Source organism: Pholis gunnellus, assembly GCF_910591455.1.
Source record: "Pholis gunnellus genome assembly, chromosome: 17".
Classification (NCBI taxonomy): Eukaryota; Metazoa; Chordata; class Actinopteri; order Perciformes; family Pholidae; genus Pholis; species Pholis gunnellus.
In genome coordinates, this window is record NC_136544.1 from 8,327,841 (window position 1) to 8,469,337 (window position 141,497).

The 141,497-nt window shown below is 42.6% G+C and overlaps 8 protein-coding genes across 11 annotated transcripts; 5 read left to right on the plus strand and 3 right to left on the minus strand.

Annotated features, from left to right (window-relative positions):
• Positions 1-5,586: 5,586 nt before the first annotated feature.
• Positions 5,587-25,128, minus strand: LOC306709218 (SH3 and cysteine-rich domain-containing protein 2-like; the record flags this gene model as incomplete). The annotated part of the gene is made up of 11 exons (XM_079177285.1): positions 5,587-5,685; positions 6,717-6,854; positions 7,770-7,821; positions 9,800-9,888; positions 9,991-10,169; positions 10,394-10,463; positions 11,236-11,351; positions 13,646-13,730; positions 15,166-15,260; positions 16,491-16,839; positions 25,042-25,128. The coding sequence occupies 11 exons, from the start codon at positions 25,126-25,128 to the stop codon at positions 5,587-5,589; spliced, it is 1,359 nt and encodes a 452-aa protein (XP_079033411.1).
• A 3,340-nt stretch (positions 25,129-28,468) lies between these two features.
• fbxl20 (F-box and leucine-rich repeat protein 20) lies at positions 28,469-42,296 on the minus strand. 2 transcript variants are annotated; one of them, XM_079178379.1, is made up of 15 exons: positions 42,002-42,296; positions 38,575-38,636; positions 37,703-37,757; positions 37,478-37,552; positions 37,238-37,332; positions 37,064-37,132; positions 36,888-36,983; positions 36,586-36,712; positions 35,709-35,783; positions 34,928-35,058; positions 34,449-34,509; positions 34,250-34,294; positions 34,093-34,149; positions 33,749-33,961; positions 28,469-31,683 (listed from the first exon to the last, which is right to left on the minus strand). In XM_079178379.1, the coding sequence occupies exons 1-15, from the start codon at positions 42,041-42,043 to the stop codon at positions 31,576-31,578; spliced, it is 1,311 nt and encodes a 436-aa protein (XP_079034505.1). In that variant the 5' UTR covers positions 42,044-42,296; the 3' UTR covers positions 28,469-31,575. The 2 variants fall into 2 exon arrangements, with proteins under 2 accessions (XP_079034505.1, XP_079034504.1); XM_079178378.1 differs by having other exon boundaries at positions 34,928-35,073.
• Positions 42,297-44,527: 2,231 nt separating this feature from the next.
• cdk12 (cyclin dependent kinase 12) lies at positions 44,528-55,454 on the plus strand. Of its 2 annotated transcripts, none has more exons than XM_079178373.1 (13): positions 44,528-46,435; positions 47,537-48,226; positions 48,727-48,906; positions 48,998-49,137; positions 49,266-49,436; positions 50,415-50,604; positions 51,577-51,633; positions 51,906-52,007; positions 52,871-52,948; positions 53,073-53,189; positions 53,279-53,410; positions 53,650-53,882; positions 54,199-55,454. In XM_079178373.1, exons 1-13 carry the CDS (start codon positions 45,249-45,251, stop codon positions 54,642-54,644), a joined length of 3,723 nt encoding a protein of 1,240 aa, XP_079034499.1. In that variant the 5' UTR covers positions 44,528-45,248; the 3' UTR covers positions 54,645-55,454. The 2 variants fall into 2 exon arrangements, with proteins under 2 accessions (XP_079034499.1, XP_079034500.1); XM_079178374.1 differs by having other exon boundaries at positions 53,650-53,870.
• Positions 55,455-84,086: 28,632 nt separating this feature from the next.
• Positions 84,087-85,166, minus strand: neurod2 (neuronal differentiation 2; the record flags this gene model as incomplete). The annotated part of the gene is made up of 1 exon (XM_079178066.1): positions 84,087-85,166. One exon carries the CDS (start codon positions 85,164-85,166, stop codon positions 84,087-84,089), a length of 1,080 nt encoding a protein of 359 aa, XP_079034192.1.
• Positions 85,167-97,618: 12,452 nt separating this feature from the next.
• Positions 97,619-115,684, plus strand: ppp1r1b (protein phosphatase 1, regulatory (inhibitor) subunit 1B). Of its 2 annotated transcripts, none has more exons than XM_079177605.1 (5): positions 97,619-98,033; positions 109,127-109,216; positions 109,877-109,952; positions 111,261-111,398; positions 113,457-115,684. In XM_079177605.1, exons 1-5 carry the CDS (start codon positions 97,920-97,922, stop codon positions 113,651-113,653), a joined length of 615 nt encoding a protein of 204 aa, XP_079033731.1. In that variant the 5' UTR covers positions 97,619-97,919; the 3' UTR covers positions 113,654-115,684. The 2 variants fall into 2 exon arrangements, with proteins under 2 accessions (XP_079033731.1, XP_079033732.1); XM_079177606.1 differs by having other exon boundaries at positions 109,127-109,210.
• Positions 115,685-117,900: 2,216 nt separating this feature from the next.
• Positions 117,901-125,208, plus strand: stard3 (StAR related lipid transfer domain containing 3). Its single transcript, XM_079176870.1, has 15 exons — positions 117,901-117,944; positions 119,040-119,282; positions 119,367-119,444; positions 119,580-119,657; positions 119,760-119,813; positions 120,168-120,285; positions 120,382-120,483; positions 120,619-120,674; positions 120,760-120,852; positions 121,534-121,596; positions 122,059-122,154; positions 122,245-122,324; positions 122,408-122,512; positions 122,623-122,716; positions 123,028-125,208. Exons 2-15 carry the CDS (start codon positions 119,070-119,072, stop codon positions 123,148-123,150), a joined length of 1,353 nt encoding a protein of 450 aa, XP_079032996.1. The 5' UTR covers positions 117,901-117,944; positions 119,040-119,069; the 3' UTR covers positions 123,151-125,208.
• Positions 125,209-127,313: 2,105 nt separating this feature from the next.
• Positions 127,314-128,994, plus strand: LOC306709800 (melanoregulin). Its single transcript, XM_079178084.1, has 5 exons — positions 127,314-127,434; positions 127,621-127,783; positions 128,122-128,212; positions 128,294-128,457; positions 128,742-128,994. The coding sequence occupies exons 1-5, from the start codon at positions 127,352-127,354 to the stop codon at positions 128,925-128,927; spliced, it is 687 nt and encodes a 228-aa protein (XP_079034210.1). The 5' UTR covers positions 127,314-127,351; the 3' UTR covers positions 128,928-128,994.
• Positions 128,995-131,899: 2,905 nt separating this feature from the next.
• On the plus strand, positions 131,900-133,756 carry tcap (titin-cap (telethonin)). Its single transcript, XM_079177462.1, has 2 exons — positions 131,900-132,228; positions 132,444-133,756. Exons 1-2 carry the CDS (start codon positions 132,077-132,079, stop codon positions 132,832-132,834), a joined length of 543 nt encoding a protein of 180 aa, XP_079033588.1. The 5' UTR covers positions 131,900-132,076; the 3' UTR covers positions 132,835-133,756.
• Positions 133,757-141,497: the final 7,741 nt, after the last annotated feature.

Consider the following 141,497-nt stretch of genomic DNA (forward strand, 5'->3'; position numbering starts at 1 on the left):
CTGTACGCCAGTATCAGTGACAGGTCTGTATGTTTGTGTGGGTGTGTATATACTAGTGTGTTTTAGCAACATGTGATTACCTCTATATTTAGAGAGACTATTCATTTAATCACCCTTATTTTTGCATTTGGATTCCCCTGACAGCGGCTCTTGTCATGATTTGCTTTGCTTCGATAATCGCTGGCTCTCTGTAGAAATAGAAAGTGTGAAAATTGCATTATAAAAATAAACACCAAGAAGGGGTGTGTGTGTGTGTGTGTGTGTGTGTGTGTGTGTGTGTGTGTGTGTGTGTGTGTGTGTGTGTGTGTGTGTGTGTGTGTGTGTGTGTGTGTGTGTTGGAGGAGTGGGTAGATTGAAATCTGTTTTGCTCAAAATTTGGAGGAGAATATGATAAACATATGTGTGACTTTTCCCACATGAGACAGCGCTCATTGTAATTTTCTTTTTTTTTATTGGAGTTTACATGGCATGGTCATTTGTGCTAAAGAGGGATTATGTTTGGGTTTTCATTTAGGGTTTGTCAATTTTGTATCTGGTACAGAATATAATTACGGTTCCAGTGAAAACCTGGTTCAGATTTTTGACTTATTTAAGAAACAAAACAAAAAATTATTCCTACATCTAGATTTTTTTAATATAAAAAGGTATTGGAAGGCAGAATATAAACATTTGAGGATTCTGGAGGTGAAGATGTGAGCTAACTAATGCACAGCTGTCAAGAAAAACTAGATTTCGTTTTCTCTTGTTCCTCATATTTCTGGTCCGCACCCAAACCACACTGGAACTTTCGATGTGAACTAAAACGAAACACGCGGATGAGAGATAAAAGACGAGGAATACAATGTTCAGACCAGCAGCTGATGCTCTCTCCGTTTCTCTCTCTCTCTTTCTGTCCGTCTCTATTGATGTTATGGCTCTCTGGTCACCTGGACCGGGACAGAAGGCGCAGAGGCTGTTGGTCCTGACACTTGCTTGGAGGCACAGCGAAAGGTCATGAGACGTAACAATAACAGCAGGGGACATTCTGAATAATGATAGTGGACATGTATTATACAGGAGCACAAGCAATCCCTGCAGGGTCTTTGCAGCCAGATATGACACTGGGCCAGATTTCAGAAATAACCACATTTACACCAGGCCCTAATTGTGCCCCTCCTGTTGCTTTACTACCTCAGAAAGTTGACGTCATGGCCAAGCTGAGCTGGAGCAGCCAGCAGAAATGAGGCATTATTATTATCCCCACCTCCTCTGATATTTCTTCATAATCAAATCAGGTGAGGCGAGTCCAGATAGAGCCTTCTTACAATACCTGTATTAATAAGTAATGTCAAAACAAGAGCTGGAAAAAAGGAGGAAAGGATAGTCATTCCTTTGTTTGCGCCTCTCTCCCTCTCTCCCTCTCTCTCTCTCTCTCTGTCTCTCTCTCATTGGCATGAACGCACTGACAGAAACTGATAGGACAGAAAGAGAGACAGAGCCAGAAGATTACAGTAAGACAGAGGATAGTCTAAGGGTCTGCGTCAAGGTGAGAGTAAGAAAGGAGACAGTGAGGGATTGAGTGAGGCAGATGGAGCCAGAAAAATGAAATGAGAGGATTACAAGAGGGAGAGAAAGATGGAACTGTTCAACAACACTCCTCCACACTGGCAAAGTTTCATCAGCTTCAGAAGAGTCACGGTGCTTTGAGTCACAGCAGATGGGAAGCACTGTCGAGTGTTAATAGAGGTATAGCAGTCAAACAAACCAAATTTATAGCCAAAAATCAAACATTATGCATCAGCAGAGTTGGCTTACAAGTAAGTAAAACGTTCAGCCAAAAATGAAAATGTTGCCATAGTTTATTCTCTGTAATGTCAGTTCCATGTCAGAATGTACACTAATTCTTCAAAACTCCAAAAAAGGCCCAAAATGATTTCAACATCCGCCAGCAGCCAAATCTAAATGTTCTCAAACAAACACTGTACTGTACATGGTAACAGTTCTCTATGTGTATATATTCTCAAGCACAAATTTACATTAGAAATGCAAAAACAAACTCAAAAAACAAACTGATCAGTGACATACAAGTTAAACCGTGGGCTTGTTGAACCGTTGCACTACTAACAGGCATGCTAATTATTTGATGAGGTACCAGACACCATCAATCAATCAACTAATCTATCTATGCATGTATTTTGCAGTTTGAACACGTTGGAAATGGTTATGTTTTTCTTCTTCCTAATGTGCAAAACAAACCGAACCCAAAAAAGAAACTGTGTCCCAAAAAGACGCATTAAACCAAACCATGGTCATGTTGAACCGTTGCACCACTAGTTTATGGTACATGACGCAAAACAGCGACAGCTCTGCTTTAACTGTGACTCATAATGCAAACCACTTTTGAGGAACACAACTTTAAACTGTTTAAAAAAGTAAACCAATGAACACAAATGCAGCCAAGCAAGCTTCAGTCTGTTGTACAGGATACAGAAGAAAAAAAGACAAAAAGGTCAAATTAGTCTTCAGACGCTTGTTTGAGTTCTTTTAGTTTGTGTGACGTACATCTCTTCACAGAAGCCTGGACTTGAAAACAGTTTAAGACATCATCCACATCAACTAGAGAGTGAACAGGTTTCAACAACAGCTTATTGTAAATTCTGGTGTAAAATTTTCTTTTTTTTGACTCAGGGCAACTGTTTTGCTTCAGGGTGATTGGCTACTGCTACATAATGACATGCACTTTTGAGAATCCTCACCGTTGAGTAAGTGAATGAATTGACTACATTTTCATTTATGTTTCAAATGAAACTTAATCAGTAAAACCAATCCGTGTTGGTTTCCTTGATTTGACCGGTTGTTATTTGCTAAAAATGTCATCACTTCTCCTCCAGTTTATGTAGCTAGCGGTTATTAAATAAAAAGGTCTGAATCACTCTCCCTCCAACAGTGCCATTATGTGATATTTATGCTACCACGTTTTTTTTCCAGAATAATTTTTGGCATTTCTCTGTGCACAGCAATGTGCATGGACGGCACTAAAACGTCCCATTAAAGCCGCGTTATTTAGGAGCTCTCTGCCATCTTTACAGCCTTCAATATGATTACAGATGCAGAAAAACACCAACTGTTATGCAGATGTGATCAACAGCATTCACACATGCAGGAGTATCTTCAACGTGTCCGTGTGCAAACCATGTCATGTGTGTACATGGAAAGGGCAGAGACTGTTTTGTAAAGATCTTTTAATGAGGTGTGTGGCCAACCAATGACTGGCTCAGGATACATCCAAACACATACTTAACATTTTGAATTCTCAAAAGGTGTGAACATGTGATGCTACATAAAACTAGGCACAATGCAAAATAACAATTTTACATGGGTAAAAGTCATAAATCCAGTTGTGTTCTGATGCCATTTTTCTTCAGAATGGTCGTAATGTTCATACTGCTGTGTAATTCTGTTTTTTCCATCTCTGATATTTTATGACTTTAGAAACATCTGACATACAACAAGCCATCAGCCCTTTGACCAAAGAGCTTCAGGGTGACGGACGTGACGTTGGAGGTATTATTGAATACGACAGCTATCACTAGGAGACACCTAAACAAAAATAACTTATGACACAAAATAAAGTGCTTTTCTCGTTATATTTTTCACATATATTGAAATGTAGACGCAAGAAGGATCATGTTAGCTATCTCTCTGCTCCGAATGGAGACATACGAGTTAAATAATTTTTTCCGCGCCATCATTCTACGGCTGCATTCTGTGCTTTAAACCAACATTTCCGTGACACATGTTCATGAGACAGTACGTGTATTCTGTGTCTGGAACACAATGTCCTTTTAAAGAATGCATCAAATTTGTTAAATAAGTAATGGGTGAATGAATCGATGGCCTAAACTATCAGAAGTGCACCTCTGGACACCACAAGAAAAAGAAATGCCTTTGCTTTTTTATCTCATAACTGAACAGCGGCCTCAATAAAGAAAGGACGAGAGAGGTCAAACGGAGAGCAGAAGATGAGGATGACAGGCTGACATTTTATCAATGATGACTGGTGCACGCATGGGTACGCCACTACCTGCATGCACACACTGACTCATAATGGTTCGACAGTGATGTCATTCCTCTCACTGCACCTCCTCCTCCCCCTGTTCTCCTGTGTCCTCCTCCGAGCTGTCAGTGAAACTCAGACTCCTTGTCACGGTCAGAAGATTCCCACTTTGTTGTTTTTCTGGCAAACTGGCCGCAGTTTATTTCCCACTGTTCCAGCTCTAGTGAAGTCATGTAATAACGCCGAGCAACATTTTGCAACAAGCTCTTCGCTTTTATGCCCCTCAAGCTCCTTTATGTGAGAACAGGGGAACAGCAACTGCCATTGCTACGCTTAGAGGGTCTTGCTTAACGCTCTCAACAACCAGCCAAACGCAGTACGGTAACCCTCCCTGTTGTCCGCGAGAGAGGCTCTCAAGTTTCATCTCCCATCTTTTTGACTTCTCCTGCATCATCTTAGCTTCAAAGAATAAGACAACAGATTTAGACCCCAGATGATCACTGCGGTTTCTGAGATATCAACAAGATACTTTACACCAAAATGTATTCCTGTATGGAGATTCCATTAGTCAAAAAGAAAAGGCAAGGAAACACTTTTAAGGAATTCCTGATAGTTAAGTTCGAAGACAGATTGGTTGAAAAGGAAATGTGTGTTTTGCAAATTTTGACCTTCTGTCGGCTGATTCATGCTCTCTTACCAGAAATAAAAAAATATGCGGTCACATATTTTTGTACCATATATTCTGAAAAGTCAGAGGGGGAAAGTTTTCAAGTTTCCTGTGAAAAGATCCCCAGAGACTTCCATTTTCTTTTGAAAATCCTCTCATTTCTGAACTCTCAAGTCGGCAAGTGCAGTTATAACTCAGCCTGACACTGCTGAGGATTTTCAGATCGGGACTCCTGCTTTCATCTTTTTCTCCTCCTCCTCCTCCTCCTCCTCCTCCTCCTCCTCCTCCTCTCTGTCTGGATGGGGGCAACATTCTCTGACTGGCGGTAGTTGTCATTGGCCGGGTGCCTCGTGTTGGTATCATGAAGGTGATATCAGTCTCCAGGCCAGAGACCTGACATGAGCAGAAAAGGTTGAAACATATGGAGTGGGCAGAAATAAGAAAAAGGACACTGACAGAGGCATCATGTTCCCAAGACAGGACTCAGCCGCCTCCTTTTCATCTCTTTGATGGGAAGAAACTAAATGTGAACAGTCATCTAGCAAGCATATTTAAAGCATTTTTTCATAGATTTTTTGAATCGGAAAGACAAAACTAGACTGTTGAGAAACAGTGCCTTTCTAAAAGCAGGACTTCTGCGTAACTGTACACTCTTTTTAAGACAATAAATCAATTCAACCGGAAATTATGTGTTCATCAGGTTCCAGCTCTTTGCAGAAGTGTGTGTTTTTCATCCAGTTTATCTGTGTTTGGCTTAAGTCACTCAGGACTGGTTGTTGCGGGCAGGGTAGGGGGGGGGGGGGGGGGGGGGGGTGATCGTCTGGATTTGAGTGCCTCCCAGGGGAAAGTAGAAGTGGAAGGATGGTGATGCGAGCCCAGAAGCTCAGATCTCCTCTATGGAGTCAGCTGGGACCAACCCTCTCTTCTTTCCGCTGCTCAGTTTCAGAAACACCTCGCCGTCTTCACGCTTTCCAACGCAGATCTAAAAGGAATTGACAAAAACTGAGTTGCTCCATTTTTCTGTAAAGTAACAGCTACTTAACTATTTCTAAATTTAGGGAATTTGATCTGCGAGAACATAGGTGGGTATTGGGGGTATTGCAAACACGCATATCCATTTTGGCAGAAAATGAAGGGACTTAGTTTATTATAATCGTTTTCTTAGTGAATTAACAGTGCCAAAATAATGAATGAACAAGCTGGCAATTATTGCCAGTTGCCTGCAATTATTCAACATAATTTATGCTTAATACATCTTTATTTGTCAGGAATCATTTTGAATACAAAATTGAAAAATGAAACCTGAGTAAATAAAAGAAATACTCTACCTTATCATTTAGAAATCATTTTTTATGCTCCATTTCTTTCATGATTACAAGAAGATTTTCAGAGCTTTGCTTCAGAGAATCTCTTAAGGGACAGTTCACCCCCCAAAAAAATCTAAAATACATATTATTCTTAGACGTTGTTCTTTAGATTGTTTTGGTGTGAATTGGATAGTTTTTGAGATATCGGCTGTGGAGATGTCTGCCTTCTCTCAAACATGTATTTTTGATTTTGGAGTTAACTGTCCCTTTTATTGAAACAATGGTGACAATGCACACAATGCAGTCTTTAGCAGCAGGAACATGTTTTGGTTGTGTGGGGAAATAAATCGTGAGTGAGAATTGGTTGAAAGTGATCTTTTATAAAAACTTATTAGTGCATCTTCTTGCTGAAAGTCTGGAACGACAATAATGGAAAAAATGAGCCCTATAGTCGCCATACAGACACAAATAATTTGGGTGCCAATCCTTTGATCACACCCAGGATGTACCCTGCCTCTCTCCCAGTGTGTGCTGGGATAGGCTCCAGCCCCCTGCAACTCTGCACGGGATAATGTCAGCACCACAAATATATCACAGACTAAGATGACAAACGATTCATAAGCCAAATTGTCAGTGTAGTTCTTTAAGTTGTATCAAAATGAATGACAGCAAGGAAAGATAAGTTGGTTTGATAATATCAGTGTACCTGGGATTCCCTCACGGCCATGTGTCCTCTCTCTCGGTTGCCGGGAGTGCCTTGGACGACCCGCCACACTCTCTCTCCTGGCCGGACCCTCTGCACAAAGTTGGCCGGGAAGAAGCCGACTTTGTCGCCACTCTTGCCCTGGAAAACACAAGAGACCAGTAATCTCAGTATCTCCATTCTGAATTATAACGGGAAATTATAAACAAAATGAAACAACAACAACAACAACAACAACAACAACAACACATTTCTAATTGTGCAGTGACGAATTATTGTGGCTGCAGAGACAAGTGTAGAAACAATTTAAGAAGACAGAACACTAAAAAAAAAAAAAAAGGTAGTAATTGTTTTTAAATGGAAACAAGAAATTGCTTCACCTTAATGTCAGATTGACTCTCCATGTATTTAGAGAAACAGCAGATTAAAGTGCTACGCTTTGCTTGCTGGTGAAGACAGATGATGTATGGGTGAACCTCGATAAGCAGCAATATTTCACAGTTCATCTCCCTTTGCCTCAGCTGTTGATGTGTTATGAAGTGATTCACAAACCATAATTTAAAAGGTTCATTGGAGTGAAAGTGTTGATTAAAGGTGTTAAATGACTACAGAGTAAGTGCTTGTAAATACTGGTCCGCTAATGGAAGATACACAGACTCTGCACTTGAGTTAAGTCTGCGTGCATCTTCCTTTTTCTTACCCGGACGCACGTACATTTGTTTCCATCAGGAGCGAGTGACGTTCATTACAGACTCAATAAAGAGCTCTTTGACGTTACAACACTAGTCAAGTTCATTATGTCCTTGGTCATTTTCTGAGAAAATTATATTCTATTTCCGTCTGTGGCTGCCTGCATGTTCATGACAGGGAAAATTGGAAACGGTGTTATTCATTAAATTCTTGTTTTAAAGACCTGTATTAACACATGCACCTAATAAATGCACGTACACACTCACAATTCTGCGCCCTCAAATACACACGCAAACATGGGTAAGCACGAACAGGCACACGCAAACAAACACACACACAGATGTTTGCAAGTGATTTATTACCCACCTTCCACCACTCTTCGTTAGAGTCGTCAGTGACCTGCACACGATCACCGGGCCTAGAGGAGATAAGACACGAGAGGAGATGGGAGAAGAAAGAAGAGGTGGCAAGAAGGGAGGTGATGTAGGTGGAGAGGAAAAGGAGAGACGAGAGTGGGATATGTGATGGGGAGATGAAGGGGGTGAGAGAGTGAGAGCAGCAAGCAAGAAAAGAAAGAAAAAAAAGAGTTGAGTGCGAGGACAAAAGATTACATTATGAAACTAGCAGTAGTACCCACAGTTACAAAGCTGTGGAGGTTAAAATGAGTCTTTGTGTTCCACTGCAGAGGTTACAGAGCAGCAGACACTAAAGTCATGAGGTCTACATGAAATACGACTCTGTAGCGTCTAATGCAGTGCTGAAGGCTGGATCTAATCTGCAGCCAACCTGGCCTGAATGCTAATAATGTTACCCGTTTTTGATGACTTTTCCACACAGACAAACACACACACACACACACACACCCACACACACACACACTGTCCTAGATACAAATTACTGTTCCAAATGCTCTGTACGTTGCGTCTCCTGGGTGTCTGTTCTCACTACTGCCCTATATGATCATCGCTCACAAACACACACACACACACGCACTAGTTTGCACACAGTTACCTAAACTTACCAACTAGGCTGAGCCCGATATATCTCAACTGATACTGGGCATTTATCAAGTATGAAACAAGTATTCTGTTCACTGAGGTTTCTCCCAGAAGCACAGCTCGAACCTAAATGCAGACTTTAGTTTTTGGATACGTCAGAGAAAATATTCTAAACCTCAGCCAGAGTTAGACAAACTCGCAGATGCCTTTTTTTAGGTCTCTCCGTGCAGTTTGAAGGGATATGTTGAACAGTGGGATTAGCCTAGTTTAACTGATGTCTGTGGGAACAGCAGCTTCGCTCAATGTCAGAAAAAGGCCCTTTTAACAGTCCTCCAATAACGGATGGAGGGTCTAATTTAACATGTTTGATTACATGAATTTAATGTCACAATCTTAAAATTTGGACATAATATATCGAATGTTGCATTAGTATTTCCTGTTACTGTGCACCCACAGTCAGGGAGGCAGAAACAGTTGATCCAGATGACTGATGACAGGATTTTGTGTAAACTGGTAACTAGTCAAAAGAATACAACGTATCAAACCTTCAGCCTCCCTACTTTTGCGAGGAGCTGCTACTTGATCCTATCAAAAACTATGAATAAAGCTAAACTAAATAAACCTTCAAACTGAAAGCTTTAACATAAGCAATGTCCCATGTTCCCCTAATGTGCCCCAACAATTCACAGCACATATTTTGACTTGTCATAGCAGGAAAAGAGCAGGTGAAACAAATGTAGCCAATGTCTTTTGCAGTCCATACTGGTCAAACCCCGACAGAAGCGCAGAGACACATTATGCTTTCATTAGTTAACGTATATTGTGCAGTCACACACACAGAGCCTCAGCACAGATGGCTATTAACAGTTCCTTGAATCTACCTCTGTTGTCCCCTAACCATCCACACATCCTGCCCTCATTTTACTGCTCTGTCCTTCCTTTCTTCTCTTTCCTCGTTCTTCTCCATCTTATGTAGCTTTTATTTCTATATTTGCACTTAACTTTCTCCGCCCCTCTCCCATCCTCCCTCTCTGTCTGCCTATAATAATCTTTAGCTTCATGCCATCTCCCTGTATATGTGCCCATCCTTTCATCTCTCAGTTGTTCAGTGCTTTTATCCTCTCCCCTGCTGGGAACACAGTTCAGTCGCTAGCTCTATAAGGGGACAGTGATGGGCTTCGAGTTTATAATTAGTCGTCCTTAAGGGCGCCCTGACACCGTCCTCTGCAGATGGTGGGGACATTTTCATCCTGCAGGAACAACAGCCGGGGCAAAAATACAGACAAAGCAAATGCACTCACACAAACAATAGCAAAAACACAATACCACACAAGCACTCCTGCATGTCCACAGACATGAAAATGCTTGCCATAGGCAGTCTGTTTGGCTTTAACTCACTGAAGTTCCAGGTCATTCTGTTCCTGAGGCAGAAACTTGTAGAGCGCTACATAGGTGTGGATGGAGTGAACTTCAATGCGCTTGGGCACCTGGACACAGGGAGACACCGGTAGTGAGACAGAAATACACGCTTGGGGAGGAAAACATCAAGGGGCCAGAGTCTGCGCAAGGGGGATTAAAGAGAGCGGTACCATCGCACTGCTCTCCTCTGCAGCAGCCTGAGCTTCTGCAGGGGTCTGAGCTTCTGCAGGGGTCTGGGATTCTGCAGCGGTCTGGGATTCTGCGGGAGTCTGGGATTCTGCGGGAGTCTGAGCTTGGCTGCAGCTCTCATCCTCCTCCTTCTCGATCTCGACGTCGGGGTAAGGGATGTCTGAGAGTGGTGAGAAATTGTCTTAGAAGGTGCCAGGCATGCACACAACCACACATATGCCAACAGGCGTGTCATGTTTTAACAAGTAAATCTCTCTCTCTCACACACACACAGACAGACATGCACAGGTAAACACAACATATGCATAGGCACACATAGGCATGGACATACAGCACATATACCTATCCACATACACGGAGATACAGACACACAGCCGTGTTTACCCCCTGTCTCCTGAGTTATCTCTTCCTCCATGCTGTACTGTCTCTGCTGCATCTCCTCACCTCCCTCCCCCTTATCAAATAAGGAAATAGAGAGGAAACAATTAAATGTTAGTAGCAGAATGTCAAAGAAATGCATTTGATAGTGGGATTAACACTTTTCTCTGCTCGGAATGCACAACACACAGATCGGTAGTTCACAGTGTATTACAATGATCTGCATACATGCTATATATATATATAGGTCATGTATGAAACAAGTGGGGGTTTAGGACGATTTGCACACTGGTTCAACTACATGTTTAATGAGAAGAACACAGAGACCAGAGTGTCATTCATTATACAGTACTCCTCATAGATAGATAGCCTGGTGCTCAATTATAACACTTCACCATATGCCAAGTTGTAGTAAGTAGGGGACTAAAATGCCCTCGAAAGGGTGGAAAAGCCTTAATTAATTTTCAAGGAAATTGTTTTGCCTTATTTACTTTCTCATTCAATTCAATAGATGAGAAGAGAAGATTGATGCCGCTCTACTACAAAGACATGAAATCAATCTGCTCATTTAATTCTGACCCCAAATTTTAAATTATACCTTTAGAGCGCAATCCTCAGTAACCTAGCATCCAGCCAATTCTCGCAATTATTTGTTGCTGATTTGTAGCGTTTTTACAAAATATGGCAGAACTATAAACTGGGGAGTTTATACGCTACAAATCACTGCACACCGTTTCTACGGTCTCAATATTTCACCAGCGAGTTTGACCAATGTCGTAAAAACTTTATGTATTAATCACACTGATTCAACCGTCCTCTACCCTCAACCACCATTGATGATGTCATACCAGGCTGCGTGTTGGCGACTCTGACAAACTGCCAAAACTGGAGCGGCTCATCTGTGCCAAGGACGTCCCGTAGCGCAAGGCGGCATACACGGGATCTACACGCATCCGCACAGCCTCTGAAACCACATACACAGTCATAAAACTAACGCACGCACACGCTTATGTTCACTTTATTGACAAACACAACTGTAAATTATTCAAGCAAAGACACAGTTTCGCACACATTTTGGACTACCCACAGAGATAACACTGTGCATTATTATTACTATGCCAATCTGGAGGAACCAGAGGGTCTAAATATAACTGGACGAAAGCGACCCACTTTAGATCTGACAGAGGACATCAGCCAAAAGTTAATGAGACATCAAGACATTCCAATCATTCTACACGATTTGATTTATTTTCACATTTACACTTATTGGCAGGAGATATGTCTTAGTTTTAATAGCTGGAATATATCTGGAGCTGTAGTTGAGTAGAAAGGGAATAGGAGATGAGATTTAAATATGGAAATCCTCAGCAAGGCTTCATTGCTACATTTCATGTAGATGGTTGTGCTATCAGAGTATTTCTGAAGACAGGAATTAAATTTGCTGTTCTTCTTTCCGTCCAGCTCAACACGAGTTGAATGAAGACATAATTATGTTTTTTTCTGCAGGGCCAGAAGTACTCTGTGTGTGTGTGTGTGTGTGTGTGTGTGTGTGTGTGTGTGTGTGTGTGTGTGTTGGAAGGATGAATTCATAATAATATTCAGTTTAATATTGAAGTCAGCGTGTCCATGCTCCCGTCAGGTGATAAATTAAATAGAAATTCTGCTGCAAGAATGTCTATTGCGACTAGATACGTGTAAGTATTCCGAGGTGATAAAGCTCAAGTGTGCTTTAAATTGACTGCTGCATTTTCACTGAAGCAGGCCTTTCTACAAAGAGCAGAGGAAGAGAGTAAACAGTATAAGGTGGGCTCAGGGACTCTATACAAATAATGACGCTTACCGAGTCTCTGACCTTCAGCTTTCTCTGCAGTGCAGACATGAGGATTCTATATATGTTATGGCTTAATATCTATCTTCATATGTACCTTCATCACCGTTGGCTCTTGTGACTTCAGCTTACTTTGACAAATTATTATCTTGAACATTCAATTCAATAACAACCACAGTTTGACAGTTTGTTTCCTCTTTGACTTTCACTTTAACCAAACACAGCTGTTATTCTTGTGTACAAAGAGAAACAAATCCTTGTATAAATTTCCATTGGTAGCTAAATCCGATTTGAATTGTCATTAAAAGATTGCAACCTAGAGCGTTAATAAGTACTTCACTCCTGAAGCTATTAGACTCTCACCCTTGTAAATGAGGTTTAATATGACAGAATAAACTGCTCTGACAAAAGTTGATGGTAAATTACAGGGTCTATAAGTATCCTATCCTAAAAATGGCATCTAATATTAATATGTGTAAACATGAGCTCAGTATTTTACCAAGTCTTTAGTTTGCTTGATTAGGAGGACACTTTGCAATGTGTGATTGTGAGTTTGGCAGGTTGCAGTCTCAGCTGGCCTTGGCAGAGTCCCAGGCGTCATGGTGCTCAGCTCTTGGGTGATGACAGGGCTGTAGGTCAATTGTGCCCTGATTCATAGATAGAGCGAGGAAGTGACAGTACGAGGTGCTAACCCTGATTCAGCGAGGCACACCGTATATGAGATGAAGGGACTGTATCACCTACAAAGATGTTCGTCCAAAAGGTATTTCAAAGAATAACAAGCTCCAAATCAGAGAGGATGATGATTGAAAGAACAAATTCAGGTACTTTTAGGACACAACAGTCTGTGCTTGTAGCAATGTGTTTGTACTTCACAAAAGGGACAACAAGGAAATGTCAGATTTGTTTACTTCCATAATTGTGCACCCCGAAGTAAAAATTTGGTTTGTATCCAAAATTACATTTTTTGGTAAAACAGAAGGGATGTCATGATGCAGAGAGCTAGTTAGGACGTATAGACCAATCAAAAAATAGGCAACACTTGCAAATTGAAGTGCCAGACAATAAAATAAAACCCTTTGTCAAAGGCTATACAGTACAAAGCATGAAGAGAAATATAAAAACATAAACATTAGAACTTATAAATATCTATTCACATACTTTCAGGATGCAGACCGTCCGTCAGCCTCCAAGAGAAGCTGAATTTGATCTTCCTCTTTACATTTTCCCACTTCATGCTCCTCGGTCATCAGGTGAGATGGAGACAGTTCTGGTTTTATTACAGTGCATGCACAAGCACACAAAAATCTACAAATAAACAAAAAAAGGCTACAAGAGCAACATCACAAAACAAAAGCACACGGGACGCATACATAACAATGCACATTTGCATTCACTCATAAAGCACACGCACACTCGGGTATGCTCACCTTGACTCGGCTGAACTTCCTTGACGACAGACAATTGGTCATTGACGAGCATTGGCGAGCTGAAGTTTCGCTTGAATGCTCCAGACTAATGGAGGAGAACAGAAAGAAGCTCATGCAGTACCTGTAAGACTTTAATAGACCTATTTCTGAATTACTGAATCAGAAGCACATCAAGACACACATGCTGCAGAAAAAGTGCTAATTTCTGCCATCAAGTCACAAACTGGGGCAACACGTAGCTCTCTTTGAAGCTAAATATGAACAATAAATTCACTTAGCCCGCTTACCAGTATGCACATGGCTTACACACAGGCATTGGCATGTGATTATGCTTGTGTGTCTACTCTGCACGGGTGCAATTTCACACTGAATTAAGCAGAGTAAGTGTTTCAGCTGAGATATCGGTTTGTCTTTCCCTTGACTTGCAAATGAGCCACTCAGTTGGTCATATTATGTTGATGAGAAACACAACCGTGTGACACCTTTGTTCTGGAAAAGATACCCAGGTTCTGTTCCGGTGATATTTTTTGCCTTTCGCTGCCCTCATGATTCCCCTATCTCTCCGTGTCTCTCTCTCCGTCTTTGTGCTCTTCTGTCAAACTGCACAGAGCCGTTTGGAACACAGTGCTCTTTAAATTGTCCGAGTGGCTCTCAGAAGGTCTCGCCTCTTGCTGCATGCTAATGTCCTCTGCCCTGTACTAGAAGATAAACACAAAAGCTCTGTCTAAAATCACTCCCAATTTGCTACCAAGTGCACTACACTCCTCAGGTCGGGAGCTCCAGTGTTTGCGTCTGTGGGTTGAAACTTTTCTCAGAATGTTGGTTTCATTTGAACACTGTCCTTAAGACTGTTCCACAAAACACATGAAATTATTATTAAAAAAACTCAGGTTAAATTATGCGTGATCACCATGATGTTACCATGGCAACAGCGGTCCCTGTCTGATATGCGTTTGTTACGGCAATGGCTATGTTCTAATTTTTGAAATAAACAATTGACAACACAAAATGATTGCACTCAAAATTGTTATTTTTGCTAGTGTTTTTATAATCTGGCTGTTAAAGATGCAGATAAATTGGGGGTAAGACTGGACTGAGGTGGCGAATCTTGGGTTGTTAGATAAGCATGCTAACAGAGAGCATATCCTGCAAACAGACTGAAATGTATCATGTTTTTTGTTTCTTACATTTCCAGATTGTTTGGAATTAACAACGGAGGAACTGGGTAGTTATAGTCACCATGGCTGAACAGACAACAACAAGATTACCACATACACAAACGTCACAAACAGGAAATCTAAGAAAAGTCTCCCACACTGTCTGAAGTGAAGTAGGCCTACAATGTAAGAACACCGCAGCAGTGATTAGTTAGCGCCAAAAATGTTGCCAAAAAAACAGTTGATTCACAGACACAGCATTGAGCAAACCAAGACATACAGTGAACATGTTGAGAAAAACTACCAATGTTATATACGAGGACATCAAATCAAATCATCACAATTCTGTGAGTATTTCCGCACCTTCCCGTAGCATGGCTGCTGCGATAGTTCTGAGGTGCACCACAGGTGAGCTGCCATCTTGCATGTTTTACACCGCAGAGCCTGTTTGGAGTTTCCTGCAGAGAGGGACAAAGATGAGAGAATGAGAGCAGATGAAACGCAGACATGGAGGCAGCCACGGAAATGAAACAAGGCTACACAGCAGGCTGCAGATCTGCAACAGGGAGACAATCCTGACAAACCAGAGTGGCCTTCAGATCGTATGAGCAGGTTTCCTTCTGCTCAGGTAGAGAATGTAATAAAGTGTTGTCGTATTATCAAGCTGGCACTGACACTAACAGCTTCATAATCAACAGCTCCTCTTCCAAAACAACCTGGAGAGATTGGACACCAGCTGGAGATATTTCAATTAAAATCGATTTGGCATCGAGTCGTCTTGCTTTTTCATCTTTCAAGTACTTCAGTGATAAAAGCCTCTGAGGATTGAGATGTTTCCCCTTCATTTGTTGGGCAATGTTGTTTCTTGCATGTGTTTAATGATTAAGAGGTTGAGTCACTTTCATCCTACAAAGCAAAGATAAATAGATTTCTGGATTTGTTGCAGATGGGGATGACATCAACAGGTCTATCAGGGAGCAGAAACAACAAACAAACTAAATTGATGGCTCGATAAAAACATTTGCTTTTACTTTGTAAGAGCAAATATGGATTCTGCCTAATCAGCGTAACAAGGAGATAGAGGCTGGACTGCGTTTGGGGACTGCAGAGGAGTACAGCTAGAGTAAGGTGATGCATCACACAAATAAACCAACCATACATGAAAAAAACAACCCACCACAGGCGCAAAGGAGCAGGTTGCAATCTGTAATCAATCATAGTGACAGGAAGTAGATTCAGCAGAAATACTGTGAGCGGCTAATTAGGGATGAGAGCGCTCACACATCTGCAGCACTATATCCCTGTTAATAATCCAATGTTTTTTTTCACAGATGTAAACACAGAGAGAGCTGCAATGAAGACATACAGTCAAATCCTGAATCAAATTTGAGAAAATTGGAGTAAATTTGAGTAAGAATAGTCACATGGCTGCTATTTACAACGAGCCAAGTTGAAAATGCTAATTTAGCAATAGTTAGCTAGCCGAAAGTCTTTCTGCCCAATGCTCTTTCTGGCAGAAAGTGTTTATAATAGTAGTAGTAGAAGTCATAACAATAGTAATATGCAAAGCAACAAAGTGTATGTGCATTATAAATGGGATGCCAGGTTAACAAAGAGGGAGGCCAGAAATGCTAAGCGGTGGCTTGAAAAAAGCAAAGAGAGTCCAGGGAGTAGATTGAGGACCTTACCCACTATCATGTGCTTGCAGTGCTGGCAGTTGGTGGGCTTGCGAAAGACATGGTCCTGGAAACAGTGGGTAATCTGAGGCCGGGGAGGCTTGATGGGCAGTGATGGGGAAAGGCTGAGAGAGGGGGAGTGGGAGCAGATTGAAGGGTTGGGGCTTAGAGATGGTGAAATGGACGGTGAGCGGTCGCCGACGAGAGGAGAGCCAGGCAGCAGTGGGGGAGAAGGAGGCGGTGGGTCAGTGATGAAATCTGGGGGCAGGCGAGCGTCGCTGTAGGACCTTTGGAAGAAGTTCTCCACGCTTTTGCTGCGCATGATGGTCTTGAAGGACAGCGAGCGCTTTAGTCTCTGGAGCTGCACACACACACGCACATTGACAGAGAGAGAGAGAGAGAGAGAGGGTACACTATAATAAACACAAGATAAGCAAGAATGCGGTGGCACATTTGGGAGCAATAACAAATGTCCAATACGGCCTCAGGGCAGAACAAGCAATATCCCGGCATCCATAAACACAACACTCTGCGCTGATCTGCAATATCGCCTCATATGGAAACAACACATTAATAGCTAAGATACCTTTATGATCCCTTTAGTATAAGACCAAGCATATTGCACAGTCACATTTAATAGGGCAGCTTGTGCATTTGGCCCATGGTTAAACAAGATAAGCCTTTTCTCATCGACAACACTCACGGCCATACATCGAGGTGGTGGCAGGAGGTCTATTGTGGTGAAATGAAACAAGATAGTTTACACAGCCTTATCATCCATCAACAGCCTGTCTTCAGGGCTCTTAATCTGATGGAGTCTGCTCATTGGACCGATTGATCGTGCCACAGGCTGTAAGCATACAGGGCCAATGGATTCCTCCTTACAGGGCCAAACTCACATGCCCACAATGGCAAACTGCATGCACGCTCTCTCGTGTGTATTGACATGACCAACCGTGCTTGTATCTTGTAAGTGGCATTGACCAAACAGTTTTCAATAATTGACGGTCGCTGCATTTCAAAAGCCGAGCAATCAGATGACAAAACATCAGCAACAGTCTGTAAGCTCTGCTCTCTGCAGCCGTCCAGCATTGATTGGCTGGAGATAAATGCATGTTTCCTGACGTTTCCCTCTGGGTCTGTGTACAGACGATGATGCTAGTTTCCTGAGGGGTGGGCAGCCATTTGTTACCCTGACATGCAGTGGCAGCGGGAGAGCAGCGGGAGGGTGTGGCCGCGTCGCAGGGAATGAATGGATCAACACAGAGAGACAAGCAGACAGATAATCAGTAGGCCTCATACGCTCTGCCTGTCTGCGCTTCCTCTCTGTTTAGCGCCAAATGTAATGACTTTACAGGGACATGCAGTTTACAGCTGCGCGCGTCTGGGAGTAAGATACAAAAACAGTTTGTCTATTCGAGTTTATGAGGCACACGTGAAAGTAGAGCAGGAGAAACAAAAGTATATGTAATTATCTTTATTATTGATACAAACGGAGGCCGTTTTTAACCCTCTGATCCACAACTTCTAATATTTACCATTTATTTATACCTACTAGTTATAGTAGTTTTCACTCCCTCCAAGACCTGTAAACAGACTTTGATGTGTAAAATCACCTTTCCTTTCCTTTAAGGTGCTCAGAAAAATCTGAACATGTACAACTTTATGACAACTGGGCAAACTCCATCTGCTGATGAAGATTGTGGAAAGCTCCAGAAATGAGATTGTATTGTAAACATGAATGTATACTCATTAGAGTAGTTATAATCCTCCAATGATCTCATGACTCATTATGACTTACTTTCTAAAAAGCCATTCTGCTGTTTTAGTAAGTCATTAAAGAAGAGTCAGAGACTTCTCACTCTCTAGTAAGGAGCGAGAGCAAGTTGGGCTGGAGGAAGATATACGTACATCAGCCAAAAGCATTTTTCACAACCTGGCAAACCAAATGTTGTTCTTACTGATTTTCCAAACCACAGATCAAACTCTAAGACGAAAGCCTTAAACGAAGGGGGTATGTATTCTTTAAAAAACATGTTTGTTAACGGTGCAGTGCTCTGACACACGTCTCCACTCTTTCTGTGCAGCATCACAGTCTTGTGCTGAGCTCTCTCAATCAGAGCAGATGAGTGCTGGCATAACAGCACCGGGTAGAGCACATGTCTCAATTACAGCTAATCTAATCATCCGTTAGTGTGCGTGCGAGCCTAAAAAGCATTTCCGTTAGCTTCCATTTGAACATTAGCTGAGAGCATCATGGTTAAAGCCAGTGTGATACCACGTTTGATTCGGGTCACATGAATTTCTGAGACAGGTGAGAGGCCGGTGGCGATGAGCCGAACCGAACTACGCCACAGACGAAACCCTGATTGTGATGTATGATCCAGTCCCATAGTATTATTGATCCCCAGCAATTTCATGACAATGTCTGCCATGAAAACAGCCTCAATCTTCTTTCATCTCCAAAAAGAAGCATCACCAACACAGTCAATACTCTGTAGACCAGATTTTGACGAGGTGCCTGAGCAAACGTGTAAAAGACCATAATTCTCACATCTTCGATCCATATACCAAACCCCAGTTGTTCTCACGTGGAGCCAACATAAACGTCCAAAATCAATGCGCCATAGAGGGACAGCAGGGTTTGAGTAGACATAATTCAATAATAAAGCTTTTATTTCATCCAAATATGTGGCCTCCCTCCATCATTGGGGCCCCGGCTGAGATATATATGGGATGCTCCAGCCTGTCCAGAAGTCATAACTGAGCAACAAAGGCTCAGTCCCACTGGGAGTGTGACCATAAGCTTGTGGCAATGATGTGCTTTAGTGTGGACTTTTATAAATAATTCAGCCATTAAAGACCATTTCAAAAGGAAAGGCTTTTCCAGTTTTCCAGCTGTGTCTTTGTTTAGAGGTTGTAAAGGTCAAAATACACTCTCTCAGTCTGGAATCTGGTCTAAAGGTCTTGGTTGTAAGGGCTGCCTTGTTTGTATCTCTCTTAAACCAACAGCCACATCACTAGAGCGGCCAAGTGTACATGGGCGTTAAATTGACAGATTTGTACCAATTTTTTCCTCCAATTTTCTATCAGTGTTCACTCCTGAACTGTGCCAAATACCTCTGTGTCGTCAGCAGCAGAAGAGAAGAAGTGCAACAATAATAGGGGGAAAAAACAGCCACTGCAACACAGATACACCTCCACCCTGCTCTAAATCACAGTATCAAAGCTATTCAACAAAGTGCATTTAAATGCAATATTTTACCTTCTGTCGCTAGTCATTTCCACTTTAAAATTCTTCCCAGCTTGGTGCCCCCTTTAGGGCTTGTCGCACTTGTTTTTTTTTCCTCTGTGGTGGACGTCACTGTGTTCGACCTTGTTTAAGTGATATTTTAGTCTCATGAAGGATAACAGAGCTATGAAAGACAGAGTTTCCTGGCTCAATTCAGTTCTAAATCATCAGCAGGATATGTGGTTTCAGCCACCCTCAACTTGGTACAGGAGGTTTTTACACCCTCACAGTGTGACACTGTTTTGGGCAGGCGATGTACACCTTAAATAAGGAGACAGGAAAGAACTGTGACTGAACAGAGGTAAAATGACAATCTGAAAGATTTAGCACAATAGTAAAAATCACAGGGAGAGACTAAAGAATCACACATATCATGAAATCTTTGGGCTTGGGCCTTTATTATTACACTTTAACATCAAAATGTGAACCAGTTTCATGTCCTAATGTTTCCCTTCTTGGCTGAAGTTTGTCATTATGCACGGCAGCCTGGCAGATTCCCGCTCTGAATACGAGATAAGAAATGCATAATCACAGGCTGCTTCCATCGTTCTGTCCCTATTACTCATGCATGTATACACACACACACACACACACACACACACACACACACACACACACACACACACACACACACTGCACAGACAGCCAATCACATGCTTGCTCATACACACAGACTTCTCTTCCCGTCTCTCTAGGATTATTTAATGGAGGAGAAACTGTGTGTGAAATAGTAGCGAGGATTATAACCACTTCCCTCACTGCAGTGCAATTCTTCGCCCCCACATTATGCTAACCCCGCCATGAAGCTTTGCCCTGGTAACTCATCATCCACCCATTTTTCAGTTCACACCACAATGGCTGTCAGTGTCTGACGGCGGGGGATTGTTATTTCTGAGTGAGCATCGACGTCAACAAATAAATCTCCCTCACAGATAGGTTTCTTCCGCTTGTCAGCGATAAACAAATAAATATACAGCCAGTTATCTTTGTAGCTACTTGTAGCCTTCCAGAGTCCAGTATTTCAACAGCTCACACCTCTCCCTGCAGTGTCACATCAATAAACATCACAGCAGTAAAGGCGTTACATTAATCAATGAAGACCGTGGCCCACTTCGGCCTCCCTCTGCTACATACTCCCCTGCTCGTGTCACTCAGGATCAGTGTCGTGATAGTTAATGAAAAGTGAAGTGAACTCACAACTTGCAAGTGGGTGGTTTCAAAGTATGGGGTCAGATCAGTCTCAATAATCGCAAATGCACACAGATAGACTCACAAATGCAAACAGAAAGATTCACAAATGCAAACAGAACAATTCACAAATATATTCGATTTACAAATGCACACAGAAGGATTTACAAATATATTCGATTTACAAATGCACGCAGAACAATTCACAAATACATTCCAATGCACAAATAAATAAATTACGATTTATATAAATGTAAAAAAAAAAATCACAAATATATTTCTGCATTTGTATGTATTTGTGTGTGGATTTGTATGTATTTGTGTGTGGATTTGTGTGTATTTGTGTGTGGATCGCACTGCATTCATTTGCAAATCGCTTCACATTCGTGTACGGATTTATGAGACTGTTCTGCCGTCGCTGGATTCACAAATGCGTTTTTTTCAACATAGACCTGTCTGTAGCCAATCAGATGTCAGCCTCATTTTCAACCAATCACATGAGCGCAGCTTCATACATATTCATACATATTGTAGCCGTCTGTGTTCACCCAGAGCTCTACGATACCTCATATCAGTAGAGACCGGACCAAACTATGTGTGTGTAAACCATATGGTACAAACAATGAGGCCACTAGGCTGCTAGCGTAATGCTGCGGTTCACACCAAACACGATTCGCGCCGCGTTAATCGCGCCGCCGTTCTCGCCGGGGGACTATTTGTGTTCATTCGCGTGAATCGGTGAATCGCGCTGGACACGCCGGTGAGGGAGCGCGGCATAGTCCGGAGGAGCTCCGTGGAGCTCCGTGGATTTCATCGAACTGTATTCACTGTGTCTAGCAAGCCACACGTCGGCTGTTAACCATAGCTGTATGAACACAACATAAACTGATTTGGCTATGATTTAACGGCAATAAACCAACAAAAAGGAACTCCGAAATAACATTTATACACATAGTTTGGTCCGGTCTCTACTGATATGAGGAATACAGAATACAGTTCGATGAAATCCACGGAGCTCCTCCGGACTATGTTATGAACCAGACATGACGGCGTTTGGTTCCCCGTGATATCTGGGACTTCTACAACACATACTAAGCAGAAATAGAGGTTATTTTTTCCACAGTTGACGGCGGACAGTTGAACGGCTATCAGGGCGATAAGCCGCGCTCCCTCACCGGCGTGTTCAGCGCGATTCACCGATTCACGCGAATGAACACAAATATGCATTTGTGAGTCTATCTGTGTGCATTTGCGATTATTGAGACTGATCTGACCCCATATCAAAGAGATGTTGGGAGACTAACTTGTGAAATGACAACGAAGACGCTAGAAATCATCCTTGCAGATTGGCAACACTTCAGCATTCACTATAAGTGACCGTATGTAACTACAATTAAAACTGTGCTGGGTGAAAATGATAAATCCAGACCACTTTTAATATCGATGACCTAATTCACCTTCTATTCCACAGTGCTGACAGATGCCCTGTCGCCATTTTTGATGCCCCTGTCAGCTTTTCCCGCACACTTTCTTTCGACCTCATCGTCCGTCTGTTGGTCTACCAGGCTGAAATATCTGAAAAACATTGTTATGAACTATTTCACATGTATTCATGGTCCCCAGATGATGAATCCTACCAACTTTGGCAAACCCCTCTCTATCTCCCTCATGTCTGCTTACACCTTCTACTCTTGGATATTTAATAATACAAAAATGCCAGGCAGAGAAGAAGAACATCAACACATTTCTTTAAAAATTGCTACAGCGGTTTTACTTTAGATTAAGCTGCCATCACTCAACATGCTGTGTGTTCAAGTGTTAGCATGAAAGCACCAGTGTGAAATATCTACTTAACAAAACTTGGCCACAAACTGTATGGTTTAATATTAAGCTACTTGTCATTTAGCTTTGGAGCAGTGACAAGTTCTCATTTTCACACTGTAGGCAATTCCAGACCTTTTAACACTCAGCCGGCTGTGTGAGTGTTCAAGTGCTCACATTGAGTGAGGAAGAAGAATCCAAAAGGACGCACATGGATGAATTGTGAAGTTATTGTCACACAGTTGGCAAGCTGCCAGATGGACCCATCTCTAAAAAAAACATGTTGGAGGGTATTATTTTAAGTATCCCTGTGCTCAGAGATGGTCCTGTGCACTCATCCTAAAAGAAGAGGTTTACCTGTGCTCTTCCATCACAGAAAATGCTCCCAAAGCGTCACCATCCCTGCAATCCAACAGCTCTCCACAAAGAGCGTCACTATAGGTTGCCGATTTCTGCTCAGGCATCTCATCTGCTCCACCAATCACATTTTAGCCAGTCTTGGCAATAGACCAGTACATTGTTGGGAACCAGGGACAAAGTCCATGCTTCCATTCTTCTTAATCCTCTGGCACTATATTCCTCTGTTACGGATTTCTGATATCCATCTTTGTGGGGAAGTGCTGCTGGTGGATTTCCGGGAGCGTCTGTTATTAGAGCGCCCTGTCATCCTTATCTAATTCATGTGTGTGCCCTATGTGTCTGATTAGATTCCTTCAAAAAATAAACCCTGTGGCGGTGTGTTTTTTTTATTGTTTTAGCAATGGTCTTGATTAAGTATTTAAAATAGATATGGGTGGAAGATTGATGTGAGAGATTTTCAATCCTCCTGGGACCACACCTGTGCATATCAGAGCAAAGCTGACATTAACTTCAATATTCTCCTACAAGATTCCTTGATAGACTCCTATAGTTCAAAAGATGTTACAACTAACCTTTCACCTGCACATCAAACATATATGAGCTTTGCCAGGAGCTGAAAATTCAAGTGAAATCTCACTTTATTCTTCACAGAGCCCTAGAGTTCACCGAAAGCAGCATCACTCCATTGGATAGGAGCAGAGCTGCTGATTGAATGGCCAGTCCGATTAGTTTGTGCTATAAATGGTTGTGATGTGGTGAATTTAGCCGATGAATCGTGCAAATAATAATCAGGCCTGCTTGACACAGGAGATCGCCCAATTTCCTTAGCTGGTGAGGAATGGGGAAATGGAGCGGTGTACACTGGAGAAAGCTCAATACAATGCCAACTTTCATGCTTCTCACAATACTTAGATGAAGCATCTGAGTGTCACTTTACTGTGTTTGTGCGTGGGAGGCGAGGGGGGGCAAGAGGTGGAGACGGAGACTCAGCTGAGAGAAAGTTGTATGAAGTGTTTGGGCCTAATGAATCAAGTGTCCTAAAAGCCTTCCATTCATTGAGAAGGCTTTCACAGCCCCTGCACTTGGAAGCCAGCCCTTAAAATCTTTGTTTATACAGTGAAGTCAACAAATTGAATGGAATATAAGGACACTTTGTAAGGACACTAGAAGCTCACATTGTGCGGTGAAAGGGATCTCGTTCTGCATATTAGGCACAAAATGCACATATAAATGTGGCCATATGCTTATTGCAATATAAACCTTCTTGCAGCATAAAATAAAAAGTTATTTATGCGTGTGTGTGTGTGTGTGTGTGTGTGTGTGTGTGTGTGTGTGTGTGTGTGTGTGTGTGTGTGTGTGTGTGTGTGTGTGTAGCAATGTAGCAGAAAGGTAGTAATCACCAAAAAGCAGATCAGCCAATAATAACTATGAAAAGCATTAATTGTAACCATCCTACCACGTAAATTATTCTCATTAAAATACAAAGTATGAATTAATGCGAAGCATAAATCCCCTTTGTGTGTGTGTGCGCTCGCGCGCGTGTGTGTTTGTGTGCCTGCGTGCAGGAAGTGAATTTGGAGAGGCAGACAGAAAGAGGCAGACAGAGACAGAGTGACATCACACCTTACGTGTGTGGTTACACCTAGTGACGCAGTCATGATGAATACAGTTGCAATTGTGAAGAATGAATGTTACACAAACCGGCGGAATAATAAGGAGGAATAACAGGTAAAATAACCTCTCCTATTATTCAGCAAAAAATATTGAGCTTACATTTTCTGTGGAGGAAACTGTTCTGCGAAGTTGAGATTCAATTTCTCCTCGTTACAGAGATTATAGTATGATCTGGACATAAGAGTGTATTGGTTAAACGGAACAAAGCTTAAAGATGTGGGTACTTGCCTTGGATGACATCGGTTGGATGGACATGGTGCTTGGAGAGCGCTGGAGCTGAGAGTCGCTCTCCATCTCATTGTTCTCAGTCATCATTGACACAGTAGTGGACAGAGTCGTTAAAGACACAAGAAAATAAAGAAATTGTTTAACTCCTCAAACTGTGTCCAGTCGGTAGGAAATGCCCGGCTTCGGCCATACAAAAGCTCGGCAAAGTGTGACAGATCCACATCACAGGAATGTGTGCGCGCTGTGAGGTGGACGCCTTATGGTCATTTGCCCTCCACACACCGACTGCAGGTTGATTAAAGAGTTTCTAAACATACACACACCAGCTGTTTATATTTCGCTCATGCCATGCAAGGACAAGCATTCGGGATGGAGGCTCGCGTATGGGAAGAGTAATTGTATCGTCCCTTGAAGCGCATCTGAAAACTCCAAAGTGGAACAATTCCGTCCTACAGTTTTAAGAAAGGGTTCAAAACAGCAAAACATCGATGCTTATTATGATTAGATCCAAACAAAGCGTGTGCTCTGGAAGGCGCCGGGTGGGTGTAAATCCAAAGCGAGCTGTGCCTTTCACCACTGCACACACTTAAATTTAAGCGCTATCTGAGGCACGCCTCCCCGTGCGTCTGAGGCGCATGATTGGGTCCATTTTTACAACTCTGCCAGGATTCATTTGTACAGAATCGGAGACCACGGCCGTGGGCGGGGGCTTAATTATGTCAAGCCCAAATATAGACTACCTCACAATCAGTAAACAGAAAGCTGATTTTCTGTTTGAGAGGATAAATGTTTGCAACAAAACATCCCTCTTCATGTTCTCGCCCGATTTATTTTTGTTTACGTCAAAGCGCACCTCTTTACTTTTACTTTGTGCCGTCCTTGGTACAAACAAAAAAATAATAATTAAAATGAACTGTGACTACATAATTGCAAATAGTTCCAGCAGGTTAATTAATGACACCATCTAGCCCATGTAGGCTACTTTATATGGCCATGGAGTTTCAGATCGCAGTACAGCCACCACAGACCCTACATACACAACATGCAGTAAAAACAACAACATAAAGTATGTCATCATTATGAATCAATGTCAGAGGGTTGTTATCGTGACAGAAGTGGGTGTAGGATGCTGTTGCAGAACTTTCTGCAGCCTATGAAATTGTGAGTCAATTCATCACAGTCATCTTCTCCTATAGCAGAAAATGACCCATATGGGACAAGTTGCAATACTTTCAGTTTGTTTTTTGGGGGGTGAATCGTTTTTAGCCACTCTTAACTCTGTTATTAATTTCATGTCATTTCCCAGCTGCCCTCCAAACACAGAGGCTGAAGCTATGGTGCTTTGCTGCAGAGTTAAAGCTACACCAGGGTTGGCATGATTTGTTTAAAGCAGCTACAATAAGGCCAGAGGATGGGCACCTCTGATTTCAAATGCAATCTCATTTTCTACCTGGTTTCACCACCAGTCTTCTGGGGTGAGTTTCTATTGATTGCCCTCTTTAGAACAACTCAAATGAGAATGAAGCAATAAGGTTGTGGTCACAGCTACTGATTTTTGCATTAACCTGATCAAGGCAAAAAAAGACAGGTAGATTTAACATAATAAGTGGGATGTCAAAGGCATTTCAAAGCCAATACTGCACCATTGTGAGACGGGGAGGAAACACTTAAATGCGATTGAAGTAGTTTTGTCTATCTGCACTGCATTATTTCACCTAAGACTGACATCAAAGTTGTCTCTAAGCTGCCAGAAAGTCCTTGTGCGTGGGTGGCTTGTAGAAAGGAGACAGAATGAAGACAAAGGGAGAGAGCCTCAGTTATCACATTAATTATTGCTTCACTCAGAGCCAGGGCACAGCAGATAGCAGAGTGACTGCTGAAAGGAAAAAACAAAACAAAACTAAACAAAAGTCAAGTCAAAAAGTTGTCTGTGTAGCTGTGGCTTTGCTGCCAAAAATAAACCAAAACACAACGTCTTGGTGGGGCAGTGTGCAGTGAGCTGTGATCTGATCCGTCTGTGTTCAAACACAGAAAACAGAACAGTTGAGAGAATTGCTGAAGGAGAAAAAAACACACGCACATACATTTAAATGTCTCCCTCTGTGACACCCTTTCATCCTCCAATGTGATACCCCAGGTGCCGGAACACGGCTGTTAAAAATGAGCATTAAAACAGGAGTGGAAACACACTGATCTCTCAGTGATTGAGAGACTGGGGATACAATAGGAGGATGAGAGAAACAAAATGAGCCCCATGCGGCGGAAGACAGATCCCAGCCGTGACAGCGGTCGTCATGGTGCAGTCACAGGACCAGAGCTGCTGCTCATTCCACTGGAATAAATTGATACAGATTGTTCATCTGTGCTTTCGCCTCAGACATGGGTACGTTAGAACACACGAACATAGAGACTTGACTCTGCATGCAGTGTCAGAAACACCTAAATAGTCACATTTTAACACCCATCTGATAAAGACTGTGCTCTTAGAATGTATGCTGTTCCTACCATGATCAAAGAGACACTTGTGCGAAGTATCTCAGGAATAAACTGTTGGGAGTAAATTATTTGTATTTTGTAATTCCCCCCAAAACCTAAAAACTTCACAATTTTGCAAGTCTGTCAGTCTTTTTAGTGCCCTTGATTAGTCTCGTATCATCTTCAGATGAACTTTAGAACATGTTTTTGCACAGAGACGATGTATTTTGTCCACTATTATTATACTATCACGTACATTGACATTGCAGGACTCCGGTGGGACGAGAGGAGGTGGAGTCTGTGTTTACAACATGATGCTTGGTGCTCAAACGCACTCAAAGTCGACGGACAATGTTTTCCTCACGTTGAATTTTTAATGTGAAGATGTCAGCTATTTTATCTGCCCAGAGAATTGTTTTGTTGCTGCTGTTTACATTCCTTATGATGCAAATTCAAACTATTCATTAAACAACAACAAAAAATTATAGTCATCATATACATTAGGTACATATGAAATGTAACTTCTGCATTTAACCCATCCCAAGCATATTCATATTGGCACATACAAAATAAAAATAAATTGTAACATCTAATTCAAGCATTTTTACAAACATCAACAGAAATGATAAAACAAAGTACTGTTAGGACTGACCATAACAATTATTTAAAAACTGTCTAAACAATGTATTCTCGTCTAGGACCTGGTGGTTTACTCCACTTTACTCCTGAGTAAAGCAAATACATTTGTCTCATTGAAAAGCTGACAGATCCTGAATCCTGTCACCAGCTGAGAGCTGAAATCAGACCAGCAGTGATGGAGGAATCATTAGACTGGCTCGCGGCTGCCATCTGCTGCTCCGATAACGCCAAACAACCGCTGGCCATGAAACAGAGAACAAGCTCAACAACACCAGAGTGAAAACCAGACAAGTCTTAATAATATAGGTATATATTTATTCATACGTACATATTCATTTATATCGGTTAATTGTAAAAAAAAAAAAAAAAAAAAAAAACGAATGAAAAGAAAAAAGGAAAACATTTACAGTAATTATGTGAACTACAGTCATTGTCAAAACGTTTTTTTTGAAATTTCACAGGTGTCAATCTACCATGAACACAGACACTGTAGATTCACCTCTTGCTCTCTGTCCTAATCCTCAACCTTACTCCAGTGTTTGGAACATGAAACAGGCGCGTAGTAGCTCGACTTACGTGTAAACTGGTGGAAGGTCTGACAGAAGGACAGCGATGTTTGATACTGGGAGGAAAAATAAGTCTGGAGTTTTGCTTTGTAGAGCCTGTAGTGTATTTTGTACCATGAAAAGATATAAATAGCAGGATGTTTCTTTTGTACATATAAAACCATCAGGAGCAGGTGTTAGTACCTGTGACCCTTTCAAAGTGTTTGGCTTGAAAGCACGTTAGCTTTTCTGGTGACTCAGCCTGTGCCACATACAGTGCCTGACGAGGGCAAGCAGGTGTTACAACCCTGGCTCACAGTCTAAATCCTACCACATTTCCTCTTTCTTCCAGTTAACCGTCTTAACCCCGGGGGCACAGAGACAGAGTACATTAGACATCTCCGCCATTTTGACTCTTAGTTGTTCCCTAATCCCCCGTAAACCCCCATTCAAACAAACAGATCCGACTGGATTACACTGGATTCATCTCAGTTTATCCTGCCTGCCGTAGCCGCCATTACCAATTTATGTCGTTTGATGTATTTGGACAGCGGTGCATTATGGGAGGGAAAAGCAAGGCATACAAAGCACGCATATAGGAGAAAAATCTGATTCTGCTAAAGTGGCACACAATGCCTGAACAGCTATCCCGAGACTTCTCCTTGATGGAAACATTCAATAAGTGGAACCTACATCATACATACATGTCATCATGAACTCCTCCTCAACTCGCAGTAAAAAAATCCAACTCAAATTTCAACATTTATTTCAATTGCACTGGCGCCAACACTTCCCCTGGACAAAGGCTACACTCCGGACATTAAGTAACAATAAACTCTTAATGAAAACACAAACACCATCAGATCAAAACTGAGGACTGGAAGAGGACTCAAACTCATCTTGGAGACACTGAACTCATGACTTCAAAAACACAAAGCAGGCGCAATCCAAACCACACCAAAACAGAAATGCAAAAGAAGAGAAACGGTAGAGCTCCAGAGGAAATCAGAAAGAAAAGCAGTAAAAGACACATTTATAAAAGGAAACGGGACGAAAAAGAGACGCAGAATAAAGCAGGTGCAAGTGCAGGAGAGGATAATCAATAAGAAAAGGCTTCAATACTTCATAGGGCGGGGCGGCGGGGGGGGCACAATCCATTATAGCCCTCCGTTGTGACAAAAATCTTTCCATCATATCTGTCAGCAAGCCGTAATTCAGATGACTTCCTCTTTTAGAGCCTCCGCCGGTCTGATCTGGTCTCTACCGTCGGCAGCGTCACTGGTCTCAGACAGACGGAGGAGATCCCAGGGTGGCAGGGTGTCCCACGCTGTAACTCCATCCCCTGCAAGGCCTCATTGGAGTTGAAGAGTTGCCGATGCCAACATCAGGCACATCCTCTCACCGCTGCGCGTGGTTCACCAGTTCCTCGTCATCAGAACCGTCACCGATGCAAAAGACTAGAGCAACTTAATGAAACCAAACTAACTGGAAAAAAAAAAAGACGTACTTTGATTGTTTTCAGTTGGCTTTTTCTTTCCATTGTTCCGGTCTGACATGACATCATGTAGTCATGTCAGACTTCTATTTTCTTTCCGTCTGTCAAAAGAGCGTCTTTATTACTTTCCTGTTGTTTCTGCATGAGCTTTCACAGGCAAGCATCGGTTCTTCTGTCAAACTCCTGGTTAAGTTCTGGCTCGTTCGGACTGTCCGAAGCTCCAGCACATACTCCAACACTGAAACAAGCATGTGTGAGCGTCGCCATAGTTCCCTCAGGAAGACCCATAGACAGAAATCTCTGCCCCATCTCATATCATCATCTGTCGTTTTCGCTGGCGTCGACTCACGGACTCTATTTACAATTCGATTTTAAAAAACTAGAGGTGTTACATGCAACATTTGGCATCTTCTCGAGTCCCCACTCGTGAGTCTTAATTGGTGTCCATTTTTAGAAAAATATTGAAGTTTTTTTTTCTTCTTCAGCATATTGAAGCTTCTGATTGCAACAGAGAGAGGTGAGGGTACAGGTGTAGCAAGCTCAGTGTGTGCATGAAGATTTGTATTTGTGTGTGTTGTTAGTAAAATGCTAGTCTTAAATTCTGAGATGGCCGTTTGGTAAAGTGTCTTATATCATTGCTTTACTGCAATAGGTGCAAATAGCTGCAAGTATGTTTTTCCTTTTCTTTTTTCTTATCACAAAACAGGATTTCTGCTGCTGTCTATGTGTTTGTTGAAGGTGTCGGCAGTTTACTGGCTCTATTGCTGCCCATCTTTTTTGAAATAAACAGCCTGCAGGAAAAAGCTAACTGGGGTCTTACTCAGGTGCCGTTCCCGTCTAGAGGTAGCTGGTAAGTAACCTTCAACACCGAGGGAAGTATGTGTGAGAGGTTAAGAGGGATCTTTCAATATTTTGTTAAGAAACTGTAACTGCTAAATAGAAGCATGTGTCTCTCCCCTCAATAATGAACATTTTTTTGTACTTCATTTGACGAAGACAGAGGTGCCCACATCTGATTTTTTACATAACGCTTTTTGTAATACTGGTTTGGCCACTAAACACAGACCAGGAATGCTCTGACATTCTTCTAGGAGTTTATCTGTGTTTGCAGGTGTGTCTGCATATCAGAAAGCCTGGTGTGTGTGTCCTGTATGTGTGTGGTGGAGAGATTCGGGAATGTTTTTGGGAAAGTTACCCAAGACCATGTAGCGCGTTTTGTCTCTCTCCCTCTCTCTGCAGCTCCAAACAGGGGGGACACACCAGCATATACTCTATGACAGGGCGCCAAGAGGGGGACAGCAGGTCCGGGTTCAAGTGACGCGCTGCGGGGAGCATGTACGAGGGACACGGGGAGTGGAAAGGGGGGTTGTTGTCTTTACATCATAGCAGGACACAGCAGCGGCAAAACCTCTGCCGACTGCCCCCGACGGAGGGTGGTGGAGTGACGGGAGCGAAGTATGCATGCACTTTGATGTTAGGCAGATGGGTCTGTGGAGAGGAAAGAAGGACAAATAGATGGAAATATGTTAATGGATGTTACAAATACTTCCGATCCAGAAAGAATTTAAAGGCAGCATAAGATCCGCTCTCTTTGGACAGAGTGATCCCTCACTGCTTGTATTTCACGCCTCAGTTTGGATTAATCACTTCTTGTGGGTGACGCGGTGACTCAAACACCAGAGTTTTATTTGGACAAAATGTATAAATCTATGATTGTAATGGTCTCCTCTGTTGCTTCTTAAATCAGCCTGATCATGTACGTTTTCGTAGAAAGAAAGGCTGCCCTGATCCCTGGTCTGTCACACTGCGTATTGTGCTCCACTTAAACTCTCCCTGCCTCATCTGGAGACTGCGGTGCTGCTCAGCAGCTATGCTCAATGCGCGTACATTATCATTGTTGTAAGACATCCTTTAGCCACCAGCGGCAGCCCTGAAAGCCATGCTGCTGCGTCATCGTTAATTCTATGTTGGGTTCAATTGATATCAACCGGACTCTTCAGACAGATAGTTTGTTACTTTACACATCAAACGCACTCCTCTTCAAATGTCGTTATGGAATTTGTATTTCCAACAAACCTTCATTGAGGAACTAAAATTAGCTTTGGGAGTTTCATTAAAAAAAGAAATTCTATAAAAGAAAAAAAGTTGTATTTACATTTTATGTTCACCAAAACATTGTGTGCGTCCTTGAGGAGAATTTTCTTCCAAAGCAGATTATTTGAAATCTGCATTGTTTTTATGTTCACTTGCTTGCAGTCTTCCTCTCTACCTTTGCTGTGACAGCAACGGTATTTCTACGGTTCTTTGGCGTGGAACCGTGTGAAACCATTGGCAAGAGCGTATATCATGTGACCCGTGTGCACATGCAAAACGACGGGGTTCACTCATAAAAAACTAAAATATAAACCTGTCCCAAAGCTCTATTAGAGGTTTAAAAAAAAAAAAAAAACCTCTGCATGGTACCTTTAATAAAGATCAAATGTCTGGAATTAGATAACACCTCAGGTTTTTGATATGCAGTCTGAAGGACTTGTTTAGGAACAGTGCAGCTGAGTGAGATGCCTATATCAAGATCTGGTTGCTGCACAATAGATGTGGATTTTGAGGTTAGGAGAGGACATGGATGGCTGAGCGCAAACACACAACCAATGGACTGGAAAGAGAGCATATACATTTAGTGGTTCCATATCCATGTTGTGTGCACAAAATGGCTTTTTACAGTACATTCTAGAGTGAGCGAAAATATATAACCTTTTCTATGCACACAAAAGGCTTTTTGCTCTAAAATGTTGTGTTAAACGTTGTTAAAATCCGTGTTAGTGAGCACCTCTCCCTTTCCAAGATCATTAATTCACCTGACAGGTGTGTCCTATCAAGATTATTACACAGGACAACCGTGGTCTAGTATCAATAAAAGGACACTCTAAAATGATGCAGTTTTATCATTAAAAAAAAATCTATTAGGCACTCTGAACTGTGGATTTTACATAATTAGGGCTGGAGAAATACTACTTTTTTTTATTATTATTATTATTTTTTTTTAAATCGCACAGGATCCATCCGTGAAGAGAACACTTCTCCACAGTGCCAAACACAAATCGGAGGTGAGCATTTGTCCACTCTTTGCAGGTAAAGAAGTTGTGGAGGATCTGGGTTGGTTTGTGGTTATGAGGCTGATTGATGCACTGCCAAATTCTCAGAAAAACAACATATGAGAAAGCGTATGGCATTGCAGCAGTCAGCATGCCCATAGAACACTCCCTCAAAACTTGTGACATCTGTTTCATGAAACTGCACTTTTAAGAGGCCTTTTTTATTGTGACCATCCCAAGGCACACCTGTGGAATAATTGTGCTGTTAAATCGGCATCTTGATATGCCACACCGGTCAGGTGGATAGATTACCTTGGAACAAGAAAAGTACTCACTAACACTGATTTTAACACATTTGGGACCGACATTTGAGAGGAATAAGTCTTTTGTGTGCATAGGAAAAGAATTTTTTAATCATAAGCATCACCGCTTACTCACTGTTATAAGCCCACACAACTCACCCTTAGTCTCTTGATGCCAGCGCGGGTGATCTGCTGGCAGTCATAGAGCTCAATGCGATCCAGACTATGGCAGCTCTTCAGGTGCTCCAGTGAGGCGTCTGTGATCAGGGGGCAGTTGTCCAGCTCGATCACCTCCAGACGGTCGTGAGCACAGGGGCCGCTGCCGAGGTGTCTGATGCCGTCATCGGTGATCAGCTCACAGTGAGACAGACTCTACAGGAGTACCAACACAGGAGCTCCATTACTCAACTGTCTGCTAGAACAAGCTGTGATGCGGCGCTTGTAAATACCACAGCAGTGGCAGCCAGACACACACACACACACACACACACACACACACTCACCAGGACTTGCAAACGAGGGCAGTGGATCGACAGCTGGATGAGTGTTCCATCTGTGATCTGATGAAAAAAAATAAGAATAAAAAAAAAGACAAACAAATGTCAAAACTGCATACAACAACAGTGGAAACTGTATTTTGTTGCTTGGATTGTTTATTACCTGCACACATTCTTCTAAATCCATCTTTTCAAGCTCATGACAGTTCTACAACAGAGAAAGAGACAGTAAACTGAGAGACACTTTGTTTTCAAGATGTTTTGGGACTAAAAAGAAATGTGACACGAAATTCAAATATTTAAATCTGTAAGCATGAAGTCTTTGTGTTTGTATACAACCAATAAGTAGATGCCACACTCACCCTTGCTAATGTAGTGAAGCCCACATCTGTAAGCTGAGAGCAGCGAGCCACTTCTAATATTCTGAAAGAAGGAGAGGAGCAGAGAGTTATACAATCACTTAGAGTCTGTCACTCTTTGGGACTTTAACTGAAGCAGCAGCTCCAAAAAAAAAAAAAAAAAAATCACTAAATGTAGCGAGAAAGTCACCAAGTGGGCAACATTAACAGCCCGTCAATTCAGGCCTCCCTCCGAAGTCCCTCCCCCAAAATGATCATTACCAACGTGGCTATTGTTAGTACTCACAGCTGTCAAGCTAGCACTTCAGCATGCGGCCAAAATGAAATGACTGGACAGGCTTTTTACAGTCCTGTGACAGCTACCTGATTTGTTTTATTGATTGTTGCTGGGGGGGGGGGGGGGGTAAAGACAATTTCAACCAATATAACAAAAATGTTTCTAAGCCTTAAATGAGGATTTGTGTGTAGGCGCGTAAATTCACCTGAGGCGAGGGCAGTTCTGTCCCAGGGCGTGCAGGATGGCGTCTGTGATATTAGCACAGCCCGACACACAAAGAGACTGCAGGTGGTGGCAACCCCGGCAAATTGTGATGAGGCCCTCATCTGTGATCTGCTGCTCATAGAGAAACTTCAGTTCGAGTTTGTGTGTGTGAGAGGTCAATTAAATCCACATCAAATGTGAGATGTGAAAACATACAAACTTTTAAAAGCATTCAATGTACAACTTTGACACACAGTATGTATATATATATATATTCATGTACTTTAATACCCAGCTTTCTTTTCTCATGCATTTCCTGTTTTAAGTATTGCTCAAGAATACTCTGTGGAGATCAGGCAGAGGAGGAATAGGTGAGAAATAGCAAGGTAAGAGAAGAGGAAGAGGAGGAACTGGGACAACTGAGGAGGAGGATGGACAGATGAAGGAAAGGAGGAGGATTAGAGAAAAAAAACAGGTGGTGATGAAGGAGGAGGGGGATTTTGGAGACGGGTAAAACCAGAGACAATGAGCAGGCTTCACAGACTATTGGCATTCACAATGAGTTGTACAGCACAACGTGTACCGAGTGCACATCAGCGTACACCAAAGTGTTCGTGCACTTTTTCCTTTTATGCCAAAAGTGCAGAGGCAAGGGTTTTACAACAATGTTTACAAAGTGAGATTTCATTTTAACAATATGAAATTTGTCATTGAAAGTGCAAAACAGTGGTGTTTTTCCAGACTGATTAGATACATCTTCTAGCCGTGTTCCCTGTACTTACTGAGCATGTCTGCAAGTTGAGTGTGACTAGCTCTGGACAGTAAGCCCCGATATGTTTCAGAGCCTCGTCCTCTAGCTGTGGGAGAGATTGACAGAGGAAAGACAGTCATCTGAAGTCAAAATACAGTTATAAAATGTATAATAAAGCATACTAAGGTTACCCCAACAAGCCCCTATACTGTCACTGATATAAATACTGTAGTGTTGACTGTTGATATCAACACAGTGCTATAAACATTCACATTTGCTGTAAACAGTGTCTGGCATGCTGTTTCTCAGAAGCATCTCTATTGCACAGGAAGTGATGCCTTTTATGTTTGCGATAGCAGCAGCTGTGTTTGATTGGAAAGAAAATAAGAGGAACTTGGTAGTATGGTACATGTATAGCGCTTTTCTAGTCTTCCAACCACTCATAGCGCTTTTATACTACATGGTATTCACCCATTCACACACTGATGGCAGGAGCTACCAAGCAACGTGTATCCATCAGGAATCATCTAAGCACTCACACAACTATTCACACACCGATGGCTTCTGGAGCAATTTAGGGTTAAGTGTGACATCGACGTGGACTAGAGAAGCCGGGGATCGAACCGCCGATCTTCTGATTGAGGGACGACCCGCTAAGTGAATGGCCACTATGACGGAACGTACAAAATAAACAGCGTTTGTGTAGTGCAGCGTTAAGCAATAGAAACAGTGTGCCCAAGAAGTCCCCAATGGACTAAAGCAATTAAGTTCAACAAATCAAGCTGCTCTCAAATGTATCAGATAGAATTTTATACTGAATTCAATCATCCGCGACTCAATATGCACAAAGCACCTACACCGTTAGACCCGGTCAGCATCTCCAGCTCATACTAAGCCCTTCAGCATACCTGTGTGCATCCCTTGAGGAAAAGGCCTTTGAGTCCTGGACAGCATCGCACCAGGGCCTGGATGCCGTCCTTGGTGACCTGATCACACCAGGAAATGTTGAGCTGCTTCAGCAGGGGACAACCCTCACTGACAGGACGGAACATTCAGAAAGAAAAAGATGGCGAAAGAAGGACAAGTCAATGAGGAGCTAAAGTATGTTGTGGTGTAGATTTAACAGATGAAATTAATGAGGGAAACGGATCTAAGGGGGGAATGTTGTAAACTCAGGGGACGTATATATCGCAACGTTGACGCTACACACCTGAGAGCTTTGAGTGACAGGTTGGTGATTGAGGTACAGGAGGCGAGGTCCAGGTGCTTCAGCTTTGGACAGAACTTACTGAGGCTATTACATGTGCTGCAGAAGAGAAAGACAATGAGCCTTTTCAAGGAGAAGAGGCATGACGATACACTGGCATCCCAGAATAATGCTCGTACCTGTCAGTGATCTTGGTGCAGCCGTTCAGACTGAGCAGCTCGATGTTCCTGCAGTTCTGAGAGAAAGTCCTACCGGGAGAAAAACAAACAGAACTTGCCGGTTGCTCTCACTCTCTCCCTAAGGTCTGAAGTACAACAAGAATTTCTGGGAGGCCAAGTCCTCGCAATACTCACCTCAGGGCACTGTCACCCACACCCAAGCAACCCCGCAGGCTCAGCTTCCTAAGGAACCCCCCACATCGCTTTGAGATGTTCTCCACCACCCGGCCCTGGAATCAAAACAATCCACTCAGACTGCTGCATGTGCTTCCGAACATCGATTTAAGTGTGAAGGGAAATGTACAAAGCAAAGACTGAGACTTTACTCTTGCTCTACAGGTAAGAGTAAAGTAGACGGAGATCAGATTTACTCACCTCAATGTCCCTCTGGAAGTCAAAGAGGTCGATTCGTTGCCAGTTGCTGCCATCCAAGGCCAGAACATTCCAGGACTGTGAGAAGGGAGGGAGAAGCAACGTTCAGGGCCAAGTTTGTTCTCAAACTTAGCACATACACACACTAAAAACACACACACACACAGACCAAAACACATACAGTCACGCATACATGCATACACACACACCTTGTGAACACAGACTCACCCGTGAGACCTGGGCACAGCGACAGAGTGTCACCACATCGAGAAAGGAGAAGATTCTGGAAGACAGACAGGGACGGTTTAGAGACCCTGATCTCCGCTGCCAGAAGCTTCCTCTTTACACCAAACTGCCCAACTCAACCCCTGCTTCGGCTTCCACTCGCAGCACAGGGGTGTGAGTAAATCAGCTAATATTGTCTTTGACCGTCGGCAGGAGAGATGTTTGCAAGATAGATGCGTTTACTCAAAGTGGGGTCCAGGCGAGGAAGACACGCAAACTGCTTCTTAGGAACAGAGGTGGAAACTTACTACAGGATCCCTCAATGCAGCAAAAACTGTGTACGGGTTGAAGCGGGGATGCAGTGAGTCCCAGCACAGCCTGCCAGCCTCCCAAAGCAGGGCCCTGAACCTGGCCAGGCAACAGCCGCAGCACAGGCAGCTTGACTGGCCAGGCCGAGGCTTGAGTTATGGCCTTCATTTTCTCTTTGCTCAGGGGCTCTTTGTTCTTTTTGCCTGAATTCAATTTGAATGCTTTACAGCCTCAAGCATCTGTTTTTAATTACAGTTTTAGCATCGGGGTGAGAAGAGTAGGGTGGTGAGAGGAAACTCGCATCCTGGTGGTTAGTTTAGTTGAAATATTTGCAAAAGGGCAAGTGTGATACAGTACATGATCGAGAGATGCACAATGTGTGTGTTTGGGGGTTGTCGTGGGAGGAGGAGGATGGAAGGCCAATTGTGCCTTTGCGTATGACTGGATGTGCTGATTGGGAGCGAAGGCAGGGAGGTGAGTGTGGAGAATGCAACATGCCATATTTGCTTGCAAAAAAATAAAAACCTACAGGGATTCTGATTGAAGTGTTTTGAAATGTCACTCACCGTAGCAACAGCTCCTTAGGCAGCTTCTTATTGATGACCGCCTCGTCGCTATTTGTGAACATCTGAAAGGGTGCAGAAGATAATATCAGTCCTGGCAGTCCGTCTTAAACATAGCAGCATATAAACGAGGATAAATGATCTTAATCTCATCAGCGGAGATAGACTCAATGTCATGTCTTGGAAAACATGGGCCAACAGAAGATAAAGCAGCACAGGCAACTGGAAATTGTGTCTTCTAAGCAAAAACCAGCTGGAGCGGACTTTGTACCGTCGACTCCAGGGCTCTGCTTTCATGTTATCTTTACCGCCTGCTTATGCTGCCCATACCTCCTCGGTTGTTTACACTGTTGAGTTGACACCAGTGTCCACATCAGCATGTACTGAGAATGTACACTGGAGTTAGTTAGAATGCATTCGTGTGACTCTGAGACAAATCGCTCTAGATTCTGCAAACGGCTAATTGATTTCAACATGAATAATTGCACGTCGTGTGAGTGCAAATACTCGGCTATAATCCACAGAAAACGCCACAGTACACAAAGAGACGATACATTAGCATTTATTAAGACCAAGCTACTTAGATTCACACGCACACAAACACACACTTAATGAGGACTCCAGGGTTCCCATAAATTGTGGGAAATAATACTCTGCTAGATTGTAAAATGTAAGACGTTAAGACGATGACATTCGGGTGCATCCACTCGGTCACAGCAAGGCAAATGAAGAAACATCTGGCCAAATCCATTTTCCTCCATAGATTTAGAGAGATAAATCCAAACCAGAGACGGGGTAATCGAGGGGTGGGGGCTTTAGTGTGTAAAGAAAAAGTGCACGTGCTATTTACAAGAGCCAAACATCTGCGACAAAATCAACAAGGAGTTTGCATGTCCTTATTTGCACTTTGCTACAAATATGAAGCATTCATGATCCCAAAATCACGTTTTTTAAACTAAATAAATAAATCATGGGTGCTAAAAGAGTTTACAGTGAGGCCATTTTAATTGTGGGCGTTCTTCCTAAAACCACATTCACAATAGCTTCAGATTTTGACTATTCATCAGCACATAAAAACAAACGGACGAGTCTGCCTGTTTAGAAACTGAGTCAGTTCTGGGTCAAAGCCTCTCTATGTCTCTCTGATAAACATACAAACTCCACACACAGACACAGCTGTCTATGCAGGGGCTGCCTGCCAGCGCAGACGTGTAACATTTTTGGGGAGTAAGAAGGGACAGACATTTCACGTTTGGATTTGGGGCAAACTGACTCCGACAGCTTGCCCTCCACAGCGCTACTTTCTGGCCAAATAATCCAGGGCCATTTCCAAAGAACCAGATGAGCATGGTCACCGGGCATACACTGTCCCCTTTTGTAATCTAACATAAAATGAACCCGATGCTGCATGAATGTGAGCATTATGTTTTCTCCACTGGTCAGCTATAGTCAGTGAAGCAGGCCAGGCAGGAGGTAAAAAGATGGGTGAGCTATAACCTCCAGCGAGAGATTATTGTAAAGCAAAACAAAAAGTTATCATATTTTTAGAAAACTGAAGTTTTGTTTTCATGAAAAGACCCAATTCCTCAGATTAAATCTATATATCAGTTTGATACTTGTAACTGTGATTTCCATGATGAGTTAAGATTAAATCAGTGGCTGAATTTGGTTTAGATATTTCATTTATCCTTCCGTACATCCACAGATGTAGTGAAGGACAACGAATAAATTAAATAACTAAGAGACAATTAAAAGAAATTAAAATATTGTTTTTCTGGCTACAGTTTAAACTGCTTCAACAAGTCTTACAAACGCCCAAGTCTTTTCAAACGCCCAACTATACACAACGTAGTTGTAATGTCAGTCACAATATGGTTATTATTCACATATCAGAGGGCTGTAGTGTTTTTGTTTAAGGCTGGTATACAACAGGACATTTTTGGAAATGCCTATGAAAGTGAAACTCTTCCTAGCATACAATGCAGCAATTGGGGTTGAGCGGTTTGACCACTGAGCCTTTTTGATGATCTACAGTGACATTATTTTTAATCTCAGGCCTCTTACAATAGCTTTCTGGGCTAACTCTGGTCTACTGAAACAAGCCAGTATGATGTATTGTGTTTTATCCTATAATTACTTAAGTGCATAAGTAGATTGTATTCATTTTCTTATTTTCCATCAATAAAAAAAAAATCACCAAAGTAATAATTAGCACTGTCCCTGACAAATAAACTAAGAAAGGAAAACTACATGTTTACATTTCAAACACTGTATATTAGGCCTACATCTTATTCTCCACGATTACAACATCTGTATAGTACATGCAACTTCAATATTTCAAAGATATACCCTGTCAACAGGGTAAAATAAAACAAAATACACCGTTTTTATTTTGAAGTCAATGACGCCACTTCCGGCTCCCCCCTGGTCTAAATCCGCTTAGCTTGACACAGCAGCTCTACCGCAGCTGTCGGGCCAGAAGGTAACGGCCTGAGTCTTCTGAGTCGTCAGCTGTTGCACCGTTAAAAATAAATAAAACCACACACACACACACACACACACACACACAAATCCCACACTAGCTGGGGATTAAACAGAACCAAGTGCTTATAGGCTACACAGCCCAATGTCACCGGTCGGTTGCGTTTGGGTGCTAGTGTTCACCAAAATATCAAGCTACGCTCGCGGCTGCGACACAAAGTTTACACACAATGGTAAATACTACAAAGCAACACCCCCATAGCCTGTGAGTGTGGACGTGTAGCCCTCTTGCTATCACTACAGGTTATGGTGGATGCTACACTGTGGCAGCCTGGGCCCATTTGTTGATAGTTTATGTGCTAACACGGTCGCAACCCGAGGCCCCCCACCTCCACCCCCAACAACCGCAGCGGCCGTGGATATGCACAACAATCCGACTCGTCAGACAACCCCCTAAAAAAAAAAAAAGTATTATTATAATCACACCCCGGTAGATACGAGGACAGCTATTAAACCGTTTATTAGAAAAGTGAAGTCAACCAATTCCCTTTCTTACATGTGTAAATGTAAGCGGGAGCTGTCCTCGGCGTGCTCTATGTAGCCTCAGCGTCTTTGTTTTGACGGCGCAATGTGAAACGAGGAAAACATTTTTCGGGACCTTTAAAAACGCTCCATTTAAAACACAACAACAACGCGATGGGTTCAGTGGGAAACCCCGACGTGTGTCTTCGGTGAAATAGGTCATGCTTAAACTACGCTGTTCGAACAAAACAGCGTTTGACCTAATCCCAAACATTGACTGCGGAAGCTGCATCCACAGCCTCCCCATAAGCGCAGTTTAACAATAAATACAGCGACGGTCACCGTGTTAGGCCCGTATCCTAACGTGTTTAACTGCTACGTTGAATGTGTGTCAACGGCTGTCAGGTTACATTGATGGTCAGCTCACCTCAAACCGGCTCCGCGAGACTCCATTTACCTCCTTCCCCATGTCGGACGCTGGTTACCGACTCAATGAATTCGGTGTAGGCGAAGTAAAATGCAGATACGGGCCCTCTTCCTTCCGAGTCCCCTCCACGACTATCATGCTACCGTCCTGTCGGGGTAGCTCCTCGGGGGCGATGTCGTTGTTTTTTCGGACTGTAAAAACAAACGGCGAGACGTCTCCTTTCAGATAAAATAAGAGCTCCAGGCAGCAGACATCCAATAAGCCAGTTCTCTTATCTGCTCGCTGCGCCCTCACCTCCTCCTCCTCCCCCTATAGGCTACAGCTTTCCATCCATCCACACAATAGCCCGACAGGAATAGGACCTGGCAGCCTAAAATGGAGCTGGTTCTACGCCTACATCACTTATAAAATAAAATAAAATAATGAAATTGCGCTGACGCATGTATTGCCCAAACAAAACAAAAAAAAGAAGTCATGGCCTTAAGGTACTTAATTGGCTTAACTCGGGTGTAAAGGTAAATATCAAACTGGGGTCCCAAGATTTTGAAAGCGTAGCACAAATATCTGGTAAGAGGCCACAGGGTTCAGGGTTAGATCTTTTACAATTCATTTTAAAAAGTCCTATCCGAGGTTTCTGTATATTCTGACACCACCCAAACAAAGAGGCCAGTTAGGATATTTGATATAGCCTATATAGTCAATTCCTTCCCTCATGTAGCCTACTTGAAATAACAAATAGTCTATTTAAGGATATGTATGTCTAATATGAGTAATGTCCCATTGAAGGCCTACAACTTAAGTGTGGGTCATGCGTTCATCATCTTGGTCACAACAGGATTCGTGTACTGTAACGTACACAGAAGCGGAGGGCTTGTCCCCTTATGACACGTCAACCATTGAAATGCGTATTAACTCGATTACATTGCATTAATTGTGGTCAAACAACTGTAACTTTTTTCTTTGCTGTGGTAAACGCGACTTCCTGATTCTCGTGAACCACGCCCCAGTTTGACAGGGGATCCAATCAAAATCCAGGGCGGTTGCTCGTCATACTGCGTCATCACACTGTGGAACACACGCTTGAAAACAGTTCAATGTCGTCTGGAGTGCCAAAATAAAATGTGTCTGAGGGGACTTTTTAAAATGGTATTGCTAGTGTCTTTCACTATCTTTGAAAAATCTAAATCTATTTTTAATGCTTTTTGATGGAAACACCAATTACAGTAATTGTATAGGCTAGTGTTGCTCCAGGCTAAACTAGTATGTTACAAGTTTAATTCAAATAAATAGTATGCAATATATGTTTCATTACACACTGATTTTATTTCCATGTATTTATGGTGCTGAACTGACAGCAGACTCTTGCTATTGTAATCTATCCTACAGTATTTAAATGTTGTCACCTTATGTATGTATTTATTTGCATTTAGAGTCATAAAGATGAGTTTCCCACTAGCCTGCAGCTACTTGGTAAGTTCAAAGCAGTGAGATGCCATGCTTGGTTTTTGCCCCTTTAATATAAGGCCCAGCTAAAACAGCACAAATCCAGAAGAACAGGTGTGGGAAGTTTGACTCCAGTTATGATTCTTATCAACTTGACTAACTTTATAAAGCTCACTTAATGAAGTACTCAGAAAACACAAATTAGCTTGCTTTATATTGTATATTCCTTGTTCAACGAATCTTAACATATTGTTTACAAAAACAACTTGAACTCCTTGTGACTGGAGACCAACATGAACAGATGCTTTTGTCACACAATCCTTTGTTGAATAGGCACAATACCAAATAGCCTCATACAATGCCACACATTTTCCACTCTATAAAACTCTACAATTCGTCTACCTCGAGCAGAGTGATGGATGGCATAGACATATGGTGCTGAAGTGGCTCCAACTGCCTTTTCAGCTGCTTGGATTTGCACATATCAACCTGTTTGTATTTATGATGCTTGGGCAACTGTAAATGTACTGTGTACTGTGTTTACATTTGTGGCATTCTGTGCATTTTTTTTTTGTTACACCCTATTGATAATCTTTATTGATTATAGTGTTTATTTACACTTTATTGCACATTACCACTTTGTACTGTAACTCCTGCACAACACTTTTCCTCCAACAATATTCCTAAACAAATGATCAATAAGCACAGATGACACAGATGCTTGGAGCTGTCAGGGCCCCAGGACAGTTGCCCATTTTGCCTGTTGGTAATCCAGCTTTGCCATGTTTAAAATGTGAAACCCACCATGATCCTGATACTTCCATCTCCCGTGGGTCCAACGCCGTGTGTTCTCTCATTTCAAATGAAAATCCGGTAATACTTCAATGTTGTTCTGTATTTTCTATTTTTTTTTGCCGTTGCTGGCGCGGGACCACGAGTACAGGAGGCGGGCTATGTGTTGTCATAGGTCGTTGCTATGATACGACAAAGATTGACAGTGTTCCGGTTTCCGGTTCATTCTGCTGTGCGAAGTTGCTAGTCACAGGAGCCACAATGGCGTTTGTAGTCTCCTTCAGATAGGGCTGTGGATGATATTAAATCCACTAGCATCGCCCTAAATATAGGCCTGGTTGATTCCCAGAGCCATTGATAATAAACTGGAACATCTACTGCACACGAAAATACTATGATTTCTAATCAATATTGACTTTATAGGGGATAAAACTTACATTAAAGGGAACATGTAAACAGTACCAACCGGGTCAAGTTTTCATTTTGTTCGAGAAACGAGCGTCTTCTAATGAAGGCATTTGCTTGTTTCTGAATGCTAAGATCGTAATTTTGTGGAATAAAAGCACCTTTACTTAACTTGGCACTGGACAAGGACACCTTTCACAAAGGGACTTTTTCTTTTTTTACGAGTCAGCTCGCTAACCGCCGAGCATTAGCTAGCGGTGCTAGCTAAATTGAGACTGAGACGACACCACAATGCTCCGATGTTCGGTTGGGATCTTTTTCAGTCACTGACTAATTCACAGTACATACTCTACAGTACCGGACAACCACCCTGGCGTTTTTCTGCGTTGTCGAACTATGTTGGCGATCTCAATGGAATGAATCGGCGTTGAGGAGGACTGGACGTGAGCGGCCTGGTGTGTTGATTTTGTTTATTTGTTTGCTGTTTATGCTTAGTAACTTAACACTTTTGTTGGGGATTTGGAAGAGCTCTACTGTTCCCCTGTGAATGAATTGCCTGGACCACCGAGGCCCAGTCGCAGCCGAGGTACCGACGCCGGCGTGAGGGATGCCTGGGTCGGACCGACACCATGGGACCAAGAGGAAGCCGGAATCTAGCAATGTGCTACACCAGACCCAGGCCTCGACCCATACCTCTGCGGGAGACAAGACGAGCAAGGACGGCAAGGTGCAGTTAAAATCTGCAATGTCCTCTTCCAAACGCAAACGGCATAAATCAACCAAACATAATCGGGAATTGTCGGCGGCACCTGGACCCGACAATTATACCCTCGGCGATACGGCGCCACCTGGTGTCCACACGGTGAAGCCTCTGGTGGAGTACGATGATATCAGCTCCGACTCGGACACTTTTTCAGACCCACCGTCCTCAAGGCCCTCTGAGAGGGGGGGCGTGGACCGACTGGAGCCCTCACCAGACTACGAAGGGGACGACGTCGGCTTAGAGCCCGACGGTAGAGAGAACAGTGGCCACAGACACTGCCGAAAAAAGTCCAAGGACCCGAATAAAGTTAGAGACTCTGGGAATGGAGAACGTGGGTGCAAGAAAAAGAATAGCAAAGACCGCGAGAAGGGGAGTGCTGGAAAGAGCAAGGAGAAGGCTGCTGCTGCGTCCTCAGGCCCCTCATCAGGCCCCTCATCCAAACGCCAGATCCAGCCAGACGGTGACTCTAAACGTGGGGAGCTGATGCTCTCCACCCAGGTACAGCCTGTAGCCAGTGTAGGTAGCACTACCTCCTCCACGTCCTCATCTCGCAGCAAGGAGAGCAGCCGCTCAGGGAAGTCTCGCAAAGAAAAGCAACAACGGAGAGAGGGCCGAGGGGAGGGCAGCCGCAGCTCCTCCCAGAGGAACCGAGCAGACAGAAGCCACCGCAAGTCCTCCAAGAGCCACAAGGCGAGCCCCAAGGGCAAGGCTGCGGTTAGGGGAAGCCCTCGCAGGAAGGGCACCAGCTCTGCTCTCTCGCCCAGTCCCAGAAGAGGGGCTGGCAGCGAGAGTCCACAAGGCAGTGGGTATGGGCAGCAGGGGGATGACAGCTACTCCAGACGGAGGGTGGCCCAGCAGAGCCCCAATCCTTACGGGGATATGTCCCGCCGCAGTAGGCAGAGATCAGACAGCCCGTACGGCAGCAGACACAGGTCTTCAAGCTATGAGAGGGACAGCAGCCCCTACTCAAGGAGACGCTCCAACAGCCCCTATGGCGCCCGCAGGTCCTCCAGCACCAGCCCCGTGTCACGGTGAGTATATGATGCAAGGACAGCTTTATAATCGTGGGGAATATTTCTGTAGTTTACACTGAGACACGCATGTTGATGGAGTACGTGTAGAATATCAGACGCCATTAGCTGTGTGTCATGGTACAAAAGGCCAATTTACCCATTGAGCCATATTTAGTAGTATTTTTACATAGTGACACACTTCTTGACGTTTTATTATCAAAGATACTACTTATTGGGCTGTTTAAACAAGCAGAAGCAACCTGCATTGTAAGTTTAAAGTCAGGCAGGCTGCTTGAACTTGCAGAGGCCTTCTCACAGTGTCAAGACAGGCAGGTGTTAAAACAGAGCTATGGCGACTAGGAGAAGGTTGGGGCACAGCACCCCTGGTCTGTGCCTTTACTGTAATCATCAGAGACTTTTACATTTAGATTTAAGCCACTGTTCTCTTGCAAAGGCAAAGTAAAGGCAACTTCAAAAAAATGGCACCTGCTGGTGAGAATACATTTTTTCATATTGTAAATAAATAATAAGAATCCGTTAGTGTATAATACCATGGTCATACTTTTTCCACATCATAAAAAGCCAGTCATGATTTCCACATTTGGTTGAAGTATAGCTGCACTGTGTGAGCTAAAATTTAAGTGCACTTTGGACAGATTATAATTTGTACTAGCAGAATAATGGAGCCCTAAGAAGTCTGGCAATGTTTTTAAAAATTCATAGTTTCTTAACTACTTTCTCTGGTTATTCAAACATTTCCAGTGGCATCTGTCTGTGACTGGAATGGAGTCAAATCAAACGTTAACTAGCACATTACACAAGGAACAAGCTGTATTGCTTCAGACTTTATCTAAGTTTAGGATCCAACCTTTACTTCGGTTTTGACAGAAACGGTTGTTTTGGCATTTTTTGCCTATATAAACTTTTGTTACATCCCATATCAAAAGGTCTCATGGGTTCATTTTCATTATGTTTGATCAACAGCCATTTTATCTAGTCTGGTGGGTAGTGAGTTTACTTCCACTCTGTTCCTTTTTTAGAAAGTGTTCAAAAGAATGCAACATGTTGTATGATATTCTCTGACTACAGGAAGATAAAAAATGTATTTCTTTAATATAGCCGCTCTGGCCGCTCCAGGAGTCGTTCCCCTCTGCACTACTCGTCTTCTCGTCGCTCCGCCTCCCGTTCCCGTAGCAAGAGGCATACTTCCTCTGTTGCAGCGGGGGCCAGCTCCCACAGCAGCCGACCGACGAGCCGCTCCCCTCCCTCCTCCCGTCTGCCACTTAACTCCAGCCTGGGAGCAGAGCTGAGCCGCAGGAAGAAGGAACGGCAGGCTGCTGAGGCGGCTGCCCGTGCTAGTGGTGGTGCTTCTACTCCTCCTCCTCCGCCGGCACCGCCACGTAAATCTGCAGGCTCCTCCTCCTTGCGGCCTACTAAAGCCGCGGCTCCCCAGCCAGAAAGAGACTCGGCAGCAGCAGAACCTCTGCCCCCACCACCTGTGCCGTTACCCCAGAATACCCCCGGTGGTGAAGATCCGGTTACTGCACCTCTACCTTCCTCTTCCGTCTCCTCTCCTGCACCTCCTCAGCCCTCTCCTCCTGTGCCACCCGCTCCCGCCACCCAGATTCCACCACTGCCACCTCAGGCAGAAGCAACTATCCAGCCTCCTACACCCTCAACCGCATCCCAGGCCGCATCGCCAGCACCGGTTCCTACACGCAGCCCTATCCGCCAGATCCCGCTCCACAAGACGTCGACTCTCCCTCTCCTGCCTTTACCACCCGCACTGCTGGGAAACGCTCAGGACAGGTGAGTACCAACCAGGGATACAGACCAACAGAATGTGTCACACTGGACACTAACAGGGTTGGAAATTAGCACCAGCCACCAGCCAAAAGGATCCAGGAAGTTTTGAAATCCACCAGCCACAGTGGCAGTACATAAAAAAGTTAATTTACAGCACTGGTCTTGATGCGTCGTCATCTCTTATACGGAGGTCACATTTTGTACAACTTTCATCGGTGCTCTTAAAATATAGTCCACAGAACAAGCATCATAATACACCGCTGAAGTCCCCACTTTTCTCTTTTGTTTTTATTCCATCATTATCATCACTCACGTCAATTAAGAGTAAGACAATGCTTTAGATATAACTTGCGAAATATTTGTATTATTTCTGCCTCCTTTAGGTGTTAGTTTATTATAAGTGTCATACTACAAACAATTAAGTACATATTGAATATTTGCTTCTCCTGTCTCTTTAATCAGTTATACGTTTCTCTAAATGTCTTTGTATTTTGCACCATCAGTCCAAAGAAGTCCACCCCTCCTCAGAGGCCATCCAGGAAGGAGAAGGAAGTCCGCAGCCGGCCATCGCTCATCGACCTTCCTTTACCGCCCACCCTTTCTGGAGGTGACTCGTCACCCCCACAGTTCCCCATCCACCAGGCCCCACCGCTACCCCAGGCAGTCCTCAAGAAGAGACCAAAGTCAGTTTCTGTTATTACTCAACCACTTCCAGTCTTCCTCTCCTGAATCCCACATTGAGTACAATCTCATTTTGTTTTTGTTGCTTTGCAGGATTTGCTGCCCGCGCTATGGTGAGCGCAAACATACCCAGAGCGACTGGGGCAAACGCTGTGTAGATAAGTTTGATATAATTGGCATCATAGGGGAAGGCACCTACGGCCAAGTGTACAAGGCCAAGGACAAAGACACTGGTACGGGAACATTATCTGCACTTAAGTCACTGTAGTAGTCATGTGTTTTATGTTAAAACAAGCAGAGACGGAATTCACATTGACTGCTTTTTCTAAATACTGTTTTTTTAAAATTTTGAACATGACAGGTGAGCTGGTGGCTTTGAAGAAAGTGCGTTTGGACAATGAAAAGGAGGGTTTCCCCATCACAGCCATTAGAGAGATCAAGATCTTGCGGCAGCTCAAGCATCGCAGTGTTGTCAACATGAAGGAGATAGTCACTGACAAGCAGGATGCACTTGACTTTAAAAAGGACAGAGGTAAGCGGCTTAGATATTATCTGCCAGGACTGGGTAAATGGAAAAATAACAGTGCTACTCGACTGCTGTGACTGACGGGAACATTCCCACATGTTGCTGTAATCAGTGTCACAGCTGTGAACTGTAGCATGTCCGAAAGAAGGGCCATCATGGTGTGGATTTTCTCCCACCACTGTTTTGTACATTGCTCAGGGCTGCAGTGATAATCACAGGATAAATGATAACAATGAAAATACATTTATTATGTAAAATACAGAACTGTGAGAATACCATGTGTTTTAAAAACCACATACTTATTTGATGCAAAACCACGACAGTGTCCAAAAGACAAATGACTACATATATTAGTAATTTAGATGCTGTAAGTTTAAACTCAAACTCTTAAATTCATCTGCAGTTAAAAGTATCAAATCATAGACGATCTAATCTTAATAGATTGGGAATCAGATCATCTTTAAATCACAGTGTATCAGGCCGTAGACCTTAAATATTTAGTTATCTAGTATAGTAGTATGACGAAGTTTTAAATATGCATGGAAAATAGTCTTTGTTATTCAACTCGCATACAATACACATCTTATCTTCAAAAAAAGCCAAACTAGGCCTGATATAATCACTACAGTTGGTTTGGTTATTTGGCAGCAGATGAAGTTCATGTGGTGGTGATTCACATTAGCGAGTTTCCTCCCACATGGAGCAGTGCTGGTTAATACGTTGACATATATACATGACATTGTACTGTAGCTGGCTTTGCAGTTATGACAAAGCACAATAGTTGCACAGTTTGAGTAGAATACTCGCTGTAGAGCATTCTCACTTACTGAGGAGCAGAATTGAAGCTAGGTTAAATTATATGAGCTGATCAAAGTACATAGCAAACCTCTCTTTCACAGGCCCAATGCTCTAACCTTGAGACTTGGGGTTCCTGAGTGTATGTTGTGTTTCTGGTTTCTAAATACATCTTCCCTCTGTATTTAGGTGCTTTTTACCTGGTGTTTGAGTACATGGACCACGACCTGATGGGCCTGCTGGAGTCGGGCCTGGTCCAGTTCTCCCATGAGCACGTCCGCAGCTTCATGCGCCAGCTGATGGAGGGTCTGGACTACTGCCACAAGAACAACTTCCTGCACAGAGACATCAAATGCTCCAACATACTGCTCAACAACAGGTAAAGAGCAGTAGAAGAAGAAGAAGTGTCCTTTATGTAGAGTGTTGGTTTTTGGTTCATTTGAAGTAGCAGCTAGGATTCAGTTGATTAGCAGTAAAAGCTGTTTCAGGTGAATTTTCATGCTTCAGTATGGCCTACAGGTTTTTCAGTCTACTTTGTATTCGTCTGTGTTTGTTTAACTAACCTGATCCCCTTTTGTAAACAATATCAGCTATAATATAGCACCATACACAACAGCAACTTGGAAACATTCCTGCCGATGATTTAAATGCAGCTGTACTCTGTAAATACTCTGAACTCAAAGACCAAAAGCAGTCAAACTTTAATGATCGGAATGCAAGCATTTCAAAGTGTGTCAGCAGCAAAGCTAATTACTTTGCGACTAACTGGCGCTGCAAATTACAGCAATGAAAGGAGTACAGCAACGTCTGACATATGCTTGCTCAGTACAGAACTGCATCCAATCTAAAAAACATTTCGGGATGCAAGGGGAAGCGAAACAAGCTGCAATAGCTAAGATGCTAATAAAAAGTAGCTGAATTGTGGGTTGTGCTGTGAAATGGAGCACTTAAGAGACACACTGCAGTTTGCTCTCACTCACTGCCCTGCTGCTATACAACTGGCTGAAAATAGATCCGTTTAGTTTGAGTTTGAACACTCCCTCACTTTACCTTCTCAAAGTGCAGCATGTATTTTTCCATCAGTTACAATGTTGGTGAACTAATTCTTGTATCAGTATTTAACCTGAATCACACAAAAGAGGGGACAAAAGGATTTGGATATTTCCAGCAATAGCAAGTTTCATAATTTTGTTTTGTTTAAATGCAAACCAGTTATGAAAACGACCTGCCTGGCTCAGGCAGATGAGCTGAGTTGTATTTGGTGTCTCAGGGTCGGTTACTGTCTCAGTCATTTATAGTTGTCAGGGCGTTGTTAGTGCTGCTGCTGATCTCTTTATGTTTCTTTGTTCAGAGGTCAAATCAAACTGGCTGACTTTGGTTTGGCTCGGCTTTACAGTTCAGAGGAAAGGTAAGACACGAGTGTTTGTCATCTAAATGTATGCAATATATGGGGACCTCATCTGCTTGCTTGTGTAATTTAAGTACATGATTAAATGTGTCAATGGTGATTGAAGCAGTAATAAAACCTCACTGTGAGCATGGATTCCCTTCTTAATTTACAATGACTCTCTGTCACAGTTGTCCTTCAGTTGGATCCCCGTTAGTGAAAGCTGAAATGTTTGTTTGCTCTATGAAAGTGCACCGGGTCTCATTGTCCCCTCTCTTCCCCCCCCCCCCCAGTCGGCCGTACACTAATAAAGTAATCACACTATGGTATCGCCCCCCTGAACTCCTGCTGGGAGAGGAGAGATACTCTCCAGCCATTGATGTATGGAGCTGTGGGTGAGTATGACCTTTGTCATGATAGCACATCACTCATTCACACTCACTTAATTTCCTCTGTCACATACTCACTCCATTATATAATGTAGTGTAGGCTTCATGAACCCGTGTACATTTGGGCTAATGTTTTGTTGGGTGATGCAACCTCTCTTTAATATTGGTCTAGTTGCTTTAACCCTTCACCATTTTTGGAAAATAAGCACTAAATCATGACATTTTCATCTCTCTATCACTAAATCTTTCTAAAAACAATACATGAGAAAAAAAGCTGCATTGTGTTTTTAAAAAGGTTATTTTTTTGCCAGTGTGCACGTCTTCCTACTCAGTATCCTCTTGGTAGGTGAAAGCCTCCCACTCGCCATGGTACACTGATACCGTAGTTTATATATTTGAGTTTTTATGGATGTATTTTTTCTGCCATGTGAACTAGACTAGAGGTTTGCAGCACACTAAGTAACTTTCTAATCCTGAAGCACCTTGGGCACTGAGAGGCAAATTGTCTCAATCATTAATTTTTACTTGATTTATTTTTCCCCTGTGTGCTCTGCTGTCAAATTTGAACTTGAATTAAAGCCGAAGACTATTTTATGCAAATTGTTTGTAATTTAAACAGTATGTAAAATAAAAACATTAACTCTGAACCAGCAATACATTTCCATACAACTTCTTCACTCTTTTTGTATTTCTATGCACTGCTTTGTCTTTGAGGGAAAGACTTTCTTCTATAAGATGTGCAGGATTGGAAATGTATTTACACAATCACCCTGTCTGTTTGGTATTCACACATTAAAACAGTTTATTAAACTTAGTTTCAGCTTGGTGAGTGGTAGTGTATCATTTTGTGCCATTCTGTCATGGCTCAGGTGTATTCTGGGAGAGCTCTTTACCAAGAAGCCCATCTTCCAGGCTAACCAGGAGCTTCTACAGCTGGAGCTCATCAGGTAGGATGCCCTCTCCTGAGCACAGCACCTTAAGTAATAACTTCTGCTGCAACCTCTACACCCCAATGTCTCTGTTTCTTCATCTCTGAGCCCATCTTTGCCTTTCTCTTGTCCTTTCCCTCAGCCGTCTGTGCGGGAGCCCCTGTCCTGCAGCCTGGCCTGACGTCATTAAACTTCCCCTCTTCAACACCATGAAACCCAAGAAGCAGTACAGACGGCGGCTGCGGGAGGAGTTTGCCTTGTACGTAGCCATGCTGAGCTTCCCCAAAGTAGCTGAGATCAACCCTTCGTCTGTTTCTACAGTTGAAAAATCTTTCCCCTTCTGCACAGTTTACCTTCTGCTGCCTTGGACTTGCTGGACCGAATGCTGACCCTCGACCCTGCGCGGCGCTGCTCATCGGAGCACGCTCTCAACAGTGACTTTCTGAGTAACGTTGAGCCCAGCAAGATGCCGCCGCCAGAGTCAGTAGCCCCATGGCCTCCGATTCCACTTTTCATGTATATAGTACCAGATATATATAGTAATGTTTTGGTTTTTTTAATTGTAAGAGCTAGTGAAAAGGCACACGTAATACTTTTCGTTGTTTAAACATCTCATTCAGTTCTTTAATTCTATTTGATTGATTACAGATTTGGAATTCATGGTTGTTCTCTAATAATTTCCTTTTCTTCGCGTGTCTGTCTCTCGACTGCGACTCCAGTCTTCCTCACCACCAGGACTGCCACGAGCTGTGGAGTAAGAAGCGGCGACGTGCACGTCAGAGCGGGGTGTCCGAGGAAGTGCCTGTGCCCAAAGTGCCCCGCAAGGATGCGACAGGGACCTCCAGCGGAGAGAACAGCCGGCCCCAAACACAAACCCAAAGCCCGGCTGTAGTCCCACCGCCTCCACCAGGAAAACCTCCCTCCTCAGCCAACTTAGAGAGTGAGTTGTCAGGTAACGACTGCCTCTCAAGACTATTAGCAGAAACACACATGGACATAAGATGTGCCAAAAATGCAAACTGGGAAAATCTGCAGATTTTGGTAACATTGATGGAATGATAACCCAACTTTGGGAGCGCCCGTACTTGTCCTTGTTTTATGATTCTTATTATTACTGTACTTATTTATTAATGTAGTAGGCTGGCATACTGTTGCACTGCTTGGAAGAGAAGTAATTTTGAATAATTCAGAAGAAATGTTTATGCATCTTTTTGTTTGTTGGTATTGCGTTGTCATAGTTTGAATCGTTGTTGCGTGAATGTGTTCAGGCCTGGGAGTTGCTGCAGAGCAGTTGAACCAGACAGAGCTGGCAGTCCTGCTTAACCTCCTCCAGGGACAGACGGACCTCAGCCTGCCCCAGGTGGCTCAGCTTCTCAACCTCTCCAAACCAGAGACACTCAGCCAGTCGTTGTCTGCCCTCAGTGAAGCCTCTGACCACCAGGGGGCTCCAGAGGACCAGGCCCAGTCTGCAGCCAGGTCCCAGCCCCCAGAACCGCCTCCCGAACCCCAGGAACTCTCGCCGCCATCCGGAGAGCCGCCACTCAGCCAGGAAGACCAGGCCAACCTGCTGGCTCTCATTTTGGGCCACATCATTAAGCCACAAACCGAGGAGCAAGGCGACGAGAGCAATGGCGTCCAATCAGAGGAGGCACTAATGCGCGGTTCGTCTGCCTCTACTACTGATCGCAAGGGCAAGTCCAGGTTTAGTCTCTAGAGGGTGAAAAAAAAGGGGGAACCAAGGTCAGTTGAAAATCACCAGGGACAGCAAGAATGAGGAGAGCAGGGCAGAGAACAAATAGAAGCTAACTGAGTTTTGTTATTCAAAATTCCTGTATACTCTTATCATATTCATTTCACTTTAGACTACCTGATGAAATCTACAAAGTGATCAATTAACCAAATGAATTGGGTCATTAGTCGTGTCATGCATCCCCCACCCCTTCCTTTATCCCTGACATTCTTCACACGCTCGCCACTGTCCCCCTCCTCCCCCCACCTCGCATATTGAAAAATGCAGTACCTCGCCAAATGTCACTCAAGCGTTTGTCGTCATATGACCCTGGTAACCAGGCAAAGGTTTGGTGCACATGGTCGACTCTCACTGGTGTACTCAATAAACTGGGAGAAAGTTTAGTTTTATTCATTTGAGTGAAAAGAAAGGTTCACACTGTGTTGTTCCTTCCACGTTTCTTCCACTTCCTTGTTTCTTTTTCATAGTCTTTGTTTCTGTATCTTTCCCATCTCCACTCATGCTCTCACTTCATTTTCATTATATAGCAGGTGTCATGGATTCTTCACATGAGGCGATGTTGCTTTAAACAGTCTGTAATGTCCGCCTTTTTATGAAGAACGTCTAATAAATTATCAAGTGAAAATAAATGTTTTGAGTCTTTAGACCTCACCTGCATGTGTTTCTTTTAACTTTGGTTTGTCACACTTTTTTGTTTTGTTTCAAACTGTTCACTCTGACTCAGATATTAATTAAAAATGTGATTAGCAAGTTGAATAAAACTATTGACTATGCTGCTGACACTGGAATGGTAACAGTCCTGTTTTCTTCTGGTTATTTCTCCTGTCGAGGCGTCTGAAGCCCTTGCCACCTTGGTTTGCCTTGCACTGCTGTATATTGGAAAAGAATGAGACTAACCTGGTTTAGTAATCTTGTCCTGACCTTTATAATACTTAGAATTCCTCTACATAAGTCACCCTTTCTGTTCATCCAGCTGTACATGCCCTTCCTAATGTTTTCTCATCTAGTTACCACATTTTCCCCCTTTTTTTTTGAAGGTTGTTGGTTGGAGGAAAAACAAGACCAACTGCATCTGTTTTGCATACATTAATGCAATTCTTTTTAAAACCCATATAGTGAATACAGTCAATGTTAAACTGTGTTTAATACACATGATTTAATGGTGATGATTCATGTTAAAATTAAACTTATTTTCAATTTTCAACATTGAGATTTAATATATCTGAATAGCTGCAGGCCTGTAGATCTTTTCTTTTTTTTTTGTAGGCCAACTTTGTATTCAGGTCAGAATAGTTTTAGTATCTATTGCACCGTATCTAAACAGTGTCCATAACAAAGTTAACTTTACTGCAACAATACCGGCAGATCCGTTTTCCCTTCTAATGGTTCTGAAATGTACTTTATGTTCTAATACTTTTAGAGTGCTCTGCTCTCCCTCTTGTGGTGAAGGTAGGAATGTCAACAGTGTGTAACTTTGTCCAGCCTTTGTAACAAATACATTTTTACTTTACGTAAGAGCAGATTAAACAAGAGGACAAATAAGATTTAGAGCTATTGTATGAATAGAGCACATTGAAATTAAACATTTTATGCCTTGTTGCCTAACGTTTTGTTCTCTGTCCTGTTTGGTCCCATCAGATGGTGCAACATCAAAGAGGAAACAGCTTGGGGTCAACCAGGTGCCTCCATCTGGTGAGCAGCGTCCACCTTCTCCACCCGGGCCTCCTCCATCAGCTCTCATTGGAAATGCCCAGCAGGCTGGGTCTGAGACCCAACCCAGCCAGGACATCAGCCCTGCCATGGCAGCTGCCTTGCTCCAGCTCATCTCTCAGCAGGACTCGGAAGCTGGGGACCCTCAGCGCAGCAAGGACCCATCTCCTGCTGTGGAGGCCCTGGCCCGGGGACAGCCGAGGGTTGCAGACTCTCCCCCGAAAGCTACGGCTGCAGCCGATACCCCAGCAGGACTGGGGACTGCTGCTCCTACCACCGCAGCACAGTTCCCCAAGGACCAGGACCTCCGCTTTTCTCATGGAGCTGCCCGCTGACCCTCGGTCCCCCAGTGAGACAGGCCTAGATATCTTGAGACGGCTGCAGTAATCCTGGCATGAAGGGAAAGGCAGAGGGACACCAGAAGATTATGACTCACTGGACCATGAGCAGGTAGCTAAAGCTGAATCAAAGATTATGAAAATGAATGTCTTAAAGAAAGAGATGAGGGGGGCCTTTTGAGGTCCTGATCATCACTGCCCCCTGAACAAGCTGTTGTGTTGGGGGGAGTGTTCGGACCTGAGGTCGATCTGACTTCTAACAATTAAGTGACAGTCACCACCTGCAACCCCTTGCTCTTTCCTGTCCACTGAAGATCCTGACTTGAATGAAGTTTAGCTTCCAAATTGAGTGCCATGCAGCTGACACTCAACTTCGAAAGCAGCTGTGATTATTTTTTTTTTCTTCTTCTCCAAACAAATGATTGTCATGCCCACTGCAGTGCCCACTTCTAACAAAGTTGTCAATGTTTTGGAGGATGAAGTCCCGGTCGTCCGCTCTGATGGGGTGGTGTCGGTGAATGTGTGATGGAAGATACGCTGAAGCTAAAATACTGTGAATGGCTATATTTGAGACAGAACACTGGAGCAACATGAGTTTCCCATTGAACCTTACATGCCGGCTAGCTCCCCTGTTTTCAGCCTTGTGCCTCCTTTGGGACCCCAGCGACCCCTAAAGGATCTTGGCCTATCGGGGGGAGTGTGGGTTAAGTTTCTGCTTGATGGTACCTACAACAGTGTACATCTGCAGGACTGTTTTTTGTTTTGTTTTTGCCCAAAGGCTACTCCATATTATATTCTGTCTGTCAACTCGGCTGAATTGCGATGTGTTCTCGGTCCACATGAAGATTTTCCTTCCTTTAACATAAAACCTCTGTGTCCTAACAAGCCTAAGCCCGCATACTACTTTCCTGTCTCAAATACGGATTTGACCACTACATTATGACGGACTGCTCCATAATACTCAAGCTATTCTGCTAGTTAAAATATAAAGCTATAGAAACACGTATACAGACAGAAACAGTCTTTTTCGGCTTTTCCTGGTGGGCTGTGAAAGCCTCTTCTAATATGTCATCGCCTCCCTGCCAACTTGTGCAACAAAAGCTTTTTCTTTTTTTTGTGCAGTTATTTTCTACAGAAAGAAAATTTCTGCGCTTGAAAAAAAAATAATGGTCCATGTTTCTGTTTCCTTTGTTTTTTTGTTTGTTTGTTTGTTTTTTTGCTTTGGAAAAAGGAAAGCGAGGAGAAGATGGTTTGTTGTGTCTGTAAAAAGAAAAAAAAATATTTTGTAATATGTGTTTTCTTGGTTCAGTTTATTAAAGGAAGTAATGCGACCAGTTGAATAGTCTCTCCTGCCGTCTCTGATTGTTTCTCTAAAGTGGCCACTAGATGGTAGGCCCTCCCTCATACAGCTCACACTACAGGGAGTCCTCTACGTGGGGCCTCGGCAAAGCCTGATCAGAGTTGATGGCTGCAGCATGGGCTAAGCTAACCAGATTTCTGATGTTTCTTACTGCTCTTTAGATCTTTCCTTTCATTCTACAAGCCATTTTTTATGAGGAACATATCAAGGAAGGGAAGTCATTGATCATACTAGTAACATGATTAAAAAGACTAAAATGTAATTCAAAATACACAGGTCATAATCTGAATTAAAAAACTAAACTAAAAGAATATGTATAACTCAATTTTGAACAGAATATTCAATAAGGTTAGGTATTTTTCAAACTGTTCAAAAAGTGTTTTTTCCGTTATTTAAGACTTAAATTCATGAATATGGCCGTAACATTTGGTCATTGTTGGTAATATGCAATTAGTCGTCTTTTTTTCTCTTTTAGCAGACACATATGTCTGCTGTCATGTTGGAGGAATACAGTGTTACTAATCAAGTTTGCTTTTGGAACACGTAGTCGAAGGCTTATTTAAAACTATCGTTTATTTGTGGCCATTGAAGTGTAGTTTAATTTTCACAGTTGGTTTTATAATTACTTGTTTCATAGACACTGCCTAATATGTGAAGTATGAGATTGACCCAGTCACACAGCTCCCTTAGCATCAATCTTATTTATGTGTTATTTCCGTTACCACTTGGGTTGATCTCTTCATGAAGATCCTGACAGGCAGACAAGGATCATAAACTGCAGATTGGCAAAGAGAGAGGCCTGCAAGGTTCATGCAAGACTGGCTGTGTGTGTGCGTGCGTGTGTGCGTGTGTGTGTGTGTGTGTTAGGATTGGCTTCATGCATACCCAGACCAGTTCCTCACTTGGCAGGCTTACAGAGCCGCTTACCCCTCTAGCCCACCAAGCAGCTGAGCCCTCTGGGTGATAGATCCTTTCAGAGTGGAGGCAGTGGGAGGCTCACCTGCCCTCTAGCACAGGCCCAGTGTGAGTGAGATGAGACAGTGCCGTGTGTGTGTGTGTGTATGAGGGTGTGTGTGTGTGTGTGTGTGTGTATGTTTCTGTCTGATGCTTTCGCCCATCGGGACTCCAAATAATAGTGAATGTGCCTGCAGGGATTTTCCACAGGAGAGGTAGTGGGCAATGCCAGTGCCAAGTTACAGAGACTAGACGAATAAATCAGGACTGAGGAGTGAAGAGGGAGGTGTACGAGGCTGTGCCATCAATCAGAAAGGCACCTTATGGGGAATGCCCATAAATGTGCCACGCTGCCAGTCTGAAGCACGTACCCGCCACAGCAGCGACGGCGGCATTCAAAACGAAGCCTCCATTTTGGATGCCGTCGCTTCACTCTCGGCCACAGTGATTTTGGAGGGCTTCCAGACAAATAGTGAATTGACTGACGGTCCATTTTAATATATTCATTCCAAATTTTATTAATGCGCTTGCATTTTTCACATCACTTCTTAGTCCAATTTCCTCTGTCGCTGTGCAAACTGATTGTTGGAGCAAACATTTAAAATGTTTAAAATGTTAATATGTGAAATCTGTCAACCACGAACAAATGGCAGCTCCTTTTAAATGTATGTCAAATGTAGGACCCAGCTCTCACATCACACATCTGCCTGGACCCCGACTGAGTAAAGAACACGTAGGAACATGTATCCGTCAGCTTAAATGTACACCAGCCACTGCTGATGAATTTTTGGGCAAAATAAATCTGTAAACTCTACCAGCCACACTGGCTGGTTCGTGATCATTTTTCAGATTGCCACAACAAACAATTTAACAATCTATCTAAAACGGCTGTCTGTCTGAACTGTCTGAGCTACATTTTAATTTGGCAGAAAGCTCACTCAGGATGCAAGAAAAAGAAGTGAATTGGGATGGAGAAGGCGAGACTGATGGACAACGAATGAGGGCAAACACTGACCGGCTCTGGAGGGAAAAAGTAAGTCATCCATTTCAATATTCAGTGTAAGGAAACATTTGAATAAATCAAACATTGAATATTTTACCCATTTAACAATATTTATATAAGCCTTCTGGCTGGATTGACACTCAACTTTTCAGATTTAGATTGAGATTTATTAACTCAAATCCATGTTAACATTCAAAAGTGCACAGTTTCAGTTTCAGATATGACTGATGCAGACTTCGCCAGACAAAACATTACTATGAATTCTGCAGCTGAGGCACTCCATAAATTCAATCACTCATTTTTATCACTTTTCCTCGGTCCTGTAATAAAAATCTAGATTTGAATTGAAAGTGAAAAAATAGGATCTGCACTAGTACAAATCTCTTTACTGACTCTTTAAAACAAGTTAATTTATCTCGTTCCAAACGTCCAGGTATTGTGTGTGTGTGTGTGTGTGTGTGTGTGTGTGTGTGTGTGTGTGTGTGTGTGTGTGTGTGTGTGTGTGTGTGTGTGTGTGGCTCCTTTGTGGAGCCTTTGTGCAGTGTAAATCTGGGCCGCTGTTGTCTCTCTGAGCCATGCTACAGTTTGATGTTGAGTTTGATGACTGAGGCTGTTTGATCAGTGACTATGTGTAAACTCAGTGAGGGGAGGAAGGGACTCCCGCAGTCCCAGATCTAACACACACACACACACGCACACACGCACGCGCAGCGTAGTCAGCAAAGAACAGCTAATGTAAAGCACAATTAGTAAACTGAACATGTAAAAAATGAACTGATAAACAACCCACACTTTTGAATGGACATTTTCACCCTTAAGAGTTGGGCAACAGAAAAAAACATTTAATCATGAATGCAACTTGGGAATTGAGCAAATTGTGCTGTCTTCATCAGATCCCTTCTTTGTCTTCAATCAAACAAAATTTAATGTCAGTCATTTCGTTTATGGCTACATCTTTATTTATGTGATATTTGGAAAATTGATTGACTTTATCCCAGCAGTGATATATGCTTTAGTGTTGCAACAGCATGCTTTATAGATGCCATAACACCATCTCCATTTCTACTCAGTTTATAGTTTTGTGAGAAACTGCTGTCACACACACTCGTTATTTCTTTATCACTCAACAGCAGTGAGACCAACCAAAGAGTTTTTAGGAGGCTTTTGGATTGGCCAAATGATACAGATGTGTGTTGATTTTATGTAAAGTCACTGGTGCCAGGTCATAAAACTCAAAACAATCCTGAATCACATTCTTTGGTATAAACTCTATCTATACTAGTGTTATTTGCTCCATCAATAATCAATAATGGGGAAAAAGCTCAAAAGGAAAAATACACTAGCTTTTTTTAAAATCCTTCTCTGACCTTTTTAAAATCTCCACTCAAGCCAAAGACACTTCACCCTCTCTGCATGATGCTGCACTTCTGCAAACCAAAGTACTTTTCCAAGGTCTAAGCATCTCATTACCGATTAAATTCAAAGAGCCTCATGAGCAAGGCAAGATCATTGTGTCTCTCTTTCTGTCTGTGTGGATGCTGCCGCTTTAAGGGCAGAGGGGCTGCTGGGAAAGCAGTCAGCGAGGGTGGTGGAAAAGGAGGAGGAGCGGGTGGTGATGGTGCAAGGGAGGGGGGTGGGGGGGTGGACGGGCCCTGCAGGACCATTTGTGCTGAAGCTCATTTGCGCAGCGACACTTAATTGGCTACAACAATTAATTAATGTGTTGGAAAGTTGGCACAAAAAGTTCATTTAAGAGGGTTTTAATAAGCAATTAGAGGAAAAGCAGCGAAGAGGGGGAATTACTGGAGAGGAAAGAGAAAAGCAGAGATGGAGCGAATGTCTGGCCACTATAAGTGTGTACGTTCTACTGTAGCAGGGTTCAGCGCTTTGTCTCTTCACTGACCCTTCACTTTTGAAGAGCTGATGAATGTTTAGGCGCCATTATAATGCCATTTTATCTCTTTCTTAGTCTCTTACTGCTGGTCTTAAGTGGACTTGAAACCCATGATGCCCTTATATTGTAGACATATCAACCCTGGTGGCCCCTCCTGCCCCTCCCATTCCTACCTCTTGTCCCAGTGCCCAGTGTAAAATATCGCATGACTAATGAGTGGAGCAGGTTGGAATCCTGGGGAAGATGTCCTTGGAAGACGAATGCATTTTCAGCAGAATAATTAACTTAATTAACAAATTCACATGCATATTCATCAGCCTATTAATGTCTGCTTCGCGCTGCTTGATGAGCAATGCAATAATAACCGTTTCATTTGCATATTTGCATTCACACTCACACCCTTCTCCAAATAATTAAAAAAAAGACACAGAGTGTAGGAAGCTCAAAAGACAAGAAAGTCGCTTGGCCTCACGCTATGTTTTGCAGGCACTCTCCACCTGCAAAACACGCACTACTGCACACAGATATCTATCTCTGGAGTGTGTTTCCATCTCTGCATGCCAGTTTAACTTGAACAAGATTAGAAGTGTGTGTGACAATCTCACTCTCTCTCCCTGCCTGCACCTCCAGCCTCCTTCCAGAAATCACTGCATCTCCCGCTCTGCTTCCTCTCTTACTGCTGCACCCTCCGTCTCTCCTTCCTGTTTTCGTCTCTCTCTCCTCTTGTTATTTATTCATCCCTATCAGACTCGTCTTTAATTTATTTATTTCTAGCTTTTGAAGTTGGGCTCGTCTGCCTGTCAGTGTATGTATGTTTTGCTGGAGAACTTGTATGCGTGCAACTCTCTGTGTGAGCACCGCTGACAGTTGTACACCTAAACTAAAGGAGCAGCTAGTAGGGATCTAAATAAACAAATAAATGTGGAATGTTCATGTCCTTTTACTTCCTTGATTTTTTGTTTATGTTTTAAGGGCTTATTGTGTGTGTGTGTGTGTGTGTGTGTTTTCTTTCACACTGGATTTGTATTCTGAGAAGCAGAGATGATGTCTCTCTGTGTCTCTCAGCTAATGTCAGTGATGAAATGTGTGTGTGTGTGAGTGTCTATTTCCTGGGAGGCTGTAAATATCTCTGTCTTTCATCACCCAGTGTGTATTTGTGTTTATCTCTTTGAATTCCACTTGTACTGTATCATTGATGTCCCTTGTATGTGTTTGTGAGTTCCCCTCCAATATTTCAGATGACAGTGATGTGGAAGAGAAACGTGTGTGTTGCATTTAAACCGGACGTGGGGCGACTGTGTGGGTGTCTTTCATTGCCTATTTGAGGAAAGGAGGGGTCCACTGGTGCATTTGTGAAACTCAGAATGTGTGTGTGTGTGTGTGTGTGTGTGTTTGTGTGTTTGTGTGTGCGTGTGTGCGTGTGTGCACGCACGCTTCTGTATGTATGTGCTGCCAGCTTGTGTTCAGACAGCAGCAGTTTGCGGAGCGAGAATTAAAAGTAGGGAGAGATGCCAAGTGAGTCCCAGGAGACAGATACATGGGACAGAGAGAGAAGAAAGAGGAAATAAAAAAGGATTACACGCACACACACACACACACACACACATGCAGTCACTTACACAAAGAAACCTAGCCTACTAGTAGGCTCTTACAAACCCCAGAGAGAAACACACTCACAGCCATTAAGCTAGTCTTTTATGTGGTTTAATGTCTGTTTTCTTATCAGTTACATCATCAGGTATAGCTTCACAGCAACATCACAGAATGCATCCCCTAAACCTTCATTTCAATTTAATTCGGACTTTAGATTAAAAAACCCAACAACCTCAAGGTCTAAAACTCAAATCCTCACAAAGGTAGAAGCACAAGAGCACACAGATCGAGACAGATTGCTCCCCTTTTTCCCTGAATCCCTGTCTCTCTCTCTCTGTCACTGTCTCTCTCTCTCTCTCCCTGTCCCTCTCTGTCTCTCTCTCCCTGTCCCTCTCTGTCTCTGTCTCTCTCTCTCTGTCTCTCTCTCTCTCTCTCTCTCTCTCTCTCTGTGTCTGGTGAGGTGACACCCTGTGTGCAGTGTGACACTGAGCTGCCACCTCCCACTCCCGGCATCACACCTCTGCCCCCTGCTGGGCCAACCCCATCACGGCACCCAGACACTCGGCCAGCGTCTCCTCCTCCGCTGTCATTAAAACTGGCAGCACTGAACATCACTTTCCATTCTTTCACTTCAACTTTTCTATATGCAACTATATGTTACTCTGTATTCTACTCTGCAATATTGATGGAATTTATTAGAAGAGGGTCATACTCTGGGGTTGAAATAATCTGCTGTTGATAAAAGAAGACCAGATAGATCAATCTACATGTAGTCAGTTGAAATCTAGATGGTCAATCAATCCGCCACCTCTTTGGCTTGTAGCCCATTGTAACAAAACAATATCTCCTTGCGACCCCTACTCACAAGATAGGTCAATAAGACATATTAACCCCTGACAAAGTACTCAAAACCGCCTCTATGATAGTCCCCACTGCAGGGGGTGTATCCAAGACCTAATTTGCCATGATGACACACACACACACACACACACACATGCTCAATACCAGCCACATAAAGATGTCTGGGAATAGCGCTATATTATCACAGTTATTTCTCTAAATGTTTTTTTAAAAACCCTTAGAGTGCTTTTCCTAACACAAGACATACATCGTTAAAACTTTTGGGATTTCCACACATGCTCCGAGGTAACATAAGTTTGACTACCTTGACATACACTTTCTGGTGTCTTTCAGCTTTGGTGTCATAGTTTTTAATTATCATAATTTCAAACAAAGATCAAGCTGATTATGCCAGAAAGCAAAACAAATTATGTCAATTACGTGGTAATTTGTTCGCCTCTAAAGAATATCTAATTCTGGATGGATTCCATAAAAGGTAAAAAAGTCACTCTAGTCTAGACTTCCACAACTTTGATTAAGGAGCCAAAGTAGACTTTATTTTAAGGTGTTCCAACCAAAAAAAATGGGGAAATACTGCCTTAACAGTTTTGACATCTGTTGTGGCCATGGTTTTACATACAGGGATCTGACAGCTCAGGCCGACACACTTAACTCTTCAGGCCTGGTTAGTTGTTTTGCAGACTGAGTAGAAGAACAATGGAGTCTGTTATCTGAATAGCAGTGTGTCTTGAGTGTGATATGTCGAGGTGATACCAGATGAGGACTACATGTCTCTCCTGTCATGCTCAGTTGCAGTGTTGTGTGTGCTTTTAAACCTGCACAATTCTCAGCCCTCAGAGTCGCAAGGTGTGTGTGTGTCCAGCCAGGCAGGCCAGTGGCGAGCGGGGATGGAGCAATTGAGATATAGAGCATTAGTTGGTGTCAGGAGTAAATTAGAGGCCAGATCTGTTTTCTAATCAGAGCACAAGCACCGTGTTAGAGGAATTAGGGCGACAGCTGCTGGGAGCTTTTTATTCCTCTCTCTCTCAGCCAGAGACAGTCAGACCCCAGCTCAGGGACCACCTCTTTACCACAGCCACCTGTCAACACCGGTGTGTGCATGTGTGTGTGCGTGCGCAAACATGCATGTTTCCCTCCCCCATTGACGTGCACACTCACATACATGTGAGCACACACCTACTGCCATGCAAGCCTGCACACATGCTTGCACACAGACCCACAAACACCGTCTGGTACGCTGACCTCCCTCCATCTCTGAAATTAATGACAGTGCAGGTTTCCGTGTGCATGCAGCCATTCGAGGTGTGTTTATGTTTTCCGGCAAGTGTGAAAGGCCCTTATGAGATATCAAATTTTGATAAGGTGGATCGGTGGGCGGCCTTGCATATGTCTGTCTGTTTACTATGAATTAACGCGAAGGCTTTAACAACACCAGCTTTGCAAGAGAACAGATATTTTTGAGACTTTGACAGATGATTTGGTGGAAACAAAGCAAATGGAAACAATCCTAAGTGTAAATGTATAAAGCAATGTGAAAAATCAATAAGGCAAGGTCAAAGACAATTCCATCCAAAACTCTACAATTCTCATTTTTTGGGTTTACATCCTTACAGCTTAAGTTAAAGAAAATCCCTGAGGAAACTGTCACAAATTACGTTCATGCTTCGGTAACATAACTGAAGGAACAAAAGGGGGACTGCTGGTTTGAAGGATGATTGATGATTCCAGGGATGAATAAATGAATGTCGTGAGCTGCCTGCACTGATTTTACCCAGCAGAGATCTCTTGTGGGCAGGATTGTAGGAGGGTGAGAGGTGTGGGAGGTGGCATCGAGATTCACACCGTGTCATGTACTTGCTTCGGAAATGTCGCCTCTTTTTTTCAGATCAACTGAGTCCGTGGTGTGTTGAGTGTTATCAGGTAATGTGCAGGAACGGATTTTGGATAACTGTTTAGATCATCACGGGGAGTCTTGATAGAATGAAGTGATGCATTTTTTAATTTAAATATGATGCCTATTATTTCTGTGGAAAAATTAGAAAGAAGTTTCATCTACGTAATTTTCAAACATCTTTTAGTGAAGGGGGGCTGGTTTTGAAGTACTCCTCTGAATATGATAAAAATGGTTTAAAATATTTATTTCTGGCAGTCAACAACACAATATTCTAATTGCATTCGTCCTTTTCCTCTAAAAACCATATGCCACTACTATCCTTTGCATATTGCACACTTGATTTTGCATATTTTTATATACACAAGAAAACTTATTTGTTCTTGGAGATCACTAGCTCCTCTGCTCTTCTACTCCTTAAATCAGGGAAGTGTTTTTGTGAGGTATGATGAAAACCTCTCTCCACTTCTTGGATTTCTGGATATTCCATGCCGTATCATTTCTTCCTCCCCTGGTAGATTTGAACCTTCTCTCTTCTCACTTTCTATCCTTGTCCTCGATCTGGGATTGCTGCGTTTTGAATATAAAGATTTTAGCTGCCACTTCATCTTTGTTAGTCTTGTTTGTTACAATATAATGGCACCTTATTGTTAATGTCTTTCTGCTGTTTTTTGTACATCTCTTGTACAACCAGGAATGTTCCTTTTCATTTTTAAATCCATCATTTCCACTTTATCTGTCTGGTGGAGGGGGAGAGTACATATAAGAATATAATTTACATCACATTTGAACACAGTATTTAAGAGGAACTCCAAGATTGTAAAACCATAATTAACAGTTTGTCAGCCTTATAGTTTTAATATTCATCCTACCAACTTGGGTCCCCGCATACCCCAGAGGTATGCTTTTGTCAAATCTCACAGGCACTTTATTCTGTCACTTTCTCAATAAGTTTGTTCCTAAAGACTTCATATGATTTTTTTTCTGTTTCCTTTTTAATTAGTGCTTTTTAAAAATAAAATATATTTTCTGAGGGACCCCATGCAGTCAAAAGCACCCAATTACAATCTGTGCTGTTTTAATAGATAATATAATATATAGAACTAATGTTTTCTATGGGTCCTAATTTAAAGAATCACACACAGACACATATTTCCTTATGTGCTTTGGTTATTTTCATTGCAAATCATTTTTTGTCCTTCATAACTTACTTCTTCTCAAAGCATTATTAGTTAACATGTTGCTATGGTGGCTGTTGCTTAGAGTAGTTTATTCTTTGATAGTCCTTGTATCTTAAATATGTTGGTAGGATGAGTAAATCAGTTTCAGCATGCTTACCAGCAAGTCTAAGAATAAATATCACACCCACTACTATTACATCACACTAAACATAGTCTTGCATAGCCAGACCAATCTCCACAGCGCACACTAAACATAACCTGAGACATTCAGCTAATAACACCGTAACATTATTGTGATTGGCTATTAAAAACAATGTTGTGTGAATAGTAAGAGTAATAGTGAGATAGTCCAGTTTTACGTTGAAGAATCTGGGGGAAGAATCAGGGTTTGTAACACACATTTCTCTCTCTAACTTCAATTTAGGTGACAGTCTTGTGGCGTTGGAGGCTAATTTGCTATTGGCTGAAGTCTAATAGGAAAACACATGCACTGCTCTCTCTCACACACACACACACACACACACACACACACACACACACACACACACACACACAAAGTCTCTCTTACACACGCAAACACAGTCCTCTTCTCACTCTTACACATCCCACACATGTGCGCTGCCACGCAGTGTCATAAATAGACAGATAGTGCCAATCTGAGGCCTGGATGGGAGCCAGCTCTGCAGCAGCTCAGTAGTTAAATTATTAACACCAACTGGGAGAGAGACAAAGAGAGGAGCGGATCAGGCAGCTCAGTGGAGAGGAGATCTGGAGAGGAGAAAAGAGGAGGTGAATCGAGACAGGCTCGACATCAGAGGGGCTGAGGAGGTTAGCTGTTTAGGTGATGAAGGTGTGTAAAGATGGAGAGAGAGGAGAGAGAAACTCTTGTCAAATATAAAAATATCTATTTGATCAATAGGAGTAGAGTTTGGGATGAATACAGAAAATAACAGGATGTTGGTGTGTGCGAGGGGAAGGTAGAGAGAGGTGCATGTTGAGGTTTTGTCATGGATGGCAGTGGAATACTAATGGTGTATGTGTGTCTGTGTGTTGGGGTGTGTATTTAGCAGAGTGAGGGGAGGGGAAGAGAGATGGAAAGAGATCTGGGGATGTTGGTTCTGATCCAGAGAGTTAATGTTGCGCTCATTGATGGATAGAGTGCCAGCCATGAGGCTCCATACCCACACAAGATGGATGTAGGACTGTGCTCTCTCTCTCTCTCTCTCTCTCTCTCTCTCTCTCTCTCTCTCTCTCTTATGTTCCTGCTATAGTTTGATTTCTCTCATCTTATTTCTCTCTCTTTTCAAAGCAAAGTGGTGATCAGAAAGCTCTGCCACAAAGCCACCATCAGATCCCAAACAGCAGCAGCACGTGTTTGTGTCTAGGTTTCATGGGTCGCCGTCACGTCAGCTATCCCTGTGGCAAGGCGTCTCGAGTTGTGTTCAGCAAAAATAAAGCAAAGTAGTGTGAGTGTGTGTGTGTGTGTGTGTATGACAGAGAGAACACTATTTAAACATACCTGTGACATGACAATCAGTGATCCAAATGCCAAGGAAAGGGTCAACCACCAAAACACCAAAACTACAACAAAAATAATTGATAGACATTTATTTTTAACAGGAAACAGATCAATATTTTCAATTCTCATTCTTAAAGAAACACTTATTTTGCATCTATTTCAAACTTTCCCTTTTCTGTAATATATATTCTTCCAAAAAATAATGATTGGCAAAAAACACTTGGTTGTGTGTGTTTAAACAGATAACTTCTGAACGTAAAAGCATGTTCAGCAAGAAACCAAATAGTACGCTGTGTTTAATAGTGCACATGTTTGCATGCATGTACAGTATGTGTTGTTGTTTTTTATTTACACACTGAACTTAAAGCTTGACTACTTTGTCTGCAAGGCCCCCGACACTTCCACCACACACACGCACATAGACACACACTTCTGGCGGGGGCATCGGGGGGTGAAGTGATCTGTGCGAAAGCCTCCTGTTCTATGCACCGCGCGGCTGAGGCAGAGGGGGATTGTGGGTAGCTGCTGTCTGCAGGGGTGGGGGGGCAGAGTTAGCGAGGAGGGGAGGGGTGGATGGGTTGCCGGGGCGGGCGGCAGCAGATGGCGTGCCACACTGTGAGGGCCGTCGGCTGGCATCCAGAGGAGGAGGAGGAGGAGGAGGGAGGTAGGGGTGGATGGGAGGAGGGGGGTACAGGGATTGGAGGGGCACTGCTCCCAAAGTGCCAGCAGGCATCAGGAGAGAGAGAGAGAGAGAGAGAGAGAGAGAGAGGTAGGAGACAGGCTGGTAGACAGGCAGACTGGAAGGAACCTACAGACTGAGATTAGAGCTTAAACTGGGTTTGGGAGCAGGATCTTGCTGCTAATTGCATCCACTGAAGAAAAACCAGAACGACAGATTTGTCTTTGAACCCTAATTCACTAGTGACTTTTGACCTTTTCCACTTCTATACAGTGTCTCCCAGTGTCCGCCGCCAAGGGATTTGCACTCTGGGCCAAGCAGAGGTCCACCGTTGGCATATTGTTGTTTTAGGATTGCCACCGATGTAGCATGAGGTTGGCATGTGAAGGGCATCGGGTTGGCATATGTGCTGTGAGGAGTTGACACAGGGTCTGCTCTGATGTGACATGAGTTTGGCAGGCTTGCCATCAAGGTGGCATAAGACTGGCACCGGGTTACTGGGTGCAGAATGAATAGTGTCTGTATAAGAGGTCGCAGTGTGCAGTTTCTGTGCTTCATGTATCTATACTGATACAGACATAGTGTTTATATCCTTCACTTTAAGTGTCCATTTTGAAGATTTCAATTTAAATTGATGTATGTAAAGACACTGTCTCGCTGATGGAGGTAACACCATGGTGATTGAGCCTATGGACCACTGATGAAAGTCTGGCAATATTTATATATTTGCAGTATTACAGATTACAGGTTTTGTGGCGACATTCCTGGCAAAAATGCTGTATCACAGTTTTTCTCCACTGTAAACACACAAATATGGAACTATGCACAATTTCTAAAAACGTAATGCTCATGTATCAACAACAAAACTCCAGACTGCCAAACTCCAAATGCAATTCCATTGTTTTCACTCCAATAGAAATTCTATAATCAACCAGGACTGAAATCTTAGGTACTGTCACATTCAACAAAACTTAATAAACTTGCATTGTGGCAATCCTTGAGATTTCAGTCTGGGTTGATTTAAGAATTTATTTGAGGGAGAACAATGGAATTGTGCTCAGAGTTGAGCTCTACTGAAACACAAACTTTGAGTTTTCAGAAATGTGTGCATAGTTCAATTTTGTGTGTGTATTCAATTGAGAAAAACTGTAATGCAACATTTTTTCCGGGAATGTCGACACAGACATAATACCGCAAATATATAAATATTGCAATACTTTCATTAGGCTCAATCACCATTGTGTTACCTCCTTCAACAATGTACTATGACTATGAAGTATGAAGGTACTATGACTGATTTATTAATGTTATAGAACTAATGTTATCTAATTTCTATATAGTCTGGTCATTTAATCTATAACAATGACATTATGTTTTATATGTAAAATCTTTAGCTGGAGTGTCAAATGAATGTAATTAAATAAAAATGACAGTTTTTCTCCCTAAAATGTAGTGGAGTAGTGTTTAAAAGAAGCATAAAATGGAAATACTAAAGTATGTTTTCAGTAACTCAAATCTGTGGAATACTTTAGAAAACACACAGTAGCTTTCACCACTGATGAGCCCCAGAGCTGTATATGTTTGTGCTGCTGTCGCTCTCGCTCAGGAGTTGGCACAGGACTTAAATATTTCATTTAAAAAATGTGTCATTCCACATTCATACGTGCACATGGCATGCTAATGCTAACCCATATCTCTCGCTGACTTCTTCAAATCTGTGCTACAGGACTGCGCTAAATGCACTCAGGCATACCAACACCATCTAGGACTCACTTCTGAGCCGTTTAGGTTGACCTACTTGGTTCATATGTTGCCTTGCTTCAGCCACAGATTTTATTCTTTCCTCTGTGTTTGATGAGGGGAACACTTCAGTGTTATTATAACTCTTACACAGTGACCTGCAACATGTAAAATGGTTTTGATCAAAGGCTTTGAACATGAGATGTAATTTGGGTCACAGTCCGGAGAGGAGAGAGGACGACGTAGCTTTTGTAGGTGAATGGCTCTCTTTTTGTATTCACTGCGAGCGCTTCACATTACCTGCAAGTATTGTTGAAAATGAGTCTCTGTCTCCTCCTAATTAAGGTGCGGGTAACAACCAGCACCTTCAGCAGAGCATGCACATATGCAGACAGACACAAACACTCAACACACACATATGCACCCGTGGCCACACACACACACACACACACACACACACACGTACACACAGACATCACAACCCGCTGCTGCAGAGAAGGGTTGAACAGATGTTGAGGAATTTAAGATGCAAAAGGGAACTGGGACTCCCTCCACCCCCCAAACACACACACACACACACACACACACACCCTGTGCCCCACCTCTCTGAACTCCCCCCCCATTCACATATACACATGCACTCACATCTTTTCACTCTAACACGCTCATGAATCTACATACATTACACCCAAAACTTGAAGATGCATCTTTCTTGTCTCTATACTTTTAGGTACGGTAGGTATGGATGGTCATGCAAACACATGTACCTACATGTGCATGCACAAAAGCAGACACAAACACACACGCGTACACGCGTACATGCATTGTGGCCGACATCCCCCTCCAGGCTGGCCCTGCTCATAAGGGGCACCATGTGGCACTCTATTCCCTCTGGCACGAGGCACCGACTCTGCCAGCTCCGTATTGTCCTCTGCCCGCTGGAGAGCACGCGCCAAAGCCATGGCCCCTCTCTTCCTCTGTCTTTATCTCTATCTTCCGTCGCCTTTCCTCTTGTTTACCATACATGAACTGAGATGGATGTCGTTTGCTTGCTTTTGGTCTCCATAGTGCACCAAAACTTAGGATGAATGGGTGTGTGTTTGTGATGGAACACTATTGGGAAATCTTGTTCCCGCGCCTCATTGTCTGCCTTTGTGGTCCGCCAAATTTCCATCCTTCTGAAGTAGTAAATATTGTTGTAAAGCACTGCCGTAGATGGTCGATAGCTTGGATCTCTGTCAAATAAACGACAGAAATTACTTATATTCTGTGCCCCAATGATTGATCGGTTGGTTGGGTCTTTAATTTTCTTGTTTATTTCCCTGTAGATTATACTAAAGGCCTCTCACAGCAGCAAAGATCCTGTAAAAACAATGTGGAAGGTTTGACACACTGCTCGACACCAAGACATGGCAGACGCAGATTTGCTTTGCTTGAACACTGTCAACAGTGAGGTAGAGGAACATTTAGTAAAAATGCAAATCAGTCATGAACAAAACATGAATGTATGTTTTCTTCAATTTCCAACTGTACGTTACTTCCATTTTAACAACTATACAGTATGTCTTATTTTATGTCATTAGGTTAAATCTATACCAAAGCCATTGGAGGTGGGATTAATTTATCCTCTCTACATCACTGGTCAAATCATGTTTCAACATGTCATTGGTGTTATTAGGTGGACCCTGATCACTGTGACTGCAAGAGATAATCACATTATCACTTAGGATTTCAAGTTAGTGAATTGCACTGCTTTCCGTTCTATTGCCTTCATTTAATTTGAGTAGTTTTATCTCAATGACACTTTTATGATTATTTGATATTTTAAATGTGCTCCATTGTAGCAGGAAGTAATAATAGAAGAAAAATGACATTGAGAAAACAAAAATGTATTATGAACAGAAAAATATTTCAGCAATGAAAACAATTGCATAAGTAACTGCATTAACAGTTGCAGAAAAAGAATTACGTAATAACACACAGATTATGAAGTAAAAAACAATAAAAAAATAAATATGAAATTCACAGAAAGAGGAATGGAGAGAAAGGTTGATATTTGACAGCTTATGATGTACACAGAGCTGTATTAAAGTTTGGTTGTTTGAACTGTTAGTGGTCGGCACTAACTGACAAAAAGCCATCAATGCCATTGGGAGGAAACTATATGAATGATGCTTTGATTTTTCACTCTTTTGCTCCGGTTCCTCAGAGTAAAGAAGCTCCGTCCCTCCCTCCACCACACAGCTGCTCTGAGGAGAGAGCGGCTCCACAGGGCTCTGGGTAGCCTTAACTCTCTGTGCTTGGGTGAGAATTAGCCAGCTTTAGCACTCGCCTTGCCTGGTAATCCCTTAATCTGGCTAGGATGAGGAGGAAGGCTTTGGAGAAGGAATGGCGTGTCAATCCATGTCTTCACGTCTCTCTTGGCACAGTGAGGCACGCAGTAAATATGGAAAAGTTTGCAGTTGAGAGTTGTGCCGTGCTTTAATGAATTTGACGAGTTATTCTGTGTGAGGATTTTCATCTTCTTTAACACGGTGTTGCATTTTTATACATCAATTTAATAATGCCAAATTCATTGTGATACCTAAGTATATTTGTAAAACGCAGCATTGGTTGAGAAGGATTGTAGCCTGTATTTCACACCATGGCACTGAACATTTGTTACATTCAAGACCACATTTCCAATACACCCTGGGGGGCAAACAGGATGTCTTCTTAAACCTACATGGCGAACTTGTTAGCAAACAGAACCGCTTTTACATTAGCACATCCTTTTTTGACATTGTTGTTGGGTACATTGTTATTGTAAGAATATATAGATTACAGATACTTTAATTTAGGTTTTTTTCTTCAGCTTCACTGGAAAGGATCTGTTTGAAGAGATGATTTTTTGTTTAGTAGAAGTGGAGAAAAGTCAACGAGAACGACACACAAACATGTCATCCATTGTAGAGGGAAGAATACATCTAGAGCACAGTGAAAATCTCTGCAATATTGAAATATTAATACTAAAAACTAAAACCATTGAATTTCTCACAGATCCTCTCTTTAGTTTTTCTTTGGCTCACTGTATTTTTGATTGGAAATGGTGACTTGTTCTATTCCAGTGTTCATATTCACAAATATTTGCACATACACCTTTGTATTTTTAATGTTGTGCTCTAATGTTCTACCTCATTTAAAAAAAAGGAGACCCAACCCTACCCTAACCGAGGTGTGTTGGGATACCTGCATGCGTGTTTGGTGCCACAGAGCACAACACCAAGTTCAATGCAGTGTAGAGACCAGCTGTGGCTCACAATCTTTTGGGCTTTGCCTGTGTTTGTTCTCAGCACATTTGATATGATAATGATCAACTAATGTGAAAATCTCCCATGCATCACTTTAAAAAATACAGGATGTACTGTTTTACTGCGGAAAACCTTAGATTTGTTCATGGAGTTTGGTACTGATGCCTATCCAATCATTGCATGGTGTAAATAAAAAACACAGTGATGATCGTGGAAGTGCATGCAATTTTACTAAAGCACAGGTGACAATCGCCTGATGATAAGTGATAGTTGAATTATAGTCCTGCTAATGGTCTATGAATAACAAAACATTCTGACATGGTAACAGTGTCGGGAATGCAATAACACAGAGGGGAACGAGGGGCCGCCTGGTACTGATTGTGCAAACACACAGTAATGAATGGCTAATGTGCTGGTGCAGAGGAGACATTAATGCCATCCTAATTCCCTTTTGCTCAGAGCGGGCCACTGTGTCCTGAGCCTGTTAATCTGAACCCTTTAAACCTTTAATCTGGGAATCTGTCTCACACAATCACAGACACACACATAAAAACATAGACACAGACGACCTGTCATTGCCTTGTAAAAGTACTACACCATACCTGCCACATCGCTCGGTCTCTCTCTCTTTCTCCGAAACACATGTGACATATTGAGTGCCTGCAGCGAGATTCTTCCCCATGAGCGGCATTCCAGAGCAGGCCGTCCCAGGGGAGCATGGGAGTGGGGCCAGGCAGTGGTGGGTCTGGGGGCGTTAGGGGGGGGTGGGCGTCTGGGGGGGGGGGGGGGGTGAGGGGAGCTTGTTGATGCAAAGGTCTGGCTGCTTAGGATAATTGGAGGGGTGTTAGGGTCGGGTTAGTCTGCTACTGTTGGTCTCTTGGTCAAGAGTGGCTTTGAAGCCGGTCAAAGTGACCTTCACCAAACTCAAATACTGTGGCCTCAGCAGTTGTCTCTCTGAGCATCTCATTTACATTTCCAGACACAGCCTGTCCCAATGAATAGATGCCTTAAGAGGAAACTAGTTTGTCACCCAAGAAAAAAACAAACATACAAAAACAATTCACACAGGTCATAATGGACCACATGTGAATGACATACTAAAACACAAACACATTAAAACACATTCCAGGAGGACATTATGTTCAGGAGTCAAGTTAAAGGACAAACCAATATCAGTACAACTCGATCCACATTACACTTGAAGCTAGACCGATAAAATGCAAACAAAACTAGATCAAACAAGAAAATCTTACATGCCATCCATAAGCTGAGGGCACAAAGGTCCTTCTAAAATGTTCTGTGGACCATCTGGGCATCCTAAACTAGTCACTCAACACGTTTTAGGCTGCTAAATATCCCAAACGGGAAGTGACCTTCATACTTAAGTGTGGTTTTAACTCCATCTGGTTCTTTCCTAGCTTAGTATATTGCTTGCTTTGCAGTTTCATCTGTTCTCTCTTGAAGACATATTTCATTGTTATCAATTTGCACTAGATGTTGCACATTTGCACAGAAGAATCTTCATGTATGGCAACCTGTTTCCATAAAGGATCACCCGTTTTGGACATTTTTCACGTTTCCCTTTTCTGTCTTGCAGCAACACATTGATTGTAGTTTTCTAGGCCTCTCCCGTGATTAGATCAGAATGGGGTCTTTGCGTGTGTGCATTTTTGTCACATATTATCTTATCATTTGTTCCTCTTTCGCTCCCTTTGTCCCCGCTCCTCTCCTCATTCTTTCTGCCGGTTAATATTTCATTTGCTTTGCCGTTGTAGAGGGCTGGTACATAAACCAGCGGTGCCAGTCGAGCTCTCTGCTTGTGGCTGGCTGTATAAAAATAAACACACTCTAGTTGTAATGAACAGATGTCACAGAATTTAAACGTGCATACCCCCCTCCTCCTCCTCCTCCTCCACACACACAAACACACTTCACCCTCCTCTCCCACCTCCTCCTCATTCTTGCTCATGCGTAAAGGCCCACATGCATGCATGCACACACAGCGCAGAGCTACACTCATGCATCAACATGTTTTCAGAAACACAGATAGAAAAGGAGCTGCAGTATCAAAACACTTGTCCATATGAGTGTATATTGAGCATTCATAGAAACCCGTATACATTTATTCCCACTTTAGCGTTCCCTTGACAGAGGTTCATGGCAAGCATTTTGTTGCTCTGCCAGTCTTTTAGTCTCTTTATCCGCCTCTAGTTTCCCTTTTCTCCTCCTCCTCTCCCTCCCTTTCTGTCTGTCAGATAGTCCAACAGCAGGCTAACACTGTGGTCATTTTACAGACTATTTTCATGAGGTCCTCCCATCCACTTCGCAGAATCCGCCTGTCATCCCTCAATCCCCAGTGGCACCATCAGAACTTACTGTGAGGAAGGGATAGGCACGAGTGTGTGAGTGTGTGTGTGTGTGTGTGTGTGTGTGTGTGTGTGTGTGTGTGTGTGTCCATCCCCCTTGTCATTCCCGATCTTTTCCCACTGAGTGTGTGCCAGCTCTCTGTGTTTGCTGGCTGACAGGACCGAAGGAGAGAAGATTGTTCTCCACGTACCAAGAGACCCTCCCCTGCCAAGTCTGGGATGAAATCCTCGCTAACTCCTCACAGTCGGGCATCTCAAAGTAAAACACACACCATTACTGCTCCGGGTGGGAGGGTGATACCACGCTAAAAGTCAGTCAGATACACAAAGGTTTGCTTTCAACGAACGCTGCAAAAAAGATCTCTCTTTAGTGGGTCAAGAACGCATTGATACGACTTAAAATGTTTTTTTTCCTATAAAATTCTTGTTTGTATAATTTTCCTGGAATTAAATTACATTTTGGTGAATGATCTGCCCTTATTTCAAGAAGGTCGGTGTGACTTCAAAATGAAGTCCAAAAAGAGTACATTAATCCACATTATATATATATCATATATATATATATATCAGATTACTGCAGGTGTATCAGAAGAAATAGTTTCTGAAAAATTCTTGAAGACATGGAGAAACAAAGGCTAACAGGTAAATCTGACTTGGTTCAGTTCAAGGTTTAATGAATTGATTCATAAAAAACCTTTACATCAACCAACACTGGTTTGCCAAAACACACATCTTTTCAGGAAGAAAAATAGCTCATGAGTTCGTTCTTGGTTCTCCAAAGTAGAGTCGTTGTTTTAAGTTTGGAGGAGCTGTGGAAAGTAGACAGCGGCGGTAATGGACAGAGCAGGTCGTCCCTGTGATGGCAGAAGAGGCGGGCAACAGAAGATTAAAGGTGACGGAGAGGGATGAAGGAAAAGGGAGAGATGAAAGGAAAAGGGGAGAGGTGCGGAGGTCGTCCGGGGGGTGATCAGTGAGGTGGATGCAATGCCATCTGACAGGTCCAGCTGGGAGACTGCCCGCCCCCCAGCGCTGCAAACTGGTCAATATGGAGGCCAATTACTGCTGCCCATGTGACCAGGGCATCATCCAACCCTATCATAACACACGCGCACGCCCACACGCACTCACACTGCCATCTGTGCAGACCAGCAACGACCCCCGCCCCCCTCCCCGGATCCAGTTGCGTCCCCGTGCACGCTCCTACTTAACCTCCTAAACAGGGGCCAGCCACGCCCCACCGCCGGACCCTCCGACCGGAACATACCGGAACTGGGCATCCGTGAAGATGACGGAGAGCTGTCGGTCAGGTCAAGAAGACTTTCTCATGAGTCAAACTCTCTGAACAAACACGCACACGTCAACATCTGGCCCCAACCAAACGCAGGAAAATCTGGCCACCCGCCAAAGGCCTGAAACCTACCTGGCGCTCACCCGGATCTCCACCTCCGTCTTTTCATCCTCCCCACTCTTCCCGGGTCGTCCCCCTTTACCCCCCACCAACCTCCTACCCCCCTCCTCACTTCCTCCTCCTCCTGCAAACCTTGTTTCTCCCTTGGCAGGACCTCCAGCATCAGCGCTCTCTCAGTTTAGCTTCTGCCTCGTCTTCTGCCCCACTGCCCGTGCTGCACCGTGCACCATTGTGTGATAACAAACAGATGTCGTGGAATTTCCTCTGAATGGACTGCCAGTGACAGGCCCGCTCCCTTGTCTGGCAATGTAGGGACACTGGCATACAGTCTGGCAGAGAGGTTGGCCGAAGCCTGCACGATTGTTTCCCCTGTACACATGTGCAACATTTTAGTTTTCGGTGCATGTGTGTGTGCAGGTGCCAGATAAGTCAATAATGTGCAAATTATTCAAATTGTGTGTGTGTGTGTGTTTTGTATTATTATTATTTTTTTAAATGTAGCCTAATCTGTGTAATCTGTGTCCTTGAAATCCTAAAGGCCTTTATTCACCACATATTTTACATCCATATTATGATTTAATATCTGCATTTTGCAAAACACTCCGTTATTATTTTAGCTAGACGTTAATTGGAATTCACACCATAATACTTGTGACATTTTGATAATCGCACTATTGACTGTTATGTCGGACAAACACTCTTGATTTTTTTTTTCTTTACCAAGTTGAGTGAGAAAAAGAGTGGGCATGAACATGATAATTTAAACAGCGAGATTCATTCACTTTTCATCCTGAGTGCAGCACAGAGTGTCATTGGAAGTTTTTTTTCTTCTTAAGACTGACTGCAAATGCAAGTTACTAGTCAGACTTTTATTTGCACAATTATGGCAAATAAAGTATTAGATGAATAAGTTCGCCTATAGGGAAACAACACATTTGTGTAAATGTGGAAAATCGTGGGATTTGCCTATAAATCCTTCAGCTTTTGATGTAATTTACAAAACACCTGTGAATTCCTTCATGTTTGTTATTATCAATAAACAATATATGATCTCTACATTGAAGAAATGTGTTGCATGTCTCTGTAATTAACATTTTAGTTCATTTGATAATGTGACACACTCTTTTATGATGTGATGACATGTCACAACCTTTTCCTCACACACACTACAAAACATTCCGCAAACTGCTTTAATATCAACAAAATTTGAAACAAACGTAATCAAAAACATGGCATTTTTTTCTTTCAAATTTGGCGTGTGTGTGCGCGCACCATTAGTATCTTTGTTGCAAGGTTACCACATGTGAGGACAGTGAACAACCACAGTTTCTCAAGATGCAACACAACCTTCTTTCAATGCATGAGCTCATGTATAACGTAACATTAGAGGCTAATATATGCATATTCATAGGCCAACTCTTCACAAAAAGGCCTTACTGCTGTGTGTCTGTGTGTACATGCAAGTGCGTGTGGCGAAGAGTTACTCAGGATGAGCGCTCTCGTTTTTAAACGTCCTGGATAATGAACAGATGCTGCAAAAATTAGGAAAGAAACATCGACTCCTCCCAGCAGTGCCACTTTGGCCCGGTGAACTGGCACACTGGCGCACACACTGGGTTGTCCTCTCCGGAGCTCCTGGTGCTGCTGCTGGGGAACATTACGGGACTTGGCACGGCTCTACATCGCAAGCCTGCCAGCCAGCCTCTCTCTCTCTCACACTCTCGCCGGACTGTGGAGGAAGACGAGGAGGAGGTGTGTGTGTGTGTGTGTGTGTGTGTGTGTGTGTGTGTGTGGTGGTGGTGGTGGGGGGTATTTTGATAGATGCCCTCTCCCATTGCTCGATGGCCTCTCTTTTGGGCTGGCTCCTTCAGAAATGCAAGCAACTCTTTTTTAATTTATTTTTTTTGCTGATGAGGCCAAAAAGAATGCAGAGGCCTTAAACCAACGCAAAAGTGTACCACGAGCCTTTGGTTGGTCGGTTTGAAAACAGCCTGAACTGCAGAACTGCGGTTTTGATTCCCACCCGGGACTCTCGTACTAAATGAATTCACTCACAGGTAGAAGCGCCTGCCAAATGAAACATGTTGTAATTTAAGGTAGTGGTTTTATATTGAACCTTATGGACAGAGATTTATGAAAGTAAAAAACAACGCCCTGAGTTTAATTTTTTAAGAATAATTCCATGCTCTAATATCAAACCTCCTGCCATGATGATATTGTAGATTTATAAATATCTTTGATAATATTAACATTTTTTGTAAAGCACAGAACAGAGTTTGTATAGGTGCATATTGCCACAATGTTGTAGACTCAACCTTTTCAATTAGTTTTTTAATGGAAAAGTAAGATGTCCTCGAAAAATAAGTGTACTTATCTTTCAATCGTTTACAAGTTGTTGAGGGGGATTAGCAGGTTGTAAAAGAACATACCACAGACCATATTTTGCATTGAATTAAATATTTCAAAATGTGTTTATCTGTTGGTTCAAATTATTATATTACCTTATCTTGCACTGTAGTGCTGACCATTTTTTGAAATATTCAACCGAAACTAAACTTAATTCTAATTATTTTCTATCAATGTATGTCACAAGAAGTGACTTTTTTTCTATGTCAATGTCCTTCTTTTACCATCCAACTTATGGAGTTAACATTCCTGTGGAAAAGGAAAGAGATTGGCAATTTGTTTGGTCAGTTGCTCCAGAAATGTACTGTCTTGTATTTTTCACTTTACACTTAGGCTATTTATACATTTTGTAATTATCAAAACTACACGATTGGCTTCCAGGGCCGAAACCCACAGCTGATGCCCACGCTGTTTTATTTTGAATAAAATTGAAAGTGAGTTAAGATATTGCGGGTATTGATATCGATATTTGTATGTATATTAGTCACCATCACTTGCCTAAGCCTATGTGTGTCCTTACAGCTGACAGCACCCAGGACATTTTGGTGAACATATGGGTCCCGGGGCAGCGCTCCAAACTCAGGCGGGGTGGCAACGGCTGCCCTTTGCACTGCTCGCGTGTATCTGTGTGGTCACGAATTAAAAAAATTAAAGAAAGAAAATAATGTAATATTTAATATAACAGTTGAATATTTAACGTTCTCTTTGGTAAGTTAATATGTTGTATATGTGTTTTGTTTATAAAGATTCGATGATTTAAAGAGCCCCGGATGAATAAATTCATATTTATAATACCATCCAAAAAAGTGTGTGACATAAATATGAGATGTGTGTTTAAAGTTACAATAGTGGATGCTATAAAAGAGGGTCGACTTCATGATTCACATCTGATGTTTAGTGCACTATCGAAAGATGGAAATCAAAGATAAAATAACGAATATTTTCATGTTGTCAGTGGCGTCTAAGCTGTATGGCCTTCTTTCATGTCAATAACGCTAATTAATTTCATTTATCGACAGAAATAAAAAGATAATGAAATAAAGGCTGTTATCAACAAGTTGGCTTATGTTAAATCAACACTGACATCAGAATATATGAGGCATAGGGGAAAATAATAAAACACTCTTTTTATTGTCTTCTTTATGTCTTGATGTGACATTGGTTTGCCTTTCCTTTTGGCCAACTAGGGATTTCTTGCGCATTGACGAAACCTGGTGCGAAACCAACAGACCTGCAGAACCTGTGTGTTCTGCAGATGTATGGGTCAAATCTCAAACTAACTTCTAAATTGTGTTCACCGGATCCTAAAGCATTTTGGTGTCAATCACAATCTCATTATATGTTGCAATATTATATCTATATGTATGGAATATTTGTATTTTTTTTTACAAATTTGAAGCTCAAATTGTCTGAATCAAACGGCAACTGCAGGAGCTCTCCGCGGTGCTGAAACGGAGTTCTTCCTTATGTCTTTTAATGGCGAAGAGAGACGTCCATTATAACCCATGATGACTTTGAATGGCATCGGCTAACCTGTACTGTTTATATATATATGTACAGACTCTAATCAGTCTGTATTCTACAGGCACTGATTCAACGTTTACACCAAATCTCCTTTCGTCCTGCAATTTAAATTATACATTTTAAAGATTGTTTTGTAAATTTGAGCTTTCTGCCGGACAAAAATAACGTATTGGCACTAGTTTACTCAATCGAGAGGAATGACAACATTGCCCTGTTCCTCCTGTCCCATTTTATAAGATAGAGGCCCCGAGGCTCTGCGAGGAACTCCTGCAGGTTGTAGCACAAGGCATATTCAGCCTCATATTTCCCAATAACTGAAAAGCCTGCTACAGGTTTATGTTTTCTTTAACCCGAAATCCTTCCAATACAAATGTCCGATTTGAATTCAATGTCAAAACGAATGATTCATCTTTCATTGAGTGCAAAGAGTAAATGCTTATTGGAAAGTTATATATTGTTGTATGTTTAGTAAGATACCAAGGCTTTTTGATAGGTGACGAAAAAATCAAGTTGCACAGTCTCATTTATTGTCATTTTATTTTACCACACAGTTGGTTGAATACAAAGTTGAAAGACTTGAATTTCATGAAAGAAATGCTGAGCAACACATGGGATCCCTTCATTTTCATTGACTATTAACGTTAATTACAAAAAACAACACAATAAATACGTGCAATAAGAAGAATGATAATAATAATAATAACCTATTCAACACAGCATTAAAAATTAAAACGACAATGTTGAACCAAAATATATAAACAGTACAATGGCTCAATTAGAGGAATAAGGCTATGAATAAATAAGAATAAAAAATTAAAATGAAAAAAATGTCTGATTTCATTTTATTTGGATTATTCCTTTTTGTGTTGTTGTTGGCCAGCCCTATTGTCAGATTCATTGTGTTCATTCCAAAGTGTGTGTGTGTGTGTGTGTGTGTGTGTGTGTGTGTGTGTGTGTGTGTGTGTGTGTGTGTGTGTGTGTGTGTGTGTGTGTGTGTTTGGCAACAGTGCTGATGAAACATACAGTGTCTTTCTGGGCCTTGTTGCCCCTCTCTCTAGTCTCGTTGGGTTTTGCATAGATGCGAAACGATTGATTTGCTGGGGAACAGATTCTTCTAAAACAACCCAACTAGCACTTTTTCTTTCATCGGTTCAGTATTTCCCTTTGCATTTCCTTATATTTCATAATTTCCCAAAACCACAACCTCCCAAATCTTGCACGTATACAGGCAAGTAAATGTGATTTGCATTAGCTTGTTCATTGATTTAATTCTAATCTCACAATATTAGAAAATCACCGCCAATGTCAAGGTGTAGCTGTAGCCAGTGATGTTGTGGTAAATAAACAACTTCCAGTCATCAAAATGCAAACAACCACCGATACAAACACAAATCACACTTTAAAATAGCATTAATATTGTCATCACAGGCCTTGATATGATTTGTTCATCAAATCTCTTTTATTTCCGCTTGGAAAACTGGATAAGATTGTGGTTTAGGTGGATTACCCTCCACTACATCTCTGACTATCGCAAAATAAAAAGTTAAGACGGAATAAAGTAACGGAAAACACTAATGACAACAAGTGAAACATCTCTCCAGAATGCCTAAATCCTGGCGGGTACGCTCTTTAAAAAGTGTGCCGTGGTTAGATTGTTGATTGCAGGCGAAGCACGTCAGGCTTCTGATTTTAATTGTGAAAAAACGCGTTCAGTTCATCATACACGGGAGCCCGTTCGTGGTGTAAGTGCATGTCGTGGTAAGGCAGGACGTTTTCAGAGTGAATGCCGCTCCGGGCCCCCGAGGAGCCAAACACCAGATTGGGGGGCCCGGTGGGTCTGGGGCCAGGCAGGCCGGAGTAATGCATAGAATAGTGGTACCCCTTCTCGTTTTCGGGGGACGCAGAGCCTTGGTGCTTCAGGGAAAAGTTGCCATTGACGCACAGGGGCGGGCTGAGGGGCCCCTCATACTCGGGGCTGTTATACTCCGGGGATCCGCTCCCACCGTAGAGAGAGTCGTAAGTCGTGCTGTAGCCCTGCGTCCTCAGCGGATGCGAGTTCGAGCCGGAGCCCATCTGGCAGTGGGGGCTTGAGAGACGCGCGCACTGGTATGGGTAGGAATGCATTGGAAAGGAGCCGGACCCGTACCTCCCCCCGTCCTGACACTGCTGCTCGGTTAGGAAATTACGGGAGTTCAACTGCAGGCATCCCGCCACCAGGTTGGTCGTTGGCTGGGAGAGTCCCTTGCACAGCGTCTGAACGTATGCCACAAGGTCGGGCCTTTTCCCAGAGCGCAATATCTCCGACAGGGCCCAGATATAGTTTTTGGCCAACCGCAGCGTCTCAATTTTGGAAAGTTTTTGCGTTTTGGAATAGCAGGGCACTACTTTACGCAGACTGTCAAGCGCAGAGTTCAGGTCGTGCATGCGGGTTCGCTCCCGTGTGTTGGCCTTCACCCGCCGCAACTTGGAGCGCTCGACACGGGCCGGAGTCATTTTGCGCTTCTTGGGGCCTCTTTTCTTGGGCCTGTCCCCCTCTGTATCCTCTCCGTCATCCTCTTCCTCCAGCTCGTCGTCCTCGTCGTCCTCGTTATGCTCGGATTGCGTCCGGCTGTCTTCTCTCAGCTCAGAATCCGCCATGTCGTCCTGATCGTCCTGGGTATCGTGATCCTCATCTTTGATTTTGGAATCCTCGTCCTCGCTGTCCGCCCAGCCCGAGTATTTCTGCACATCAGGCAGCAGCGAGGGGTCACTGAAAAGCCTTGTCAACATTGTAGCTCTGGAGAAGAGAGAAAAGGAAATCGAAAATGAGGTCTCATAATTACGGGAGAAGCACACAGTTTCTAATGTGAATGTAGGCTACAATAAAAAAAAAAAAAAACGATATACGCTCTTAAAAAAACGCTCTTATAGACATCCAAATATTGGAGCTATATAGCCTATAGATTTCAAAGTATAAGTTCACTAAAACTCATTATCAATGCCTTTTTGTCATAAAATATACCCGAGTCTTTAATTTGGACTGACGGACAAATATAAAAGAGTGAGAGAAATCGGCTCTCAAAGCTTTGCGCTGAGTTTCAGCCAGACGGATTCCCATTTAATTCCCTGCTGTCATCCGTGTGCCCTGTCGCGTCCTCTCGCAGCGGGTCCCAGCGGCAGGGGCCACATTACAGGTCCCTTGGGGGCCCCCACTTTCACTCCTCCTGACGCCCATATACAATCCTGGCTGCATTCCAGCACTATTCATCCACACCATACACCTCTGCTCAGAGGATGCAGAAGGGATTTTATTTAATTGATAGGCTGTAGCTCCGTTTAAAGTCACGCTTTGATTATTAAACCAAGGCTTGCAGACATATCTTAATTCAAGCAATAACCAAAATGAAAGGTAGCCTACAATTATGGTTTAGACCTTGAAAAATATCAAACTTTATTTTATTGCAGCTGTAATAATAATACTAATAATAATACAAATACTAATGTATTATCCAGGTGAAGAAAACTACAAAGATATTTAGAGAAAAACGCATCAAAATCAATGTCCTCGGTTAAAACGAACCACATAGTCTAACTAATATCAACCAATTATCTATTAGCAATTAACTATCAAGCAAACATGCTAATTAATAGCCTACATCTAAAGTAAAAAATAAATTGATCAGCCTACCACTTGATTAGTAAGTTTAGTCCCTTCCCAGAAAAAAACGGGCGACAGAGAGACGAGGTGATCTTTGAGAGATTCAATAAGCCTCCATTGGCTTCCTCCCTGACATGTTTCACTTCCCATCTATTATTATAGTGCAGCAGCAGATAGACTTGCAGCCCATAGTAAGGCAGGCTGTGATGGTTGGTTAATTATCTCGGGGGGTGTGCCAGGGGCAAAATCTAGTTTTTAAATCTCAGGCTCAGGAGGTTTGCTCAATTAGAAGAAGAAAAAACACAACAACGTTTAATTAACAGACCATACAGCTTACACGAAATAGATTTCACACATAATTCAGTATGCACGAGTGCACGATTTCAAAGCACTTTTTAGTCAGCGATAACCTTTTACAGATGGAATTCGCTTGTATCCTTTTAGCCCTCGTTAAATATAAAAAACACAACTCGCGAAACACAATTAGGCTATCCAATCTAGCAATAAAATAAATTTCAATAGCTCCACTGTTACAGCAAGGACTGTGGTTTAACCAACGTAATGTCGAGATAGATTATTGAAGATAAAACTAGACAAACAGATAAATCATGCTGCACACTGCCTGTCACAGTCAATGGCGTTGTCCCACCCTTTCATTTGCTCCGAGATTGAACGTGCAAATCATCGACAAAATCATCAATAAATCTCCCATTAAGCTTGAGGACGTCCTCTGAGGCAACCGGACTGATGTCAACGTCTTCCAGAGGAATTCTTATCTTGCATACTTATTGTCTTTTGTTCCTCGGTTTCAGGGTCCAGACGCAGGAATCTCTAAATCAAATTAGTGTCCGATATGATCTATGTACAGCCTGTGCGCTGCTCAAAGGGGCTACTACATGCCTCGGGACTGCTCCTTGTAAATGATCCCGGAGACGCTTGCCTTTTGACTCGAGCGTGATATTTGATTTTAGCTTTTATAAACCAGGTAGATTTGGATGTCAAAAGTTGAAGGGCACGTCGTGGTAGAGCGGGGGAGTGAGGAGGTATTTGAGCAAAGCGCGCTCGTATAAATCTAATACAACGACAAACATGGTGATGCCTTGTATATCAATTCTTGACATTTTTAATGGATTTCATAGTGTGCCATCATCCGATTTAAACAGGCATACCATTAATCGATTGGCTAGGCTACATACCAAAGCAAAGTCACAGACATGGAAGGCGACTAAATACATAAGATTTCCATAGGATTCGTTAGCTTTGTGTCTTACAAACTGTAAAAGATAAAGATAAAGACCACAAGTGACTATTTAAAGTAGATCTGTAAAACGTTGACGACACCTTGCATTAATCTGTTCATCTGTGTATTAGATTAATTTTCTCCTCCATTTTGGACGGGCATTTAAGCATCCAATATTTATTTTTATATTTCCAATTTATTTATTTATCTTTTGCTATTGTTGTTGTTTATGTTCCAACTTACCTCGGCTCAAGCTCTTCACAGTGGATGGGAGGAAAAAAACACACGCGCTTGAGTTTCAGACCATCTTCAGGACCGCACGAGCGAGCGAACCAACGCTCTCTATCAGTGTATGGGTGCAGGCAGCGCGCGGCTTTCTTTCACTGGCGCTGATGGGTTGTTTAAGGGTGCTTCTCTCCCAGCGCGCGCACTCGAATAACCGGAGCTTGCGATTGAACGTGCGTCTTGGCGTGTCTGTGTGTATATGTGTGAGTGAGTAAGTGAGCATGTGTGCATGTGTGTGTGAGTGCGCGTGTGGCAACCGTGAGCTACCGGGGACAGGGTTACATACCAGCTAAGGCTGTGATGCCAGCGCCCATATGGCTGGCACGTCACCGGCAAGAGCCATCACATGAGAGCCCGGTGATTGACATGCGCCCGCATTCGGAGAGATTTGCCCGCGGGGGAAGAGAGACATAGAGAGAGAGAGGGAGAGAGGAAAGAGAGAGAGAGAAGGAGGAGGAGGAGGTAGGAGGTGGAGGAGGCGGAGGAGGAGGAGGGCTTCGCCATCTGTCACCGCACTAGAGCTCACACAGCCAGAAAAAAGGAGGAAAAACAGAAGAGAGGGAGAAAATAAAATGGTGGAACAACAAAAATCATCAATGTTGACCTGTGCTGCTGCTTCAAGGGATATAGACTCTTTTTTAATCAAACCTGTGAATTTTCTCATTCACCTGCCAAACTCTCTCGTCAATGTTTAATCCACTTTAGAGAAGAGCTGCGCAGATATCCTAGCAGTCACCGAATAAAGTGGTATCAAAGAGGCAAATACAAGATCAATTTTGATAAGGTCAACATATAAGTTGACTCAGGGTCGTCCATGAAGTGTCTAAGAGTACATTAAGTGCCAATACAGCTAAGCCCCAAGCCAAACAAGTTGTGCTTTATACAAGCAATTAAAATACTCCTTCAAATACTCTTTTCTCATGCAAGTTTAAGACAATACAATTATTCTGCATGGAGCCTATTATAAAAATACATCAATCAATTCTTCGGGCAAATGAAAGGTGGGTAAAAATGTTTAGTTGCAGGGTTTACCCTCCATCACATCTCTGGTTCAGAAGCAGGATGGGTGTAGGGGGATGGGGAGGCATTGTAAGTGCATTAAGGCCATGGAACAGACGGCATATTGTTTATTTATTTACTTAATTGGATCAAATTTTGCTTCAATGTATTCAGAGGAACAACAACCAAAACCAATTGTGATTTGTTCTGACTCTTGTGGGCACAACACCGGATGCAGATGATCCACTTGTCAAAGCTGCAAATGAGTCAGATTGGAAGGTATAATATAACATAGGATTCTGCTGCATGCATGGTGCGTGTAGATTGGCGCTCATGAGGTTAAGTGGGAAGATCAAATGTTCACTGGTAGCTGTGTATGAATGTGCAAGGTTTGCCAGAGCTGCTGCTGGTGTTTCCAGCATGCAATGCTGAATGAGGGGCGCCTGCAGAGGCGAGCATCAGAGACAGAGGGAAAGAGGCACAGTGAGAGGTGAGAGAGAGTGAGACCCAGGTGTACAGAGCCACTGGGGATGTATGAAAAATGAGGACTGGGTAAAGGAGGGTGGGGGTTTAGCTGGAGATGACAGGGGATTGGTGCTGGCAGGAGCTGGCAGTGGTGCCCAAGATTTAGGAGGAGGCATGTTGGCACATGGTGTAGATGCAAGAATTCCTCGCCACCAGCATCCTGGTCCCTGCAGCTGCATTGTGTCTGTCCCAGCTCCGAGATTTCTCTATTTAGCAGACATTAGTGGAGTTAATGTGGGAGAAATGAGCTCGATGACCACCAAGTCCAACTTGGCACAAAGACACCCACCGGACTTAGGGAGAAGGGACCTGGAGGCTGAGAAATAGCTGATAGAAGCTCATCATGTCCTTGGGTCTAGATCACCCCTACATCTCCTCAGCAGTCACAACTGAGGGAGCGTTCGGGGGGTTGCAGGGTCATCCCTGGGGTCACCAGTAGTGTGGCAGCTGTGGCTAGGGAGCCGTGATGCCACACATTCACTAATGCGTCTCATCCCTTATGGGATGAGGGGATGGTAACCTGGCACTACCCCAAACCATGGTGAGGTGATTGTATCAGTGTGTGTGTGTTTGTGTGTGTGTGTGTGTGTGAATGGGGTGCAGGGGGCATCTAGCTCCACCACCCAGCCAAATCGGTGCCCTATCCTATCTCAGCTGCACTGAGGGAGGGGAATGGAAGGGCTGCGGCCACGGAGGGGGGGGGGGTTTAGGGGGCTGATGCTTCTCAACAAGTCCAAAACAACCTTCAGGTCACCTTGCCAAAATAAATGCTAAATGTCAACAGTGTGACTTCAGCCAACATCGGGCTGGAGGCGAATCCAATCAGGGAGGCTTTGATCTGATATTTCAATGAGAGGAGAGCTTGTTTGGAATTATGATATTTTAGAATGACTTTGCATCCTGTTTGTTTTTGGATTAGTCTTAAGTACGGGCCACCTGCTGTGCTTTTTCATAGGCTAAATGGCTGCAATCAAAATGCAAAATTGAAGCCCTTTCCCTTTAAGATATCAAAATATCCATCACTCTTTTTCCTCTATCCTTAATGGCACCCAATAGCCTTTCAAAGTCATCAAGCCACACCTCCGTACCTTTGTCTTCTTTTCCCTTCCTCCTTTTCTCACTCTCAGACATGTGAGGTGATGACCTGCACTTCACTTGTCTTTCTGCAAGAAGTGCAAACTTCTGCTGGCACAAATATGAAATACAGCACAGACACACACACACACACACGCACACACACACACACACACACACACACACACACACACACACACACACACACACACGCACACACACGCACACACAAACAGACCCTCCCACCCCCACCAGACTCCCGGACCCCATCTGCACTCTCCTCTCTCCAGCCCCCTAATTGCATATGCACAAATGCAAATGCCTATTAATTAATTACTTGACTAATTAGTGCAGTGGTATTTTAGAGCGATAAATCAAGTGGAGATGGGGCCGAGGACGGCGGGGCAGGAGGAGGGCTGCACGGAGCATCGACAATGATCCCACACCAGAGGGAGTGCTCCTATTGTACAAGTCCTGTGTGTGACTGGGAGTGTGCTGTGAAAAGGGTGTGTGCACCCTGGAGCATCTGAAGTGAAGCGCCGTTTAAAAATGCTTAAGAGCCCGAAGAGGTGACTGAGCAAGGTGAGTACTCTCTGTCTGAAAGGGGAAGCAAGAAAGGAAGAGAGAGGAGAATAAATGTAGGTTGCTTATAAGATATATGACCTCTGCTCTACCAACTGTGTTGGTTCTTGGCATGTGGCCAAGCTTGGATGCTCGTTGCACCTATTTTCACAGGGGAGACACCATCATCGACATACTATGACTGCTCCTACTGATGCATATTTATACTGATTTTGTAAATCTTGTACAATAGTTCATTGAGCATAACAGTTGGCATCATTTACACAGTGATACTGATGTGATAATTGTGGCATCTGTGATTGGGAGGTGAATAATTCTGGCAGCCGTGGTAACTTGTGTATCTGTATGTGTGTGAGTGGGTGTCTGTGTGTGTGTGTATGTGTGTGCCTGTAGGTGTGCCAGGCCCCCACCATGCCCATGGAGATCTCCGGACTAAAATATTCATTCTTGTTTGCTCGCCCAGACAGTGTGGTCCTAATTGCAGCATCAGAAAGCTCCACCTCTCCCTCTCGTCTGTCTTGGCTGCTGTGGAGACAAACCTCATCTGGGAGCAAGATGCCTGTGTAAGTATGTGTGTGTGCGCGTGTACACATCCTCCTACTACATCATTCTTTCTAGGGAGTGGAACTGGGGTTGGTAGATTTGTGCATGCCTCGCTCTTCCCACACGTTCTCACTCATTCACAAACACACCAAAGCACATTTCCAAGGAGCGGTTCATATCGTTAGTCTGTCAAATTCATTCATCTAATTTGCCTGCATGTCGCATTTTCCATGTATTTCCAGCTTGCCTTCATGCCTCATTCACTCTGCTTGCGTTGGAGTTGGGTCGACTATTGATCTCTTTGTCAACATGTCTGTCTGTCGATCTGTCGGTCCACAGGGTGTGTGAAGCTCTGGAGTTTTTCATCAGTTCCTGTGCCAACCCAACCCGTGCCTGGCCAAGCTGAACCATCTTGTGGGATTTTTGGCTTTTAATTATAGTAAGAGAGGATTAATTATGGCAGTGGAAACAAGGGGCCATGCATTATTGATGGTATGAGTGAAGGGCTGGAGGGGGTAGAGGGTGCTAATTAAATCACTGCCCCACTGCCACGTCCTCCTCTGTCTCTGTCTCCACCATGTCTTCCACCTGCTACATCTTCAACATCCCACCCTACTTTACTGCTCACACCCACCCACACATATATTGTCACTCACACAAACACTGATATCTCTGTCATTTTTCATGTTGTTTTTCTGTTTTATTTTTAATTTTTTTAACCTAGGTTTGCCTCACTAAAATCTCCAACTAAAAGTTTGTAAATAAACATCCTCACCTTTCCACTAATCACACACCTAATACGTGTTTCCTTCATCTTCTTGGGTACCAGAAGCCTTTCGCTCTAGTGTCTTGATTTGCATGCTGCCACATCCTCTTGATAGTGATTGGTACATCTATTCAATGCCCCTCAGTAGTGACATGTTTTAAATTTGCTTCCATCCTAAATGAGCACCTCAGTTTCAATTTCAAACCCCATTAGGAAAGCTCCTTCCATGCAGTCAACATGGGATGAGCCTCTTTAAGAGCCAAATGTAACAAAAGGCTGCCACCTACTGGAATTTATTCAGATTTATTCAGAATGATTATTTTCATACAACCAGTCACCAGGTATAAGCTCAGTGTATTGGCAGTACTTACACTTAATGAAAAATGTCACTTAATTTTGAATTGCCAAAACTCTGTTTAAGATTAAACTGACTAAAATAAAAAGTACCAAATAAAATACAGAAATTTAAGTAAAATGTTGAAAAGTAATGCATTCTTATTTTGCTTGTACTCTAACAAAGAAAGGCAGAAACTCTATGGAGATAGGTTTTATAGCTCTCGCTTTACTGACTGGGACATGGCACAAGATGCCACTGTGGCACACTAAATTACAAATGACACCTGTTTTTACCCTGCTATAACATGTCAAAATGGCTGCTGCAAAGGCCTATTAGATCCACAATGTCTTCCGGTGGTCTTTAGACCCTAGTTTTGGAACCACAATTTGACTTTCTGTTTAACTTTCCACATTGATTCTACAAATCTCTTATTTATTTTGTTATGTCTTTTTTTCCTGTGATTCTCTCTCTAAATTGTTGATGTCCCGTCATGCGCTGTGTTGTCCCAACACATTCCAGGTGGATACTGGTTCCCTCGCGTCTGACACTGCAATGATAACAAGCTGGGGAGATAATCCTCTGTCTATCCCTTTGTTTTTATGACATATTTTCATGTGCAGTGCTCAGCGCATCATTTTGGGCCTGGACTTCCACAGAAGGGACCATAGTGGTTGAAGAGACCCTCCTTCATTATCAATCAACGTTTTTTAAATAAAAACAACAGGGGGATCAATAAACTGTGAGTTTTAAGAAGTAACAAAATATCTTTAGCTGTGTCTGACCTCTGGACGGGAACGCAGTGAACAAAATATAATATAATATCGTGATCTTAACGTGTTATTGTAAATTGTAATTACACCAACCGGACAGCAGATGGTGGACATGCATCCTTCATCACTGACACATTGCTACACAGCTAAAGCTGATATTGAAACTGCCCAGCAGTGCAGGTGTATCTGACCATGACTGTTCATGCGAGCAGTATTGTGAGATGGAATGTTATATAACTGGATGGGGGGGTGGGCGGGGAGTCAAGTGTTGAATGACAGGCCGTGCCTCTCTTTGCCCCTTAACAGAATTACCAGGACACCTGCTATGATGGTACAAAGCCTCTCTGTGATCCTGATTAATGGAATATTTCACCTTTTACAGGGATGTTTGTCCCTCAAATCCCCTGTGAATGTATCAGCTTATTACTGCTGGAGCACCTGGCAGGTAGAGATAGCATGAAAGAGAGGGGATCGGGAGTGGACCCGAGTAATAATGTTTGTTATATTATTATCTTCCTTTGTTATTTCTGCTGCTTGTTCATTTTTTATTTTATTTTATTTTTTGCTGTAATACATTCAGAATGCATACCCAGAATGCATTTGGTCTTTATAGCAGGTCAGGTATCATAGGGCGCCTAAAAGGCCTGTGAATCACTTTCGTAACAGGGAGGTTTTTGTTAGCTCTTGCTTCAGCGACTGTCACATGGCACAAGATGCAGCGTTTATGAGTAGATAGAATTACACACTTTTTCCTAATCTGTTTTTGGAGCTGGTTTGGAGTGTCTCCAGTGTAGTGTGTGTGTGTGTGTGTGTGTGTGTGTGTGTGTGTGTGTGTGTGTGTGTGTGTGTGTGTGTGTGTGTGTGTGTGTGTGTGTGTGTGTTGTGTGTGTGTGCAGTGCACATGGCACACATTTTGTACAGCATGTCCCTGCTTACTGCGGGAGTTATTATCACGCTTGGAGTTCTCAGGCTGCAAGTGTGATCCATCTTTCGGAGGTTTTTCCTCTGGTTCTGCCAGCACAGTGATTTAATGGCATGCCTGACACAAAATGTATAAACACGAGGAAGTGTAATAAAAATAGAAGCAGACATGTGGACCTGTACATATATAGATGGGTTTAACCAATGTCTGTAAATACACATAGTAAGTGACATATCAGGCATAATTAGAGGTACAAACAAATACAGAATCTCCCAGGGGTATATTCAAAGTCACAAACATTGTAGAGAGGCTAGCGGTGGTTACATAACAACAAACAAATACCAGATTCAGGACATTGGAAATATTAAGATCAGCTGAGGTAAACACAGAACATAAAAGTTGTTTCTTTGAGGTGATTTTCTTTGTTAATCCATTTTAGGCACAAATGAGTTCATGACGAATATCCATTTGGTTTCCAATTAGAGCAATTTGTTCAACCTGTCAGTGTGTCAGCAATGTGGAGTAATTTTGTTAATATGACAGACGGCTTGAGGAATTTACAATGCCTGGCTGCTCTCACACTCTTATGTTCATAGATTTACAAGCTTACCTGACAATTTGTCTCTCTTATAATCCATACAGCAGAGGGGGAGGCTGCTCCTGTTTCTGGTGCAACGCTTCATATTTTCATATTGCTTTGATATAACACACAACACAAAGCCAAACAGCTTCACATGTTAATCCAACCTAACCTCAACCGCTATTGTGGAGCTCTAGATGATGAGCTGAGAGCACAGAGCCACCAAGAGTACATATTGTTGGACTTGTCCAAGAACAGAATGTAATTTGAATGAGAAAAAAACAGTTTCCTGGTGCTCTAATCCAGACAGTATGTATTATGATGTCTTCACATGAGATATCATTTTATGTGCATCAAACTTGGTTTAAGTATTTTCTTATCTGCAAACAACAGTGTTAACGTCATGAGCAGCATGCTCTTTTCTGACCAATTGTAATTACGTCTTTATCCTCATTTTCTTTTTTGTAATCATGTTATTAATTGATTTATCATTTTTTTCTATGGAAACATTTTTGTATTTATTTGCAGTTACTTTCTTCACTAAATCCGCAAACCTAGGCTGAGAGACACATTTTATTTTGCCAGAGAATTGCGATTATTTTCGGAGATTAAATGCCTCATCTTATATTGGAGTCTCAGATCAAAGCCGTTCCTCCTGTGCCAGACTTGCACTTGCTTGTTTAGTCTGTGTTTGACTATTTTCTTGTTCTTTCCAGTTTTGTCTTGGCTCCTTCTCCCATGGTTTACTCATTGGGGTTGTACAGCAAACTTGTTCAACACAGAATAGAGAAGTAACTTCATTTCCAAATGCAGAAATGTTTTCTATGAGCCTAAAGCAGACATTACAGAGAAGCCATATGCAGTTCAGCATTACCAATAAAATGTTTTTTGAATATTTGGAAAAGGAATTCTGCATGAAAAGAGATGACACAAAGGATTACTTTAAAGAGTGAGTTAGCACCTGTATATCACGTTTAACTTATCACCTTTCTGCAATGAAAGTACAAGTGCACCCGAGAACACCGTGACTTTGCAGAGATTACAGGTAGAGTAATCTTCTTCTATCCACACTAATAAGTGATGTGGGTTTTTTCCTCATACATAACATATGCAGTTATGGCATAATGCCAATATTCCCTTGTTTTCAGCCAGTTCTTAAATGTTGTTCACATTCCACTTGCAGGTGCTCAGCGACTGCAGGGAGAACAGAGAGGAGGGGGATCTCTCCTGATATTCAGCCTTCTGTCTTGCTGGCATTCACAACCACAGTGCTGACTTGACACCAGCTGATTAGCTCTTTCCCATTATGTTAATATCACACAGCTCAATGTGTGGTGCCTTCAAACCAAACGTAAAGTGTTCAGCATATTTGCACCAATCAGATTCAATACTGTATATGTATCTCATTGGTTTAGATGGACAACAACAGCACTGGGGGGCTCCTGTTTGTAATATCCTGCTATTATCATCCTACTCACTCCCTGATTGGCCAGGCCTTTGAAAAAAATATATTCCTCAGTTTATTAGTTAATTATTTGAAAATTACTCTATCACTGGTTTCATTGAATTCTGGACTTGTAGTGAGCCGGTTTCTTAAACAGAGCCTGTTACACATTCCTCATGATTTGTTGTTCGCAATGCTTGCTGAAGTTATGCAACTACTCTGGCAAAAGAAAATCTAGTGTCAGCAGGTGACTAATAAAAGGTTTAATTTCTTCAGACACATTTAGCAGCCACTTACACAGTCTGTATTTTGTCTAGCTTGTCATAAGCCTCAACCTTTGAGAGAAAATATAATGAGTTGCCACCTGCAGGCATGCAGAGGTGGTGCTTTGCTTTTAAACAGGAGTGTATTTGAAGCAGGAAAACACCCAGACAAACCCTTTAAAAATCAAAACCCCACATCCCCTGCACATCCTTCCCCACAATTAAACAGTGAATAAATAACATGCTGGCATGTTCAGCTTGCTCTAACCGGCAGGATAAACACTCAGTTGTCTGAATCTGTTTCTGGACTCTGTAAACACCAGTTACACTCCCAGGGCACCATATCCACCTTGACCTTCTTCTCTGTTCTGCCCACTAAGCCCCTCCAGCCACCTCACTCCTCCTCCTCCACCACCACTCCAGCTATCTCCTTCATTCCAGCCCATGCCAAAGCTCAACTCTGCCCTGAGGCCAAATCCACCGCTATTCACTGTCCAAATCCCTCTGCCATGTGAGTGAAATAACAGCAAGGCCCTGATAATAGCACTGGAACATGCCCTTCTCTCTCTATTCCCTTTATGTTGCCATCAACAATCTGCCCTCTCTTACCTTCCCTCTCTATACATACATCATTTTCTGTCTGTATTTTTCCCTTCAAAAGGTCTAAATGTCCTATTTCATCTGATGTTTGATTATTATTAAGTGTGTCATTAGCTCAATACAGCTGTTTTCAGGTTGTCTCAGTTATTGATGCTTCACTACAGGATGGAAGACAGCCCAAACATTTCACTGCTACTCTGATGAGACATTCATTGACAATAATTTGTAATAATGTAATGTATAACAGCAACCAGTCTAATAAATCTAGTGCTAATAGCTGTTCCCTCGTACATTCCCCCCTGCATACTCCACGCATCTCTCTTCTTGTTTATCCCTCCTTGCACTCCCTGCTCCCTCCCTCGCTCACCATAAATCTCTCATTCACAAATAGAGGCCAAAAGAGGCTCAGCTGATGTGATGAGATTATTTTTTTCTGATTACAAATCAACCTCAGCTTAGATAGTTGGAAAAAACACAGCCGCTGCCCCTCCACCCTCCTGTTAGATCCTCTTTCCTCTCCTCCTCTATTTGCTCTGGCCCCTCCCCTCTCTCATGATATCTCCTCCTTCTGTGGAACTTGGCCCCTCCCCTCCACCCGCTCCCCACCCACTTCTCTCCCCCAAAGCCACATCTGAGGACGTGCTTCATTCACTTCAGCTGCACAGGTTGTAAAGGAAGGAGAGAAAGAGGGAGAGAGGGAGAACAGGATAGGTAGAGGAGAATACTAGCAACTGCTGGAGAGGGAAAGAGGACAGGAGGTGATAAAGAGAGATTGTGTTCAGTTAAGTGTTTAAGAGAAGGAGGGCATCAGGGTGTGAAGGAGTGAGACAGGAGAGAGGAGACAAGTCTTCAGGAGTGGGGCTACCCAGCAGTGGGAGGTTTCTCCAGGGAGGTTATAGTGATCTTCAGCAAGACCTCTCCTCCACTGGGAGTTAGACACCCAGGATCCAGAGCCATGGAGCCCTCTGTGTCAACCGAGGTCGAGGGGGAGGCCAAGGAGAGGAAGAAGATTCATTTTGCTGTGCCGAACACTGTGCCCACCAATCTGGACCCTCGGCAAGTGGAGATGGTGAGCAGGCGGTGGACAGATTGGTGTTTAACCCAGGGAAATTTTGTGTTTCTGAGGATTCTGTTTTAGCTTTAGCTCTGACTTGTTTTTGTGTTTGATTAAAATGTTAAAGGTTTAACAGCTGAATTTCTTCACCCATTGTCATTCAAAGGGAGGGGTAGCATTGCTTAGTGCGACTTTCGAAGGGCTGTACCATTACTGGCCGAAATTTCTCCACTTTAAGATATCTTCACTCTGCATCAACCTTTCTCGCTGCTCCGTGTCATTTCTGAAGTTGCTCATGCCGGTTTGCTGAGTTCGTCTGCCACACGTTTGAGAAATGATGATGACATTTCCCTCTCGCTGTTTCCTCATGAGATTAGTGCCTTGCTGTCTCATCTTGACCTGTTTAAAATGTGACATTGACACAAACGTCATTATCTTGCATATGAAGCCCTTTGGTAACAAAGCAGCAACATCAAGCCCTTGACATTTAGTTGATGGCGCAGCTGCCAGTGTTAATAATTACTTTATTTTGTCTTTGGCTGCTGTCTCTCTCTCTGCATGTTAGTGACCTCTATCATCTGAGCTTTTGTTAGAACAATGAATGCTTCTATCTTGCTTTGCCACCGAAATGTCTTATGACTGATTCAGCATGGCCTGTATCATTTTGTGAAATGTTTATTCTCATTTGTGACTCCAATGCTGGTGGCGCTTATTTCAGAGCAGGGGAAAGTGGGCCAAAGTAGGAACTGTTTGGTGCCGAGGTAGATCGAGGCCAACGGCTCATTCCTCCTGAGAGCTCGAGGAGAGATGGGGCAGGAAAGCAAGAGAGAGATGTGCTAGGCTATATGAAGTAAAGCAGAGAGAGAAAGACACACAACCTAATCTCTGGGTTCACCTGTCTGGGGTCAGCTCCCTCAGTAACTGTCCTTGTTTCACAGCTTGTATTGAATAAAGAGGCTTTTGATGAAGCGGCCTGCCACCATTCACCTGACTGATTATCATGCATTCACATTTTGTTTGCAAGAAAGTATGGTAATTGCACTTTTTCAAAGCAAATCTTTGTTTCATACTTTCTTGAATCAAGTGTGACTTTCTTGCCTTACACCACCAGCTTTTATGAAAATTATTTACAAAACAAGTTATGTCACATTCACGACACTAATACTGAATTATAGACGCAATGACTTGCTAAAGGGAAATGTTTTGCAACACTTCACAAGAAATCCACTAACATTTATACATGAACACTTGTTCTCCTCCTCCCCCTCTTATTTTCTCTATCTCTCACCCTGCCATCACGATCTGATCCTTATCCCTGCTTCCAAGAAACCACAGGATGTCAATGTACCATATGTGAGCTTCATATACTTAAAAAAATTATCTCACTCCCGTCTGTTTTGGGGAGGACCTTATTGCTCAATCACCTTATGGTCAGCCAATGATTGGCTATATATAGGCCGGCTGGTTCTCCTCCAGCAGGCCGGCCCCGGTCTTTACCTTCAAGTTGTGTGTCTACTTCTGTGTCAGCTCAGTGCTTTAATTCGAGACACCAGTTTATTCACCCTAGATGTATCAAGAGTATGAAAAATACCAAACCTGAGGATAGTGGATGATGATACTCTATTTTGAGTTTGTTTGTGTGTGTAGGTGGATGAATGCTGATTGTTAAAACAAAACAACAAATGCGCCAAAGGGGAGTGTGGGAAACTGTAGGGTGTGTTTATGTGTGCTTATAGCATCTACCCAGAGCTGACGGGAGTCTCCAGGGACGAGTGGGTGGGCAGGAGTACGGTTAACGACACTCATTTAATTCCCTTCCCCTCCCACAGCAATTACTGTCGCCCATAAGTCCGTCTTTGCTAACGAGTTGCAATGAATATACCATTCTTCCGAACTTGTTACACAAACGGTAACTCCTTACTGTTCTTTCCGATGGTATTTAAACCCTCAAAATCACTATTGAATGAACTGCCGGGGCCTTGTTACTATGGAGACAGGCTGCACAACTATGTCGCCCAAAGCTCCCCCTCAGTTTGCATCTAAAAGGTCAACTTTAATGGACAGCTCTGTCTGTCTGATAGGTTGTTTACGTCGATGCTGTTACATGTTTGTGTGTGTTAATGTGAGAGATGTTTCCATACCTCCCACTCGGTTAAATATTGCACATTGTGGGAGAAAGCAGCAGCTATTTGTACATGCCTCAAAGGCATACGATATTCTTATTGAGCATTTCTCGCATGTTTACTCAGAAGGAATATATTCTACCATAAACCTTAAAACACTCTATTGGTATTTGGCCATGCAGATTGTCCTGGTTATATTTAGTCAAGTTTTGAGACATATGTTGCTTGCATCTTCTGCAGTAGGCCATATTGTTGGGGAATGGATAATTAACAATGTCCAGGTTACTCAGGATAATCCACTGACTTCCCTGTGAGCACATTTCTACCAGCCTCTGAAAGCTGCCTTGTCCAAGACAATCTGAATGTCACTTGAATACAATTTAATTTCTCAATTAAATGTTCTCACTTCACTGACTCATCACTTCCACACGATTTAAGAAGGCACCCCCAATCAAAGATCTTCTAACAAGCACTTTAGCACTTTGTTCAGACATTTTCACAAATTGCCTTTCTTGTTTCCCAACCTCCATTCCTGGCATCTCTGAATATATCTGCAGTTATGTCCTCCTATACCTTACAGTATTTGAAAATGATCCCTTTATAGTAATCTATGGGATTGTCATTAATGCGTAGACAGCACATGGTTATATCTACCATCCTTGCCCTCCATTATACACATCTACCCTTTCTGGTCCTACTTGCTGAATAGGTGATGTAGGGTAATATGCTCCATGGACAGGGATTAGGGTCATGGTGCAGTCGCTGCATCCCTGATTCCCATCAAGTCTGCCTCCCAGTGGACTCAACAAGCAGATGTCTCTCTAGGTTTCTCCTCTCTTGACTCAACCTGATCTGGTCAGCTTGTGTTGATCCTTTGAATTGACAGGAAACAAAGAATATCAGAGGGACTATCAAAGGGCAGGAAAGGGCATCAGTCCAAAGCCTTTCAATGGCATCTCTATATTAAACCTAAAGGGGTTACGGAGGGCATGATTTATCCACCCACTCTCCGCACCGTATCCCTCATCCTCCCCACCACCCACCCTCTCCAACCCTCCCCAGTTCAGGCTCTGGGTTAAACGTCAAGCTGCGACCTTTGACGCAGCATGTGTTTGTGGGTAAACATTAGCAGTCTGAGGGACTGTCAATATACACTGCCCGGAAGAACATCTTGTTGAATGGCACAATGCATAGTAGGACTGGGCAAGAGGGTGCAGTGATCTTTCCCTTGCCTGAGGACCGGAATGTCACTGTAGAGGTGTGACTCAGTTCGCCCAATGACGTGATCTGTCAAATGTATTACATTTATTTCTGTTTCTTTCAAAGTTGCATGCCCAAAGCAGTTTGTTGATGTTTGTAGTGGCAAAAACGAAAGGAAAGAAATTATTGAAATTAGATGAACTGCATCACTTGAAACCACAGATTGTAATTACAGTTTGGACACAATGAATGGACCTCTGTCTTCTGCAGGCTGCAAATGTGTTTGTTCCTCCCTGTTTTTGTCAGTCCAGGCGTTTTGATTAGTTAATGACTCTACAGAAACATTTTCTTGTTGTGTATCTGTCTGCAGCAGTTTAGCACAAAGTTTCCTTTCATGTTCCTTTTCCACTCAGTTTTAGCATCGTAGCTCATGTGCACAGAGGCCTGTTTATTTCATGTAGTCATTTACATTCTATTCTCAATATCATGTTGCCCCAATGGTTATATTAACTGAACAATCTATCATCTTCTGTTGGCTCATTTGTGCATGGATGTGTGTAATGTGTAAACGGGTAATAAAGCATAAATATTGAGCATGGGTGGAGTGATCTGCCGCCTGCTGACACTGTACACAGTGAGTTGAAAATGCACCGTAATGCCCGCTGCACCACAGGCATGCACAGGCACTGTCCAGAACCTGATGGAGGCCTACGATGCTGCAACACGGCCCCCTTAGTCTTTATAGTCAACAAATCTTCTGTTGTCAGTTGGTGTCGTTATCCCACTTAGTCACTCACTTGTCACTTCAGGGTTCATCGTAAATCAAACCAAGTCAGGGTATGAAGGGATACAGCTCCTTAATGTGCATTCAATCATCTCTAACTGCACATCAACATACTTTTTTTTTTCTTCTCTATTCTCTTTATTTTTTTAACCCTGGCTTTAGCAACAACAGCAGCGATCATATCTGTGATGAGGATTAGAAAGGCAACAGTGGCACAGCGGGGAGAGAAATGGGGGTGGGGGATAAGAGCTGGACGGGATCAGGAGCTGACTTGTCACCAACTGTTATCAGACATTAGTTCATTGCAACTATGTCAGGATCTGGACCCTGAACTGCAACTTTGAGCTGCCATCCTCCCTCTTGATGTTACTTTCAATGTCAGAAGCCGGAGTCCTTCTCTCTCGCCAAAGAGCCAAAGAATGGTCAGACTGATTTAGGCATACTGAGGGGAGCATTGAGGCGTGACTCAAAACAAATGGGATTGGTCTCGATCACTCTTTCATCAACACAGAGAAGACATGGCATTATGTTATTGCTGCTGTGCCTGTTGTAATCTCTGATTTTCGTCACAGAGGTTGAGACATTTTTTTTTCATGTTTATCTGCCTGCAACTTAATGAGCTTACACAGGGGCATACCATGTGTTTATGGGGGAATGGCCTAAATCAGAAATGATGTCACGCACAAATAGTCCCGTCACACATGATGTGTCGTCCTGACACACATAACTAATATTTTGAATTCACGCAACAAATATTGATTACAATCTTAGTGATGTAGAAATGTTACACTTCGGTGAGTTACATGCTTTTTGCATCCAAGGATCTGTAAGCTGCATAGCAACCATTAACGGTAATCTTTTTTTCATTTATCACCTGTGGGTAAATGTGATGTTGCAGATGAGTAACTATAGCTACTCTGTCCTTAGTTTGTCCCTGCCCATTGAACCCTGGAACTGGTCTTTGTCAGCTATACAATGGGACAATGCTAAATTTGAGTGTATGAACAATGAAAGCAGAATTATCCTGCAGTGTTTGCAGGCTGTTAGAGGTGCCGTCGTTCCTGTGAAATCTTTGATTGACATCTCCCCTGGTGTAGCCTCGCCGTGTGTGCACTGCGACCTGGCAGGTGGCTTCCTGTCACTCATCAGACATTGGCACATTATCTCCATTGTGTTGTGATGGTAAACCTTTCTTCCAACAGTCACTGGAACAACAGACCAAACGGCTACCAGCAGCTAATTACGTAAATGCTGGAGGGTACAGCGAGACTGAGGAGAATGAGAGAAAGGGAGGTGGTTGTCTGAGTGTGATATTCTGCCAGTGGGTTCAGTGTAATTACATTTCCTATTTTCGGGTCATTGGAGAGCCCCTCCAGATGCTATTTCCAGTCCATCTGTTTATTCAGTTAGATGGGGGGTGGTGGGGCCAAAGGTCACCGCTAGTGTTACAAGAATTATTGAGAAGCAACGTGCAGCAGCAGATTCTCTGACTTACGGGAATTCAAAGATGCTGATCATTTAAATAGGAACGAGCACACCGTGCTTATCTGACAAACATCAGACCTCATTGGGCTGCAGTTGGGGTTGTAATTTGCATTTCCACGTCCTTGACCCTCTTTTGAACAGCTTGAAACTCGACAAGCGCGCGTTACTCTGTGACGCCTTTCGAACTTGGTGCAATTGTTTTCCACCATTTGTAATTGAGCTTACAAAACAAGCATGTCTATACAACATGTGTTTTATTTGTCAAATATTTATCTGTATTAAAATTTACAAACAGAAAAAAAACACTCAGCTCATACTGAGAAGGATAATTGTTCTCCTACTTGTATTATTGAGCTCATTGCAGGATTGCACTTAGAGCACCACATGGGGTTCTGCCTTTTCATTTGAAAAGGCTGGGGGGGGGGGGGGGCCATGACTGTGTTTAATTTAGTTGCTCTTCAGAGTTCAAACAAGCTAAAGTTCATGACAGCTGACACTTAAAATAAAACTGCAGCAGAGCTTCGCCCACCCAGAGATGGACAGAGATGGTCTCAAGAGGAAAAAGACAAAACTTTGTATTCAGTAGACAATACAGCTGTAAGGAGGAGACGTTTTCAGGTGGAAAAACTGTAGGTGACAAAATTGTAAGGAAGAATGATGCATGTGCTGCCCCATTGAGTTAATTTTCTATAATGAAACCAAACCAAAAATTCATCCATCTTCACTGGGAAGAACATCAGAGCTACACCACTCAAAACAGACTTCAACACAAGACCTAGATTCCTTTGCACAAACGTATTCCATGTGCCTCCCCCTGTACTGTATTCCATGCACATACACAAGTGCTTATTTCCAAGTGATGTAGTGCCATCCGCCTGTGGGCAGATGCCATAACTACAAATCAATCTTGTACAAATCTATATCTATCCATCCGGACCTGGGTTTCAGCTTGGAGGGAGAGACTCAGAAAAGCTTCAAATGGATCTGAGTGAAGCTCCCTGTCCTCTCAGCGAGAGTTGACACACACCGCTCAATAGGATGGCCCGATGTAATGCCATGCTGTTGGACACGAGAGATTTAAGCCGACGGGGAAGGAGATCTGAGGTGTTTTTCTCTCTGTGTTGTCTTTGCGTTGAGGCCGTCTGCACAGCTGACTCCCCTCGAGATGCTCGAGTGTTAGCGCTAGTGCGGGGCAGAGATTTAAAGCCTTTCTGTCTCCCCCCCCAGGGACCCCTCCGATCTAGTTTATGCTGTCCTACTGCTGCTGCTTTTTTTAGGCCCGGCCACGAGAGCACCAGCTTAGAGGATGGCCTCTGGGGAGGAGACCCATATCAGCAGATCTGCACCGAGGCTGCTACGGGAGACTATTCTGAGCCAACACACACATACCTGTGCGCACATACACTCATGTGAAAAGTCAACATTTGCTAATGACTCATGTACCCCGCACAGAGTGAGGTGAGGTGAGTCCCGTATTTGAGTCCCTCCTGGCTACTTGCGCCCATTTACACTTGGCAAAACTTATAAAAATACAACTCTCAGATAATGAGATTTGTATTAATATGGCATGTTTCAAAACATACCTCCTAATGGCGGTTTAAAGAAATCATCAATGAAAGTAGGAATATAAAAGCACGATGTTTAATAATGATTTTATAAGAGGGGATTAAATAAAAAATACATATAGTAGTTAACAAATGTAGTCCAGCTAAACAGTCTACCACTCCACAATGAATCTAGAGGTCTCTTTCTACCTCCTCCATCTGTCACACAATGCAGAGTTCACTCATCACCATTCAAATTCACTCATCTGCTTAAGATAAACTGATGCATTTCCTTTCTATGGTATGATCCATCAGCCAATGTTTTTATTGAGACCAAATCTCTGTGTGACGCCTAGCAACGTGCTGCTGCCTCTCGGGGATGCCTGCAGGCGTTCACCTGTGGAACCGCTGAAAGGCCACGGCAGCCACCAGCTCAGAGCCCCTCGGTGCAAGTCCACAGCAGCACAACTGATGTTGGTACAAAAACAATGGCTGGCAGCAGAGGAGGGGGTTTGGGGGATTGGGGGCAGGGGGTTTAGAGAAGTGGAGGAGGGAGGGGGTGAGAGATAATGCGTAGCGGGAGTAATCTCACACGCTGTGCCCCAGTGTTGGCGTAAATGAGGAAGTCGCATACATATTATGTAACTCAGAGAGAGTGGGCTTGGTTTTAAGGCTGGAAAATTACTAGTCACTATCTGTGTTGATGTCATCTGGCATTGCCAAAGTCATACGGTAGCACGTCGCCGCCACCACCACCACTGTCACCAGCACGCTGTGTGTGCATAAAAGAAAGGGACATCTCTATTTGCTTGCTAGAAATGCATCTATGTATATTGACTTTAGGGTTTTATTGTTGTTTCATCTACAACCTGTTTTACAATGTACCATGGAGGTGAACTGTATTCCTTTTCCTGGTTTAGGAGGTCATGACTTGGCATTTCACAAGACCAGGATGATTGCATGATGACATTAGGAAGCCGCATCCTCTTACACACACACACGCACACACACACACTCACACTGGAGGGGAGCACACACATTAAGGTAAATAGATCATCTGATTGACAGATTATGCTTCTCAGTGACCTCAATTATCCCACACAATCATTTTAACTTCCATTTATCTCACTTATGTCGCTATTTCTTTTTTTTATCTCTATTTTAATAAATAAATTGGAATCTAGTTTTGACTCTTTTCCTGCTTTCATTCTGCATTCTCTTTCAATGACACCTTAATAGATTTAATTGTCAGGGTTCATGAAATGGACTTCAGACAGAATGAGAAATGGGAATTTTTGCTTTTGCTTCATAGTTTTCACGACAGACAGCAAGCAGTGGTTTACAGATACGTTGTCTAAAACATTATCTACCCAGCTCTGGAAATTTGTACTTAATGTGTAGCTGAGAAATGTTTTTCTTTAGATATCTATTAAAAGGAGCAAGCCCTGTGGATTTATCCAGGGCTGTATTTTCCATGAAATAGAGCAACATCATCACTTTAACCAAAAATAATGTAACATAACACACAACATACCTCCAAAAACAGAAGTAGAACTGAAGGGGTCTGGCAGCTATTTTGTAGGGACTAAACTAGACATTTGTGGTAAAGTCAAATGTAAAATGGGGAAGTGACGCTTTTTAAGCTATATGTAGATTTGTATGAACAAATCAATTGGGGGTGCAGCTAATAATAAGGCTTATAGAGGCCCAGTCCATGGGTTTCCCAGTTTAATGTCTGTAATGCTACAGGACTTGGGCATAGGCTTGGTCATGGCAACATCTGGTGTCTGCTTTCTCTTGTGGGTCTCTGTGTGAGACACCTCAGGCTGCCCTGCAAGGCTAGTAGCAGGTGTCAGGCAGGCCGAGGCAGCAGCGTTCACATCAGCATGGAGCCCCAGGCCGCCACACCTTGCCAGGGGGAGAGGTGAGGAGCCCTGTGGATGCTCCCTGCCACTACAGAAAGAAAGGGAGAGATCAGTTGTGGTATGAAAAGGACAGACAAGTAAGCAAACAAAGTGATAATAACATGATTTCAGTTACGATGTATACTGGTGATGGAAGGAGAGGGGGAGAGAAGTCTTGGTAATTTCACTGTCAAGGAATGAAGGATGCATATGGAAGTAAACAGGATAGAGGAAGCAGATGATCAAGTGAGAGGTGAATGGGAGAAAGACAGATAGTGTGAGAGATCCAGGGGAGACAGGACAGCTGGAAGTTGCGTGACGAGATTAAAATGTGTGTCTGGTGCCATAAATAAGGACGAAATCCACGCACGATTATTCTGTGTTGTCGTGTTTGAAAGCCACGCGACCCAGCAAGCCTCTGCTTTGGCAACATGTGCCTCACTGCAATGACGCACACCTCGCTTAACAACACGGAGGGAAACCGAACACAAACACGTCTCTCTGTATGGAGCAGTTTAACGCAAAATAGAGCCAGGCTACTTTACTCTGTGCCGTAAACAGCAGCCAGGGGTTCATGCCATGGCCAAGGTTGGCTTCCTCCACAGAGGACACTTCTCAATACCGTGTTTGTCTGACTTGCCAAGTCCACTTAGCTGCACTGCTTTCACTCTCAGCACACTCCATTTTATCCTAAAATGTTCCAAAAGGTATTTTTTATAGATGTCAGCTATTAATCCTTTAGAATTGTGTTAATTTGGGTGAAACTTTCAGCATGTAAATCTTTCTTTGTGAAGCAAAGGCCTCACACATTCTGCTCAGGAGTGTTCAGTATCGTTATTAAAGTGATAAGCCACTCCAAAATTATCTTTTGAGTATCAAACAGTCACTTCCTGTTTGCTTGACAGATTGCGTGTAAAGCTTTTTCCGGTCGCTTCTTTGTGGTGAACAGAAGCTGTTTTCACTGCGGATAAATATAGCACCACATCCAGAGAAATGTCTCACAACACAGCTGCAAACCTGTGTTATAACCTATACCTATATGTCTGATTAATTGGTGCATCATTTAGTCTATAAAATGTCAGAAAATACTCTTAACATTAATTCAGACTTCCCAAAACAAGTTCCAAGGAGTCAAAACCAAAATGTATTTTACATTTACAATGACATATATCAAACTAATGACATTAATGATCAAAATAGTTGATGACTAACTTTCAGGATGCTGATATATATTTTTTCCAAAATACAGCTGAATACACAACTTGAATCCCAGTCCTCATGCGCAACCCTGTTAAGCGTGTTAGTGCTATACACTTTTTTAATTCCTTTCCTGAGTGTTTAATACTCAAAAGAGTTTTGGTGGAGTATGACTGAAACTGATTTAAGTATCAAAAGAGAAATGCCAAACTGTAAGAGTGCAGTCTAATGGGCAGGGCACGATATTGGTGAGCTGGAGGGGCACAGGAGGGTGTCTGTTCCTATAAGGACAGAGAGGTGCTGTGCACTGTGACTTCTTCTAGAGGTGAAGTGTGGACCTGCAGTCCGTCTGTCAGCGATCTGGCTTCAGCCTCCAGGGAACTGTATGTGTTTGAGAGGGAGACTGGACAGCGGAGGGGAAGGGAGTGTCTGGGCTGGTTGCTGGGGCTCATTGAGTCTAAATTCCTCTTTTGCATGGTCCCTGTGTTTAGGGGGTGTATATGATGGTAAACCGAGCTCACTCACACACACTTGTGTGTTGTGTGAAGAGGTCATTCACTTCAAGTAAACCCCTGTATCAAAAGCTTTAACACTTCTGAAATGCTGGTGAATTTGAAACACGCATGAATTGAGCTTCTGTTCTACACAACATGCCTTTTAACTATATCTGTCTCTGACATCAAAGTTACATAATGAGTCTTCCTCTGCTCTACTGACCGAGGCATGTGCTCTGACCTGATCAGTACTGAAGTCAGCGAGACTCCAGGATACGCTTCACCAGCGTGAACTCTCAACGATTTCCACTTGATTGATAAGGCTTTGTGTTGGGCATTATTAATAATACAGTGTGTGTGTGTGTGTTTGTTTATAGATCCGACGCAGGAGGCCAACCCCTGCCACACTGTTTAGAGTAGCTGACCAATCATCTCCTGACGATGATCAGTCCACCCATCAGGTAAAGGTGAAGTCGGAACACTTTTCTATGATAAGTGTCTGTGCATTCTCATCTGTCCTCCTCCACTCTATCCCGAGAAATAAAAAGTCACCCACCCTCATCATTTCATTGTCAATCATCACAAACTCATGCTGTGTGGTCAACCATGTTCAAACCCAAGAAATCTTAATTCAAACATTTAAACATTTTAAATTCCCTGAGCTTGAAATGTTTATTCTTCACCTTTAGAAATAGCTGGAAAACAATTGTTATCTACTGAGGAAGGCCAAGATGTGGCTGAAAGACACTGAAAATCGCATTGCATGGTTGACGAACACATGTGGTGACTATGCCATAGAGATGAAGCGAGTGTGTAAAATATAGAAGGTTTTGATTTGATGTAAAGGTGCAGCCATTTTGGGTTTGAACATGTCTCATCATGTCTCATCATCTTTTATGGAACTATGTATGAAATGTGCTGTATAATTGATTAAATTGCCATATCTTCCCATATCTTCTGTTAAGTTTTGGAACAAAGACATAAATGTGAATTTGTTACTTCACTTGGATGCTTGACCGTCACATGTGCAGAGTGATGTGTGCGCAGAGTTTGACACCAGGAGGCTGTTTTAATTATTGTTTTTGATACAAGAATCATTTAATGTTTCTCTCTCTCTTTGTTCACAGTGGGTCGTAGGAGAGAACGGAGTGCTCAAACCAAAACGTGTCAATCCAAACGTGTATCAGCCTCCATCACTCAAAGGTATAGTGAGCCGTATCGGTACAACAGGTGCTGGTTGTGTGTTGTGCTTCATCCTTGTGTCTAAGTCCTTTGTGTTTTACCGTGCTTCGCTGCAGTCAATCTCCTCCTCGCTTTCCATGCTTCATGATAGCGGACAAAGGGAAAAAACTGCATGTGACAGATGGGTTGATATGCACTAAAAGCCTCTATTTTATTCCCTGTGCATGTGTGATATGCATAGGCATGTTTCCGGGGGTTTCTGCTCTTACTGTACACTCCACAACAGGATCTGTATATTTGTGTCTGACAGAGAACGGGAGAAAGAGGGAGATTAGAGTGTGACAGCTGTGAGACACTGAGTGTGAGTCTAGGAAAGTCTGGATCATCCTGGATTACAGTCAGTTGTGTATACAGCTGTGACACACACACACACACACACACACACACACACACACACACACACACACACACACACACACACACACACACATGAACACGCACGTATAGGCAGGATAGAAATACATGAACACAAACGTGTACTTTCTTTTGTGACTTTATGCCTGTGGCTTCCTGCTTGCTGCATGTGGCCGCTATAGGAGCAAACATCTGCATTACAGAAGCTTGTCAGCAGAGATTCCTTTAATGGGGATTTATGGGTATGTGATGCATGTGGAGTGATGATATAATGAGCCGGGAGGCCTCGTTCCTGCATCAGAAACCTGTCCTTCATTAGCTCCTACGCAGAGAGAAGAAGAGAGAGAGAGAGCTACCTCAGAATACTTTCTAATTTCATCACCTATGCTAGAATAAGTGACCTGCCTCAGTGCCGCACTGTGTATCTGAGTGTGCGAGAGAGAGAGGGAGGGAGAGAAGTCAAGGTGACCCAGTGGAAGTGAGAGGGGGAGTTGAGGTAATATCACAAAAGAGAGGAGAGTGTAAAGCGAAAGAGAGAGAGAAGAGTGTGAGTCAGCACTGCCGAGCGAGAGCGCTGAGGAGGGCAGGCAGTCGAGGAAAGACGAGGATGCACACAAACAGATGGGAGAACAGGGTGAGAGGAGGGATAGAAAACAAGGCTCAAAAAAACATCAGTGTGGGATACTGTTTTGCAGTTGCCTGCTTGTCTGTCTGTCAGTGCATGTGTTTAATTGGCTTCCTGCCTGCCTGGCATGTATTCAAAAACCGCTGTGAGGCTTGATAAAAACTGACGGTGTGGAAGCGTGGTAAAACCAAAACAATAGATCCCTCTATCCCTGTGTCCATGTGTTTGTGTGGCTGTCTCCCTGTGTGTGTGTGTGTGTGTGTGTGTGTGCTGTTTTTACCCGTGTGTAGCTGTGCAGAAGATGGCCGAAGCACATATGCAGAACCTAGGTATCTACCCCCCTTTGGAAGACCCTTGTGAAGGGGAGGAGGATGGGAACAACTGGCAGGGAGAGGAGGGAGAGGACACATCTCCCACCAAAGCTGCTGGTGAGAGAGAGGCTCTCTGTCCACTGACTGCAGCAGCAACACTGCACACAGAAGCAGCAAGGACAACACTGTTGTTGTGGTTTTAAAGAGGAAAAAAATCACGCTGTAACACTGTTTATTAAAATGAAAGTGATAATCTTTATGCTGTTATATGCTGTCATATGCAGTGTAAGAGGATCTAAAAATGTATTTTTCCATCAGTTTGCCCATCTATATTTAACACTTCACATAGTTCAAGATTTCAGGATTCATTTTTATTAAAGGAGGAATGCGCACATCCAGCTATTTTAGCTGGATTTTCTTTTCTCAGGACGTATTTTCCTCCCTTCGAAGATAATCTTCCTCAAACAGTGAGAAAAACACGTTTGATAGATAACGTGTCACCACAAACCTTAGTCAAAGTCTTTTGGGATTTTTTCACTGTGCCCAAGTTGAGTGTTTTCAGTGAGGTAGATGCACTACATTACTCTCTGCCGCTCACGTGAGAATATCTCCAGCAGACTTGTTTTCTAATTCTTTTGGTGTCTTTGTGACAGTATGTGAGAGAGCAACATATTCCAAAGTCGGACCATCAAGTTTGTATTTTACAAAAATGGAAAAACAACTGAACGTGCAAGGTGACTGAAGAAATAAAAGTAAAGAGGTAAAAGGCATAACATGCTGTGAAATAGTGTGCTCATAACACATGTAATATAAAACCCGATTTGTTCGTAGTAGAGCAGAGATGCTCTTCTCAAAGTCTTCTGCAGTGTTCAGGGTTTAAGGTATAAGCTCCTCTGTGGGCCGAGCAGCAGCACGGATGAAGCTCTGTGCGTTGAGAGACAGCCCCGGTGTCATACAGCTCTCTGTCTCATGCCCCAAATCTGTCAGAGGCCGCACTGCAGCTGACTAAAGGCCCGGACGCAACACCGACCAGTCAGAGGCCAGACAGGACTAACAAGCCCGCAGAGCAGGCTGTGCTCCCTCATTCTGTTCTGTATTCTACCGCCTCCGCTCTTCTTTTATTACTTTATATTTAGAGTGTAAAACCGTTTGACTGGGACTAAGTTATGTGCTGAAGCAGAATATCGGTGGGAGCTTCATCTCCATCAAAAGAAAAAAATAGTACACAAATCTCAATTTGGAGGGAACTTATTTTTTTGCATAAACACACCCTTATTATTTTGTTTTATGCTGCATAATTATTGTTTTTTTTAATCTCCATTATATCACATGAGAACAGTGGTATTTCATAGCAGAATTATTGCTCTGTCAGCCCAGAAGCGCTCTCAATAAATCCCTTTGTGGAAGCCTGCTGAAACACAACGTACCCAAACGGGATGTTGAAAGATCCTGATTGGGTCCTTTGATTACAGTTCAACTGTAATCCATCAGCCTGTGTTTTAACAGGCAGAAGACAAACTAAGGAAAACAAGTGATTTAATGTACGTCAGATTGAAATCTTATGAGAAGTATAAACTTTAAGAATCAGCTTGCACAGTCTCCTTCTCAGTCTCATCCAGTGGGTTTGCAGAATTACATTTACATCACATTACATTTCTATGAATTACAGCTCATTCTTGAATTGATTATGCATCCGTCTATATGCTTCTCAGTAACACAAGATAAGCAGTTAGAAACAAACGTCTTCCATATATTATAGAACCTTCATCTTTCTATCGATTAGGTCTCCAACTAATTAACAATTATTTTCATTATTCAATGAATCCATGAGTCTATAAAATAGTATCAGTGTCCGACCCACAATCCAGAACTCAAAGATATTCTGTTTATTATCAGAGAAGACTTAAAAAGCAGGGAAATATCAGCATTTATGCTTTAAAAAAATGACTTAAACAACTAATACATTATCTAAATAGTTGCCTTTTTTTTGTCAAGCAACTAATCAGTGAATAAACTAATTGTTCCAGCCTCACTGTCAATACTAGTGTCTTCCTGTCCTCCGCTCGTCTCTGTTAACTCAATAGAGAAACACTCCATATGATACATTGATATTAATGGCAAAACTTTGTGTCATGATTTTACTGCTTCCTTTGACATCAGCCTTCGTCTCCTCAGACCACCAAGAGACGGCGACCACTGAGCAGTCAGTCAAGTTTTCCAGCGTGAGAGAGACGGCCAAGCAGATCCAAGCAGCACCAGAGGAGGAGGAGGAGGAAGAAGAGGAGGAAGAGGAGGAGGAGGAGGAGGAGGAAGAAGAAGTGCGGGCCAGAATCAAAGAAACAACAGTGGAGAACAGTCGGGGCAGTAACTGAGAGAGAGAGAGAGACAGAGAGAGAGACAGAGAGAGGCTGGGTTTGGTAAACTGGGGAGAGTGAAGGTGTTTTGTCAAGTGTTTAAAATCTGAAGAACTCAGAAGAGGCGAGCCAATGGGTTTGTGCTGCTTTGTGGATGTGTGAAGGCGAGTGAGGATGAGAAAGATACTTCCATTGAGAGTGAGCAAAGATCTCCGTACTACTTCGCCTCCATTGAAGGTAACGGAGGATTAGAGAGAGAACAGAGAGGCTGTTTGTGTATCAGGAGTCAGCCCGTATGAGCAGGCGAGGAATGATCTACAGACGCCACTTTGGCCCTGATGTCCCTTTTGTTTGTACTGAGAGTGGAGGGGCCAACGAGGTCAACATGACCAAATACCCTGTAAGACCAGTCCTCCCTCTACCTTAATGCTTCTGCACAGAGCTAAATGTTCCCTTTAAAGAGGGTGATAGTTCCACAATAATCATACTCACACACATATAAACTCTCTTGGACACATTATACAACCTTTTTCTAAAGTACTTGAAAGTCTTTCAATGTGTGCGATACATTCTACACTTTATTTTGAAACGTCTCCGTTCTGATTTGTAGCATATTCAATGTTGAGATGAAATGTACATGCACTGCCATCTCGTGGCAGAAGTTTGATCAAAAATGTAAAGTGATACTCCAACCAATCAAGAATTTAAAATTGCAATCCTTAATATTTTCATGGAGTGAAATCCAGTGTAATGCTTGTTATGGTCAACATTGTTTCAATGTATTCAGATTCTGTAATCGTCTCTCTATACAGCAGTTCTCATTGTTAGTGGCGGAGTCCGCCTCTCTCTCTCTCTCTCGAGGGATTCAAATGACCTAAAAACAAAGGATGCACAGGAAACATTGCGGCGTGTAATCCTAGATTACCGTTTTCTAATTTTGTGTCATTTCTATCAGCCTTACTGTTTACTGTCCACTCTCCTAACACTGTATCAGAGTTGTGTTCAGTTAACACTGAAGTCTTATGGATTATAACTTTAACCTCTTGATTGCTTGAGGGAGAACTGCAGCCGTAGTCGACTTTAATTAATTAATACCTTTTTTCAAAGCATCCAAAAGTCTAAAAACACCCATAGAAACTTGTCAGACCATTTCTGTATCATAATCTGCTTCTACTCTGCCTGTGAGTGACATTTTCCAAAAGAGAATCTATGACAAAAAGATAGACACCAGTAATGTTTGGAGTATCACTTTAAATAAGACTCAGTAATAAGAACCAAAAAGTTTTTGTCTATCATTTTGTTGAATCCATGAGTAAGTGAGTGTATGTATGTGGTTATTTCATACCACATTATGCTTATAAAGAAATCTTTAAAGGGCAAAGCTACCTCTAATTAGTTTAAAACACCCAAACGTTGCCTCCACGCATCACACATTTAAACTGGATTCATTGTGAACTGACACCATGTTAAGGAATCAAAAAATGTGATTTAAAAGCCAATACTGTTGATTTATTTTGGATTTGTTAGTGCTCATGCATTCCCTTTTTGTATGTTGACGATTTTCTATTGTCATCTTTTTAACTGTGCATCATGGATATGTTGTAAGAGCTATTTTTCTAATCTAATGTCCAGTGTTTGAGTAGCTGAGCGCTGTCAATGTTTCTACTGTCTACTGTCTACGGTTACTGACTGACATTTGAGCAAAATGGTCACTGCACAAACTTGCTGTTTTTATCATCTGGGCTGCAGTTTGTGCATAAAAACTGTGTTAAACTTTGACCCCTGACCTGCCCAAATAGTGGGATGACTGGACGCGACTCTGCTGCCGATGGCGTCCTCCCTCCTCCGCTCTCTGTTCACCTCCGCTTTCCACCCGGGTCAGAAGAAAACAACCACGGAAAGACATGTATGAACTCTAATGCTTAGTCTGTCTTTATTTTTATTTCATTTTTATCTATTCTCTTGTTTCTCAATGTAATGTAGTTGTTTTAAAGTGAGCAACAATATGATATCAAAATAAACAGTTTTTCCTTTTCTCCTTTAAACTGATCCGAACGTAAGGAAATATGACTTTTCATTCTTTTGCTTTCTGCACACGTCCCTTTTCAGCCATCGTCCTTCATAAAACACAAACACTGAAACTGTTCTGGTGCTGTTTATTAAGACATATTCTAGCTCCATTAGTACTGTAACATTTTCTTAAAAATAACAAGTATAGGAAAGATATGTTGCGTGACTTTATTAATTGATGACTTTGTTTTTATCTTAACTTCATTCTCAGGCCAAATCAGTGGAACAAATATACCTTTCCAGTTAATAACTCCTCTACAGGAACTTGTATTTATTAGTTAGGTCTATTAGGTCTAAAAAATGTTATTTACAATGAAAATATTCTTCTTCTTTCTATATATTTATACACATATAGCCACTACTAAATGAAATCGATCCCTATACAACTTTGAGCTAGTTCAAAATCTTTAATAATATATATATAAAATAACTCAAAGTAGGCCAATGATTCATTTTGAAGTTCACAGAAGATATGTAATACAACATTATATTTATAATATTATACATCCAGCTAAGTACTTGTTTTTTAATGCCATATTCAATTTTTTAACAAAACCGGAAGTACAGGACAGGGTATTCTCTTGCATTTCTTGACAGTGTGAGCATTGTTCCTGTGATGTTTGGCGTGTTGCTTTGAGGTGTTGATACATCCAACTTGGTACGGGAGTCCCCCTTTAAAGGACGATTGTCTTTCGAGTTGTTTTTTTGGAGTGTAACATTTCTATTTTCCTAAAACAGTGCATACCGGTGTGTACACTTGTGTGTATTTTGAAAGCTTTATTTTGAATGTCCTCACCGGAAGCTGTAGTACGTGTCTTTTGTTTTTTGTGTCTTTCTTTACTCTCAGGCATGTTAACGGTCGGCATAGAGCGTTTGTAACTGGCGGCATTCTCCGGTTCTGCCGAGTGAAGCCAATGCGGAAGTGTCTTAACACTTGCATTCTCTCTACTGACCAGCAGGGGGCGAACAAGTCCGATTGTATGGAAGTCTATAAGAAAAGGACTCTACTTCTCACTTGATTTATTACCTCACTAAACATTGTAAACATGAGTTTATGGTCTCAATCAATAGTTTAAAGTCTTCTCCAACACAGCATGATGTTCATTCAATAAATGATGGTCAATTTAGAGTAAAATAGAGGATAAAGCGAAGTATACTTTAGGGCGGGCTTACTGTGATTGACAGGTCGCTGCCACGTCACTCCTCCGCATTTAAAAAATGGTAACTTCTGTTCACCAGTTGCAAAAAAACTCTTTTACATTGTAAGAGTTTCCGGTAGCCTTACTATCTTAAGCTAATGATCCGTAAACTATAAGAAGCTATCTGCTTTGATGCTAGGTGTAGTGTGGAGCCGACGGTTGATTTATTTATTTAGAACTGTTCACTGCCCTCCAGTGGTCACAGTGAGGAACTGCAATAATACAGTACGTCAAATACACTTTAATACAGGCGTACTTAAATTTCCAGTATACTTTCAGAGTAAGCGACCAAACTAAAGCGATTAGAAAGACACAAAAAAATTATCATAACTTGATGGATTAAATTGTTTTCTACTGGTTACTGTTTAAGAGTAGAACTGTCCTCTCTTCTTTATAAATATTAGTAGCTCCAGCCTTCAACCCACGATCGAAGCAAGTGTTTTCTGCCCTCTAGCGGTCACACTGAGTAACTACAGCCTATTTGTGTCACGCTGAATACAATAACATGGTATTACTTCCGGTTACACATTAAAAAATAAAACTTGCAAATAGCATGTAGTTATGGACTGTGTCCAATAGAGGGCAGTCTATACTCATGATTAAAACTATACAGGCTGAAAGTCAGACGTAAGTCCTTATTAAATATTCGTCATCGCTTTAATTGTGTGACCATATTTAAATGCAATAGCACCAACACAGGTTGTACATGGTATACAAAGTAATAATCTTTAAATGAAAGAAAAAACTGTCTCATGTGCTGCTCTGTACGGTTTCTCCTCCACAAACGACAAATAAAGCTCAAACAAACTACTTCTTAGGCAATGTCGATTTTGCCCAAGTAAATGGTGGGTTTTCCTTTGGTCTGATATTGTATTGATTTTATTTCCCGAATTACATTTAGAGTAGACAGATGTTTTGCACGTAATTTTTCTTTTTTGGCGTGTTGACACGAAGGACGGAAACATCTTGCGGCAACAGCTCATCTCTGAAATGTCAACCCGGAAGACTGGTAACGCTGACATGATGATGCGGTAAATCAAGTAAGTTTAATGCTTTAAATGTGGGTTTTTTATGAAATAATTAAATGCGGGTTTACGTTGAAGACATGTCCTTGTTTCACAGTCTAACTTTCTAAAGCTGTTCACGCGAGACAGGAAGTGTGTGTGACGTTTACTTCAGCCGGTGTAACGGCAAGCTAACCGTGATAGCTAACACCAAAGGCTAGTTAGCTAGCTACTTTAATAAGTGTTTGTTTACAAGCGTGTAGCAGCGATCCCGGTTGTTATGTTCTGTCTGAATCGTTTTATTGGTAACACTGGCTGACAGGTGAGTTAGCTTGTTAGCTTGAAGTACCGACAGTTGTTTGTTTTTAACAGAAGTGAAGTCTGAAACCACTTAAACAAATCTGAATGCTTAAGATGTCCTGATGAAAGTAGTCCCTCCATGGACCGATAACTAGATCACTTCATGCTTCATGATGCTTCTTTACATTAAGTTCATTGTCTGGAAACAGTTCAAGAGACAAATGCAACTCACTGAGCATCGACTGAAGAACACTCTCTTCCTGTTACACGAAATTATTTTGCCAAAACATCTGTTGCCAGAGTGCAAGCAGCCTACCGTACTGACAGTAAATCTGCTTTTTTTTTAAAAAAAAGGTACATAGTTTGTTCTCACTGAGTCCTTTATAAGATCAGATCCTGGACCAACCTTCAAACATCCAGCAGCACAAACAGATACAAAACATTCAGTGTAGTCCAGATTGTGCTCTCAGTGTCGTGTAGTTGTTTTGTGGCAACTTCTTTTAATGGAGAAACACAATCTTAAAAGAAAGACTGGTAGTGGACTGTTGGCCGGATGACCACCGGTCTTTGGTTAAACAATGGTGCTCTATGCAGAGAGGCAATAAACTAACAACGAAACCTGAAGCTGTGTATCTGTTGAGGTCAGGGACGTCATGAGACTGCACGCAGATCAGCAAGAAGAGAGGAAATGTATTACTCAACTACTTTTATCAGCTTTTTAGGGGATTTTACATCTATATTGGGTGAACAATCTATGAGTATTGGCCCTTTTTCATGCACATTCTCCCCATTTTTTGGTGAACACAGAATAACTTTATCTCCCTTTTTCAGCGGGGGGGAGTTTCCTGTCTCACCGCAGGAATGCCAGGTGGAGACTACGGGGAGCTCGGGGCCAGCCTCCCTGCCATCGCCTCCCTGAATGCCTCCTACTCCACATCGCTGTCCCTCCCTTACCCGTACATGTTGGTACCACCCGCCGAGCGCAAGGCCATCTCCGACGTCCGACGCACCTTCTGCCTCTTCGTGACGTTCGACCTGCTCTTCATCTCCCTCCTGTGGATCATTGAGCTGAATGTGAGTTTTCATTTGGGCTCTAGAGACAGAAGACGATGGGTTCGGGTGAGACTCTGATGCGGACTCTGCTCTGTTCTCCTGCAGATCTCCAGCTCAATCTGGGACAGCTTGAAGAAAGAGGTTGTCCATTATGACTACAGGTCTTCCTTCTTTGACATCTTTGTAAGTCTGTGTACATTTCATAGGATCTTTATGGCTGCATTTATTGCCACGAGAGCAACAAATGTGAACATAAGTCACCATAGCGTTACATGCCTGAGGTCGCTTTACTTTTCTGTTCCTTCCTCCTTTCCTCAGCTGCTTGCCTTGTTTCGTTTCCTGTGTCTACAAGTGGGTTACGCTGCGTTTCGGCTGAGGCACTGGTGGGTCATTGCAGTAAGTGAGACGAGTCACAGTGAAACACACACTGATGAGACGATGCAATACCTCTTTACGAGCAGGTCATGCATTACAACACAAATCTATCTTCCTCCTCAGGTTACCACTCTAGTGACCAGCGTCTTCCTCGTCGTGAAGGTCATCGTGTCTAGTGTGAGTGTCCCCCTCCGTGTGTGTGTGTGTGTGTGTGTGTGTGTGTGTGTGTGTGTGTGTGTGTGTGTGTGTGTGTGTGCGAGCGAGCGAGCGAGCATATCGGTGAAAACCACAAAGACCTTTTCACTTCTGCATTCATGCCAGTAATAAACGCTGTCTGACCGGACGATGAGCCGGTTTATGACTTTATTGTTTTATGTCACGCAGACGATCACAGGCACTCTTACCTTTTTTATATCCAACACTAGAGAAGTAAACCAACGTAGAATACAGCTGCTGCCTCTTGCGAGAGCACTTCTAGTGCTTTTTACTGTTACGCAGCTTGAGGATGACACGGTGTCTGTCTCCTCACAGCTCCTCTCCCAGAATGCATTTGGCTATGTGATACCCATCACTTCGTTCGTGGTGGCCTGGCTGGAGACCTGGTTCCTTGACTTCAAGGTGCTCACTCAGGAGGCCGACGATGAGAGAGGTGAGGGAAAGACTCCTGACTAGTTTCAGCACGACTCCACAAAAATGTTTCTCCCTTTTTATTAATTTAAAAATAAATGTTCTCCTCTGTCATCAGCCTACCTGGCAGCGGTGAACGCAGCCTGTGAACGAGCCCCGATGATCTACCCCCGAGCTGTTTCAGACGGACAGTTTTACTCTCCGCCCGAGTCCGTCGCAGGTGACGTCTGCTCGTCTCCGTAGATCCGTTCTTGTCTAATCCAACTCAAGTGCAGACTCTGTCTTCTCCGTATCTTTTGAACATTTCTCTTTTGAGCCTCGGTTTGAGTGTTTGCCTCCGAACTTGTGTGTGCAGGCTCTGAGGAGGATCTGGATGAGGAGGGTCTCGGGCGCAGTGCTGTCACTCCGCAGGTACCTGCATCCGTCTGAGGAGTTGTTCCGCTCCTCGCCCGGTCGTGACTGATCCTCCTCTTTCCTCCTCTCTCTCTTGTTCCAGGAGAAGCAGTACGTGAGTCAGGGTCGTGAGGCCATGTCGGTGGTGGAACAGATCATGGCCCAGGAGGACAACTGGAAGTTTGAAAAGAACAACGTGAGTGTTTGATTTGTGATTCTCCAATAGAGCAGTGGCTCCTCGTCCCCTTCGGTTGGAGCTTTTGCTACAAGCCACATGGACGGCTGGGGTCTGTATTTACTATGAGTACTTGCGTTAGACCAGACATGAGCATATCACAGATATAATATTAGGTTATATGTTAACGCTAGGGTTGGTAATGTATTTTAGAAGCATGTTATGTTATATTTGTTGAAATTCTCATTACGTCAGAACAAAAAACAAAACAATCTGTTTTCTGTGGCTGTCGGACTGTAATACGTCCGTCCAGTCATTGTCATCTGGGCCGACGGATGGAAACACTGGCTGAGTTTAACGACTGGATACTTTCTCAAATCCAGCGAACTCGATCAGGCTGTACTATGTATTGAATATGTACATTATAAACCATGATGGATCCAGTTTTTAGTAGCTTGTTTGGAGAGAAAGAGGAGTCAAAGATATTCAGAGTACTAAAACTATTACAGCCAGTTGTATCATATATTTGCGGTGTAGTTAATTAAATATTTTGTATACAGCTCTTTGCTATTAAGCAGAGATAGAAGACTCACTGAGCTATTTGGGAGACTCACAGAAAATAATTTCACTCTAGTTTTCCTTAGATTCACTGAAATGAAAGAGAAAGCATCACGGTGCTAACGGTATTTTGTTTCATCTCAGGACATGGGCGACTCTGTCTACACTCTGGAGATCCCCTTCCACGGAAAGACTTTCATTCTGAAGGTACATCAGCACTTTGTGTGTCCGTTGTAAAAAACGCATTTTGTTGTTTAGCACTGATTTAGTACTGCGTTGTTGTAGCTCTGTTGTAACTCTGCTATAACTGTATCAAGTGCACTTTGCAGCTCATGGGCACGCGTGTGTTTGAACAACCTCTAGAGGGCATCGTGATGAAAGAATCTAGACTACTGATGTTACACAAGCTTCCTGGAAAAATGTTCCTTTAGCGTAGGTAATTTCCCAGAGAGGAATTCAGAGTAAGGCTGCTATTTACCACATGCTAATTAGCTGAGGGCTATTTAAGTGGCTTAATGTAGCCAACAGCAGCTAGCTAGTTAGCTCGGAAAGGCTGAGGGCTTGTGACTCCCACTGTCATAAAAAGTTTAATTGGGGAAAAATCCCACTGTATAATAAGTTACAAAGGGGCATTTTGAAACACTTGTGTGTATTCTTGTTTGTGTTCAGGCCTTCATGCAGTGTCCTGCTGAGCTCGTGTATCAGGAGGTGATTCTGCAGCCAGAGAAGATGGTCCAGTGGAACAGAACCGTGTCTGGCTGCCAGGTGACAACTCTGATGTCATCTTTCTGAATATCTTTTCTTGTTTCATTGTGTTGTGATAAAGTCTAACGGTGCTTTCTGCCTCCTCCTCAGATCCTTCAAAGGGTCGACGACAACACTCTGGTGTCATATGACGTCTCATCCGGAGCAGCAGGGGGAGTTGTGTCTGCGAGGTACATCCGCACCGCAGGCTTCCATCTGTGGCTGTTTCTTATCTGTCCCATCTATTCTGATTGATTTCTTTTCTTCCTTTTAGGGACTTTGTTAATGTGCGGCGAGTGGAGCGCAAACGAGACTGCTACCTGTCTGCTGGCATGGCCACTGACCACGACGCCAAACCTCCAATCGGTCGCTACGTCAGGTCAGACCACGACCACCGTATCGATTGGGACAAAAGTGCAGTCGTGTTTGTTTCGTGTCTTTAACTTCTCTTTCTTCTCCTCTACCTTTCTTTTTCATTGTCGGTCTCAGGGGAGAGAACGGTCCAGGAGGATTTGTGGTCCTCAAATCCAGCAGCAACCCGTCCGTCTGCACCTTCATCTGGGTGCTGAACACAGACTTGAAGGTGAGAAGATGCAGGTTTAAAACATGACTTTATTAATTATACAAGAATCTAATAACAAGAATTATATCAAAGACGAGTATGGACATTTTAATTATAGTACACACAAAGACAAATGCATCTTTGAGCTGCTGAACAGCACATGTTCTACATAGTCATACATGTTAACAGTTGCATTTTAAAACCGTTTATTTAGTCTGGAAAAGTCTGGAATTTTCAAATGGTTGTAGAAACGCTGATAGATGCCGCTAACATTTTAAACGTGCTGTGACCGAGGTACAGAATTAACACTCGTCATTTTTGTGTGTCGTCAGGGCCGACTGCCTCGCTACCTCATCCACCAGAGTCTGGCCGCCACCATGTTTGAGTTCATGTCCCATTTACGCCAACGCATCGCTGAGCTGCGGCCCTCTCTCCGCTCACACCACCCCGCCTAAAACAGGAGAGACGTCCTAACTGTGCCACGGCAGCTGGAGAACGGTCACTTGCTGTTTTCTTTAAGTGGACCCGAACAAAGACGGGCGTAGCCGTACCCTCGGCTGAAGGGATGTGCCGCCATGACTTCTAATATCACAGGAGATGTGTGACCACACATTTCAGTCACAAGAGAAGAAGAGTTTTTCCGATTTCAAAGTTTATCGTGATCACATACATATTTTTGTGTGGACCTGTAATTGTTTTGCCGTGTCCCTCGTTGTGCAATGACAACTGTACAGCCTGAACCTGCCAAGTCCTCCTGTGGCTGGGTGGACAAACAACCTGGGGGAGGAGGTCATCGACTCTCACTGTTTGAGTTGTTTCAAAAGAGCCGCTGCGATGGCATGAAGCAGCCGTCTCTCTGCGCCTTTTATCTTACTGAACACATTGTTAGCCATTGATTTGCTGCTTTTGTTCATTGTTTAGATTATTGTGTGTGTGTATGTTTTTACTACACCATCTTCTTACGTTTCTCTGGTGCACGTCACTGCCATATGTACAACTAACATTTACATCTGACTGAGTAAAGCTATATTTCCAGCCTTCATTCTCCTTTCCTACACCGTGACAGAAGGGGTAAGAAGTCACCTGCAGTTTAATTACCACTGACACACACATAGTGAAAGCCTTTTAGTCTGACATGGTCCTCTGTGCTAGGGTGCAAAAATCCAGAAGTTAACACCAAGTTAAGAGAGTTTTAAATACTGCTTTTGTTTTGCACTTTGGGATCAGCCAGGAAGTCAAACCAGGACGCAGATTAGATATCTGTTAATCTGTGTTACAAATGAATTATCAAGCTCATGAAGACAAATGAGGAGGATGCTGTTCATATTTAGCTCTCTGTATACTTTGTTATCTTTGGTGCTGATGACCTTCAGTGGCCTTATGGTGAAACAGCTGGCTCATTATTTGTCATGTGCTGATATGATTTACATTGACTTTAGTTCTGGCCTCCCTTCAGGCCCTGGTATTTGTTTTTTTCTGTCATTTCTTACATGATGATGTTGTTTTTATACAATGATAAAAGCTTCTAGCTTAAGGTCTGTACCTCCCAGAAAATCACAATGTATCATTACATCCGCCATGGAGGTCGTGTTTTCTGTTCAGTTTGTTTGTCAACAGGATTACAGAAAGTCTACTTGCCTGAATTTTATTTTTTATTTTTATGAAACTCGGTGGAAGGGTAGCATGGGCCGAGGATGAATCCTTTACAGCTCGGAGCGGATGGGAATCACAGGCCAGATACACATTAGTTCTCACTTTCAACATTTGTAACAGATGGAGCATGTTCTTGGCGGAGGTCTGCACGCTCAGAGTGACGTTCCATATGTAACGAAAACTAGCAGAAGACTGAGGTCTGGTTATTGCTTCAAACTACTATATATATATATATAGATAGAGATAGAGAGAGAGCGAGCAGAACAAAAGAGAGGGACTTGTGCTTTTCAATCTTGAGAAATGAGGCACGAAACAACTCTGTTGAACTGTTCACACGTTGAAGGAGCATATTTATGGGTGTAATTGTGAGGTTGTGACTGTGATGTGGTGAATGACCACATCACAGTCACAACACGGCACAACATGTAAGCCCAGGTATTTGTGAATGCTTTGATCACAGTCTGATTATTATTATTTCTTATGAAGTCCAAAACAAGTGAGATTTAAGTGGATAACTTGTGAGGATTGATTTTAGCGACCTACTGTACTGAGAGAATTTCAAATGAAAGAAATTAATGTTCTCAACAATTTGGTGCCTTTATCACAGTGACATTACATGTCAGCCTTTTGTTTTGTTTTGCATTTATTTCATATTGTTAAATCAATTCTTAATACCTTCACATTATACTGTATGTATATGAAGCCTGCATAGAGTACTTGTTTTCTTTGGTAATTTTTTTACAATACTTTGAATATGTCTATAGATCATTCATCACACATGTTAATTTAAAGCCATCACAGGAATACTGACCAACAGTTTCTAAGTCTTAACCAGTGTCTTCTGTCTAATAAAATATATGAACTCATGACCGCGTCCCAGCTTCCAAACCTCATGTAACTTGCAGACACACCAAGTTGTTGATATAGACCTCTTGCTTTATCTAGTTGTACTCAGTATATGTGTATAAATATGAACTTTGGGATTGTTTCATTTGTGCCACTGTGACTGAATTACAGCAGGTGATACAGAATCTGTCTTACTTAAAATGATTGCGTGAAAAAAATTGAGGGAACACTTAAATCCCACATTGATCTCGAGGTTGAAATGTTTATTGATATCTTCATTGTGTAATTCGTTGAGAACAAAATGCTGCAAGAACAGTCAATGGAAACCAGAATCAGACCGGGACTTTACCTGCACCAGGAGGAACCCAGGACCCATTGCACCAGTGTAAGGTCTGACGACGGGGCTGATGGTTTCATCCCGGTACATAACAGCAGTCAGGGTACCGTTGGCTAGCACGTGGAGGTTTGTGCGACCCTCCCAAGTATATGCGTACCCAGATCCAACCGCCAAACCGATCATGCTGGATGATGTTGCAGACAGCTTTTTGTTGTGTTTTTTCGAAAGAGAAAGTACAGTTTTATTTTAAAATACAAACCGTGCTTCAGGCTGCTTTACATTGCAACACGGCTCCTAAATGAACTACAACGGTAAACTAGAAAGGTAAAAAAATTTGAAATTTGTTGGGAGAAAAACAGACATAAAGGAAGATGTCAGATATCAGAAGCGGTGCACACACCCTACACTGCTTTGACTGTATCTGGAAATTGAGTGTGTGAAAGAAAATTAGTATTCCAGTAAAGAAATGTGAACATACCGTGGTGGAAGAAGTACTCGCATCTCGACTTAAGTAAAATTAAATTAAATAAAGTCATGGATTCAAAATATTACTCAAGTAAAAGTGCGAAACTGTAAATATACTTAAAGTACTCATGCAGAATAATGTATATCATTTGGATTTAATTATTGATGCATTAATATGTTCATCACTTTAATGTTGCTGCTGGTAAAGATGAAGCTCATATTATTTAAAGGCTACTGCTGGGTAGTTTAATCTATAATAAATCCGAATTTATATTTTGTATTAATAATCTGAATCCCCTAAGTAAACTGTCAGATAAATGCAGTGGATTTAGTACAACAAGTACAAACAAGGTGCCAGAGTGCATTTTAAAATAGAGGTTGTTTATCAAATTGTTTTCCAGAGTTTTCTGGGAATCCACAGAGCTACATAACAAATCCCAAATTAAACCACTGATAATTGTGTCATTTACAATAATACCCTGTGACTTGAGCATATGTCATAGGGTATTATTGTGAATAATAATACCCAGAGAAATATGTTACACACGCTGTTACAACAAGTCCACAATGTTCACAATGCAGACTTCTGATTTTTCCCCAACACTTTATGAAAATGAGATAATCCATGGACATGAAGCCATCTGAAGTCTTCAGAAATTCCAAGCAATCCATTTAATGACTCTTATTTAATCACATTTGTACAGATTCATGGTTAAGTAACCTCAGGGACCATATACACAGGGTGTTGAATACTCTTTAAACAAATACAGCCATGGTTTATAGGATACAGAGTCTGTAATCAGACCTGCTGTTGAAGAGGACATGTGGTGTCCTTGGGGCAAAACACAATGCTTAGGAGAAGACATGGAGCAGCTCACATGATTATGTTGTGACTGTCTTCTGAGGCTGTGGCTCTGTAAATATGTGTGTTTTTTTTAATCGATCCAGCGAGCGTCTCACTGGTCTCTTTGTTCTCCGTGTAAGGCTGAAGAGAAGTACCAGTCCTAGGGCTGCCATCTGCCTGAGCGTCTCTACCCGGACTCTTGCTTATGATCTGGAGGACAAACCTCTACTGGATGTGGAGCCGCGACTGGGCCCTGAAATTGGGAAGATGAAAATTAGGTAGAGTTCGGGGATCAGTGACCTTTGTTTTTGTAAGCTTTTTAGATCTGTTGCTCTTTCTGGTCATTTTTAGCAAACCCTCTGCCTCTGAGATAAGATCAGACTCGCCACTGGAATCAGCATCACTATCGCTTGAAGAACCGAGGAAGTTGTTCTGCCATTCAAAGAAGTGAAACAAAGATTTACGCCTGGATTATCAACCATTGTGAACACCTGCTACTCACCGACTCTAGATGGGTTCAATCTTCAGGAAGCTCTGCTGCTGCTGCTGTGCTGGAGACAACGACGACGACGATGAAAAGCAGCCTTTAGTACCGTAAGAACACATTAGACAGGCCAGAAACATACACATATCAGTTACACGTCTCACCTGGGGAATATAAAAGAAAATCCCCCAAAAATGTCTTTCATAGTTTCAACAAGCGATTGTCAAGTGTGTCACAACTGATTATGTATGTGTGAAAGTGTGATAACTGTGCTTGTGTATTGATTGACCACACAGCCAGGATCCGTTGGAGTATTTTAACCGGGAAGTCCAGAAGCGTCGTGATGAGGAGACCAACCTGTGGAGTGAGCCAGGCGACCGCAGCCACTCGGAGAGACCAGACGACCGGGTCCTTTACGGCCTGCTGCAGGCCAGGACCAAGACCCGCATGGGATCCACGGTATGTGAGGGAAGATGTAGACAAAATAGCTAGAGTCTGAGGCTTCTTTCACTCATGTTAAGTTTAAGATGGAAAAAGAAACCATTAACAACTTGCACCGTAGTGAAAAAGAACTCCAGGTGACTCTAAAATTGACTTACGTAAGTTGCAAAAGAGTCAAATGAGTGCAAAAGTCAGACAACATAAATGATGAGTCATCTAAAGCTGTGAATAATTTGTATGATTAGTTATTCAAACCAGCTTTGGGGCAGTAGGACAATGGTGAGCCTGTGCTATGAGAGAAATTGCACCAAGCTGAAAGAAATTGTTTTTTATAGCTTTGGCCTTTTCTTGTTTAGGGCTATCGCCGACTAAGTGTTGACATTGAGGCCATGAGAGATACCCGTCGAGAAGTCAGAGAGAAATGGAAGCAAATCCTGGAGAACTTGGGTAACGATGGACAGAGGAGGACTGGAACTGACATTTGCTTCTTCATACAGAGTAACCAGAAATGGCTTTTCTTTTTTTCAGGTTTCATGGCAGAGGCCGACTCACTGCTGAATGTGTCTGCTGGAGCCTCACATGACCGTATGCGTAATGCCCCAGCAGCGCGTGAGCTGCTTCATACGCTCCACACTGAGACGTCCCTCTTTTCCAGCAGAGAGCCCCCACCAGAAAGATATCTACTAATCCTGGTGAACTTTGAACTCATACCAATCCCTCAAGTGAGAGAGCCCTCGCTGTGACCTGGAAAATAGGGTTAAAAAAGAAAAAGCACCCTTGGGTGGTGTGAGACATATCACTCATCCTAACCATGACCTACAACTAAATGTGGGAGAGTGTTTACTCCATCCCTGTGCTCCAGGCCACAACGAGGAGTCCTTTCCTCAACCCCTGCCACTGTAACACCCATATCGTGTCGAAAAACACGTTCAGTATAACTGCTTCAACCACTTCTTCTTCTTCTCCCTCCTCATAGGATCGTCTTCTGTATCTAGATATAGCTGAAGATTTTTTGGCAAAGGCAAAGCGCTTCTATCCTCCAAGGGATGATTCTGACGAGGAGGTGCCGGGCCTGGCCATAAACCTGCCACTGCTGATGGCCAGGGTAGAGGCCATGAACGGAAGAGCCACTGAAGAAGATGAGAGTGAGAGAGACGATTGAAACTTGAGCGACGGACCTACTGGCTGCAATAATAACAGACACAAGGCAGGGGGCAGTAGTTATCAACCCTGGAGACCTGGATGACAGAAATACATAGTCTTACCTCCCAGTGTCTGTTGCTCCTTGTTTTAGGCTGAACAGTTTTTCCTTTCTCCATCAACTACCCAGCTTGAGTGCTATTCTGTTTTCTTTGGTCAAAATCTAAAAGGGCGTTGCAGATTTCCTGGTAAATGTTACCGTGGTGTCTTCTTTCTGTCTACCACAGAGTTTTATCAAGTTGTTAGCCTGTTCATTGTTCAGCTGTTGTGAACCTCCAGGGTAGCGATGTTCCTTTGAGCAGAGCCTCTTTATGTTTTGTCCTATGATTATCAGCACTTATATTATTCAATCACATGATCGGTAACAACACTGAATAAATAGTCCAGTATGTCCGATTGTTCCTCACAAGAATGTGTGTTTCTATAAATGCTTCTTTTAAGTTTTAAAGTCTACATTTGGCTTGAAACATTTAGGAAAATAGCATATGGAAATGTAATGTAGTTAAAATTGGTGGTGTATGTGACTGAGGTGAAGCATGAGGGTGTTTTTTCCCCTCCGGGAATTTACTGAAAATGTGAAAGATTTCTAAGCTCATGTGGAAGTTTGTGTATTTGCTCTGGTGTCCAGTTTATGATGAAATAAAGTTCCAGTCTAAAACCTGTAGAGTGTGACATGTTATCATGGATTTCCTGGGGGCGGCATATGTGAAGTGACACAAGCTTCCACCAGAATAATATGCTAATAACTATCTGCAATCCGAGCAGTGATTCCACGGAAACTGTGGCATGAGAGCAACATTGTTTTGCAGTGGAAACAATGGGGGTCTTCAGTCTGATCCCTCATGTGGCCCGTCGCCAGCGTAACCATGGCTTACAGTCTGATCCACAAACATACCTGTACTGCATCTGACCATCCCGCTGGGACTAGACCGGGTTACAAGTCGGAGTTGATATTGTTGATGTTGTGGTTATCTAAGAGAGACACTTCTGAGAGCAGCCTGCCAGCACACTGGCTCTATCTCTCACACACACACACACACACACACACACACTGAAATAACTGGTAACACTTGACTCTAAGGTGCCAGTATGAAGCACAAATGTCAAGTTGAAGATTGTGTGCAGAAATCAATAGAAAGTTCACTTTCGCCTCAAGTTCATGTAATTGCTAAGCTGTGTAGGACTCTTTATTCTCTCAAATGTATTCTTCTGTCACAAAATAAATGTGATTTACTCAAACTTCTACTTTCACAACATTTGACCTTATTTACCACCTCCTGACAGGCCCGGGCTTCATCGCCCTTCTCCTCCTCCTCCTCCCGCTCCCACTCATTCCCACTCCCGATCTCTGTCTCACAGACAGCTCATTGAAATGCCACTTCCCAGCAGCCGTGGCAATGCTGTTATGCAACACAAAGTTCTTCCCAGCCCGGCGTGGCCTGGTGCGATTGGAGGCAGGGATGAGGACGAACTAACCCTCCTCACCCCTGGCTTCATAAGTATAGCATGACTCACCCAAAAACAGCAAGGAGGTGACAGCCATCTGATATCCTGCAGTTTTAGTAGGTGAATACCTCAATCATAACAAAAAGTCTGTACTATCTATCTACTCAAGTTTACAATCTTAACACTGAGGGAACTTGTTGTGACTTATTAGGTTACATGGTTGCTATGGTGTCATAACATGACTGAAGGCATGACCACAAGGATGCCTGCGGTGCTCTTGCTCTCTTTCCCCTCTGACACTGAGCAATAATTTAAATATGCAATGTCACCCTGCTGACAGGGTGAAATATTGACACACTTGACAGGTAGAGGGAAAATAGCATTTAACTGTTACATGAGATACATAGGACCCGAATAGTCAGTGAAAGTGAATGGCATATATTTTAGCTTGATGTTTTGATTTGATGTCATAATTTGGCACAGATATGGCAGATTTAATGCATTTTTTCACTACTACATGTGAAAGACTGTGTGATTGATCTTGTCATCAGGATCATTATACGTTATGTTGTTGTGTGTTATCTGATCTCTGATGATATCAGTACCCGACATGGATGAATGAGTCAGTCAGGGACCGGTAGTAACATCACACCAGCAGACAACTGTCAGAAGTTAGTGTTTGTGTGTGTGTGTGTGTGTGTGTGTGTGTGTGTGTGTGTGTGTGTGTGTGTGTGTGTGTGTGTCTGTGTGTGCGTGTATGTGTGTTTCACAGTCTGTAACCTGAGTTGATTATGGCTTGCATGGCGCTCTGTCACTGAGGTAATGAATCACTGGGGATGGAGCTCTCACTGCTACTGGCAGCACACTGCATTGACATTTAATGAGGGGGGTTGATATTGTCACAAGGCACAGCTGTTGTAGAAACTCCCTGTGAACTGTATTATGATTTTAAAGTCAGCAGAATGTGACAAGCTACTCCAAAAAGTTATCTAGCTTTTCACATTTTATCTCCCAGTGACAGACCTGTTGTTTCTGAGGCACACATATTTAACCTACTGCCTGAAATATCCTCTGTGTATGAAAAACAGCTGCATCATTGTTATCTTTCCACATTAACGCGGTGTCACTTGCTGCTTCGTGTACATAAGGATCAAACCCTCATTAAGAGTCCTCTCCGAAGACTAAACCTGTTGTGTGTGTCTGTCAACATGTTTGTATAATCTCGATACAGAGTGTCTCCATGATACTTTCCCCTCAAAGACACCACGATCCCAGCTGAAGTGGAAAGTGTTGGGCTGAGTAATTACAAAGAAGACAGGCCATATCATTTGAGAATCAGGGGATCTTTAGCCCAATTACCCCTCCTCAGAATTTGGGCTTCCAGCTCTTAGGGAATGAGAGCACTTGGTGTTGGATGTCAGTGCAGACTGATTGTAGAGTGACAACATGGATCAGGAATAGCAACAGAACATCTATAAAAGGACAGACCCGAGCCCAGACAGAGACAGCACAAAGAGATAGTGGGAGCCAGGAGATACAGCCAGCTGAAGCATCCCTGCTCCCTTGAACAAACAGCCTCCTCACAGAAGCAACACCAAACCGTAAGACTGATCAACAAGATCGACTGGAGGCGATACATCCGAGACAGATCTTCCCACAGCAGAGATGATGCCAGTGTGTACCACCCTGGAGAAGCGTAACGGTGTGGTGGTGGGAGCTGAGCTGACCTGCAGCGTACAGGAAGAAAACAAGGCTCATAGGGAGAGCTACAGCGCTGACTGGCGTAGTGTCAGTCTCAAGACTCGACCTCAGGACAGGTGAGAGCTCACAGACCAAACAGAGAACATTACCATCCTTACCATCATTACGTCCTTACCATCATCAGGATGGATTGAGATCTACTTGCTCATCTACTTGGCAATTCTTGGTGAAACTGTTCTCATATTGGAAGGCAGTTGTAGTCTAATTACGGAGGTAAATCACAATGAGTGATCCCACAGTTTCTAACAACTTTTTTCTCTGATGCCCGCAGGCAGACAATGAACATGAACGACGACTCTCGTAGGGAGACACTGTCCCGGCAGTGGCAGGCCCGTTCGCTGAAGCAGACCTGCCCCTCTGGTGTCTTCAGAGTGGGCACAGTGGAAAGAGGGGTGAGGGAGCACCAGTTGCTGCCAAAGAGAAAAACCCTCCCGTTGCCCATCTTCACCCCCGCAGAGCTGGGTATCAGGCTTGGACGTGGAGCCCCACACACCGAGGAGGACCTGCAGCCCTTCCTCATCCCAGACGGCGCCTGTCCCAACAAGAAGTCCGTGGACGAGATCACGAGAGACCTCCCCCCAGTCAAGCCAACACGCATGGAGTTCTTCAAAGCGCCCAAAGACCTTGGGCGCTCCATGTCTCAAGAGGCCCAGAGAGGGTGAAAAAAAGAAGCAGAGAAAGATAGGATGTTAAGGAGAGACAAGTTGGGTGACAATTGGGAAAGATTAGTCATTGAGCTGTGTGTGTCAGGAAAGAGCATGACAAGATATATATAGATTTATCTCTAGTGACATTCATCAAAAACCTTAAATACAGTAGATCTCGAGCACTATCTGTGTTTCTTGGCGAGCAAAGCACCAGTCATTGTTGGATTTTGGTGGTCAGTGGTATTAAAAATGGTTATTTGAAGGCATTTGCATTGTGAGGGGGGAAAGGGGGGGGGGGGGTGTTCTCAGCTGTGTCATGGGCTGATCTCTGCCTGTGCTGGCCAGCTGGTCTCACCATATCTGCCGATCTCTCTGTGGAATAACTGCAGCCCAACAATTTCTTAACCACCCTGCATACAATTTATTTTGTCTCTATTTTGTAATGAATAGTGCAAATATCCTCGTAAATGAAAGTGTTCTTGAGGTTATCAGATTGAAGGACTAACCTGTAGTAGGTGAAGCGATGCAATGACGCAGAAAGTGACAGATGGAAAGATGGGCAAGACAGAGGGGAGGGGGAGGGGTGAGGGGTTCTTGGAACATGCCGTGATGTTGGTTAGTCTCTGATCTCTATGAAGAGCACAGAATGTTTTGGCGTGATCAGACGCAGCGATTGTACATAATGTGTGTGTGTGTGTGTGTGTGTGCTGGCTGACAACTCTAATCAAGAGGACTGAAACTAATAACCTTATGTAGAAAGTGATCTGCCTTGTTAGTTGAGTGCAGCTCATATATATGTATCGTATATGCTGTATATCTGATAGAAGAACAGATTAGCTGAGAATAGCGTTGTGAATGAATTTGAAATGTGTGCAATCATGTTGAAATATTTTCCCTAGATATTTATATTTTATAATAAATGCCAAGCTGCTCTTCACTCTTTTGTCACTGTTTTCTTTTGGATACAGCATGAACATTTTCTCTTCACATTCAATGGTGAATGAAAAAGGCTTTGTGGCACAATAATAGTTTGTTGAATGACACAATACTTAAAAAACTGAAGATAAAATATAAACCTGAGTGAAAAGTAATCAAAGCTTATTGTAACCTGGTTTGCAAGTATTTTGGCCTGGCCGTAACATCTGTGATAAGGACTATCTTGCAGCTTTAGATATTGGGTTCTGGACAAGAGAAAATGGGATTCAACAAAGAAAATAGGGGATACATATTTTTTCAGCAAAAATGGTTATAACCAGACAATGGCATGATCGTGACAACAAATTCAAATATGAATGAATAAAGAAAATATACGAATAACAGTAGCAGTAAAACATAAGAAATACATTTCAGGAGGCGCCATGATGCCAGACAGGCTGGAATAAATAGCTGGGTATCTGTCACCCATAATATGGATACATATACAATGTGAGAGTGTCCTCCACCCTCTGAACAATCCCCACTTCACCACTTTACAGCCCTCATTTATCTCTCATGTTCCACCACCTGCGTTTGTTTCCAACACAGAGAGCAACTGTTCCCCTGTTGGTGTGCAGTGCTTTACTGGATGCACTGCATCACCTCCTCTTCATTTACTCTAAATCTATATGCTCAATCTAATTTATCAGTTATTACTTCTGCCCTTCTTTAATCTCATTCCTCTTCTGATTTGTCTCATTAACGTACTCTCTCTCTGTCTCTCTCTCTCTCTCTCTCTCTCTCTCATGTCACTCTCACTTGTGTCTCTGTGATAGGCAACGTGTGGTGGTTTGATATTTACAGCTGGGTAAACATTGGCATTACCCTGGAAACAGTGGAGAGGCAGCCAGATTGGCACGTCCCTCGCATTTGAGCTCTTAATCCGAGTGTTCTATCAGAGATTTGGGGTGTGCTTCACCCTTCACACCCTATCTTTATAATTATACCCTTCCAAACTGCTGCTTAAATCCTGTGCTCCCTGCACTGTCACAGTACCGTTTTCAAACTCCAAATGAACCTTTGAACCCTGAAACTATTTTCAGTGGGTGCCAAGAAACTGAGATGTTGTGTGTTGTTGTCACAGACCAACCTTGTAAATTGACACTGAAATTCTTTCCTAGGCCTCAGCTGCCTCAACTACATGGTTCTGGCTGTATTTTCCCATTTGGTAAATCTGCTATTGCAAGCCAGTTAATGCAACTTTTAAGACTTTGCTTACACTGTGCATGATCTTAACACTAGAAACCAGTGAAGATAACGTGTAAATAGTATACCTTTCTCATTTAAACATGTTAAAAATATTCAATTCAAGGCGGAATTACACTATTGTTGTGCACTTTTCACAATTGTGTTGCTATTATTGTCGTCACCTGCAGAGATGGAGTAGTGTGCCTTCTCATCCTTCCAGCTTCTCATCACAGTGTATTTAAAGACAAGGTCACACGGTGTTGCACAGCAGTATGTGTTGTCACACTCTTGCTATGTCATACAGTGGTATGTAATGGACTACATCAGCACTATAGCATGCAGAGTAACTGTGAATCCTTATCAATACAGAAATAAATCTTGCTTGCTCTTTGTCATCCCACTTAGCATCTGCTGCTGCTTCCTAGTGGACATTTTGGGTAATGCAGGAAAGTAAAGGCATACAATTGCATTAGCATATTTTGCTATTTCATCTATTGAAAATGAACAAAATGTCAAACATGAATGTGAAATTATGATCTTTGAGTGAAGATTAGTGATGATTTTATTTTTTACCTACTAGTTCCCATACAAAAAAATATATATATTTGGTGAGTGAACTGATAATCCTTCTCTCTTTTTCTCTGCTTCTGCATCAGCAGCACAATTTTTCTCTATTTAAAAAAAGATAAAACATCATGTAAATCGAAAGCATCTGATTAACTCATATCTTCAGCCATTCACAATCAACGGCATTATAGTCACAAGCATCTTTCCCAATCAGTACACTTCTTATCACAATTACTGTAAAGCTTGTTGTTGGCACTTCTCTTGTCACCCAGCTGTGAGGGACCCCATGACATCACAGGAGCAGCCCTGTTAATTGGCTATTGGCTGGGTGTCGCTCTGTGGTTGGTTTTACCTGCTGCAGGCATGACGTTGACTTCTACACTCTTAGCGCTGCTGGGTGAGGGAAACTCATGAAAAGAAAAAATAGTAATGAGTGTGTTACATCTCTTATGTGTGTATAAATGGGCAATGATTAAAGGCCCAATGACAGCTGATACAGTTATATATAAAACACAGTCTAGTGTCTTCTTTACCATACAAATTTAATAAATGGGCCCCAGATACATAAAGTTACTACTCCGAAACCTACCTTGGGATTTTGAAGTTTGAGTCCTAATGACTTGAGGTGACAGAGAATGGAAAGCATTTCTCTTCATTCAGGTGTCATTTAGTGAGAAACACGAACAGTTGCTTAGTTGTGATTTTTAAGGCTACATGCACACATCTTCTTCTTCTACTTTTCTGATAGTGTTACTAAAAAGCCCAAGTACATCTCAGACATGAAACATCCCGTTCCTTGCTTCCCTGAACATCCTGTCTCATAAAAAAAACAAGTGTTGGTGAGCCGTACTGATAATGTATGTGTTGCTGTGTTACATATGGGTTGAAATCTCAACTAAAGATATGACAAGGCCAATAGACCATCTCTAAAAGCTCATCTGACTTGAAAAGCATTAATGTCCTTAAAATAGATTTCTATCAAGTTTTGCTTAATCTTTACAATGTATTTAAATCAAATCGACAACATAACACTAATTTACTTGAATTAGGTCCTGCCACACCTGCAGTAATTTACACCCACGTGTCTTCAAAGCTTGAGAAAGTTTGAGCTATTTTAGGAATGATTTTCATGGACTAATACACAGATTGAATCTGCCTGACACAGGGGAGCCTCTGAAGAGAAAACGTCTCCTGCCTTTAAAATTGAAACCTCATAGATTTGCTCTGTCTATCAAAATTTAACTTTGGTGCCTGCTAAAAACCTATATGACCCGGCCAGCAGGTGATGATTTGATACAAACTAATAATTAGTTTGATACAAACATATCAGATTTATTTCCTTTAGTTTTCAGTATTATTCTTTGTTTTAGAATGATAAAATGTTAATTATCTGTCAATTATCTGCACCACCAGTAGCCTAGAGGTGAAATGTCACTTGGTGCAAGTGGAAAAGCCCAATCTGTTGACAGCAGAAGAAAGTATGGTTTTAGTGGTATTGAGTAACTAGAAATTTATAAAATTCTAGATTAATGCATGACATAAAACATCACTGGTTGCTGCTGGTATTTATTATTATTGTTCGACATAAGGTCAGTGGCTGAGAAAATTGTCTTAAAATTGTCTTTTGCTTTGCACCAGAGGCCACTCTCCATGTGTGGTAAAACAAACGAACAGCACAAATGTAATGCCATGTGGTACTGATTGCCAGTGCCCCTCTGCAATTTGATTGGCTGTTTGCCAAGTACTGTTGTCGCCATTGTGGAGTTGGCAAACTTTTGTATTTCTTTAAAGAAGTTAGTAGACCATGGACAATATGGATTATCTTCCACAGAACACATTTTAACGTCTGACTTTTGCAGAAAGAAATTGGGATTCAACACATCGGTGCCCACCTGCCGCAAGATATTGTTATCAACCAAACCTCTGTCAACATTAGAGTTATCAGTGGAGTTTTGCTTCCAGTGTCTGTTCGGAGCGAGTGGATGGTACCAACAACAGGCTTTCAGGGTCTCAAGCATCTTTCTGAGAGGATTACCAAACATGACAGCAGCAAGACAACGAGGTAAAATTCGTCAAATATTGTTAACGTTACCCACATTGACAGCGCATTGAAACAAGTACCTGCAGGTTGAGGAGAACAGGTATGTGCGGATTACCACTTGTTTTTAACTGTATGTAAAACGTGAAATAGATTATTAATTTATGTCAAATTGAGAAGTTGTGTATCTTTCTATAGTTTGTCCAAAGTAGTTGTGGTCCAACCATTTCGTCCACCAGTAATGAGTTTTCATATGAAATGTAATGGACATGCAGGAGTTCTGATCACCTGTCTCCGTGTGGAGGAGAATAGATGGGTTTGGTGGGGTCTGAGGCAGCAGCCATACACGGTAGGACAGGTAGGGGCAGGCTGGTATTAGTGGTGGTACCACTCTGGGTCTGCGTCATTCCTGACACAGTGAAAGAGAACAGCCCAACATGATTTATGAGCGCAAGATTAAAATCATTACAAAGTTTTCACTACTTAACTAACACCATCTTTAGAGTTAGAACTGAAAAAAACCTTGTTTATGTATTTTAAGAATTTATAAGGACTGACAACAAGGTGAATTATTTACTCACGAAATTATAAATGTAAATGTAAACAGTTTTATCCAACAAAGAGACTCAGTCCTCAATTATGTCCATAGTTTCCCAGTTCCATTCAACAAATAGGAGTTACATACTTGATATCTTGAAACATAAATCACATTTGAGTTTCAACACAGTGAGGTGGGAGGAAACTTTGGAATTTGGGATGCTATCTTAGAACCTAACATTGTTTTTACATGTGGATTGGAAAAATGTGATATTGTGGGTGATACACTCCAACTCACTGAACAAATTAATGAGTATTTTTCTCCATTCCAAAAGTCAATATCCATTTTAATGAAATTTGAAACTTTATGGAATGAACTGACCCTGATCCTTGTCTGATACCCACCTCAGGGCCTGACGGAGAGCTGGAGTATCCGAACGAGCTGAGAGCTAATATGGTCATGTTATTCATGATGACCTGGTGCATCTGGGCATTCTGGATCATGATCAGCTCAAGGCCTGCATATTGAGAATATTACACACACACACACACACACACACACACACACACACACACACACACACACACACACACACAGCACATCACAATAAGCACTATCTGACTGTCCTCTGATTGTCTAAGCTATTTCATCAGCCTGCTATTCTGTCCTCTTCCCTGGGGGGACTAGTTGATTAATCCACATTGTGTCAAACAGAGGGGGTGAATGCAATTTGTTCGGCAATGACTCACCTATATTTTACTCCTTCCAAGCAATTTGAATACACTTTTTTGACCCAAGATTTAAGAAAGTCTAATCAAGTTATTATAATTCCACTGTCAATTCAAAACAGATTTTATAAATGTGGCTATGTACGTTTTAAGAAACATTTGTCACCCTGATCAATTATTTATGTTTTCCATCCAATATAAATGATATCTCTGGCCACCAGTTGTTTGTTAGCTCAGTGATGCAATGTTCAGTAACTCGACAAACTTTGTGATATTGAAGGAGTTATGTCAATTTCATAAATAATAGAGCAATAGTGTCAGCTAATGTTAGTCTGAAGACTATTCATGCAACAAACATGTGACTCTTTCAAACGTGACGGCTGGAACATCCTGGCCCTTATCTTTAACATTTCCAATAACATCCGGTTACTGTATCCTCTCTGGTGATATTGTCAGTATTGTCACCTTCCATAGTTCGTCCACATATTTAAAAAATGAAAGTTATTTGTGTCAAATTGTGACATTCTCCAAACTTTTAACACATTTTCAAGCATTTGCACCAACATGAAAGCAAGTTGCTCCGTGCTGCTTACAGTAGGTCTCTTTGCCAAACAGAAAGTTTGGCTTTAATTAATTCAGTTTAAAGTAAGAGCCCATGATTTGTTTAATAACCTGAGTAAACTCAAAATGACACAGTAGCTGGGTTTAGGCAGCCATTAAACTGTTATAACCCAAAATCCATATGCAATGTACCAATTCTTTAGAATATGTTTACTGCTGGATGACTTTTAACCTTTGGAACTCTGAACTAAATGCCCCTGACTTACAAAACTTTATTTAAAATAATTTTAATTATCCTTTAGAAATTGTAAACCATGGCTCTAAAACCTGCTGCAGCACTAGATTACACACACTCTTACTTGCAAACTCATGCACACACATGTTATGCAATTGTCCAAGCTAAAGAGTATAGACCATAAATAATATATCTGAGTGCTTGCTAGCAAGCTGGTAATGTGACAGACAGGCAAGAATAGCCGTGAGTGTGAAATCCTGAGATTTAGTTTGCGTGTGGGGTGACAGTCTGCTGTACCCTCCTTGACATGACCACCAGGCCTAATGGAAGGAGCAGAGCCAGAAGGCATCATGGTTGCTGGAAGATGCTACAGAATCGTGGGGGGCTGCTGGAGGAGAGATGGTGCTGTAATGAGGCTCTCTGCCTGGAGGCACGGTGGCTGAGAATAAACTCTATTTATACTAGAGGTGAGGCTCAACTCCACTGGAAGGGGGGGGATCGAAGGCTTATCTTTAAGCAATATTAAAAACATTACTTCTTGTAATACTATAATGATTGTATTATGACAGTGCTGGGAGCAGCAGGTTAGTTGTTGCTAAGATAAAGAGCTTTAGCTGACTAATAACCACAGAAACGAACAAGTTAAAATAAGGCACACTTACAAGAAATATCCAAAAAGCATGTGAATCATACGGCTCAAAGTGCGGTTAAATATCTTCTGTCCACGCCAAATGTGAGAGCTTCAGCATGATATCATTTACAAAATCCTCGGTAATTCTAACCTGTTTGCTAAGATGCAGAGAAACACAGTAGCAGGTTGCCATGGTGCCAAAACACAAGCAATGGCCTGCACACATATTAAAATACACTCAGCCACACAACACACACACGCCCCCCGCCTGTGATCACTACATTGACCTACAGTATGCAGTACGGGCTGTTTGTGTAATTATTCTCACTTTGGAAGCCAAAAGCAGAGCAGCTGGTAACTCAAAGAACTACAACTATAACTATAATGCATCGTCTAAAAAAGAATCCGCCCACTCTGGACTTTTTTATGATTCACTGTTTTTTCCAACAGTGAATCACAGTGGATGTAAATAGTTTTTATTACACCTATCAAATGAGAAAAAAACATATTTTAATTGTCAAACAGATATCTACGGATATAAATGAAAACCTTGCTAGATCTTCCAGATCCTAATAGTCTGACTGACGTAAGACTTTACTGAATCAAATATATGAGTCAAAAACTAATCAACATTCAAGTGAAAAGTAATAGTAATTATTATGCTAATTGGCCATTTTGTGATTTTTGTAAGTGATTTTAATCTGTGTGCTAATTAGTTTATTTTCCAGCACTAAAATGTCATGAGCAAATGGAGCACTACGACATGTTAAATAGTGCTTTTCATGTAGTTTTAACTTCAAAGTGTCACAGTTTTGTGTTTAATTGTTTCTTCCGTTTTATTTTGACTTTCCCTGCCTCTTGTGTCCTTGTCTATCTCCCGCCTTCGTGAATGTCTGCCCCGGCCTTGATTGAACCCTGCTGTGTCTCATCACCTGCACCTTCTCAGTGTATTCAAACCCTGTGTGTCCCCTGTCTCATTGTTGATTTGTCTGTTGTGTATGCTGGTCCGTCGTGTCACCAGCTCTGCTGATATTCTCCGTGTTCCCTGATTCATCTCTGCTCTCCTCTGCCGTGTTCCCTGTTTTGAAGTTTTGTTTTCTTGGACATTTTGTTGCTCATGTTTTGACTCCTCTGCTTCCCACGTTTTGCGTTAAACATTTTCTTTATCATTAAAACCACCAGTATTTAACCCTCGGTTTCCCCCTGTCTCCCTGCAT

Coding starts and splice junctions, on each gene's coding strand:
- fbxl20 (XM_079178378.1), bottom strand. CDS start 42,043: ATGGGGAAGGAGGTAAATGGAGTCTCGCGGAGCCGGTTTGAG. Junction 37,758..38,574: donor CCTAAGGAGCTGTTGCTACG/GTGAGTGACATT, acceptor TCTGTCTTCCAG/AATCTTCTCCTTTCTCGATG. Junction 36,984..37,063: donor TGCACCAAGATCACTGACAG/GTACGAGCATTA, acceptor TCTCTTCTGCAG/CACATGTAATAGCCTCAGTA.
- cdk12 (XM_079178373.1), top strand. CDS start 45,249: ATGCCTGGGTCGGACCGACACCATGGGACCAAGAGGAAGCCGGAATCT. Junction 50,605..51,576: donor AACATACTGCTCAACAACAG/GTAAAGAGCAGT, acceptor TTCTTTGTTCAG/AGGTCAAATCAAACTGGCTG. Junction 53,411..53,649: donor AGCAAGATGCCGCCGCCAGA/GTCAGTAGCCCC, acceptor CTGCGACTCCAG/TCTTCCTCACCACCAGGACT.
- ppp1r1b (XM_079177605.1), top strand. CDS start 97,920: ATGGAGCCCTCTGTGTCAACCGAGGTCGAGGGGGAGGCCAAGGAGAGG. Junction 109,217..109,876: donor AGTCCACCCATCAGGTAAAG/GTGAAGTCGGAA, acceptor CTTTGTTCACAG/TGGGTCGTAGGAGAGAACGG. Junction 109,953..111,260: donor TCAGCCTCCATCACTCAAAG/GTATAGTGAGCC, acceptor ACCCGTGTGTAG/CTGTGCAGAAGATGGCCGAA.
- stard3 (XM_079176870.1), top strand. CDS start 119,070: ATGCCAGGTGGAGACTACGGGGAGCTCGGGGCCAGCCTCCCTGCCATC. Junction 119,814..120,167: donor TGAAGGTCATCGTGTCTAGT/GTGAGTGTCCCC, acceptor GTCTCCTCACAG/CTCCTCTCCCAGAATGCATT. Junction 122,717..123,027: donor TGCTGAACACAGACTTGAAG/GTGAGAAGATGC, acceptor GTGTGTCGTCAG/GGCCGACTGCCTCGCTACCT.
- LOC306709800 (XM_079178084.1), top strand. CDS start 127,352: ATGGGTTCAATCTTCAGGAAGCTCTGCTGCTGCTGCTGTGCTGGAGAC. Junction 127,435..127,620: donor GAAAAGCAGCCTTTAGTACC/GTAAGAACACAT, acceptor TTGACCACACAG/CCAGGATCCGTTGGAGTATT. Junction 127,784..128,121: donor AGACCCGCATGGGATCCACG/GTATGTGAGGGA, acceptor TTTCTTGTTTAG/GGCTATCGCCGACTAAGTGT.
- tcap (XM_079177462.1), top strand. CDS start 132,077: ATGATGCCAGTGTGTACCACCCTGGAGAAGCGTAACGGTGTGGTGGTG. Junction 132,229..132,443: donor AAGACTCGACCTCAGGACAG/GTGAGAGCTCAC, acceptor TGATGCCCGCAG/GCAGACAATGAACATGAACG.